This window comes from Apteryx mantelli, chromosome 13, assembly GCF_036417845.1.
Source record: "Apteryx mantelli isolate bAptMan1 chromosome 13, bAptMan1.hap1, whole genome shotgun sequence".
NCBI lineage: Eukaryota > Metazoa > Chordata > Aves > Apterygiformes > Apterygidae > Apteryx > Apteryx mantelli.
The window spans coordinates 646,962-768,857 of record NC_089990.1 but is presented as its reverse complement, the minus strand read 5'-3'; the positions used below and the strand labels follow the sequence as shown (position 1 = coordinate 768,857).

At 45.5% G+C, this 121,896-nt stretch overlaps 1 protein-coding gene across 1 annotated transcript; it reads right to left on the bottom strand.

Moving 5' to 3' along the window:
- Positions 1-1,558: 1,558 nt before the first annotated feature.
- AR (androgen receptor) lies at positions 1,559-61,210 on the bottom strand. Its single transcript, XM_067304482.1, has 8 exons — positions 60,303-61,210; positions 34,216-34,367; positions 24,686-24,802; positions 16,614-16,901; positions 5,413-5,557; positions 3,999-4,129; positions 3,361-3,518; positions 1,559-2,013 (listed from the first exon to the last, which is right to left on the bottom strand). Exons 1-8 carry the CDS (start codon positions 61,208-61,210, stop codon positions 1,858-1,860), a joined length of 2,055 nt encoding a protein of 684 aa, XP_067160583.1. The 3' UTR covers positions 1,559-1,857.
- Between the last annotated feature and the right edge of the window lie 60,686 nt (positions 61,211-121,896).

Genomic DNA, 121,896 nt, shown 5'->3' with positions numbered 1-121,896 from the left:
CGGCGAGCGAAACACGGGGAGCAAAGGCACGAATCCACCATCTTACCGCGCCTGCACGCGGACCTTCCGCAGACGGCCGGCGGCCACGGTGCCGACCTCCTCCCAGCCCCGACCCGCGGCATGATGCCAGCCAAGGCTACCAATGCCGAAATACCGGGGGACAAGGGTTGGATCGCTCTGTGAAGCGCAGCCCGCCAAATAAACACCCCCAAACGCAGCCTCTGGGGGCGCCTGGGTCCCCCTGTGACCTTGAGGTGCCAAGTGGCGTCAAGCCAACGTCCACCTGCCTTGAAGACTCGAGCTCCCTCTCTGTAGTTCCTGACCGTCGAGTGATCAGCAGTTGAAGAAGAATTAACCTTGGACGTTCTCTGCTTTGACTGAATGCCCGTGTTTGCTGGAGCGTGTTCATCCGTCCTCGGGGCCGCGCTGCTCAGCTCGCAGCGGAAAGCCCGCGGGGACACGGAGGAGCGGGGAGGCGCGTGCGGGACGGCCTTGCTCGCGCTGCCAGCGACCGCTAACGTCAACGGGAGCCGCGTGCGCCGCAAAGACAGGGAAGAAGTCGCTTACGCTTTTCCTTTATAATTCCCTGAAACGCCATGGAAATACCGTGCCGTTTGCCACAACCGTCTCCCAAAGGACAGGATTAACCACAGAAGTCCCATGGCCTCGCGGAGGCTGAAGAGCCAGTCCCGGCTGCTTTGCTCCTGGGATGCTTGTCTGTTGGCACCGGAAAGACTCTGCAGAACGGTCCGGACACACGGAAGGAAAGTCGCCTAAGTGGCAAGTCTGGATCTTCAGCCACCCGATGGGAACAGAGCAGGCGGGGGGCGCGGGGGGGGACACCAGGAGCCAAAGGGAGCAGGGACAGCTGGAGGTTTGAGAGACTTCAGGCACTTGTGAAAGTGGGATACGGCTGTGTCGAGGAGGAAAGAAGCGGTTCGGAACTGGAATGTGACGGCTGAGCGTCCCGACTCCGTGGGCAGACCGAGGCCCGGCTTGCCAGGAAAAGCAGCCCAGGTGGAGAACAGCCAGCGGCAACCTTTGGGGGCTCCCAAGGTCCTAGTCCTCTCCAGCCCTTCTCCCGACACAGGAGCACTCCAGACACTCCTGTGGATCAGGCTTTCCCTAGCTAAGCCGACACCTCGTGCTCCTCCGAGCTGCTGGGAGCGCGGGTCCGCGGGGCCGTGCAACGGCAGGGCAGGCGGCAAGTGGGACGCCCCCCGGAGCAGACCTGCACCACGAGCGCGAGGCGGCCGTCCCACGCAGAAGCAGGTGCTGCAAATTCATCAGGTTGCAAAGTCATCTCTTTCCCCCGACTCGTCTCTATTTCTCTACCGCAATGTTGGGACTCATCTGCTTCCCAGCACCATAATGCAAATAAAAAGTCCCGAAGGAGGCCAGAAAAGTAACCTGCTCCCAAACTTAGAGGTTCAACCTGCTTCTTGCCTCGTTTCGTTTTACAGAAAAAGAAAAAAAAAAAAACGACAGCTGGTGGCATTTCTCCCAATCCGTCATTCCCCATGGCACTGGGCCACGAAAAGTCACTGTGGAAAACACACAAACCGGAGCGTGTAAACATGGTGCCACTGACACTGTGTCACATCGTCAGGTGTCACAACACACCGAGCCGGCCACATCCAGGCAGAAGCCATGGCAGGTAGTTCAGTTCAGAGGTACCACGGGAAAAAGAGAAATCAAAGGAATCCCAGCAGGCAGTAGCTTGTTACCGTCTATCTTCGCGGCACAGAGTCTCTTTAGAGGGGATTCCCCAAGGCACTGCAGCACAGTAGTGCAGAAAAAATAGGCAGGAGATGGCTAAAATGGGGGTGGCAGAATTGGGAGGTCCCCTCCGGCACATCACTGCGCGTGGAAGTAGATAGGTTTGACTTTTCCAGACAGGATCTTGGGAACCTGCACAGAGATGATCTCGGCCATCATTTCAGGGTAGTCCACGCTGACCATATGCGCCTTAATCAAAAGGTCAAATGTAAACTGATGCAGCTCCTTGGCAATCTAGGAAAGAAAGAAGGTCTGTTAAGTGAAAATCCTCTGTTAAGCGATTTCTCTGTGGAGGCGCTGAGAAGACATCAGCAGACACAACACATCAGGGCTGGACTTAGCTGTTACATGGGTAGTGAGGTCCAGAGAGCAGAACCAGATCTCACTGCAGCACTTAGACGGCAGGTAGTCATCCCAAGGGTAAAGAAGGGAACTACCCAGCCTGGGAGCACGCAGCATATTTTGTCGTGTTCTTTCACGCTCAGAAATTACTCAGGTGCGCTTCCCACAAAAATGAGAGTGTATAAAAATGGCACTTTCTCACTCCTACAGAAACTTGCCATAATGTGTATGCAGATGCTGCTGAGTTGACTTATTAAGAATTACTTTTTGCTTGTAGACATACAACTGCATAGACATGGAGCTGACCCCCAGGAAATTGTAAGGTCATGCTTCACCAATAAAATTATAAGTCACAATAGAGAATTTGCTTTTACTGATGTAATCAGAGAAAATTCACAGAATGGCTGAGGTTGGAAGGGATCTTTAAAGGTCACGTAATACAACCCTCCTGCTCAAGCAGGGTTGCTCAGGACCCTGTCCAGGCAGCTTTTGAATATCTCCAAGAGGGAGTTACAAGAGGGGTTACTGCAGGGAGTGAGACACAGTTAACGTTCACGTCCTGAGTAGGGTTAGTTGCCGTCTTTTCTCTGTTGCTTAATCTTGGAGCGTTCTGCAATACTGCCCTTGCAAATGTGTGTTAAACAGCAAACAGCGCACAGGAGGAGTCTGCGTAATCTGTGTGGCCTCTCCTGTGTCTGCTGCGGAAGCTTGCAAGGTGCATAGCAATAAGTAAGCTTATCTTAACAGAAATCAGTCAATCACAAATCAATCAAATCAGTCTGGTGTGCTTCTCTCTATGCACAGAAATGCTCCTGGGGTCGCACATGCGGAAGCTCTTGCCTCCTCTTCAGCTATTCCCGAACAGTGACGTGACGGCGGGTAACAGTATGGACATTTTTGCTGTCTCCTGCACATTTGTGTCCTCTGTTCTTTTAACAACAAGAGCATCTGGATATAATCAGGACAAAATCTGCCTCTAGGCTTTCACTCAGGGAGATGAGCAGGGCATATATACCATTAAAAGAAGAAAGCCATTAAAGAAATAATTACAGGTAAGAATGTCATAAACACAGCGTTTATATGTTGAAGAGTTGTAACGCTATCTCCTGATGTTCTTGTTTCGGCAAGATTCCCTCTCGGCTGTGCTGCCGAAGCCCTCAGCTCCAATGAACGCTGCTGACCCCCAGCTAAGGTGATTAGCGGCTGTGTACAGTCAGACGTTTCACTGTCCTCCCTTACCGGATGCACGGAGTCCAGGACCTTGGTGAGCTGGTAAAACCGCCGAGAGCAGGAGGTGGGATTCTTCCTCTTGCAAGCGATGATACGGTCAAGTTCCTTAATATAATTCATTCGAAGCTCATCGAAGAGCTTCTGGTTCTTCAGGCCATCCACTGGAACTTAACGGAACAAGGAGAGGAAACAGTAACAGTTGCCGAGAGAGTGGAGGAAAGAGAAAAGCAAGGAATAACAGGAAAACTGAGGAACTGGTCAGTGCAGACCTAACAGAACAGATTTCCCCATCAGCTCCACTTCCACTACAGACCTCGGTCTGATGGGCTTGTTGGACCGCTGCTGGCCCCTTTAGCACGTGCTACAGACCAAAGCAGCGCAACAAGCACCAGTACGATTTTCCAGCTCAGCAGATCGCGCTCAGAGGTCTGCGTCGCGTTAGCCGTTAGGCCCGGGAGCAACCTCCCGCAGGAGCTGCACGGGGAGAAATGCTGCTGTTTGCAGCGGTGGGTGGGTGGGTGGCCGCAGGGCTGCACCCCTTCGGGCGTACCAGTGCGTGCACAGGCACAGGTAAAGCACCAGACACTTTGGGATGATGCAGCGTATAGCAACAGATAATTTGTTGAAGGAAGGATGCTAGCACTTACTAATACTGAAGAAGAGTAGAGCCTTCATACAGAGAAACTCCTGGGGTGTGATCTGAAGCCACCCAAACTCCTGAGAGAGGTGCCGCATCCTGACACATTGGCTGTACATTCTGGATTTGTGCATCCGGTATCTGGCAGGGGAAGACACACAATGAATGCGCTGGCAAGAAGACTGAAGTTTTGCTTGCGTGACACGCATGGGTCGACATTTTCTGTCCGACCCAGCAACACCCAGCCTCGTCTGGCACATGCCGGCTGCAAGGGAGCTGAACTCCATCTCCAGGGGAATGCCGACAGCAATAGGCCTGAGTGCGGGAGAGAAAGTTTTCCAAAATACCCACGTGTAATCCCGTCTGTCTGGAAAGAGGTAACTACCTGGGATTTGCAAGGTTCATTCAATCCTCTGCCTTCTTGAAAAATCACTGCAATGATCCACTAAACTGGGCTATCCAAAAGGGATGTGAAATCCTGCCTGAGCTCTCAGAGGGATCTGGTTTTGCTTATTTATTTACTATTTTTAAACTTTGCTACCTTAGTGTCAAGAAAACCTCCCCAACAGAGGGGAAAGAGCGGGGAGACGTGGTGTACGGAGAAAACGCAGCGCAAGGTGGTGGCGGCTGCCCTAGGGAAAACAGGGGCAGTATGAGGAAGCGACTGGGGAGAGGAAGATGATAAGGCACCCCAGGGAGCGATGCTGAGCCTCGATGTCAGCCCCAGGCTGTTCCCAACCTCCCCTGCCCTTGTTCCTCAGTAATACTGCAAAGGCTGCAAAAAAAAAAAAAAAAAAAAAAAGGCCCCGATATCGCTGCCGCTTTGGGGGGACGGAGCTGAGGGGAGCCGAGTGCCCTGGCAGAGCGCTCGTGCTGGGCAAGAGCTGCCACTGGGGCTTCTCGAACAGTGCAGCTGGGAACAGGACCCTGTTTTGCCTGGGTTTTAACTTCCAGTTGCAGAAACAGAATCCAGTTTCATCGCCCCCGCTAGATAAAACACCTCTCCCCCAACTCTTTGCTTTCGTTCACGCTATTTGCTCACTCTAACAGACCAACCAAGCTGAAAACAGGAAACCAAGTCCCTGGAGAAAGAGGCAGGTCTATGTGCACCGGTTCTTTACAGCCAGCACCAGGGCTTTTTGCAGCCTGGATGTGAGTCGAACTGAAGGCAAAGCTGAGGGAAGGGCGGGAAGGTCCAGGAGAGGCATTGCAACTCCCCGGATTGCTCCTGGAGACTGCCGCAGAGCAGCTAGAGGGGAAAAAGCAGGACCCTCTTCAGCTTTCTCGGTCAGCTCTCAAAGCAAGATTACTCAAGCTGCACATCGCACAAGTGGCCTGTAAATAGCTCCCTTGTCTTGCTCTCCATTTCTCATCTAGTCTGACCCAGACAAAACAACATTAGACTGTCGTTTTGTAGCACTTACTCGTTGAAGACCAAATCCGGAGCAAAGTAAAGCATCCTGGAGTTGACGTTGGTGAAAGATCTCCAACCCATGGCAAAAACCATAAGACCCATCCAAGAGTACTGGATTATAGACATCTGGTCGTCCACATGCAGGTTGCGAAATCCTGTAACAGAGCGACAGAGCAGCGTTACGAGCTCGCGTGGCGGGAGCACGCAGCTCCCAGGCCTGCGTTCACGCAGCACCGACCGCAGCAGCGCTCCCAGCCGAGCCGCGACTCACCCGGACACCCGGCTGCCCCGGCTGCCGCAGCTGAGTCTCCTGCACCATCAGCACCGGGCCCCGGTGCACCACGAGGAAATCAGAAACCCGCACTTCAAGGGGGGGGAGAGGATTCCCCAAACACAGGGAGGAGATAAAGGCCAGGTGAAAAAGGCACAAAGCGCTTTAAAGGAAAGGGGTGACAAGCTGTAGTAAGTGATATCCTCCCCCAAAGTCGCAAGGAATTTCACAAATCGTTTTCGAAGATTTTGCAAGTCCCAGTGAGATGAACAAACCTCATTCTGCTACAGGACAGACACAAAGACACAGCAGGATGTGGTTAAGCGACTTCCAAAGGCCACTGAGAAACAGAGCAATTGAGGCTCCTGAGCATTTCCAGCTCCCGGCAGCACCAAGTTCTTATTTTAGCACCATTCATTTCTAACAGGCACCAATTACAAAGCCAGGACTGACTGCTGCACTGTGTGCCTTACGCTATGTGCTCATAATGCAAACCCTGAAATCTCTGCTCCAAAACATTTACAATCGCAGTGTGAGACGGTATGTCGAAGCAAGTGAAATAAACAGCCGAAGAGAATTTGCTTGCTTTGTTCCGTTAATGCAAAGAAACGGCTGAGCAGGAGCAGAAGCCCCAGACTGCAATACAATTCACCCTACCAAATTCTCCAGGCACTAGAGGCAGAAGCAAGTCTTCATTAAGCAATTATCTCCTTTGGGTGAAATTCTGGCACTCAATGAAATCAATTGAAAAATTTCCATTTTTGTCAACAGCTGAGGACTTCACCAAAAGTAAGTAAATGGGTTTTAATGTATAATGCTGAAAGTCATCACCATAAGTGCCCCAAAGCCTTATCACAAAGTGAACTTTGGATTGTCTATCATATACATAATACATTTATCTAATGAATAATTAAAATCTCTGCTGAATTGCAAGCTAAACAAAAATATCAATTCAACTCAAACTCATTTCCAGATGACGGTTCGCAGTTAAATCACAGGCATGTTTACAATCCACATGCGAACATGCCCTCAAACATTGTACTTTGTGAATGTACTTAAAGAAATTTTTCTGGATATTTGTAAGTAGCCAAATGTAATCTGGTTTACAAGAAAATTCTGTGCTACTTCAATCAAAAGTTAAAGCAATTTTAACACCTTCAGTGTATAATTACTAGTTATTGAGGCAAGCATCTGTCTTGTGCTTGGGCAGCTGTCAACTTAAAACAAGCACAAGTCATGTTTTATTGCTGACTAAAATTACTTTAAGTTTGTACATTTTCCTTTCAGCTTTCATGTCACTGGACTGAAAAAATAAAACCTTCTGTGCAATGTCCTACTGAACTTGTATAGGCAATTTTCCATTGTAAGGACTCTTAGCTACCTATTGACTATATATTAACCTTCAGGCAGCCACAACTATAGACTAGGCATTTGGATAACTCAAAGGCTTCATAAGTTAGTCACACTCATTTCTAGCACCTGTCCAAGTCAGAATTTCATATTTAATTACAGTACTACATGCAATAAAAATCCTTTGTTACTCAGCCAGTAAATCCGGTCAAAGAGGAATCCATTATCTAGTAAAATTTAAGCTATTCACAAATGACTGGTCTTTTGAATTTTTTCCTGCGCAGTACTTGCTACTGTTTTCCTTACCTAGACTTTCTAAAAAGACAGGAAAAACCTGACATACTTGAAAAGAAGCCATGCTATTTGCCCCCATACCAGAAACTTTACAGCGAGAAGGAAGTGATATACGATGCTGGGAATGCTCCTAGACTGGCACTTGAGTGATGAGGATAAACATTTGATCAGTCTGCTCTACACTTATTTTCCCTCAAGTCCACAAGATTTTTTTTGTCCCCTTTTTAAATTGCTCATTGAAGGAAAAACATATCTTCTCCTCAGAAGGAATTAAAAGACAACTGGTGAGCTGTCCAGAGAAGCTGGTGAAGTCCATGGTTTTGCCTTGGACATCTTAGCTAGCAGAGAAGTATATGCTTCCTTCCTTGAACCGACCTCAGTGACAGATGCCTTTGGCCCTTCATGCTTGACTTGTGCATTTATTACACCAGAAGGCGCATGATAAACTCCTTCTTGCACCTTGCATCCAAGCGCACTCCAGCAGTTGGCCCGTTTGGCATAGGTACATACGCATGTACGTACATACGCACATGCATACACAGGCTGTAAGACCGGCAGCAAAGGCGAAGAGGAGTAAAGTGGGATGCAGGGGAAGTAGAAGCTGCTGTATTAAGCCAAAACCTGTAGGGGTGGAAGCTCGGCCCAGGAGAAGGGTGCAGGTCTACAGTGGGGTAGCAGGTCATTACAGGAGATATGCCCCCGTTTCAGCTGTTTGCCTGCTCTCTTCCTTGCTCTATAAAACAAAGAGTAAACACGAAAAAGTAGGTCACACTGAAGCCTAACAATCAAGACTTCCTCCGCAGTTTGAAGGAAGCGCTAAAGGAAGACTCAGGGCTGACGAATCCAGATGCTGGCACAGCATTCGGGGTTCGCCCGATGGACAGGCGCCGCGAGGACACAGACATGCCAGTGTCTTCAGGCAAAAGCTGTTCCCCGCGAAAGGAGCTCGTAACCGCACAGAAAAGAGCATTCTGTGAATATGGCCATACTCATGAGAGCAGACGCTTTGTCTTCGGAAGAGATGCAAGAAATTCCCTATCATACGTTGGGCCCAAGAGCTGCCGTAGGGTCAGAAATTAATTGCAAAGGCCAGGACCAGGTGAGGGAGGAAGAAGGCAGATGCGAGGTGTCCCTCCTGCCTATATTTTGGGAGTGAGGCCCTTAAATCCTACCACCAAAGAGGAAACCTATACTCTATAAGCGAATTAAAGACAGAAAACATACCTGTACCGCTCACAGGGGGTTTTTAAGCCTGCCCTGGCTGCACTTCTGCTGTCACTTCTGGTGGTGATGGACCTGCGCGATCCCCTCTGATGCAAGGGGAAGGGAAGAAGCTGGAGAGGCCAGACCCGCGGCCAAGAAGCGGCTGTAGTCTCGTTTTATTTGGGTCTTCTACAGGGAGAGACTAAAGAGAGGCAGGAGCTCTTCCGCCGAGCCACGGAGCGCACGAGGAGCGCGCGCCGAGCGGCTCCCGCAGGCGCTGCCGGGCAGGGAGGCGATGGTGCTCCTGCCCCTTGCTTCGGAGGGCGGCTGGCGGACAGGCCTCTTCTCCGAGCAGGCGAGACCCCGCGCGAAAGGGCGGACTGCACCCTGCAGAAGCTCAGCTGGCTTCTTGCAGGCCAGGGAACAACCAGGAAACGTCTGGTGGAGTCACAGTAACTGGAGACCGTTACGAGAGACTTCTGCTCCTGGAAGCCAGGATCCACCACTCTTCCTGGACAAAACATTTTGGGACGTCTTGTTCTGGGCCTGCCACGCACCTCTAGAGCTTCCTTGGGACCGTCAGTTGGCAGCGAGATGAGCTGGGTTGATTCTGCCTGTTGCTGTCGCTTCTCACGTTAACATTTCTCTGCCGGTAACTTTATTCTTTTCAGAGGTGTCCACGTTCAGGTTTTCCAGCTCATATGTACAGTCTCGCTCTGTTTTACAGTGTGACCTTTCAAATTTTAATCAATCCAGCAGTTTGTTCTAGAGCACTACAAAGGCCTTAATCAAAGTCCAGTGAATTCAGTGAAATTTAATTCCTACTTCTTATAAATGATCTTTCTCCTTTGCTTGGTTCAGCATCAATAGGAAGCAACATTCTGAAACATCAACATCTATGGCAGAACGTCTTCATTCTCCTTAACCCAATTCTGAGGTTATAGTCGTGGGTGTATGTAGGGAGCTCTGTGGTGTGTGTGCAAATCAGCGATCAAAAAAGCCTCTGCAGGTTTCAGTTTTCACCTACACACTAAGTCTGGGTTTCCCTCGAACACTGAATATCAGCTTTTCAACATATTTGTTGAAAGTTGCACCTAATCTTTGATATGAAAAGGGTTTTGGTACGCTTGTTCATTAGCTTGTAATTATGTTCACTAAAAAAAAAAATATTTGAGCACACTTTATCAATGTTTTAAGAATGGTATTTGAAGGCAACAGTCCTGCTGTTAAAGGCCTTAAAGTTTGCTTTCTGCTTGTCCAAAAAACAGGTTCTAGAATCACAGTGGCTGACATTTCTAAAAGAGAGCACTGATTTCAGTTTCCAATCTGAAACGCCTTTAAAGAAAAGGTTTCAAAAGGCAGATGCCTATCACTCCAGGAAACCTATCCCCTTCAGGTATCTTAGGTGTTCTATGGCCAAAATCACTGTAAAAGAAAACAAATAAAAATCTAATGCCATAATATCTAGTTAAGCTTTTAGTATTGGCATAGTTTGAACAGATCCAAATGATAATTTTTACAGATAAAATTCATAGCAAAATTAAAATTAAATTTACTGATGATTTGAAAAAGCTGAAAGCATAACCATTTTCTTGCAAATAATTTTGAAGCAGCATAGTTTATCAACAGGTTCTTTATCTTCTCTCTTGATGTGCAGCTTTCTTTGTCAGAATGACATATTCCTAGGAGGTCAGCAATTTAAAACTTCATGTGTTACCATAAAGTAACATTTCTAATATAAATGAATACTCCTTTTGTATTCTGGAAATTCTGTTGTCCAGACAGTGGAAAAAGATTCTCAGTTAATTGTATCCTTATAGTTAAAGTGTGACTTACACACGCTATAAGGTAGCAAATTTCAAGCAGAAAACCAAGTAAACAAAATATCCTTAAAGCGCTAATTTAAATGCAAAGTACACAGAGATTTTTGCAGTACCTCTAATTACAGGAATATCTCCATTGATATTGTCTTATTTACAGTGCAGCGGCAGCTTGCACTGTCCCTTCCACCGGTCTGCTGCGAAGCAGACAGACGGACCCAAGCTGGTTTTCCCCATATACTCGCAATCCAATTTTTTTTTTTTATAGACTGATTTCCTAGCAGCTTCAGGAATGGACTGCAGACTTCTCATTTGCTGCCTTTTAAAATGATTTTTATACAAACATGTTTGAAAGCTAAACTTTTGGCAGCTGATCTAAATTAGCTGTAACTTCTTGTCTGAATTTCTCTATGTGGAACAAGGGGAACTCCCTCTACCTGCACTGAAATGGATGCATTTTATGGATTTAAACAGGTTTTGCAATTCTGTACTGCAGCAGCTTTCCTGAAAAGCTGTGGTTATTTAGTCTTTCCTTTCCGAGGAGACCACAACTTGACTCTATCTCGGCTGGCAGTGCTTCAGCGGCAGAGGGGCCGAAGGGCCGTGCATTAAACCTTCTCCGCAAGCCAGGCGCCGATACTGCTCCTGAGAGCGGCACGGTTCAGAAACGCTCCTGCTTGGCGCAGATTTCTCGGGGCTCTTCTGATTTCTGACCCTCTAGATATGACTAAAACCTTCTTACTGAAAAAGCGCAGCCCATCCCATCCCGTCCCATCCCCATGCGCCGCGTGAACTCCGGCTGCCGGGCACTGCGGTGCTCCCCCGGCGCGTCCTTGGCAGTCCTACCCCTTAAAAAAGCCTCCGGTCTCTCAATGGATTGCGAGAAAATCTTTTAGTACTGACAAAAACAATTTAAAACAGCGAAATTCAGTTATTTGAGCTTGTTTCCATTCTGCTTCCCTCTGCTTGGTTTTCACCTCAGTCACCCTTCTCCTGACCCTGCTGCGTGTCAGGCTGCCTAGCTAACTGCAGACCCCAGAGCTGAAAATACTTCTAGTTTATTAATCAAATTACAATTTAAATAAATTGCAGACAGCAATCGAACTATGGTTATCAGGTAGTATTTTAAAAATTTAAGCAAAGAGGTTTAAAAGCTAGCCCACTACGTCGCCACGCCAGCGGGTGCCCTACAGCAACGCGGTCCTTCTCGGAAAATATCATGACAGTGACCAAGCTGTGGATTTGTCGTTATTACTATTAAACTCCAGTGCTGTCACATGTCACAGAAATACTAGGAGAAAGCTGGGGAAAGCAGACTGCCCTTGCGCTCTGCTCCGGGCACGGCGAAGTCACCGGTCGCTTCGCGTTCCCACCGGCAGCGAGCTGCACGGGCTCGGCGCACGTCCGTACGCAGGGAGGTCCCTCCTCACGCTCATCACGGCTGTTTATTTCTGGCAGACACAGCGGGGGCGATGGGGACGGACTCACACCGCTCCCACGCAGACCTCTGACAGCCCAGCCAAGAAAACCTCGCCTGCACGAGCCTTCCTAGTCCTCCGGCCTGCTGAGGTGACTGCGGCTGTATTTTAACTTTCCGGGGAGCGGGTGAATATTCAAACATAAAAAGAATAGAATTAATTTTGCCTGGATGGCATAATTTCCATAGCGCTCTCCCAGCTGGACGGGGTGCAGTATTTCGGCCACACGTAGCCGCGTGCAAGCGCCGTTACGCTGCAGGGGCCATTCCTGCAGCACGTGTCAAGCGCAGCAGCGTGAGGGATGCGGAGGCTGTAGATCAGTTTTAGCACAGAAGAGCAAAAGCCTCTGATGATGGGGTTGTTATGAAGAAAAACATTTTTCAAAGCACTTTCACTTTCCCATTAGCACTATCTCAGTTTTACTATCTCAGCTTCCTAGTGAGGTTTGGTGGCGTCTCAAAGGACCTTTCTGAAGAAATCTTGATGTCTCACATAGGCAAGCCAGAAGGGAAAGTATGATTTGTCCCTGGTTTCACAAGCTAACTGAACCTTTTCTTACTCAAGAATATAAGAAATAGAATGGGCTATTCCTCATTTAAGTATATTTAAACTAATAGGCCTCCTGGAACACCTGTACTTCTGCACAAATCGCTAAGTTTCTGGGAAAGTAAAAGATCTGACTACAGTTCATCACCAGCTTTTGGCATGTAGTAGAAAACTTTTTTCTCAGTTTCCTCCTTTGGTCATATCCTTGCACACAGACAGTAGGATCCCTGTCTTCTCTGACACCTCATCAAGAATAGGGCCACGGTGAGGAAAGTAGCTTTGTATCATCCCCATGATGCAGTCTCAGGGATGCTGGAAGTTGAACTAGGTCCCACTGCACTTAGTGTGATCTTGATTCTTACAATTTCATTTAGTCAGCTGGCAGATTATGAAATGCAATGGGCATGATAACCTCTATGCTCAAAACTAAAAAAGATTGTATTTAATGAAACGTATCTATCATGAGGATGTTCCCACTTATACCCCGATAACAATTTCCAGTTGGAAACTTTCCAATCCTAACATACTCCTGTATCACAACTTTGAATACATTATAAATAAATTCCATCAGCCTGTAATGCACGATCAGCTTGACTGCCAAGAAAAAAGCCCTTGGGGATTTTGTATCTCTCCTTTGCTATTCAAAGATCAATGGGTTTGTGAAGTACAAAAATAGTAAGGAAGGATTTCTTGAAAATATCAAGAATGAGTAGAAGTTGGAAAAGAAATGGAATACAATCTTTTCCTTTTCTTCCATATAATTCAAGACTTAAAGTTTAGGCCAGAGGAAACTAGTATGCCAGTGACCAAAGAGAGAGGAAGAAGCAGACAGAGTCAAAGGATGAACTCTACTTTTCTTAAAAATGCACTCCCAGTAAAGTGCAATGAGAAAAGTGCAACACGTACTGCATCTTCATGTGGAAGCAGGTCGCCTCACCCATGAGTTCTGCAGCTATGATTTGATCGCAGAAACCAGGGCCTGGGAAGCTCTCTGATCCAAGATACAGGACTAAAAATCAGGTTTCTTCTTCTAGAGGTGAATGCAGATTTCCAAAAATGAAAAGGTTTGTGTGGAGTCCTGCAGCTCCAAACTGGGAAGACCTTCCATACTGAGCATTTCAACATCTCAAAGAGGAAGACCTCTGCTGCACCTCGTACATCCTGTGGGAACACTGAACCTTGCAGCCTTGACGTGGCCATAGAAGAGAAAACCACCTCTTCCATACCCAGGATGCCCAAGAGCGAGGTTCTGGACCTTAACAAAGCTGGATGTCTGCAAACTTCCTGAGCTGGCTGTAGGACTGAAAGTCACAATGAGAGGCCAGAGCCTCTAAACTGAAAGCTTGGTTAATGAGGATGCCTTCTTAACCAGCATCGTTAGTCCCTCTAAGTGAATCCTGAAGTTCCTTAGCTTCTTCACTGGCTACATTAACCACTAGCGAAGACTGAACGAGTGAGAAGATTGATATTTTACTCTCAGAAGGGAAAGACGGCATCTCATAACATCGCTGCAAGAGCAGGACTGCTAGCGACGCTGGAGTCTGACACACCTACCTGTCAGACCCAGACTGCCTCGTTCATTAGAGACCGCGGTGCCGGTGGAGGCTGATGGAGAGAGCACACGAGACCCCAAGCTCTCTGTCAGCGGGGTCCAGAGAGACTGAGCAGCCGAGTGCGTTAGATGCTGAAAGCCCGGATGTCATCCAGCAGAGGATACACAGCATCTCTCTGAAGGACAGAAAGCCTGCTTGTTGCCAATATCGGGACTATAGGAAAGGACCCAGAAAGCATTCCCAGGGCGATGGCGGCACGCCGGTTGGGAGGTGGAGGCAGATGACCTCCTCTTCCTTGCTCTGGTGCCCCAGCAGCTGGAGTCCGGGCTGCCAGAGGCCACAAGCAGCCGCTCTGAAAGGCTTTGGAGTCACCTACGCCTACCGAGAGGGCAACGGCATTCTGAGGGGCACGGCGTGGCCCCAGTGAAGTCGTGACTTCCAGGAAACCGAATAATGTCTTTAGAAATCATTTTTGGTTTTTTTCCCTCTTTTCTTTTTCCTTTCCAGAAGCTGAAAGACTGGTTAATCATACTTCTTCTGGGGAGAGAAACTCTCGGAGATACTAAAGACATTTAATATACTCTTTTCTCACAGGCATGTCTGGCCCAGGACAACTTCAACTGCAAAACCTCAGGAGAGACAATTTTAGAGGAGGAGAAAAGGGGAAGTGGTTCTCGATGAGAAAATAAAAGAGCTAATATAGGAATTTCAAAATTTCAAAATTTGAGTATAGAAAGACAAAAAGCCACAAAGGTCAGAAGAGTTTCCCAAACAGAGGATCTTCAGCCTAAGTCTTGTAGGAAAAGTTATGCAAAAAAAAGAAAAAAAAATTTTTCTCTCATCCCTCTCTCTTCTAAAAAAGAACAAAAAATGTAGGAAATGGTAATTAAAATAGATATAAAAAGGGGAAATCTACTGGGGAATTCTACAAAGAAAGAGGAACCCAAAAGGGAAAGACAAAACCACGAGGCCAAAAGCCAAGAACAGCAGAGGAGAAAGATATTGCGCTTAGAGTGTCTGCAAGGAACCGAGGAGGGATGTGCAAACTCCCCTCTCCGCCCTCAGCACAGGGCAAAGGGAAGGCTGCGCAGGGCCGGGTAGGGCGGCGCAGTGCCGGCGCACATCAGAAAGCTAGGAAAGGAAGGAAAAGCTCCCGCGGCACGTGCGCACCCCCGGTATCAGCATGTACGTGGACGAGCACCTGATGGAGGGGGGCGGGTGACACCCTGGGTGAGCATTAGCTTTCACAAACTAACAACCACTCAAGTAATGATAATTACAGCAGTAATATTTCTGTATTGCTAATTGCATAGCATGGGTCACGATGCACAGAAACACATTTACAAAGCGGTTAATTTGCATACTACATGAAACCTTCATAATTCTCTGGTGTGGATTTCAGCAAAGTACATGCTAATGTTGTAGCAGCTGAAATGCACCTACTGCAGATGTGTACATTTAGTAAGGTTATACATACAGTCTTTACCCCATCTCCCTGCACATGAGTAGCACTGAAAAAGATGAAGAGATTATGGATGGAAGGGAATATAGTAAATGGGGGTAAAAGAGAGGGAAAAGAAGAAAACAAGTTTGTAGAAGGATTAGTAAATCAACTGAAATATGAAAAAGTAGGTCAAGAAACGAGGATGGAATTAGCTTCTTTGAATAAATGCCCATTTGGAAAAGGCCATGTTAGAGGTCTCAGGTCAAACAGCGGCCAAAAGGGAGTATTCTTGCCATTTCTAGCACAGGCAAGAACCCCCCCAAAACCTCTCGGGCTGTGCAGGTAGAAAGAGCAGGTGCCATGGAGGTATTTTGCCAGTTTTTGCTGCTCTGATTGGATGCAAAGCAATGGGGCATATGCATCATATGCCTTTGGAAGTATTTCAAGAAAGTGTTTTTACTGCAGTTACGGTACACAGATGTAACTATTTAATAACAAACAGACTCACATGCCTTTGTCAAGACATATTTAAAGTAACTGTATAAGAACTAATTGACCTCAGATTTTAAGGATGGGAACTTTTGCTGAGTTGCCCAGATAGCCTAATTAAGCTTTGTAGCAACTCAAACCCAAGCCTTAGCTACTTGCAGCTCAGTTTCCCAAATTTCAGTTTCACTTCATGAAACAGCACCCTTTTGATTCATCTAGAGAATTCACCCTCTCCTCCACGAGGAAAGATTAATACCATCATATAACTCCTCACGTGAGTTACATGATGGTGTCAATCTTTCGTTTAGACAGGAATTCTGCAGATTTAATTGAAACAGTGCTGGAAGTAGAGCAAAACCTCTGCAGAGAGAAGAAAGCAGAGAAATCAGGACCCTGAAATTCTAATTAACAACAGCCATTTACAGGCAGAGGGGAAAAAGCAGCCTGACTATGTGATGCCACAAGCCAGGAGTCATCAGCAGGAGAGAAGCCCAAAGCGTAAGCTTCTGCATAGACTTGGTCCACCTCAATCACCCGTCCCATGAGCCAGCCACCAACGGGAGTCAACTCTGATGCTGCTGCAGTCCGGTCACAGACAAACCCCACAGACAGGCACCTTGTGAAAATGCTCCCCCAAGGAATGTTGTGATTTTGAGATACAGATTACACCACTCCCTTTGAAATCCACCCCGAGGGATGTCAGCAGGAGGGCTCTTAGGAATGCGACAGGAAAGAGAGGGCATTTGTTAATTCTCTTCCTCACCTGGCAAGGCTTTTGCCCATTTTACCACGTAGACCAGCTGCCTCTCCCCGAGCTCATTCAGACTGGTCAGCAGGTTGGAGAAGGAGTCAGGCTGGCTGTTGTCATGGCCAGCGCACACCACACCGGGCTCGATGGCTTCCAGGACGTTGAGGAAGATGGGCTGGCACTCGTACCCATCGATACGTGTCATCACCATCTTGGGGGCTTGCTCCTCTGCAGGGCTGGATGAGCTGCCTGCCTCAGGATCATCTTGTATCTTCAGGTTGCCCAGTTTCTTAAGCTTGCGGGCTGTGAAAAAAGACACATCTTAGCATGACATTTAAAAATTAAGCTTGAGTGTTCTTGGCTTCCAGCTCCATCACTTACATTTACAATGAAAGCAAAACTGATGAAGAACAGCAGCTACTTACTCAGTACACATAGACATCACCTAAGGACAAAAGGGAGTATATACTATGCAGGGATATTCAGTTGTTCATTAATCTTATATGGAAAAAAACAAGCATCATTTACATCCTCAACAGTGACTGGCTGCAGTTATGTGCAACTCAGTTATAAATGGAGAGGAGGGACTGGGAAAAACAGAGGAGAGGTAAAGTGATTCAGATAACTGCTCACATGCACTCAAAAAGGAAAGCAGCACAAGCAAGTAAACTCAGCATCTGATCACATTCTGCAGAAAACCTCACTACACTTGAATGTTGTCAGCTGGATAGTTCCACTCCACACCAGACTTCGGGCAGATGGGACGGGTACCCTGTCCTCACTTCTGTGAGACCAGGGCACTGTCCGCATGGAAATGCTTTTGACCTCACGAATTCACTGTAAGAGCAGGAAAATGCACCCAAGAGGAAGCTCCTATCTGAGTAGTGGCCTTCTCTCTGCACAGGATTCCTACCACACCTACTGCTGTGTAACCAGGCACGTCCAACTTCATTACTACTCTACAAATATATTACAGAAACTATATTTAAAAGGTTGGTAGGTGCTTCCATGGCTCTTTTCCTGGTATCTTCCCAGTCAACCCATGAAAAAAGAGAAGACGCAAGAAGTGGTGGTCTTGGTCCATTGGCCAGCTCCCAAAGGAGCTTTAGGGCAGAGGACTTGAGGGGTTCAGACTGCAGAGAGCAAACGAATGTGCCCACGTCGCCATAAGGAAGAGTCTCTCCTGGGGGTGCACCTGTTTCTTAATTACGAATGCTAGTTGGCAAACAAAACAGACCAGGAGCTTCAGATGCACGATTACAAAGTTCTTCGAGAGTTAGTGATTACCTAATTTGATCCTACATGACAGTGTTCAGCACAACACAGGTTGGCAGGCTATAGTAGATAGTAACTGCTTTCATCCTTAACAGGCTCCAAAAAACCCCTAATTAATTAGAGAAAAAAGCTGATTGCTTAATTCAAGCAAAGAATATAACATCAAACCCATTGTCCTTGGGGTTTTGGCTCCTACATTACATGATACTTATCTGAAATTTCCTTTCAGCTGTAATTAGAAAAATAAGCAGTGAAACATAAAAATGTCAAGCTAAAGTGCAGCTTTGTAAATCAATTCAAAACACTGCTCTTGAAGTAATGTACTTTGGATGATCTACTGTAAGTGTAATTAAGGCAGGCTGCTCTATAAAAAAAAGGAGGAGAAAACAGTAATAAAAACAAAAGAGCAACAGGAAAACAAGGCCATATGCAGTGAGACATGCTTCAGCAATTATTTGTGTGGGTCACAGGCCAAAGAGAAAACAAGAGCCTCTCCTCTCTCACTCCTCTAAAAATCTCAGATAGCACATCCATCACCGGGCTTTGGCAAACCACGGTGCTCTCCTTCGTAACCTTGAGATTCCCGTCCGGCAGCGAGATCTCCTGGGAAAGGCATGGCACAGCTGTGCCCTGGAAGCTGCGTTTCTTCTTTGTTTTGGACAAGCAACAAGAAAAGACACAAGTGCGATACGCTGATTCCTCGCTTCTAAAAAACCTACCGCTAATCAAGGAAGGAGGCATCAGGGCTAACTCCATATGAGGTGAAAGCCATCTCTTATAGTTGTATTTGGCACTCGACTTTTAATGACAGGCGTGCTGGTAGGAAATAAGAGCTCGCAGGCTTAAAACACGAAATAAAAACCAAACTGTAACTTCCAAGGATGAATAATCAGTGCCAATAAAGTCCTATGTACAAATGAAGTCATACCTACACTGTATAAAACAAATATATAGCTTGGCTTAAATGTTATAATGTTTTTAATTGAACTATCTAGTGCTAAAAGAGATTCCACGAAGCAAGAAAAAAGGGCTCGCATGAGATTATAGTCATAAACCAAAGCACCAGGTGTCAGAAAGCAGTGAAGCTAGACAGCAACTATTCTTTTCAGAGGATCTTTATGTTTGTGTTTTACAGGAGCAGTTGTTCCACAGATCATTGAAATACTGATTTATTAGTTGGAGAAAAGCTTCACAGGTGAAGATTAGATTATATTCAGTATAAAAATCTATAGCTTTTAGGAGGATTTCTCTAGGTTGTAAAACTGTTGTACTTAATCTATCCTGAAATTCAACTGCTGAAATGGCCCGCCTGGCCTTACTGGAATCTTACTTCACGTTTATTTTAAGTTTAAAAATATTGGAATCCAGATAGATATTTCAATCTTCTAACAAACGCAGTTTCAAAGACAACAATTCTCCCATAGCAAAGACAAGTACTTCTGTCTTAATTTTGCTTCACCTCTGCAAAAGCCCTTTTGATGGCAGCCACTGCTCAGCATTTGATGGGGAACAAAAATACCTGGAACCAAGACTTAACACGTCAACATAAGAAGGAGCTGTTTCTTTCTACATATCTCTGAAATACTCTGACACCATCACAGACACGCAGTGTGGGATTCATCTCTTCTAATTTTACAAATCTGCAATGCTCATTAGCAAGACTCCCTTGATAACAGTGGACAGAAACAGATACTTGCAATGAATCTCCTCTTAAATGAGACATCCATTACACTTTTATTCTAGGACGAGTTAAGCCAGGCAGAGGTCTAGACTGCAGATGTCTGAACTACGGTGGGATGAACCCCAGCAGGTGCAACTGAAAACAACAAAAAATGAATCTGCTTTTGCTGTTACTAGAGAAAAAATCATTCAGGAAGCCTCATAATAGTGTTAAATGCACGGTACTGACAAGTCGCACATGCAGCACATCTGAAATTCTATTTTATTTTTGGTTTAGAAGGTATTTTTTTCTATTTGGAAAAAGCCCAGATGATGTAATATGCTTTGATATCATGGTAAAATACTCAGCACTGCAAAAGCCATTAGCGAGTACATTATAGAGCAATTGTAGAAGTTACACACATTTTAAGCAGCTTAACCTGGACGACTTTCAGCCAGGAGTTTCTGAAGAATTGGTCAAGGAATGCTCTGGGCTACTAATAGTGATTTTTAACAACTCTGGGAACTCTGAGAAGTTCTGGGGAACTGGAATAAAACTACTTTTGTATTAGAAATTACAAAGAACCCTTGTCAACTGTAGGCATGTCAGTCTGATTTCAGCTTCAGGCAAAATGACTGAAAAGCTGAAACAGGACTTGACTTATATTCTGCTCTTCAAATTATTTATTAACATCAATCAACATTTGGCTTGCTGAAAACAGATCTTGTCAAGCTACCAGTTTTTTTGGCACGATAATTTTAATTGATAAAAAATAACAGTGCTGGTATAGTAGAACTGTTTAAGACATCTGACTCAATTTGGTTTGCATGAATCAAAAAAACAGAATGATATAAAATGAACATGCTACTGCTGAAATGATTTTATATCACCTGGCAGATATATCTCAAAACATAGCTATAAATGCTGGAACATTATCAAAGAGGTTTGGTTCTTATGAGGGCTGTTCTCAGCCCTCTGCTAATGAACATTTCTATTCATTCAAAAGGAAAATTAAATATTTCTACTAATGAAGTCTGTAGGACAATGCTAAAATGGGAATACAGTAATGAATGAAAAGGGCTGGTCACTGATCGGACTGATCAGGGTCTGCTGCTAAGCTCAGTCTACTCAAATGAATTGCATTTCACTGTAAACAGACACATCCAGCAACTAAAAACGTGAGCCATATTCAAGGAGCAATGAACTCCATCCTCGGGAGCCTGAATTCACAAAAAAAGTTGATGGGTAAACACAAAAGCCCAGGCTGGCAGTATGATTCAGAGGCTGTAGGACTAATACGATCCCCAGTCACATAAAGGAGGAAAATATTGAGCTGAAGAGTGTCTTACCTCTGCTTTTAAGCACTGATGCTGCTGACAGTGGAAAGCTGTGACTGGACACTCACACTACAAGGGAGATGTTGGCAAACTGGAAAAGTCATAATAATAAAGACTAGAAAATACACTTTGGATCAAGGAAGTAAAGAACTTAACCTAGGTGGCGTCTTGGGCTTCCAGGGGATCTAAACAGTTGTTGCAATAGTCTTCTAGCCTGATAATCAACAAAATGAACTGAATCTTGCATGTTTGGGAGTTTTTGCTCGCAGGAGAATCTGGACATGAACCGCACAGAGTGTTGCAATTAGGCAGAAGATTCACAGACAAAGCTGTTGGCTGAGGAGCAAAGTCCAACAACACAGACAGCTGGGAATTCAGGCCGTTGGCAGACATACGCGTAGTCTGCAGAACTGGAATAGCGTACGGGTCCCTGCATGCCAAGAATAAAATGCACTGGCAGCAAACGAACAGGAGCTGCCTTAAATTCGGAGCTGTGCAGTTCAGTACTGGTGCGCACTGACTGGGTGATGTGTATGGTCCAGACTGGAACAGGATAACGATGGCTGGATGCGTATGCGCATAACGGACACGGTTAACGCACGTCTGGATTGAAACGAACCAGTGGAACTGTGCAGATATCTAAATTTGTAACATGAAGAGGTACTGCAGGGCAGGGAGGAAGAAGCACTAGCAGAAGCGAGTAAAGGAAACCAGCATTATCACTTTTTTAAATGTTTTTCCTCTCTTTGGCTTTACAGTGTTGATCAGGAGAGAAGATTCTGTTTAATGGATTTCAGCTTTCAGGTCAGAGTGATCTCAATCAATAATGAAGTGCTTCGAAATATTGCCATTCTGTGCCAAAGCAGAGTCTCCTAAATAAGGCATTCAGTATGTCGCCTCCTCCTACCATAAAAAATACCCAGAGCTGCAGGTTTGCTGGTCACAGTCGGCTCTATTATACCTCCAAGTGACTGGTAATTAACAAGCAGTTAAGACCAACTGTCTGAGCCTGGAAGAGTTTTCAAACGCTGTGCCTTTCTACTGTGGGAGAAATAGCTGTGGACAAACTCATAGCATGCATGTTTTTAACAATTACTTTTAAACCAACATTAAAAACAAATGCAAAACAGACCAGGCAGAACGGGTCAGGGTGACCCAAAGAGCTTAAGAAAAAAAAAGGAGAGGGGGTGGAATCAGTATTAGCATTAATTTTGTCAGTGTGTCCTACAGAAGGGTTGCATTGATGGATGTCTGCTTTTATTTAAGGAAACTTCACCACAAAAAATAAGGGCATGCTTGTTTTGGATAGCATTACAAAGAGCCCTTCTGATGGTTGAGGACCGGAGAGCTAGGTTTGATTCCTCATCTCTGTCCTTCCTGGCACAAAGAAGTCCAGGAATCATATAGGCAATGCAATTACAGTGTTCCTATAGTGACCCTGTGAGGCTGACAAAGGAAGCGTTGAGGCATTCCTGAAGGAGTCTCCTTACTTTCCTAATGCCGATGACCAGGAGACCCAGGGCTACAGAACATCATCAGGTACCATAAAAAACAAACAAACAAGCAAACAAAAAAACCAAGTTTCATCATGAACTCCAGTAAGAACGAATGCATTCAGGCAGGAAGACTCCAACAGCCAGGATGTCTCCAAGAAAAGAGCCTCCTTTCCTCACGCTCATTCCCGACTGGGCTGGATGACACAGGACTAGATGGCAGGAGCAGTGAACAAGATACTGGAGAAATGAGATGGAGAGATACTCATTTGATAATATTAGCAAGCAAACTGGCTGCTTCGTCACCTCACTGGACACTTTCCTAGTGCTCAGAAATCCAGACGTGCCTTTGCACAAGCACTGCACACCACTTACAAAACGCTACAGCGATTCCCCCGTCAGCTGCCACAAAGCTCACACGTGACGGGATGGGGACTGGGGGGAAGGAGGGCAGAAGCTTTCGCAGCAGCGAGGCCACGTACAGCAGCACCCATGGACTGACTGTGCAACGCTACAAGCCATCGGGGTTGACAAGAATCTCTTCCGCTCCGAAAACTGTCTAAACATGGTATTTTAACTTCATCCATCTGCTTCCTTGTATGTGTTCGGTCACATTTGCCAGCTTTGCTGATTAAAGCAAGTGCTCAGTGGTTTGCTTTAGCTTTCGTCTCGTGAACACCGCGGCTCAGTTTGGTGGGAAGGAGAGCTGGGGCGAGCTGGGGGAGCAGCCCTGGGCCCCCGCGAACCTCCCCTGCCGGCCACACGCGGCCAGGAACATCCCCTGCGGGACTCGCAGGCACAAAGAGCCAAAACAGAACAAACTCTACCCCACTTTTACAGTACCTTTCAAAGCAGAACTGGGCTTTGAATGAAAAATGAAAAGGTGAGCAACGCTTCTCGTGTTCCTGCATTGAGCCTCTGAACGAGCTCTTTGAGGTTTCCCGTGGCATCCTTGGATCTCGCGGAGCAGAACAGACCATTTCAGCTTCTGGACCACTTGCCCCCCCCCCCTCACACCCATGCACCGATGCTCCGTTGTTTAACGAATTTGGTTTTTCTACTGCTGATCAGGAGGAAGCGAGAGAAGCTGCACCTCTGCATTTCCCCTCCTTCTCGGAGCCGGGTTACCACCGTTCCTTCAGATTTACTACCTGCTGCTGTAAAGGCAGACGTGAGCAGGCTGGTTCCTGCTCTGCTAAGCATGAGTGCTTGTTGGGACCCGAGCAGTAAGAATTGTTCGGGGGGAAAATAAAACCAAAGTCATTGCTCCTCGATGAGCCATAAAGCAGAACCTTTCCAGCAGCAAGCTCCTCAAGACTACTCACAGCACCCTAATGGCTCTCTAAGGCATTACGCATCTCGGCAGCGGTACAAGCGTTTAAATTAAAACGCTTGCATATCTAACTAGCGAAGCGAAGACTCCTCCGCCTCCCTCTGTGCTGTCCCTGATGTTACCAGCGGCTTTCGTTTTCCATATAACATAGTTAGCACTTTGCTGCCAGAGGCCTTTCCATCACAGTCCAGCTCCACCAAGCCAGTTTTTCAGTGTATTTTCTTCCTCACTCCCATATCAAATAAACTAAATTTGCAGATGAGTCACCCAAAGGTACTTGAAAATAACTATATTTTAAAATTTTGTAAAGTTTTGAGGTAGACAGAAAGAAAGGCAGGTGCAGAGAATGTCAAAGCTTTTATATGGAAATTCAGAGGTTTCGGTCAGTAAAATACACCTGCTTGTAGGAAGATGAGAATAGTTTTGCATAATCTGGATTGTAGCTTTTAGATTTCAAACAAAACCTCAGATTTTGGAAGTGGACATTCTTTCAGGTTTTGATATAGCTACATATTTTCTAGCTTTTTATTTCTGGAGAAGAGCCACATTATAGCAAGGAGTTTTACTACTGGTACAGAAGCAACATCCATTTAGAGAAGAAAAATACTGGAGCCATACTTTTATGAAGAAAAATGCCCCTTTGCCTAATTCTGCCACTGAAAAATCATCTTAAAATGCGAGTGAGCTGTTCAAAGTGACTTTGGTATGAGTAAGAATCCAGCTTAACTGGCTGTTGATACAATTTTCCTGATTAACAAGGTTTTACATTAAGGAAGGGAATTTTTCCCGAAATGCAAACAGAAGTTTAATGAAATTCACAGTTCTGGCAATCGAAACTTGCAAAGCTTTCCTGAAGCTCATTATGCTCTATCAGCCTCATTTACTCAGACATTTACTATTAATATGCCAAGTACATTAATTATCAGCACGATTAGCCCTGGCTGCCCAAGAACGTCGCAAGGAAGCAGAAGATGCTGTTCATACGCTACCTCCAAGAGTCATTCCTGCTTCGTAGCATTTTCGCAGGCGACAGGAAGGGCAGTTTTTCCTTCTGAACTTGTCAATGGTGCAGTCGTTCCGGCTGGCACAAAGATACTTCTGTTTACCTAGAAAAATCAGAAGAAATGGCACATGGATGGTGGATACAAATCAGACCAGACTTACAAGTAGAAATGGGCTCATGTTTTCTCAGCATCACTCAACATCCAGCAAGCTCTTACCAAAGTCAATGGCACTGCTGCAGTTCATATTTCTATGTTAGCTTTGTGGTGTCTTTCCAAAAAACACCTTTCAGCTGTCACAGCTCTGCAACCCTCAGCTTGGAGGCTGAAAGCCAAGGCATGTAATTCAAACACGGCTTTTCCTCAGCTGGGAACCTGATGGTGAGAGCTGTTAAAGCAGCTTCCAGGCACTGGAGGCCAGGAAAGAGAAAGCCTTACTGTCACAACCACTCCTCCTCCTCCTCCTCCTCCTCCTCATCTGACTGGGGACGGAGACCTGCGGGAGCCACGTCAGGGGCCGGCGCTGCCAGCTGCCCACCCGCTCGCACGCGGGGTGAAGGACGGCATCGCTCCTCCACATTAAGAGGTCGGCTGCCTCTCCAGCCCGAAGCACTGACATCTCCCGCACGGTTCTAGAAAGGTGGAGCTGCCTCCTGGTCAAAAACCAACGCAAGACAAAAAGCGGACTCCCCAGCTCGCTCCCAGCAGAAAAGTATGTCGGGAGTCGGTATCTTTTGGAAAAACGACACCATTCTTCATGCTATGGAAGTGGTTCATTGCCAGATATATATGCTTCGTATGAGAGCTGGCTACCTGAAATAGAGGTATATTCACCAAAATAGAGGTACAGTCACCGAAATAGAGGTATATTCACTAACGCTTTGCTAACATATGGCACCACTTCTCTCGGGCTGTTCTCCCTGTTGATAATTATGTCACTACACCTCTTTACAAGCACATTTCAGAGGCAGGAGAGCAGCTGTCAGAGGTAATATTTATCCAGATTTCTTCTTATTTTCTTTACCGCCTCGTTCTCTAGACATGCCAAGAATGAACTTTCCTTCTTGACTCATTTGTTTTCTTGTCAAGTCTAAACACGTTTACTGGATCGGGATTTATCCGATGTTCTTCATACCGTTCCAAATGAAAACTAGTCTCACCAATTCACAGAGCTGCACACATTACAGATTCTGTAGAAGCAGACTAAACGGGAAGTCAGTCCATACCCAATTTAACCTGCATTTATTATCCTGAAAGTGTTTGCCTTCTGCATTCTTCAAGGAATATCCCTTCTGAGCCCATCAGAGGACCATTAAAAGGACAAGGTTTAATCTAACAACTTAATGTAAGCATTTTGACAGGAGATTCACCTTTGGTGCACTGATTTAACAACCCCACACCTCCTGCACACACATCCACAACATCTTAAGACATTAGCATCGGAAAAAGCGGCCAATCTTTTGGCTGTGCAGTAGTTATATATCATGTCGGCACCGTTTCTTGCTTCACCGTCGCCCTCCAAGCTCCAAGGACACGCTATGTTCTCCGCACTCCAGGTGACCGCGGCGCCCACAGAAGGTCCTACCGCTCCTCTCCTCCCCGCTGACCTCCAGCCTGACGTGCCCCTGTCTTTGGGCTGACGCTACCGACCTCCACCTGCAAAACCACGCCGCAGCCGGCAGCCGAGGTGCCACGCGGGAGCCATCAGAAGGCTCGGCGTCATCGCGAGCCCCTCTCCCACCCCGCGCGCGCGCACGGCTACACCGGAGGGCTGAAAAACCACCGTGCACCTGAACTTCTCAGAACTGTCCCCGCTAAAAGCCGATCGTTACACCGCCCCCAAGGCCAGGAAACGTAACGGGGCCGGAGCGCGTCACCCGCGACACGTGACTCCTCGCTGGAGCCTTTTAACACCGTTCTCATCAGCACCTCTTCCTGCTCCCTCTCCCCCGGCTCATTAGCAGCGTTAAGGACACTTAGAAAAGCCTCAGAAGCAGAGACCACACAAAACCCCACCGAACACGAGCACCTTCCTCCCCTTCAACAGTTTATCGAGAAGGATGAGTAATCCACGACTTCAGCTGCAACCGGGTTACTCGGGGTTATTTTTGTGCCGGGGACAGGGGTGCTGAGGCCGCGTTCCCTCCGCTTGTCCTCTTCAGGGGCACGCGCCGACGGCAGCGGATGCTCTGCTTCCCGCGCGCCAGCACGGAGGGTGGTGAGCCGAGCCCCAGCTCCCCCTGCCCGTTCCCTCCCGGGCTCCCTGCAGGATTCCCATCTCGCGACAACGCCGGGATGCTCCGGAGCCCGTCGGCATCATGCGCACGTGCGAGGCAGGCTGGGACCCGCGCTCACAGCACAGCCACTGCCCGAGCCGCAAAGGATGCCCCGGGGCCAGACCGAACCCCCGGCCGAGACCGGGACCGGGACTGGGACCGGGGGGTTCGGGGCATCCGAGACGCGGCAGTCAGGCTGCTCTCCCGGCCCAGCACCTCGCACGGGGGACGCACTCGAGAACGAGCGGCAGCAGACGATGCCGGCAGCGACTGGCAGCCGCTTTCTGCACCGACGAAAAGGCACAGGGAGACGGATCACCCTTCCGCCAGCCCGGAGGCGGTGGACGGCTTCGGTGCGCGCCTGCTCTCTCAGACCATTACGCACAGAAATGTGCATATGCAAAAACTCTGTCTTACATTTTGCTTCCTCGCCAGTGGGCTCCGACAAATGCAAGCTTTTAAGTTCAGTCCACAACGTGCCCAACGGTCATGGTACAGCGATTTTGCTGAAACGGCCAGGGCTTACTTCCTGGTTCACAAAATAAACCCCTTCAGACAGAAAAGCTTTCTGTTAGCCGTACATACAGAGCTTGGCACTGCGCATCTTAAGCTGTTAGCTATTAACCCAAAGGGGGAAAAAGGTAATAGCAAAATTATTCACGCATCTCCTTCTGCTCAGTATGAGGGTAAGGTGTTTGCTCATCCGGCGCTGAACCCCAGGGAAATAGAGATTTCCCTTTTAATTGCTGGCGAACCCTGGAGTTGTCCCACCCCACGCTCAGCCGTGGCCGGGAGCGCGCTGGCGGGGCCGTGCCGCGCGGACCGAGGCATGTCCTACCTGGGCAGGTCTGCCGGCCGGCCAGCGGCCGCGGCCCCAGCGGCAGCGCGCCCACCAGCACCGCGCCGTGCATCCTCCTCCTCCTCCTCCTCCCGCCGGGAAGGGGCAACACGGGAAGCGGTGCGACCCACGGCGTGTTCCGGCACGCGGGAGACAGCAAAGCCCAGGGAACAGTGGGGAGCGGCTTGGATACAAAGCGGCTCCATCCGGCTTAAGTACCTTCTCCTGTACAGAGAGGTTCCTAAATTTCAGCATCATTTACTCTCTTCATTTAAGAACAAGCTGGCAAATCTGAAATCAACTGTTCTTTATTTAAAGAAAAATGTGCTATTTTTTGTTTCATTGGGTTTAACACTGGAATGATTTTTTTCTTCTTTTCCACCTGGCAAAGAATAGAGACATTTACTATATTACTCCTAACCAGAGACTGCAGCTTTGCAAACCTCTAGGTACAGTTCTAAACTTTAAACATATTCTCCTGTTATATCCAGCAGTCCAGCTCTTTACAGAATCAAGCAGTTACGCTGTCTTTACAACGTCCTTTTTCTAAAATCACTTTCTTACTGAAAGTAGTCCTGAAGACATTTTACAATGTCTCTTTTTCTACCACACAGGAGAAACAAGAGAAGTTATTTTTGATCAGGTTTCAGAACAAAAAATTCAGTTAGTCTAAACAGCCCTTACCTGCTAATCTAATTCTGTTTCCTGGAATTTAGCAAACTACAGTCATTGGTGCATACATCAAGAAAGGGCTTATGCTCATTCTGAAACCACACAAAAGATAACTGGCAAGAATAAGCAATACTTATGCTAAATTACCTCCTATTACAAAAACAACAGTGTTCGCTATTTAAAATTTTACCGGTCTTTTGTTTGCTGCACCAGGGCGATGAAATCTCGCCGAGCGACAGAGGTGCTAGAGGCCAGGACTCCCTGGCACCTGCTCCAGGCCTGATCTCCCGCCTGCCCCAGCGAAGAAGCACAGGGCTGCCCACGCCGCCACGCTCCGAGGACAGAATCACTTAAAAGCATCAGAACACCCCGGCCCCCCGCTTGTCCCTCCCCACGCTGCAGCCCCCGGACGGGGATGCTGGCAACTGCTCAGGATCAGATATGGTTGCTCAGTCCAGAGAAGTTATTTAACTAAAAGCCTGTTGCTGCAGGAAGTGTCGTGCCTAGCGTAGCATCGTCTTCCAGAAAGCAAAGTAATCCATGCCAACATCTGGATTAAGATTTACAATCGTGGATGTGAAAACCCATTAAATACCTTTTCGATGAGAAATTATATTCTCATATTTCAAGGCATAAACCAAAATCTAACTGCTAGGGAATAAGATCAAGCTTTCTGAGAGAGCAAATCCCCCAGTCCAGAATCTCATGCAACTGCAGGTTTTCTAGCACTTTCCTTTAAAACTTCTGGTTCCAGTTGCTGTCATGAACTGGGATATGGCAACGGCTGAGTCTACCAGTTTGATACTGGGACTGCTTTAAAGTACTTAGCTTATGCTCCCATTAGAAATAACCCAAGAGGACAAAGCTATTTAGCTTTTCGGATCCAGCAATAAGCCACTATTAATAAACTATCTTTGCAAAGTAGTTTTGTTAACAGTCACCCATAATTACTGAAAGACTGAAGAAAATAAAAAAGAAAAATTTCGAGCACCATTTCGACCCAGTGCGATGTCAGGCACTGCCATTTTATTTTTGGAGCAGGGATTTTAGCAGCCTGCGCCATAAAAGCATGCAGGCTCAGCATGGGAGGCTGGCTGTCGGAAGAGCAAAAAGGAACTTGTCCAGGGAACCAAAAATGATGGTCCACAAGCGTAAACATTAGCTAGCCAGAGCGAGACAAGTATGGAAGCAGCTACAGATGCTGCATACTAATAGCACGTGCAGCTAACAGCTCAGTATAGGCAGACCACCCAGCAATAAGAAGGCTGGAGCAAGCCAGGGGTAACCTACAAGCTGTGAAAGTGAGTAACTACAGGATTGTGCAAACTTAAGAAGCTATAAAGAAGCTTAAATCCAGTGAGCAAAAACGTTTTAGCTGTTTGACCCTCTGGCAACAAGATAATACCATCATGTTTTAGCTCTCTAAAGTGTTCAGAGTTAAAATGTCCACTTCAAACTCCAACCAATGCCAGGTCTGACTATCCACGGAGTGAAAAGCAGACCAGATAACTTGCTTGAGCGACAACTGAAGCAGTGAGTAGCTGCCAGTTACCAGAACGGTGCAGAGAGACGTCATCACAGCATCACAGATGGCTGAGGTTGGCAGGGACCTCCGGAGATCGTCTAGTGCAACCCCCTGCTGAAGCAGGGTCACCTAGAGCAGGTCACACTTCTGCGTGTGATGATGTACCAGGTCACCCGAAGGGAAGCACCGCTGCGCTGGGCTGAAGGGAGCTTGTCTGAGGAAGGCAGAGGGGAGAAAAGCAGTTTCTCCTGGTAGACAGAGCAGGAGACAAGCAACGGGCTGTGCTAGGAGTGCCTGAGGTTTGGCAGCTCTAGTTATTCCACTTTCTGCTCGTCACACGGACCTTTAGGGCCAAGAGAGCCCAAAGCGGACCGAGAAGCCATCCACCAAAGCAGGAATGTCATGGTGCTGTACTACCAAGAAAGCATTTTGCAGACTCTTTGGTATACTGTCAGATCAGCCAAGAGAAGGAGAAAGAATTTTAAAACATGGTGATGGTCTCTGAAAACAGTTCATTTAAACTTGTCGTCATCTTGAGAACTGGCAAGAAAGTGTTGAGTTGGCCCTAATACACTGCTCTGGTGAAAGGCTAATCCACCGCATGTCAGAATGCAGAATAGCAAGTCGCATGTATGATTACAAAAATCAGGCTGTCCATCTTCCAAGTCCACATTAGAGCTGAAGAATCTGCATGGTGGGTCTTAGAGCTTGCCCATATTTAACCTGGTCTTACGTAGGTCTTGGGAGAGTTCACAAACCCAGACACCTGACAGACTGACGACAAGTAAATATTCATGTCTTTCCTATTAACTGTTCCAGCATCTTGTTGGAAGAACTGGCTGGACTTGAACTTGCAAAAAAAAAAAAGAAGAAGAAGAAGAAGAAGAAGAAAATTCTTAAACTTCCCTGAATTATTATCAGATAAGCGCAGTATTAGCCAAAAAATATGAAAAATAGAAAAACCATGGGTCTAGTTATTCCCCATTCCCTATGAGGTGATCTGTTTGTTTTGCTCTTCAGTTCACAGCACCTTGCTTCTCCTGCCCTTTGGAAGATGCTGGTTTACATTAGTAACAGGAAGGAAACAAAGGCAGAAGGAAGGGTTTTTTTCTTATCTGTGAAGCTTTTGGAAACATTTTACAATTGCAGGTCAAAAGGTGCCCTAAGGTTTTCAGAGATACATTTTACGGACTTTAAAACCTAAGAACACACTGAAATATCAGCTTTCAAGATTGTTCCTCATCTTGAGGAAGGAAAGGTCTGGCTGGAAAATCACCAAGAGTAAGACAGAAATCATCACCTACCATTACCCCGTGTTCATTTTCCACAAATGAGCCTGATTTACTGTCTCCTCCCCAAAAAAGCTATACCCATGCACCTCAGGGTAACATAAGATGTAACCCAATGCTCCCTAGCTCTAATTATTCAATACATAAAATGCACTTACACTGCATTTTATTGCCAAAGGCTCAGAGGCACAAAACCATGAAGAGTTCTGCCTTTGCTTGCACCCCACGACTAGGTGAAATCCAAAGAAACTGCTTCCTATTAATTTCTTTATAATACCCACCTAAATCATTTCTGAACTTGGAAATTGCCAGAACACAGCTAAGAAAGCAGAGAAGACAGATAAACAGAAACAAAGCCGCTAGAAGTTTAGTGTAGAGGTGCGGCCCCCGGAATTAAGTCCTATTATCTAAAAGAGCGGGATGAGGAAGCTTCCTAGCTTGTCCAGTCGCCAGCTCCCTCCCCTTGCCTGATCGCCGAGGACTGTTTGCTTTCACTTGCACTTCACTGCTCTGCTCCCTCCTTCCCGTTCTCCGCGTTTGCAGCCGTGGTTCCTTCTGCTGCCCAGGAACCACGAGCGCTCGTGCGCCCGGCCAGCATGCCCCTGCGGGCTGAGCAGGACCACCTTCCCCTCGCTTCCCATGCTCCGTCAGACCAGACCTACCGGCCCCCCATCTGTAGCGGGTGCACAGGTCAGTTATCACCCTTACATAAAAATAAATAAATCCCAGAGCAGAGATCTTTTTTCCAGGCAGAAGTACCTGCCAGGAGGGAACACAGCACCATGCGCTGCTGCAAGCTGGCGTACGCCCCCGACATCCACTACCAGATCCTGCACAGCCAAAACCTTCTGACCCTCCGCTACGCCCCGAGGCTCAAAAATAAGAAGAGGAGTAAACACTGTCTAAATTCACCATCTATCACAACCAAGAAAGGGAATGACGACACGATACAGGACTCAGAGCAGCTCGAGCAGGCCGGGCTGCGAGCTCTCCGTCTCCCCGTCTCTCCCCGTCCCCCTGACCGAGCGACTCACAACCCTCGTCCGCACGGCTCTCCTCTACGCAGGACGGCTTCGACCCTGACGCAGAAGGAGGAGCGGTGCCCTGGCACTCATCAGCTGACACCAAATATTTCACCAACGACTTACCTGGCAAGGAGCGCCAAGGCTCCGCTTGCTACAAATCAACAGCAACTTGCTGACTTAAACAGACCTGTGCTATTTACTCTGGCTGCACAGCCAACCCGCTTGGCCTTACACAGAGCTGGTCTATAGCAGAGAGACATACCTGTAAATGATCTACTTCGGAAAAATATGCCAAACCTACTATTTTTTAATATTATTAGTATGGCAAGTGGATGTTTTTGGTGTAAAAGTCCTCTGCGACACAGCCCTGAGTCTTCTCTGAGCTAGTGCTGGCAGGTTCAGAGGAGTCACTCCTGGCATGCGTGATGCACGAAGGAAAATGAAGCTCTGGAAATGCACTCGGTAATTCTGGAATTAGTCTAGAAGCAGTGTTCTGACAAAGGCAGGCGAGAACCCATCAGCCTGCGACAATGAATTAACCAGCCCATCGTGCATCCGCCCTCCCGAACTGATTTTAACCCCCGCCCTGCCCTTGGAAGCATGCTGTTGTTTCCTTGTTCCTATTAGCCTAGGCAATGCGGCAGCACAACGCAGGCTTCCAGGCTTCACCTCGCTTCTTCTGCTCCTAACTACGACCTCCATTTTACAGATGGGTGAAGCCCGACGTGGGGAAGCAAACGTTCACAGGGTGTTAAGTCAAGGACAGAGGCCACCGCGTGCTGATTCCTAGTGCTGGTCACTGGCTTGGTAACTGCACTGCCTCCCTCTTCCAGCAATATCATAGCCTGTAAGACTGATGTCTGCTGTGCTGGTGCACTGAATAAATTGTTTTTACACTGAGGAAGAATTATGATTTGTACGTTGAATACTCCAGAAAACAAGTCAGAAGAGCGATTTATGGGCATATTATATTACCGGACAGTTAAGCTTCCACAATAAACAGTCTCACTCTGCTGCCATGGAATCATTATTCTTAAGTGTAGTTATAAAAAGTGAAATTACTGACCCACCAGCCTAAGAAAAGAGCTGGACTAGTTCCTTCTATATTCTAATTACCAAGGGAAGACAGCGTAAGGATTGTGTCTGTTGTGACGGAGTATCTGGGCTCACACTTATCTCCGGAGAGCCTGGCACTACCAAGCTGAACATGAAGGAGAAGTTGCTTTCACAAAGGTTGGACCTGGGACGCAAAGAGCAGAGCACAAACCTTGGCAGACAGATGATTCTGCTGTACAAGAAGTGCTGCTGTTTTGCAGGTATTCAGAGAAATGATCCTCTGAAGGGGAAGCAAGAGAGGGATAGCTTCCAGTAAATTAGGACTTGTGGGTCTAAGATCACAGGAGGGCTGATGGGAATTCAGAGAACCCTTGAGAGTCAAGGGGAAAAGCAGGAACTGACTACTCTGGAGCCTAACTCGGTCACTTAGATAATCAAATACTGAAAAGGACCATGTTATGGCATGCTGTTTTGGCTACTTTTTGAGGACAATCTATAATGTGCAATGACAAACGTATGTTAAAGAAATCAGTTTATCCATGAAGTTTCTCCTTTAACATTTTAAGAGACCTTAGAGATCTACCACGCTTTGTCCCTGTCCCTCTGACCTTGGTCTCCTCGGCTTGGCAGGTTCCCCAAAGCAAGCAAGGCTGCTTAACTTCAACAGGAGGAAAACATATCATGATGCTGCAAATGCCTCCAGTGCTTATATGTTAAATAATTCACTGCTAATGAAGAACTCGTGTCAGTATTACTTGGCTCTTAGGCTACTTTGGTGGAGAAACCCAGCACTTGGGGGTGAGAGTGATTTTGCCCTCCTCTCTGTATATGCATTACCTTCAGCTGCCCGTTTGAAGAAGACTTTGCAGCTGCCACAAGTGAGGGCTCCATAGTGGCACCCAGATGCTTCATCACCACAGATCAGGCAAGTCTTCTGAGGTGGAAAGTAATAGTCAATGGGCAAGACGTGTTCACACCCAGCATCCAACCTGCAGAGTAAAACAGAAAGAGAACAGGGAAGGGATTAGCAAATAAGGTTGAGCTACTGGTGAGCACAGTGGATGGTGCTTGGGAGAACATTCATGGCAAAATCCTGAATTCGAGAGACGTGACAAACCAAGCGTCGATCAGAAAGAAGGCAGGAAACAACGGAGCCAAGCCTCACTCTGAATACGCGGGAAGTCCACGCGGGGATCCCTCCCTTGACGTTGCCCCAGGTACAGGGTGTGACTGGGAGAAGGTACAGGCGTGGTGCCTTCAACCGCCATGTGACTGCCCTGCCTATGAAAGGGAGACCACTGGGACTCGCTGTTGCACTGCTAACGTGGTTTTGGCTTCAGTAGTGTGGCTACTCACATCAAAAAAGGCCTTTCCATGATCATTAAGCTATTTGATCCAAATCCATTAAAGCCACTGTTGTCACTTCACTACAGATGAATTTATTATTTTGATTCTCAATTTAAACAAATGATTTTCTACCAAGCCATCAAACTCCGTTAAGCTACTCCTTTCTTTTTGCTTTTGTTCTTGCTGGTTTTCTACCCATCCCCTCTTTGAATACCCTGCAACTGCTAGACTGAACTTCCTTCTAGGACTCTGTCCATCCACATGACTACTAAATAAAGCCAGGAACCTCTGGTGAAAACACAATGCATTTGCCGTGAATATGTTTATTCTCCTGTTTATACCCATCCCACGACTAAAAGCGCTGTGCCTCTACTTCTTGCCAGTCACATGCAGCACATTCAGAGTAACGTCACCAGGGACCCTGCCACAGACCAGACCAGCATCCAGAGCAGAGCGTGGGCCAACCAACCACCGAACGGCAGGAACAAACTCCCGATCCAAAAATAAAATGTGCAGGAGCTGTCATATAATAATTAGAATTAACTGCTGGAAGTGGGTCACAGTGGATTATTTAGCTTCATATTTTCCACTCATCAGCTCAGTAGTCCAAAAGAGACATTTTGTGATCTTCATTCTGGGTAGTTGGAAGCAAGGACTGGGGTGGAAAACAGCTCCTAACTGATGCAGAGCACCGACTCCCGCGAAGACCTGGGTCTCCTCTGCCTGCGATCTCGTTCAAGTCGTGGTGGAGAAGCACAAAGTGCCTCCTCTGGCCCTTGCACAGCTCAGAGATGCTGAACAAAATGCCAGGACGGAGATGGCACCGGAGAGCTCAGAGCTGGAGCCGTCCCGCACCTCCTACCCGTCCCCGGCCAGCAAAGCCCGCGACTCCCGTGGAGCAGCGAACGCGCAGGAGAGGAACCACGTCTGCACCGTCCCAGGAATGCGGGAAGGATGTCACCTGCCGGGAGGCAGCACGGCGCCTTTCTGCAGAGCAGAGCTGCTCCACAGTGCCCTCCGTCACGAGGTTTAACTAACCTAACCATCCGCTGCATGAAGAGCGGTGTGGAGGGAGACACTTTGAAAACTTGCGCTCTCATCCAGCCGTTTCCCCTATTAATCTGCACGCCCAAGCCTCTTTTCTGACGGCTGGCACCGGGTCCCTTCTGAGACACACTGGGCATTACCACGTATTTGTTTGACCAGATACACTGAGAAGGTGCTTTTTTGGAAGACACGGTGGCAGCAGAAGTGCTTATCACAGTTACCAGCCAATGCATGTCCAGGCAGTATGGAAAACAGTAATATTTTGAATTACTAGCTAAAACTGGCTTTCTGTAAAAACTCTGGACTAGGCAATTAACTTCTAGTAATCAATAAGTCATTGCAATTTTTTGCTTTAAATTATACCTGCTTTTGGTTTCTGGTGTTGTTTGACTGTTTGAGTACACTGCCGTTAGGAGCAAGCTCCCAGAAACCCAATTACGTTACGAGGGCACGTGATGGTGCCGGGACTTCTTCACCTGCAAAGAATCGTTCTGCTCAGACAAGTCCATCCGGACCCCGGCATGAATACACAGCAGAGGGAACAGAAATCCTCTGAAGCGGGCCTGGAGGGATGGCGGCCGAAAACCCCGCTGCCCTGCAGCACGCGCGGCCGGACACCGAGCAGAGCGCGGCAGCACCAGCCCGGTGCACAGACCCTGCCCGGGAGCCTTCCATGGGGCGGCAACGTTCAAGGAGAACGCCTAAGGAGAACTGCGTCAGGCACGTCGATATACGCGCTTAAAGCAGCTGCCTGGCTAAAATCTTTTGTTTAGACATTCTAATTCTGGTAGAAGAGCAGCTTCTTTTGGTTCAAATTGCCCATTCTCCTGCATTCAAAAGACTTAAGTTAATCTGAGCAAAGACAGCTTTTAAACTAGAAAAAATGTGCCCTCACACAAAAACCTAGTTCAATTAAGAGTACCACTGCAGTTCGCCCTCGATGCAGGTAACGGCCATGATTGCTGAAGGAAACGTCTTTTCTAAAACTCTAACCGTGAAAGTAAAGTATGAAATGGTGCAATTATTGGCGAGATCAAAAATGAGGCTCATCTTTGTCTTCTGATCTTGCTGCCGGTTGCATCCTCCAAGAGTGCTGCTATCTTATACTCCTCATCTCAGAGCTATGCAGGTTCTGCCTAAATTGTAGGTTAATAACTGGAGCAACAATTTTATCCTCTGTTCTTAAGGCAAGAAACATTTCTGAGTGACTTTTCATCTTTTTAGCAGTAGCAATCAGAACCAGTGACTCATCTACAGAGGCTGCTGAACTATCTTTCTCTGACAGTCTCCATTTCCAAGGCTTTTTTTGAATTGCTGATTAAATGGAGGAAATACCGTCTCTGGCAACATATCTGCCATAGTTTACGCATGTCCTGATGCAACAAACATCTCCCTATCTTGTCCTCCCACCCTTCCTCATCCCAGTAGTCCACTCTGTCCTCCCAGAATAATCCTCCTCTCCTGCACATAATAAGGTCCCTAGGCACAACTTGTTTCCTCCTGACCATGTCTATACAAGAATCCTGCACAACAGGGCCTTGACACTCAATTTTAGATGCTACTGTAAACACTACTAAGAAATAACAGGCAGCATGAAATAAAAAGTTTTGCTAAAAATCTCTTAATTAACCAGTAATTTTTAAGATTCCAGCCATACCATATCTCTTCTCTAATGATGTTACCTTTCTTCTCCTTTATATGCTATCAGAAATTTGAAAAAGATGAATTTTTCTTTTTCCATAATATGCCTTCCCTATTCTTTGCACAATATATTTCAGATAGCAAATAAGCAAAAGTGACTCTCTCAATAGCAGCTGTTTTGATGATATTAGCAGGAACCCCAAAAGATCATGGTGTATTTTTGTGGCTTAATTATTTAAAGCTGCAAAGCAGGTTAGCAGTTAGGGCTTGAGTGGCACCAGACCGAAACAACACATCTTCTAAGCAGTGATTTCTCCACGAGGAAAGCAGTGCAAGCACACACATACCTTCCTGTGCACGTGCATCTCATGCATCTGTAGAAGTGCACCTACAGAAGACGCTTGGCTGAGCCCCAGCAGGCACCCGGGGTCTGGTGCACGTACTAGCGCGGTGAGGCGTTCGGGCAGTCGTGTCCCTAGCTGTCCGCTTAGAGATGGAAATGAGCGGAACTGGCGAACAGTAAAGGTTAGTACTGGCTGCGGGACAAGTTCATTCCTGGCGTAACACTGCTGCCTTCAGGGAGTTTACACAAGGGAAGCATTTAGCTTCGAGTGTCCCATCATGCCTGAAGATTAATGTTACAGCAGCTGTTCTACTATTATCCCCGAAAGACACCAGACCTTCTGAACCATGGGACTGTACCAACGCTGAACGACAAGACCGAACAATTTCTGACCTATTCCTGCACCTTTATTGCCAGCAGTCACTGTGCGAGGAGTTGACAGGATTTGCCCAAGTATGCCCTTGATTTCAAGGAGATACCAATTTGACTTTTTTTTTTAAAAAAAAAAAGACAGGCCTTGTAAAATAGAGATAACAGAAAGTGTAAGCGACTGAGACTGAGCCTTGATAAAGCTACCTTTAATGACCTGCTTTCCTGCCAGCCTCCATGAGAACACTTTAAAGAAGCTCTCAAAATATATAGGAAATAACACCTCTAATGAGCCAAAAGGTGGCTTATGGAGGTCCTGAATGATCCACAGTATTTACAGTTCCTGCACCTCCAAACAGGCAGCAGAAGGGATTGCTAAGCCGAAAGCTCATGATGTGATATTCAAAACGTTTCCTCTGATGAAGTGGATGTTTTACTCTGTCAGTACCTGCTGATTGCACCCACCCATGGTGCGCCAGAAATACTGAGATCCGACAAGAATGAGCGCTGGCAGCCTTGTGGGGGACTCCGAACCACACGAATGCAGTCTGCACGATATATGGCAAGTGTCACACTAGCTTAGAAACCCAAAGAACAGAGATAGCACCGTGCAAGCAGACACAACTTGTGTAGTAATGACGTCGGGCAGAGATTCCAGCCCTAGTTCACCACTTGAAGGCCAAGGTCAGAGCTGCTCACAAAGGAGCACAGCAACTTTCAGAGGGGAATAAAAACAACCTCAATATCCTCCTTATTGTCATAGGAAGAATTTTACTGTCATTTCAGAAGTGTTCTTTAAGGAATTAATACAGCTTGTTTTAGCCCATGACGCATGCAAATCTTTCTGTAGAGTAGGAACCATAATTTTGCAGTTCAAGCATTTTTTTGTCAATAGTTAATTTCACCAAACAGCCTGGATTTCACAACATACCCAGAAAACCAAGGGCAATCATGGATAAGAGAAAAGTCAACCACTTCTCATAACTCGCAAAGTTTCCATCTCAGCAATAAAAGAAGGCACATCCCATCCAAAAGGAGCCAAGGCACAAGGATGTGCAATGCGACGCCCTTCCCTTCCAGCGCCCAGAGCTTCTGACTGTTAAGACAGACCACGAGAAAGTAGGTTTGCTTCTTTATATGCATGGCTCCTGCAGTCTATTCCTACCTGCTCCAACAAGATTAATTAGTTAAGCAACTCACCATGCTAATATAACGCTATGCATACTGGTTATACTCCCTCTGTTTTCCATCAGTCTGATATAGCTGAACGCACACAATTACTGCCCCCTTCACTCTTCCATTTTTACTGAATCTTATGCTGCAACTACCACAGTAATTTTAGCACAGAACAACCCAGCAGACTGAAATGAGAAGCTACAACACTGTTCTTTACCTGGCTGTGCTTTGACCGCTAAGATCTCCCACCATTGCACCAGCTCATTAATCGAACTGCACAGCATTAATGTTTGCACGAGTGGGCTTGGAATTAGCTCCAGGATTTAAGTGCATCCTGCAGAAACGTGCCTGCTACAGCACAGTGTGAACAACACTTAAACACCAGGAGCCAGCTGGACTGGCCTTCAGAAAACCTCTAATTCGGGATTTGCCTCCACACCCACGGCTGTCATTCACCCCGCCGAGCTGACTACGTCCCTGCCTGACCGCCCGTCAGCTGGCAGTCCCTGGAGCACAGCCCTCTTCTGTCCACGGACCTGCTCGCTCTTTGGGGAGTCTGGCCGGTGCTTTCGCACCTTGACCATGCTATAGCTGCAAATCTCACTGGCTGGCAATAATGCTCAAGAAGATGCCAATCCACAAACCGAAAATGCACTTGCACGCAGACTTAGATGACACAGAACCCTGTTCCAGTCGTTCCAAGTACTGTCATATCTGAGATAACCGTGATGTTATCAGTAGTAAACATTGCTTTTAAAACATTATCTTCCGTACATGACATTAGCTAACAAAATATTAAAAATAACTGGCTTCATGTCAATGGAATTGCATGGCTCATGCCTGAACAAGGATCTGTGACTCACATCTAAGTGCAAGAACCACATTTAGCTAAGAACACAACCGTATATTTCAAGCATGAGCCTTATGTCCTTTCGCACATGGCTCTTTTATTGCCACTGACTTCAACAGGAGTTGAATTGAATCTTAAATCTGTAGTCACTGAGCTGCGCTGATTCAGATAACATGGTCTGCATGGAAACGTTAAAGCACCCCATCTGTTAAAACGCTTTGAGCAGTTTAATCTATAAACATGCAGCCTTGTACACTGAATTTATTTCGCCTTTTCCCAATAGCCTTGAATATGTTTCTAAACTGACCATGCCTTGTTTTCGTGTATAGCTACTGGAGGCGGAGAGGCGAGATAGCATCTCCGAGCCGGCAGGGTATGGCGCACAGTGTGAGCAACAGGGACATGTCCACGGTAAACACATATGGGAACCTGATCTTCACTTGGACTCACACAAACATTAGCAGATGACAACGGGTTTTCCAAACACCCCGGCAATGGGAGCGCAGGCAGACCCAGCACGGCCTCAAAATAAAGTCCGTCCAAGAGGAGCTCCTAACAAGAGCAGCACGGGCTTTCTGCTGAGACGGCGACACGCAGGCGATTAAACAGGGGCTCCCTCCCAGCTCCGCGAGGACAAACAGCTTCGCAAAGCACAGCTGCACAAACCCGCCTGCAAACGTTCTAAATTAAATTTCCTTTTTTACTCCAAACGTTCTGTCTCCATGTTTTGACTGTTGATTACCCATCCCGCGTGGGGTCCGAGCTGCATCTGAAACCCTACCCACAGCAGAGTAAGGCCCAGGGCAGCCCGCGGCTCCGTTCTCAGCTGTCAGTGCCGCGTCAGAAGAATGTTTCGGCTTGGAGCTGCACCCGAAACGCCCGGCATTTCCCTGCGGGCCTGTCCGCACCGGCACGCGGGAGACGGTCCCAGAAAGCCGCCAGACCAACTGAACCATTTCCACGCCTATTTGCCGGGCAGAGTTCATTTCATCAACCCCAATAATTGCGGAGGCTCCTGACTTCAACTACAACTGTTGGCTCTCGCTTTCCAGGCATCTCTCGGAAGGAGGCACACGTGGAAAACGAGGCTACAAAGGAAACAAGGCAGGTATGTTACGTCTGAAATGCAAAGCCTGGGCGAAGACACGCTGCAGCCTTTGCACCACACCGCTGGCCTCGGCAGCGGGCAGCCACCTGCATTTCGGGTACGGTACCGAAGGCAAAACTTCTGCGTCAAAATCTGACCTCTACCCAGGGAGCCCGGGGAGCAGTTTAAATAAAACAGCTTGGAGGAGGAGGGTGAAACACTTGATTTCACCAGGCAGCAAAGGTGTCCACTGCAAGAGCCAGTTGTAAACATACAGCAAAACCACTTAAAACTGGAACTCGCCTGGCTACGAAGCACGAAGGGGACAAAAACAAAACAAAACAAGAGCACTGCAAGCAAGCTTCAGCCCTGGCTAGCAGCCCGGAGGCCGTCGGAGCTGTGCACCACGCCGTCCTGGTGACCAGAGTCACCTGGAACCTCCAAGGACGGGACCTTGGTGTCCCTGGTGCTCAGAGCGCCCTACTTATTTCCCAAGGAAACGGATTCTCTTGTGTAATATTTTCCAAGTTAATTTAACCCATGCCATAATCTGCAGTTCGCAGATCCAATCCCTCTGGCAGCAAAAAGAAAATGTGACTACAAAGAGCATCACAAATAACAAGATAGTCCTAAGCCGCATATTTCACGCTCAAAGAGCCGCTGCCGTCGTGGCAGCGGGAGCACCGGACTGAAGATCACCTAGGAAGCCTCCCAACTCCCATTTCAGCTTGCACGGTACGGCAGGCTTGTATTACCAGGCACTAACATGCTGCTTTTATAGGCAGCAAGGCATTCAGCCTTCGCTCTTCAGTAATTAGGTCAAGTGACTAAACACTTTGGACAGACAATGCGAGCTCCTTGGTGGGCTTTTTGCATGGCTCAGATCTGAAGCGCGTAAACCCCCAGGGGTAACGCGGCCTCGTGGTGCCCGAGCCAGCTCAAATCGCTCCGGCCAGCGCGATGCCCCAGCAGCCCGCTGGGGTCAGCAGGAGACAGCACCGGACGCGAGCACGGCCCCACCAGCCTGCCTCCGCAGCAGGACTGCTCCTTCTGCTCTCAGCAAGACCTCGGCAGGGCTCCCCGCCGGCAGAAGGGGGTTCATCAGCAGAAACCTCCGGTCTCGTCCGTGAAAGCCTTGCAGGGCTCACACCGAGGGAGGTGTTTGTTGCCTCCATGGAAATGGGTGCACGACTGAAGACCGAAGCCAGTCTCTCCTCATAACGCTTCTGGTTTCCCTAGTACATGGATCTTAACGCCAGCACCTCATTTATAAATTAGACAAGTAGCCTCTGCTCGCACTCGCAAAATCATTGCAGAGCCGCCCCTGCAAGTCGCATCTGCTCATGCAGCCACGAGGCAGCACGGCCGAGCGTGGAGACGGGGACGGCATCGCCAGCGCCGGAGGCTTGCGCCAAGGGAGGCAGAGCGCGCTCACGCTCGCCCAGCCCGCTGCTTTGAAATTTGGCCTGGCTGACCGATTCCCAGCGGGGACCAGCGAAGCTGCTCCAACAGGTTGGATGCAAGCAGCGATACCGGGAAAACCGAAAGGCGCACCTCCGGCGCGGCGAGGACCGTCCTGCCCCTCGCGGACCTCCGGGCGGTGAGCCAAGGGGCAGGAACGTGCTCTCAGCGATGGTGGGGACGTGCCCGGCAGAGCACGGGGCACAACGGCTGCCGCCGCCACCGCCGCCGCGGTCGAGGGGAGAACGGCGCGGGGCGCGCAGAGCTGCCTGGCCCCGTTGAGCCGTGCAGCAAACGGTGCCAAACCCCAGGTGCTTTTACTTCTATTCGGGTTTTCCCCGCGCTGTCCTGTCCAGCAGAAACCTGCTGCGACGTGGCCAGCCAGGACCTGCCCTCTGCCGAAACCGGGCACAAACCACACCACCGCCCCAGAAGCATCTCCAGGAGGAGTTCCCAGCAAACTGCGCTATTCCGGAGACGGGCTCCGCATGTGGAGCCTCCGCCTGCGGCGCATCCCCACGCCGGCGCTGCGCGGCCCTGCTGATTGCGGCTGCCGTCTGCCGCCGCCCGTGAAACCCGGCGGTCCTGAATCCTCGGGGCGCAGCACGGCTGTGTCCAGTTTATCCCCCGGGAAAACCGCTGCTGGGTTTCTCCAGGAGCATCACCATGCCCAGCCCCTGCGTCAGGCAAGCGGGGGAACCTGCACCTCAAGGAGCAACCGCTAAATTAGCTATAACTTATCCAAGTTCAGGATTGCTCCCAGCTGCCCGTTTTTTTGAGACAGAGTCTGGCTGACACTTTCTCTCCGCAGATCCCTTTGGAGAGGCAGATGCTTTCCTTCAGTTCCCCTTGGGAAGACAGCATATGCTGTGTTCGGAGTTTTTGCCCTTTTTCTTCCATGACCTTGAGAACTAACTCAGGAAAAGCTGTTAAGGTACTGCAGAAAGAAAACCACTGCACATGGATTTAAAACAATGTTATATAAAACTTCAAATGTAATCATAATTTATAATGGCAGCATGGAAACCTCTGCCTACATAACTGATTTTAATTTTTGCCACATCTGTTCTTTGTAGCGACTTTCCCTAAGAAATGTGTTCAGCTATTTTCCCTAAAGAAATATTTTTGTTTGGCATTAATGTGTCAAGAATGTGTTGATTTTTAAATAAGCATTGATGGCCTTTACAGAAAATGCGTCAGTTCTTTTTGTTAGCAAGAGCCTTCTGCTGCTCAGGAAGTATGTATTTAGTTATTGAAGCAATTACACAATTTAGCGTGACATTTGATTTTCCATTCTATAGCTTAGAAAATGGTATATGACACATTTCTTACTTATTAGATCCCGGTGATTGTTTTAGTTGTGATATGCGTCAAGCTGCGTTCAAATCGAAATACAAATTCAATGGAAATGCAAACATTTTAATTTGCATTTCTAATAAATCAAAACTAAGTGTTTCCAAACAGGCTGCATTTCAAACCAATTGATGAAGCAAGCCAAGGGAGGCTTATTGGCAAGCTGCGAATTAAGCTGACTGCTCCTGTTCCAAGGGTCGTCCAAGACTTAGCGGCCGTTAGAAACCGCTCTTTCTTCCCAGAGGCTGGAATAAAAAAATCCCACATTTTCTGGCCTTTTCAGCTCCGAGTGGGTCTCAGTTTTGACTGATTCGCCTTCTGACTGAAGGGGCTGAACAAACTGGATGCTCTCTGCAGCAGTGACCGCTCTCGAGAGCTGGTTTAGCAGTTCGGTAGGTTCCAGGCGCTGAGGTGCCGGCTCCTCCTGGCTCAGGAATCTGAGCTCCTCCAAGGCTTCAGCGAAGCTACGAACCACCTACCACTGTATTTTATTTACCTTCTGTGATTTTAATAGATGCTAGTAAATATAGGCTTCCACATTCTTTTGTAATGAGAAAGGAGGAATAAGGCTCCATGCCTGGCCCCGCTCTCAACATGTGCGTAACAGCAGTCTGCTAAACTCTTCAGTTCGTGGGAGATAAAACATCCTCCGAGCTTGGCAGCAGCAGGCAACATCGGCATCGCAGCCGCGCACGGGCCCAGCGACGCACAGCTCCGCAGCGGCCGCGCCGCCCTTAGGGAGCATCGCCCGCGTCGGCTGCCGCCCGCTGCCCGCCCAGGACCAGCTACCGGCCAAGTGCCTGCACGGAGGGTTTTAGGTCTCGTCTTGGGTAGGAACTTCAGCCAGTGGCGTAACTTACGGGCATACTTGTTTTATTTTCAGGCGTGTTTATACCAGATAAAACCTTTGCAGAGACACAGCTGCAGGGGCACAAAAATGCTCTTGCTTATTTTGTCTGGAAACCGGTCTATCTGCAAAAGCTCCATTTAGCTCTACGGGCAAAGCGTCTGCTCCCTAGAGCAGCCTCTACGGCTTGCACAACAACGCGACGTCCCCACGTCCTCGAAGCAGAGCGCGCTCTGAGTCACCTCGTGGAAAGCAAACACACAAATTATAACGAACGTTTCAGACGTCTGTGGTCTTGTTGGCACTGTTAGCCCCAATCTCAGCAATGAGTATAGCTTTCTAGAGGCAAATTCCCCAGTATCCCACAACAAATGGCTAATTTTTAGCCAGCTCCTTCATTTCGCGGCCTTGCCTTCACTCGCAGCTGCCCGTAGCACCGCGCTCATCCGCGGTTTGCAGCTGCAAACATCTGCATGCTCATTCTAAGAATTCAACGCTTTTAGGAGAGCAAGCCTACGGGGCGGAGAGGACGGCAGCGCGCTCCTGCTGACCCTGCCGGCACGATCCCGCTCTGCCGTGAGCGCGCAAGCCTGGCACGGAGCTGCGACGCGCTGGCCGGCTGCTAGCAGGTTTCCGCAGCGGCACGAGGCACGGGGGGTCCCGCCGAGAGGTGGACCACCCTCAACGGCTGCTCGGAAAAGCTCACGGGCAGAAGCCTGCACCAGGCGATTCCCCCGAGCACGCAAAGTCACTCCTCAGCGGCACCGGTTTAACTGGGAGCTAAACCAGTAAACGCACATGAGCCCCGAACCTCGCGCGCACCCCGGCTCTGCGGCGCGGCAGCGTCCTAGGGGAGCCAAGGCTCCTCCGCAAGCCCGTGCGAGCGGAGCCGCCCGTCCGCTTCGCCTCTGCTCCGCTCTTCCAGGCGGGCAGAGCACGGAAGCAGCCAGGAACCGCTTCCTTTGGAGCCGCCTGCAAACCAAAACACAGATGCTGTAACTAATTTTAGCTCTCCGAGCCCTGCGAGCATTCCCTCGGCTCTCTTTCAAGGCAGCAGCCAGGGAGCCATCCCGGGACGAAGCCACCGAAAGCAGCGGGCAGAAGCGGCGGCGGCGGCGCTCCGTCCCCGGCTGAACCCCGCGGGAGCAGAGGACGCCGGCGGCTGAGCCACGGCCACGCTGCCGCTCCGCTGCCCGGGTGTGGGGATCCAGGGGATCCTCCACCGGGAACGCCGAGCCCCCCCTTCGCACCGCCGCCTGCTAAAGCTGGGCAGAGAGCTCGTCCCCCGCGCCGCGGTGTGAGCATCACGCTCCTCGTGCTCCTTGTGCTCCTCGTGCTCCGTCGCCCTTCGGGGCAGGTGGAGCCTCCAGCCGCCCGGCTCAGCGCGGGACCGAGCCCGCACACAGGCAGCCCCAGCGCGTCCCGCAGAGCGGCGTGAAGGCGCCTCAGGGGTGCAAGCAAAGGGCACATCTGCGAGCAGCCCGTCGGGGACCGAGGAAACTTCGCACCCCTTGCAGGGCTGAGCCATGTGGTTTCCGAAACAGCCAAGAATCAAGGACCTGGAATTTGGCTCAGGCTGTTCTGTAAACAAGAAAGGGGAAAAAAATCCAAGCGTTGCTATATTTTTTCTAACCTTTTAAAGATGCGACTGTGGACTTAGGAGCAGGTCAGGAAGCAAGGGTCTTTTCAGCAAGGGAACGATAGTATCACCAGGGAAAGACTTTCTTCTCTTACCATAAGGGAGGCATAAAAGCAGCAGCAAAACGAATAACTGAAAAACAGAAATCTAAATCCAAGGGCCGTGTAAAAGGCTTGAGCTAACCGGGATGACCTCACATTTTCTGCAGGGTACGAGCACACTCATGGGCAGAGCATGGACCAGCTCAAGCGTGGTGACTTGGTACCCTGCAGTACCAACATCTTCAGGCTCCTGACCCAGACTTGTCGAGTGCCATCTGCAACTGTTCTACCTGGATCCGACACTTCCAGACATGAAGGGAGGAAGGTCATACGGTTATCCGGAGGCTTAGTTCTTGCCCTGGGGTCTTCCAGCGGCAAGAACTGATGCTGACTTCACGACATCTCCAAAACCCGCAGGACCCAATGACGGAGGCTCACAAGATCCCATCTAAGTGCATCTGTCTGTGCTGGACAACTGAATTCCCAAATCATGAGAAATTCTTATGTCTTGGACATGGCAAATGAGCAGGACCCTCATGAAAGAGAAACTGTGACCCTCCTGGGCACCATTCTGAAACAGAAACGGTGACTTCCCTTCCCAACACAAGGTAGGATGTGGAAAAGGACAAGAAAGGAAGAAACTGGGAAAATACTGAGTCTTCATCAGGCAACTCACAAGTGAATTGGTGAAACAGGCAGAAAGACAACAGGCTGAAGACCCGTTACTGGTGTACCCTCACAGGGGCGTTATGGTTCAGCTGCCAAATTCCCGTTTTTTTAAACTTTGCTCCGCGGCCAGTGGCTCACAGATGGATCACTCCAGGCAGGGGACGATGGATGCAGATCTTCCTCTGGTAGTCAGACACGCTGGCAGATGTTGCGTAGACAAGAAGAGAATAACAAAAACTCGCTTTGTGTCCCCAGGTATAATATAACACATGCCCACAAAAGCGCACACACACACCCATACATGGGCAATCCCAGAAAAACTGCAGACGGTCTCAAAAATATCTGCACATACTATTGGAGTTTTCCCGTTAATTCAGCTAGCTGCTGCCCAGATGAAAGCAATCACCCTGATCCACACACAAACCACTTCCCTCCTCTCCTCTCTTTTCAAGAAGGAAGAGGAGCCGTGGAGATATCCGTCCCAGCCCCCCAGCAGCATTTCAGAAAATGTGCAAACTCCGATGCTTCCCGTTCCAGATACAACGGGAGGGGGAGGAGGCAGGAATCTTCAGTGGTAAATTACTGATACAAAACTTGTTCCTGCACTGTTCTCAGCACACGAGCCAAGGTCAAAGCATTTTTTCTGTCATTTCTAACCAGCAAAGAAGCCAATGCAGCTAAAATATGTAACACCCATCAAACTGCTGAAAAGCTTGTGAAAAAACATCAGAAAAAAACTGAATATCATCTTTGGAAGGACAACAACCACCACCACCCTTCTAAGGCCTTCTTGGACAAGCGAGAACACTGCAAAAGAGAAGTGAGACGCAGTGTTTCCCACCTCACCCCATGAACCGAGCGTGTCCCAGTGAATCCGTAAAATGCATTTTAGGAAACCTGCGCCCCCCGGCATTTCTGGGATGGTTTCGGCGGGCGGCAGTCGTCCCGGGAAGCAGTGGGACAGCAGGCTGGTGAGACAGGCGAAGGTGCTGCCGTGTGGCTGCAGCTGCCCCAGGTTTCCCACGCCGGCTGCCGGTGCGGTGGCGGCCCCCAGCCCGGCGCGGACACACCGGCCCATCCCCCTGTGCCGGCACCCGGCTCTGCGAAAGCAAACGGGACCGTTCACCGGGCCTGAGGTCCAGTCCCCGGGCACCGCGCTGCAGCGCCGCTTTCTGAACGCGAACCCAACCCGGCCCCAGCGGATCCAGGAGTGCCCGTACACTCCCATGGGTGTCAGGTGCTGACATGCTTCCAGGGATTTTTGGCAAAGCTACCTGCTCTCTAAAAATCCCATTTCCCCTCATCTACAAAAAAGGAATAATACCTACGTTGCACGGTTGCCTAGAGGCTAAACGAATCGCTGCTTGGAAGTGCTTCAGAAGAAACGTATCATAAAAGCACAGAGTACCACTACTACTGATAGTATTTTGTTATCGTTGGAGGCTATATCGAGCTTCACTTAAAAACACTTGCGAAGAAGAACCTGGGCCGTAATTGTTATTTTTAAAGCAGAACAAAACACAACACATGTTGCAACAACCGCCAGCGCTACGTTCGCAGGACCCTCGCCCAGGTAAGCGAGGTGCCTCATCGACGAGCGACGCCAAGGCAGCGGCTCTCCACGGAGCGCGTTCCCCTCTTTTTGCCCTGCGCCCCGGGCTTGCGGAAGGGCTGAGCGGTACCGGGACGCGACGAGCGAGGCAGCGAGCGCAGCCGCACCCGCGGGGAGGAGGCGGGCAGCAGCGGGTGCAGCGAGGGGGGACAGGCACCAAGGACCTCCGTCAGAGGTCTTCTCCACGACAGCCCCCTAGCAGCAGCCCGAAGCTGCAGAGGGACGTGGGACCACGGCCGAGCCTCGGCTCACCCCCCCAGGGCCCGGGCGGCCGCCGCCGCAGCCCTGCACAGCAGGACGGTCCCCGTCCCCATCCCCATCCCCATCCCCATTCCCGTCCCCATCTCCGTGGCCTCAGCAGACCTCTCCACGTTCCTGACTTCGCCCTCATCGGCATCGCAAAGCATAGCTGAGGTGAGATTTATTTCCCCTCCTTTTCTCAGCGTAACTCCTAGTGCTGATTTCTTGTGGCCCTGCTTGTTATAACCAACGTCCTAAAATGCCTAGCATCATTTGAAAAACAGAAAACGTTTGTCATCTCTTTAAAGCCTTTCCCTTCCCCTGCATCTACACTGCCCGGTATTCTGAAAATCCCATGTCTTGAAAACACCAAAATCTAGGAGGAACATTTTCGCCTGGTCAACAGTGCAATCAGACTAGTTTGGATGGCCGCCGGCTTCTGCAAGCTCCAGACTTAATTCACTTTACATGAACTGCAACTGGAGGACGAAACCTTCTGCAGCCTCAGCCTCTGCTGCTCTGTTGATTTCCGTGGGGACCGCGGGAAATCATGAGGATCCTTTGGTGCCACCACACCAGCGCAGCAACGGATGAGGCTCCCTGCCTTGCTCATCGGTAAAACACTTGGCCAGGGGACACTGCGCTCAGCAGGACCGGCAGCCGTGCAGAGACGTGCCGATTTCTTCCAAAGGCTCTTTTTTTCCTCTGAGCAAAATCTCTGCTTTCTGCTATACAACACAAACTTGAAGTTCACAAGACAACTTCTTTCTTCCCCTTATCTTTTTCAAGTAAATAATGTTAACAACCAGACCTAATTCTGCTACAATTTCCTACCCCTGCATCCCGAAACGCTTCGCAAAGGACACCTCGCTGCTCTGCAACTGCAGGCTGTGAAACCGAGGCAGCGGATGGCGAGAGGTGTCCTGCAGCTCCGTCACAAGGGAGGTCTCCAGACCTCCAGCCCGAGGCACCTGCCACCCAACTGCACCTAAACGCTAACTCAAAACTGAGAGTGATGGTGCCACTGAAAGAATGTAATTGTCACCCTTAAAAAAAAGTACTTAAAACCTAAGATTTGCTTCTCATTACCCAAAATAAATCAGCATTTTAACTCAGCAGTATGTCATACGACCCAGAGCCAATCTCTCTGCAAAAGATCTGAAATACAAAAGTACATTCATTTTTTGTACATACCTTGTATGCCAGACAAAAGCCTCTGTACCCTCCTACTGTTCATATTCAAAGTTTGCTGCTAAGTTACACTTTGTACTAACTGTAATTTACAGCTCTTATCCAGAGCAAAAAAGCTCCTGTAAGGACCCGTACGGGTGTGCTGAAGGCTCCTGCTTCCTGACGCGTTGTGGCACCTTCTGCACCGCACACACCGCCAGTGTCAGCAGCTGCCCCACGCCGAGCTGCCGTGCCGATGCGCACACACGGCACGGGCTGTTGCACGGCACAACTAACACGACAGCCTGCACGCAACAACCAGGGGATGTCAGCAGCGCGCCGGCCCCCGCAGACCGAGGACTCGCCCCACCGCACGGCAGACCCACAGCAGCAGTGGGGCAGGCAGGGACCGCTCCATGGGATGCTGCTGCCCAGGGCCCCGGCACATGCAGAAGCTGGACCGCAGCATCCTGCGGTGGCTGGACTGCAGCATCCTGCGGCAGCATCCCGTGGTGGCTGGACTGCAGCATCCCGCAGCTGCTGGACTGCAGCATCCCGCAGCAGCATCCCGTGGTGGCTGGACCGCAGCATCCCGCAGCTGTTGCACTGCAGCATCCCACGGCAGCATCCCACGGCAGCTGGACTGCAGCATCCCGCAGCAGCATCCTGTGGTGGCTGGACCACAGCATCCTGCAGCTGCTGGACCGCAGCATCCCATGGAGGCATCCCACGGTGGCTGGACTGCAGCATTCCACGGCAGCATCCCGCAGTGGCTGGACCGCAGCATCCCGTGGTGGCATCCTGTGGTGGCTGGACCACAGCATCCCGCAGCAGCAGCCCACAGCAGCTGGACTGCAGCATCCCGCGGCTGCATCCCGCGGGCGGGAGCAACCATTTCTGCACACCAGTATGTTCAACACCCGACAGCACAACCCCTGGCACTGGCTGCACGGCCCTGGTAATGCAACGTGCGTGGAGCTGAGAGCTTTCCCTTTCCTCAAGAGTTACCCAAAGAACATTGCTGAAATCCAGGCAGTTGCTCTGTGATCTCTTCCCACTCATCGTCTACCACACTATGAAATCTTGATGATAAAGAGGACTCCGAACAGGTTACTAGTCCCTCTAAGTCTGTGACGCTGCAAATGGTTCTCATGCAGAAGATTTTTACTGGCCAGAAATGACCTTCCAGGCGTTTTGCGACCGGTACCTACGCCCAGTCCGTCGCAGAGGAGGAGAACTCGGCCGAAGCAGAGACCCACACAAGCGGCGCCCGGCCGCTTGCTGCCGCCACAGCCGTGCCCGTCCCCCCGGCCGGCCTGATCGCACTCCGGCTCGGTGCGCTCCCGAGTCACCACTTGACCCATCCCTCACAGCAACAAGCAGCTGAAATATTGCAGTTTGGTTTGCAAGCCAACAGCTGCAATCCCTGGCAAATGAGAGGCAGAGGTAGGATGGCATGCTTGCACTGGCCAGATATAAAGAGACGACATGCCTGCGCCTGCTTCTTAACTGTGTATCAGGCATAAATGAGCTATTAAAATGGAGATGAGACACCTGCCTCTCCTGCATGCTGCCTCCCTGCTCTTTTGGGGAAAAGAGAGCTGGAAAGGATCTGCTATTTACACAGAAACTTTTCCTTTGCTGCATTCCTATAAGCACCGTGTTTACAAGCGTACCAGTGGGTTCATCCAAGGTGGGAGGAGATCCCTTGTTGCATATATTCACATTTTAGCTAATGATGATAACGGGGGAAGCTGTCCATGCCCTCTGTGTCATGTCACCACCTCAGCACAGAGTAAAGGCCGCTGAAGAGCGGCGGCCTGTCCCTAGACGGGAAGTCGGCAGGGTTTTTCGAGATGACTTTGCCATTTTGCTTTGTGCCACTGCAGGTGCCCACTCCGCAAAACCACCCGTCCGGCCCCCAGCACCTTGTGGGAGCGGGCAGGCAGGCGATACCCCCCAAGGGTCCCGCGAGGGAGCCGACGTCCACGCGGTGAAGATGCTGCACCCGCCACGCTTGGGCCGAGGCAAAGACCTGGAAATCTACAACTGCTTATGCAGCGCTTTCAAAAGTACAAAATTACCTTTAAGTTGCAAAGAACATTTCAATTAGCTGAACAGAACTAGAAAATGGCCATGTCTCTCAAACCTTGCAGGCAGCTAGGTTCACCTGATGCCTCTTTCTTGGCGCTGCCTTCTGGCTCACGGCGTTGCGCTGCTTTTCCTCCTCGTCGACAGACGCGTTCAAGACTGCAAAGATCCTGAAAATGTAACGGGGGAATGCAGGGGAGATGGAGCGAAATGGGCATAGCTGATACCTCTCAAGGACTGCAGATCATCTCGCAAGAGGCCAGACATTAAAATCCTCCTTGAAAAAAGCTCACGTGCCTGCAGAGGTCTACGGCTTGTTAGCCCACAGTATCCCGCGGCGGCTGGACTCGGCTTACACGCCAAGATTTTTTTAAGCTGTAATAGCGGAGGCGGTTTTTGAGGAATGGCGTGAAGGAGGGGCAGGCAGCGCCACAAAGCCTGCGGGGCAGCGTGCCACGGAGGGATCAGCACGAACAACTGCAACAGGGAGAGTTAACAAATCCCATCACCGAGTGACCGCGCATCAGCCGAGCTGCACCGTCCTCGCCCGGCGCGGCTGCAAAGCAAAACCCACCGCTCGAACGGCCGCCGCGAGCCGAGCCTTCCCCGGCGCGTGCATCAAGCGAGCGGGTGCAGCCGGTGCGGCTTGGGAGAGCCCGGCCGCCGCCAGCGGCTCCCATCTCTCCAGGGCGAACCGCAGCTTTCCATGCACTGCCGGTCTTCAAGAGTCAAAACTGCTGGGCAGATTTTCGGGACCTACTAGAACGGCTCAGAGAAACAAACCGTTTTTACTAGATGCATCTGAAAATTTCCTGCGGAGCAATTTTCTTCCAGTTAATGCTCACTTGATAAAGTCAGAATGTTCCGCGGGATGAAAAAATAATACATTTTTTTTTCTTTTATATTTCACTTTGCAGTTTCAGAATACCATCACGAGAGGAAAGTATCCATTTCAAACCAAATAGCCTGCTAAAGCAGCCGCCAGCCCCCAGCAGGCACGCAAAGTACGAACTGCAAGCAAATCAGAATACCAACTGCCAGTACAGAAATGGCAAATAAAGCATTTTAAAATCAGGGATTTGTAAAATAAAACTCAATAGTAAGGCAAGAATGAAATTAATATGCATGACAGAAAAAATAAACCCCAGTACAATGTATTACAAATTATTTTTAACTCTGTGAAGTGAAATTACTTTCATCATATAAAAACAAAATGTTTCCAAATGACCCCCAAAATTTTCAATTTTTAAACAAATTCTGGAATTTCTTGTTGCCAGAAACAGCAACATTTCCCATTTTCATTCCAGTTCAGGGCTGTTTTTGAGACGAGTACTCTCCCACCAAACAGAGATCCTACGTTCTGATCAGCTCCAGCCTTCACCGCAGTTTTCCCTTGAACTGATCATCTGATATTTGCTCCTGAAGTCCTGCAGGTCGTTATTTTTTATCCTTCTAAGAGCAGGCACCTCAGGGGTACCATCCTGGTTTGGATACAGAGCAAACCGCTTTTTCTTGCCCGGCATTAAGCGAGGCCTTGGGGGTCCCGGGACGGGGGAGGCGGGAGCGGTGCACAACCCGGGGACCCCTGGGGCCGCCGAGGACGCCTGGTTTCAGACACAGCGAGCGCTCCCGCTTCGGTTCTCGCGGGGATCGTCCCGCGGGCGCCGTAACAAGCCGGCAGCGGGAGCATCCGCAAACCCGGCGGGAGCTTCCCGGCTGCTCCGCGCTGCGACGCCGGTGGGTCCGTGCAGCGAGGGCGGCGGGTCGCTGCCGGGCGGGCGCGAGGCTGCGCAGCCCCCGGCGCTGCCTGAGCCCCCGAGAAGCACCGCGGGAACCGCGAGCCCCAGCCGCGCGGGAGGACGGGCGGCAGCGCGGGGCTGCTCGTGGCACGTGCCTTCTTCCCCATAGCGCAATAGCAAAGTTACAGGTTCCTACGCGCGTTGCAAAACGCACCTTATCTCTCATTCACAATCAGTATTTGGAAATATATTGCCCTTCCTTACAGTGCTCCTTTAAGCCCAGGAAAAGCACCAAATCTCTACCAGTTTGTAACGGGTTCTCTCTGGCTGGCACAGAGACTACACCGGGATGGGCTGTGCGAAGCCACGCGGCGCACAGCCAGCAGCTGTGAAACAAAGGAAAACCAGGGAAAACTGCGAACAAGAAAATGACAAAGCGGCGGAAGCAGAAGAGCCGTTGCTGGCAAACTGCTGGCTGCTTTCTGCACAGCTCCTCGGCACGCTGGGCAGGGAGCACGCGGCGCCTGCGCTGCCAATCTCACCACTGCGCTCACCTCTTCTTACACATTACTTTTTTGGTGAACTTTTCCAAATACGCAGCCAGCTTACGCTATGCGAAGCGCTGTGTATAGCTTATCCTTCACTGCATCAAGCACTTAAGAGAAACTCTGGAGGAAAAAAAGAAAAAAAAAAATCACCGTACATATCAAGCATGAGACTTTGGAACCGACTTCCAGAGGTGTAAGAGCTCAAAAATTCGAAAGATGTGGAGAGGAGGATGGGAAAGCCCAGAGGAGGATGGCGGGGGAAGGCTGCCCTTGAACATTTTTCTAATGAATTGGTGAAAACGCAAGTAGATGTTTGGGACTCCCGGAACAACAGACAAGCAGGGACCAGACAAGCACAATATGTCCGTACGCACGGCATGCCACGGTCATTAATGTGGTGGTGCATCTCCCTCGCTGTAAACTGAGAAATCCGGAGAGAAGGGGAGAAAGAGAGAGAGAAGGAAAGAAAGAAAGAGGGAAGAGAGAAAGAAAGGGGCAGGGAGGGAGGCTACTTCACAGCACTTGGTACGTACGATGGAAATAAGAGAATCCCAGGACCAAAACAAATTAGAAGTGGAAGGAGCAAGCTGGAAAATAACGAATGGTGGAAACAGCAGTTTTTCCTTCACTCATCGCCGCAGCCATAAAAGTCATTTTAATAGCAAAGAAAACGGCAGTGTCAGCAGCTTGGGGGAAACCGTGCGCCGGTTCCAGCCCTGCTCTCGGGCCTCTGGCCGCCAGGGCAGACGCGAGCGCGGCAAGGTCGGTGCCTTTTTCCTTCCGAGGGCTCAGTCCATATATTAACGCACCCTCCAGGATCCTTTGAGTTGTGGGTGTTTTCTGGAAGGCTCTGAGCATCTTTGGGGCAAAACACAGGAGTTTCCCGGCATGCCGGGTGGCCGGGACCGCGGCCGAACGGCCCCTGCAGAAACGGCCAGAACGTGGGAACCTGAGCAGGAATCCTCTGATTTATCAGCCGAAATGAAAACTGACTCGCTGAAAACCACAAAACACCCCAGCAGCCTCAAACCGAAACAGAAACAAACTGAGCAGCAAAGCGTGGAGCAAAGCAGGCGAGCCCACCGCCCTGGCCCGGCTCCAGACACCTCGAGAGCCCGCCGTGCCGCACGGGCGGCACGGAAAAGTGCATTGCCGGCTGGGGAACGCAGGACGACCTGGCTGCAGAAGGCCTCAGCGCACGGTTATAAAACCTGCAGGCGCCCGAGAGGCCCGACCCGGCCGCCGCCGTAGCAGGTCCCCCTGCGGCAGACGGGTGCTCGCCGCCCCAGCGAGCGTCGTTTCACCGGCAAGGTTTGGGCTCACCCTGGAATTACCTACCCAGGTCACCAAGGGCGGATGTGAACCAACCCGGCAAACGCACCCGCTTCCAGGTCTGCCCTTCGTAGCCACAGCGAGCTTCTTCACGGAATAAACTATCAGTAGGAAATAATGAACACACCAGAATACCTCGGTAATTAGCAAATCACAGAAAGGCTTCCTCGGTTAGAGCGTTTCTTGGGATGCGATTCAAGGAGACTGCTCACGACCCTTCCCCTTGCTTCCATCTCAGGCTCTTCCTTTGAGTACAAAAAGGCCTACAGTTAGCAATTACTAAAGACAGAGTTTGGCAAACCCTTGCGAGAATTTAGGACACGTTCCAGGTGTGTCCTAGGAAAGGTTTCTCCTACCGTAAATTTGCTATGATCTCTGTTGCAGTCTCCAGCATTTACTGCTAATTTAGTGCACAGTCACTCCTGGCGACTAAGGTCACAACGGTGCAAACTGCCCTGGCACATGACATGAAAACATGGATAAACATGCTGAGAATTAAGTGTATACCACCAAACTCACTGTTACCAGTAACTTGCTCAAAATTCAGAAGTGAACTGGAAAAATATGAAAGCTGGGTTTTTCAAACAGAAATTGCCAAGAGATCAACCCTACTACCTATGACTTAAAAAGAGATGAGTGATGGAAATCATATGTTGAACACTGTTTGCTCCCCTTGGAGACAGGGACTTGTACCTAAGCAAACATCTCGGGACATGATGCCCAAATTCTCATGAAATGAAGCAAATACTTCAGTTGTGCTGTGGAAAAAGCTGCGATCCCAGCCAAGAGAATCGGCAACAGCATTGCCCAATGTGTAGACTTTCAAATGAAAAACAAGAACTAAAAGGTGATGAGGAAGAGCTTTTTTTTTAATGCTTTTCATCTCCTTTGCTCAGGAACCATCACCAAGGTTTAGCAGCTCGGTGACCTTCTCAGCCACCCAGGATTCGCAGCACAAGATCTGCACCATCACCTGTGGACCATGAGAACGTACCGCAAAGCCAGCCAGAGCGACAGGTTCCAGAAACAGCCTTCTGCCACACACGGCTTGTCTGCAGAAGAAATATTTACACAGCGTTGTCGTTCGGCTGAGCAGAAAGAAAGGTCACGTTACAGCAGAGGAGCGGGAGGGCCGATCCTGCTTCCGTGGAAGTCTGCGAGGACGCTACCAGGGAAGAGTTGAGGGTTTGACTCGCGAACGCCTGCGGCGGAGGGTCTCGTAAGCGGGGGCTGCGAGGCAGACCGCTGCCGGTGCGAGGATGAGGAGCACGGCAAAGTGTGGGAGCAAGGCCCCACACCTTGCCTCATCTTTCACCAGAACAATCTGCCCTTGATCTTTTAATCAGGAATCTTATCTCTTCCTTCAACAGGTAGAAATTATTATAGGTATTATTTATCAGGTGTGTTGCAATTACATAGCTGACCACAGAGCAGATTATCTATCCATTATGCCAGACGATGCATAAACACACGGCGCTGCCCGAGCCGATTGCAGCTGAAGCCAAGAACGGAAGCTGCAGGTAGCTGCAGCAAAAAGAGGGGATAAAGAACAGGAATAACAGGAAATGCCATTATTAAAACCTTTGAAACTACACGCACAGATAGATTTTTCTGAGCCAATTAACCCTTTAATTCTTTTATCATCTTCGCTTCCATCACTTCAGTAATAGTTTCTTCTTTCAGTTCTTTTAACTTAAACCAAATAAGCCTAAACCAGTTATGCACTTTTGCATTTCAATCTTAAAGTCATTTTGATCCCGCAGCCTTGAATTCACCATATATTCTGCTTCTTATTCTTAAAATAGCTCATCAGTCACCTCAAAGACTGCTCGCAATAATTATGCAATAAACCGAGCACAAGGATAAACAGCTACTAGTCCACAGCGTAACAGAAGCTTAGATTAATTTGCTAATTATACATAAGCATTACCAGCACAATTAGCTATACCACATCAAAAGCTTCAAATTAAATCAAACTGTGCTAACGCCCACTTTGTTGCCTCCGGAGCATCTCAGCGCCTCGAGAGAGACAAATCCCTGGAAGTGCCTAAGCGACCCGGGCAGGCAGCGGTGGCACCTCACGCCTGACAGATCCTGGCTGCAGGGCTCCATCGGCGCTGATCCGGCACCGCCACCTCGCCCCGGGCTGCCGAGCGGCGACGCGGGCTGGACACGGACGTGGACGTGGACACGGACATGGACACGGACACAGCCCTCCCTTCCCGAGGCACCCCTGCCCCGCTGCCTCCCGCGGGGAGCTAGTCTACCCCGCAGGCAGGGCAGGAACTTGGCCAAACCTGGCTTTGGGAAGCAGCGGCGTGGGACAGCAGCAGACCCTCCTTCCGCGAGGGAAGCGAACCTGCACCGCAAACACCCCAGCGCCCACGACTCCCTTCCCGGCTGCGGCTGCGGAGCCGCTACGCGACCAGCTGTGAGCGAGCTCCCCTCGCAGCAGCGACCGCTCGCCGCGCTTAATGGAGATCTTGCCAGCATGCTAAATAAACCCGACAGCAATTAAACTGTACAGCTTAGCCGGACCACAGAAGAGCATTCCACTTTCCTTAAAACACTTTAAAATTGCAGCCGAACACAGCGAGGGATATGAACTGTCGGTCGCTCGCTCGCGCTGGCCGAGTAGTGCTGCGTGGACAACGGGGCTCAAAGGACACGGTAATGGTAGTTTAAAACACCGCGCTAGATCTACTCCACTGGTTTTTGCTGCAGTCGCTGGTGTGAGTTCAGGCACGGCAATCGGGCTCCAAATCCTGCTTTTCCTGGGGAAATGAGGGCACGGACCTTCAAGCTGAGGGTTCCCCCCCACCCACCAGACAGAGGAGGAACGGTGTTTCCCACAGGAGTAAGGGAGCCATCCCGCATCTCCAATGCGAGACCCAGGCAAAACCTGCTTGCTGCCCAAATCCAACCCACACGACTGCCTGTTGACCACCGCGTAAGCCCGGTCCTGTTTTCCTTAACAAAATATTCCTTATCCATGAGTAGATCTGTTGTAGGGACTTTGCCCACAGGTAAGACATTGCAAGACTGATCCTTCTGCTATCAAAAACCTGTATCGGTGATTGACAGCATTTGGATAGTAAAACTTTTCCAGCTTTATTCAGTCCTGCTGCCTTTGCACTGATTTCAGCAGAAATATATCCAGACTCAAAAGGAACACGATACACATAATTCCTTCCACTGGCACAACATTTGCAAATCGGACTCATTTTGACCTTTCTTTACTTTCACCCCATTTTTTTCCAAGTCCTCAACTTCTATATATAACACTGCAGTTAGTTATTGTATAGATGGTAATTACTACGCTGCACAAATAAAAATGCAAGTATTTCTAAGCAGCAAAGCAAGCACAGAAGCACAAGTGGGGTCTGTCTGCCCTCCACTAATTTCAAGGGAGCCTAACTGCACACTTTAATCCTCAGTCCCCCACGCAGAACGTCACAGGAACGTGAAGCTCCAGCAAGGCGGACCTGAGCCGAGGGGAGGCAGCCGCTCGGGCAGGGGCTACCCGAGCCACCAGCCGGTCGGGGTTTTACACACCGAAGAAAAACCCTCTCGCAGTCACGCTCTCACTCCTGGTTTCTATCAGCTGCAGTGATTCTCTCAAGCAGCGATGCGCTTTGCCACGATGAACTGTGTGCCCACCGTCTGAGATTCAGTATATATACCTGTCTTACACAGATTAACCTCTTTGTCCGGGGTTCACGTTATCTCACGAGCCCATCAATAAAATTTACCTTTGATAGTGTGTTTTTTCTCAAACACTTAAACATTTCCTTCAGACTGATTTCCTCTTGAATCAACAGGATGTCACAGAACCGTGAGCTGACTACACGTTATCCTAAACACCCTTCTATCTGCGCTTAAAAGCCACCTTCTGCCTGCACTCAGAAAACAGAGCTTCAGTCCACGTGTGCTACTTCTGTGCCCATAAATTCAGCGGGTTTCGTCTCTCCCGCGCAGCTCCCGCACCGCGGAGCCCCCGGAGCGGCCAGGCGCGGGGCGACCCCGAGCCGCGCTCCCCCCGCAGCCGAGGGGCGACTAACCGAAACGGAAGCCCCGGGGGGGCGGCCGGGGGCTGCGGGAGCCGCGGCGCAGCGCTCCCGGCTCCGTCCCGCCCGCGGTTGCGGCAAAGCCCCGAGCTGCTGCCGCGGGGGCCGCACCGCCCGCAGCGGCACCGACGGCACCGAGCGGAGGCGACGGGCCGCCCCGCGGCGGGGGCCGCTCGGGGACCCGGGGGCCGCTCGGGGGTCGGTCGGGGCCGCTCGGGGCCGGCGGTGGCGGGGGCCGAGGCCGGGGTCACTCACCGCACGTCGGCGTAGGCGCCGGGGAAGGCGTCGCCCCAGGGCGCGACCTCGCTCTTGATGCAGGCGCCGAAGGGCGCCCGGCCCAGCGCGCCGCCCGCGAACCAGCCGTCGGCGCCCAGCTCGGCGGCCTCGGGGCCGGGCGGCGCGGCGCCGCGGGCGCAGGCGAAGGGGCCGGCGGGCGGCTCGGCGCAGGGCCCGTACAGCTGCCCCTCGTCGGCGAAGAAGGGCGGCCAGGGCGGCGCGGGCCCCGGCCCCGGCCCCGGCCCCGGGAGCTCGGCGCCGTAGCGGCACGGTGCCGTCCAGCCGCCGCGCTGCGCCGCGCTCTCCAGCTTGACGCGGGCGGGCGGCGGCGCGGCGAAGCCCGGGCGGGCGGCGGCGGCGGCGGGCGGCGGCGGCGAGGCGCGGTACAGCGGCGGCCCCGGCGGCACGTCGAGGGCCGGCGCCGGCTCGGCGCCGCCACCCTTGAAGGCGGCGGGCGGCTCCGGCGGGCCCTTGCCGCGGGGCGGCGCGGCGAACATGCAGTCGTCGCGGGGCAGCGGCTCGGCGGGCGGCTCGAGCGCCTCCAGCGCCAGCCCCATGGAGGCCGACACGGCGCGGCACAGCTCCTTGGCGCTCTCGCCCAGAAAGTCCTCCTTGGCCGGCGGCTCGGCGGGCGGCGGCGGCTGCGGGTCGGGGGGCGGCGGCGGCAGCGCGGCCGCCTCGCCCAGCAGCTCCTTGAGGTCGGCGGCGCAGGCGGGGAAGGGGCCGCCGGGCGGCTCGGCGGGCGCCGGGAAGGGCGGCGAGGCCGGCGGCGGCCCCGGCGCCTGGAAGGCCTCGCACACGCTCTGGAAGAAGCTCTGGAAGGCGCCGCGGAAGGTCCTGCCCGCCGGGCGCGGGTACACGCGGCCCACCCCGACCTGCACCTCCATGGCCGCGGCGGCGGCGCCAGCAGGTGCGGCGGCGAGCGGGCGCCGCCGGCGACTGGCCCCGGCGGCTGCTTTTGGTCTTTTGATGCGCGGCGGGGAGAGACGGGGAGAGGCAGGGTGGCGGCGCCGAGGAGGTGGAGTAAGGGAGCCCGCCCCGCGCCGCCAGCGCCGTCCAGGGTCTCTGCAATGATTAATCCGGCAGCGCCGCCGCGCTTCGCCTGCGCGGGGGCAGCGGGGGGCGCGGAGCGGAGCGCAGCGAGCGGAGCACAGCGGGCTGCGCGCCCGCCCCGCAGCACCGCACCGCACCGCACCGCGGGGGCAGCGCCCGCCATCGTGCGGGGGCCGTCGGGGGCCGTCGGGTGGGCGCCGCGCAGCCCCCCGCGCGGCGGGGGCAGGGCGAGGGGCTCCTGGCAAAGAGCGCGGCGCCTCCGCTCGGGAGCGCGGGCGGGCAAGGACGCGGAGCGCAGCCCTGCGGCGAGCGCTCGCCCCCCCCCCGCTGCGCTTTCTGCCTCCGCGGTGCCTTAGCTCGGTTCTGCTCCTTCCCGTTAACTCACGTAGGGGAGTCCGTGCAGCTGGATGCAGTTCAGGAAAAAACATTAATTTTTGTTATGCACTGACGCAGTGTTTATGGATGTTTTTCAGCTGGTCTTACTGCCTTTGCTAAGGTGGTCTTTTTAACTTCACTACCTGCACGCCTTTCACTTCATACTTAAAGAAACCAAATATCCTCTAGTTATCAACTCGCCAAGACTTTGTTTCCACCTTCCTCTTCTCCACATCGTGGAATAATCCCCATATTCCACCAGCGGGAAACCGCAGGTGCGTTACGTCTTGTGTGTACTACTGCTCTGGTCACACACAAAATTAAAAAAGACCAAATACCTATCAGAACTAATTCGTGTAGGACCTACCAAAAACAATACTTGAGCTCCCCTTACTGGTTCTGTAATAACAATTCTAAAACAACTTGTAACACCCACCATTCCCAGGCAACCTGACAATGGAATTATACTCATTCGAGGTACATTAAAAAAGGCCCATTAATTTCCACTCCTTTGGAGACAAAAGGAAAAAAGTAATAATTTGTGCCAAATGGAGGAGAAGTGGAGCCAGTCAGAAAAAAAGAAGAATTATGTGGAATCTTTTAAAGGCATTTTTACAAGCTATGGAAGATAAAAAAACTGAAACACATCCAAGCACAAGTTGGCAGTGTCCTCTATACTGCCTGAGCGGTAAGAAAACCTACCTCCTGTCAGCAAAGCAGACAGAGGAGACAAAGTGGTAGTGCGCAAGATAAGGGCGGCATTGCTACGAGCCCCACGTACCTCCCTGTTCTGCTAGTTGTGCTGTTGCTGGCAGGAAAGCTGCGCGCGGGGAACGGCTGTCACTCACGCAGTTGTGCTCCCGGGACTCTGCCTGGCTCCTCCCGACTGTGGGTAAGGAAGACTTGCAGGGAAACCCAAAGGATGGAGCACCAAAGTTTTTTTAATACCAAGTCATATAACCTTGGTAAATAACAAAGAAGCACAGCTAAAAGCTCAAAGGGTTAAAAAAAGGGAGAGACTGTGAAATATATGCGCAGTGTCTATGTAACTGCTCGTAAATCTCACGAATCCCACCTGAACCCCGGGGACGGGCCTGGCTCAGGGTCCCTGTGGGCTCCCTCTCCAAAAGGCCCCAGGACCAACGCACGGCCGAGAGCCGCCAGCCCGGTGACTCACGCGTGGCCCAGCCCTACAGATACAGAACTGCGGCTAAAGTATGTGCAAGGATAGCTCCCTGGGAGAGGACCGGAGAGGGACTTCAGAGGCACTCGAAGAAGCCAGCCGAGACGAGGCGGAAGCCTGCGTGGTTGAATGTTAACCGTGGCACAAACGGTTCTTCACTTGGGCACGCGAGAAGGAGCCTACCTGTAAGATACCTGTCCAGGGAGCAGGCTTCAATACGCTTGAGAGGGGTTTCCCGCAGGAATAAGTTTATATGCATTACTTTTCAAAAAACTGACATAAAACATTAACCATCTTGTTTTTGAATGATTAGCACCATTAGGTCAGAGAGCTTTTTTTTTTTTACACACATGAATTTATGAGCTCACTCGTTGCAGCCCCTGTGCAGCGATAACGGCCTACCTTTACAGGAAAGACCGTCTGCGGTTCAGAAGCGAAGGCGCAAGCCTAGAGGCACAAAGCCAAGATTCACAGCTCAATTTTACGACGGTAGCCCCTGTAAATGATGCAGAAAACTGTCCTGAAAGGTTTTCTGTTGCCACAAATCCGTGCAGATACCTGCCAAGCCGATCCGATTTCCAGGGTCTTTATTCCTGCAGCCTCCGATAGTTGTCAGGCCTCAGGAGTAAAATATACCGACTCTGGAAAACACGAAGGGGAGGACTCTCACCGTGAGCATCAAGAAATGTACTGCAAAAAGCTGCGGATCAGAGATGTAGTGTAGTATCGCTTAAGAAACAGATGGGTAGGCATTTTAAGCCATGACTGGATTACTCACATGTACTATTTTGACAAGCAGTATAAGAACTTCGCTTAACACCACCGTTCCCACCAAGGAAGGAATATCCTTAATTTCTACCTACTGAAAACACTAAGAACTATGGAGACCTAGGTACGAGTGAGGCTCTTTATGCCGAAATAACTTTTTCTCTCTGGGGTTGGCTGTTTTTGTGCCTTTGCACGTGCATGCTTAGCTTTCTGTCTTTGGGTTTAGTATTTGTCCTGCTACTCTTGGAGTTCCGGCTTTTTCATAAGTTTGCAAAATCTGCATGTGCATGTGTTTTCCCACAATCTTAAGGTTGCTGCCTGGGTTTGTGAGATGCTAATCACAGCAGAGACATCCATAAAGAAAGACTGCAAAATGGTTTATGTTCTTCTCAGCTTACAGAGCCAACACTTTAGTTTTGACTTATTGTCTATTTGGTTAAGATACATTATTTTAGAAGCAATTTTGCGATTAGATCTTCACATAAATTCAAAGAAGTCAGTCATTTTTCTTTTTACTTTTCTGAAAAGGCTTCTTGTGAGCACTTTATTTTCCTGGTATTTGCAAATTTCTTTCTAAAATTGTTAAAAGTTAATGGATTTTCTGGGTGTGTATTTGTTTGGCGGTGCATGCTATTTTTTTTTGAAGTCTTCAAACATTTTAATCTTAAATCTTAATACTTGGTTGAACAAGGAAAATATTTGCCACTAATGCACTTAAAATGTGCAGAGAGTATTTTATGTGCAGTTACTATCTTATAAATATTAAAATGTAACTTTCCTTAACGTTTCAAAGTTGTTTTACTAGTTTCATTAAAGCCGAGTTAAAACCTTTTCATAAAATTACTTTCCACAATTTAGAAGTCAACCACAATATCAGCTTACATCTTAAATTCTGAGAGTTAAATTCTAACATAGTAAAATAGGCATAGTTTATGGAAAAAAAACAGGCAAAAACTACACAAATGTGTAATTTTTCTGGATGTAATCTTAGCTGTAGTTTTGGTTATCAAATTAGTAGAAAATGAGCAACAGAACGATCCCATGTATTTTTCAGATAAGTGCCTTTCTTTTGAACGAGCCTGTGCTTTACTGTAGAACAATGTTGAGAAACGTGTAATGGATTTTTCACTTGGACCTTATGTGTGGCCATGCCATACTGCTTGAAACTAAGGTACTTAGGCATTTTATTGCTAAAATATTGAGGCAGGCTGAATGTATTTTGTTTGAGTTTACTCTCTGTCAAATATTAAAGTCTTTGCTTTTAATGTTCCAGTATTTGTTTGGGTTTTTTTTTTCATTAAGTCTGAGGTTAAGAATTATAATACATTATTTTCTGTCATGCAAAATGACATTAAAATACATCATTGGTGTAGACATCTACATCTAAAAGTATCGTGATTTAAATTAGATATATTTTGTAAGACGTACAGACAATATCAACTGTTTTTATAGAGCAAAGCTGAGACAAGAGCTACACTTTCTCAGAATTACTTATTCTCCTGACTAGATAACGAGTAATTTTGATAGAAAATTAGCTGTGAGTGAAAAATCTATATTTATTTTTTCACAAATCAATTTCTTTCTGAGATGTACATGATTTTCACTAGAAAATAATGACTCCAAGAAAAATCCAGCACGATGGGCTTGTCTGAGCATTTTGCAGCACATGTTCACTTAGGTTATCAAAGCTTTGGGCAAGAAGAGGGGGAAGGAAGCAGGGAGTCACGCAGTCGGAAGAAGCCGTTACTACGACACCTCTCCGCATCCCTTCCGCGTGCGGCGTGAAGGGGAAGCCAGGAGATGCCGGTGCGGCACAACAGGGACCTGCTGCCTGACACCGCTGTCGAGAGCTCGGGGCTAATTCCGGCTGCTCCCGCAGGGCTCCGTTCCCGAGCCTGGGACATGTTAAAAATCTGTCTCGGTTTTCTTTTCTGTTTGGCAATATGGGGGCACAGCTCTTAAACATATTTAGAATAACAAAACGTGCTGTTTTAAGTAACATATCATATGATAATACATGGCATACTGAAATAGGTGATTTTTATAGTGGGGGGAGTAAGGAGACATAAATGATATGTCAATGCAATGTTTAATACAACTTTAAGAGCAACATCACTTTTTTCTTTGTTTTACCAGCATTTTCCTGATGTATACAAAATGCATATTGATTAAAAAAAAGATTAAAATTTGAGAACCTATTTTTATGTCTAAGCTTAATACACTTTATAAAAATAAATTAAACTTGAAAACATAGTATTATTCTTTGTATTTGCTACCAGAATCATAAAGAAATTTTGGTCATTTGCCTGGAGGAAGTCAACACTTCAGCAGCTGAAATTAAAGTTTACTGAAAAGTTAAATTGTCTCTTCCAAATGTCTTATTATGGGTCAGAGAGAATTTTTCATTTTAGTCCATTCACCTCGTCCAGTTCAATAACTCACGCACTCAAAGCTGAGAAAGGCAGGAGAACCCTTCTGTTTCTAATCTGTGGTCAAAAACAAGATGCAGATAGATGAGATCTGCTGGTTTTAAAATCAGGAAGGACATGGGAACCATGTGCAGTCAATGCAATATATTAAATGTGGATACTGCTTTATTTATTTAATAAATCAATTGTTTTACATGTAAATAATAAACCTCTTTGTACATGCTCAGAATTTAATGGCATTTTCTTTAGCTATTCAAACAATCTTAAAATTCTGCACATATCTTTTAATTGATTTTAAATACAGCTTGATACAGCACACATAAAATGAATAATTGTGTTACAATTAAGAAATATATCATTCAGTTTTCTAATATAATAAATGGATAAAATAAAAAATGTGGAAAAAAAATGTTGAACAAGATATAATTCAATGTTTGCACTACTGTTTCTTTTATCTAAATAGGGAATTAAAACTCTTGATATTAATTGACCTTCTATTAGCCTGACCTGTATAGTAGAATACAGGTTATTTAGGTAACTGGTGAGTTGTGTGTATATTGGTTATAAAATCACACACGACCAAATCAGGTAAATCTATGCTTAGCTATAAAACAGGGTGTTTGTTTACATGTTCATTTGTATGTTTTGGATGGGAAGAGTGTTAATGCTATGCATTCTGTACACTTGTATAATCTGCAACATGAAATAGAAATTTTAATAGAGGAACCCATTTATAAGTTTTTAAAGATATTTTTCTCTATCCCCATATTAAAAAATCAGTTTGCCTGTCTTAGATTATTTCAGTTGTATGCATATCACAAGCAGTTTCTTCATTAAAAATATTAAAAAAGGACACTTTTTGTTTTTGCTTTAAAGTTAGGCATATCTTAAGTATATTTAAGAAAATGGAAGCAAACTGTGATTTCATGTACTTCATGTTAGAAACTTTTGTGCTTACTGTCCTGTACACACATCTGGATTTGTGACATATACCCAGTAGAGACTAAGCATGTAATTAGAATCTCTTTGGCTGCATGGCTGTATACCCTTTACGGTGCTAAAATTAGAGATGACTTCATCTAACAAATAACCTATTACTAATGTCAGATTAACAGAAAGATAGGCCAAATAGAATACATGAAAATTTGACATAAAAGTTTACAGCACTTTAAAACCAGTTGTGTGTTAGCTCTACTGTATTTCTACTGCTTCTGTTTCGATGATAACACAAGCTTGTTTACCAATAAAAATGTCTAATATTTGCTTTCTAATGACTTTCATACAAGACCAAATCATTTATATTTTGGATTATCAAAAGAATATTAAAACATTCATTTATCACTCAGATACAGAGAAAAGCAATATGAGGGATTTTAGTTAACATTTGAAAGAATAAGCTCCATTTTTCCTTCCCGAGCCCCTCTAGCTTTTTAACGATTTTTTCTTTTAGCTCTCTGTTTTATCATTCCTAAGGATGCTGCCTCTTGTCAATCATCAGTTTCCAATTTCTGTCCATATACTGTACCTCTTGCGTTTTTCCCATCTGTTGATGGCCCTTCTTATGAGGGATCAGCTGGTGAAAGGAGAGAGGTCAGATCCTGGAAGAACAAATGTGCAAATACAAAATGAAACGCAATTTTTTTGCATATGTCTTGTCATTTGCAATTAAAGGGAGAAGGCACCGCGCAGACTCTGGCACTGCCAGACAGACAGACGCGACTTCCAAAGATGCGCTACCCATTCACTTTTCTGAAAAAGGGTAGTGTTTGCTTCATAGTGCCTTCAAGGAAACCCACATGCAGCCTGCGTTCGCTCTGGTCCTGGTTATGCATAAAGACACAGATGGAAAGGATTAAATGTGTTTTTTAATCCCCAGCTTTTATGCATGCTTTATCTAGAATACCCACGTGTTTCCCAGTGTACTCGCGGTTCCTAGCAGCATATGCTGTCCAAGGTTAGCCTTAGACAACGTGGAGCCCCAAGCAGGAGTCAGACAAGCAGTCTAAATTATTCTAAAACGCAGATTTGCCAATCTCTCCCCTCCTCCTGAGAATCCATTTTGTAAGCCCATCCAGCCGTTCCCCATGTCCAAGCCCTCGTGTCCTCCATCCTTCTGCCACACAACCCCCCTCTCCAAATAAGAGATCCAGTTCTGGGCCTTCTTCCCTCCTCTTCTTCCCAATATTGTGCCTCCCATGAAAAAGAAGTAAGCAAACAACTTCTCTCTTTCCATTTTCATGCATTTATTTAGTGCTATGGACCTCAAGAGGACAGTTAAAATTTTAAAAAAAGTTAAAAGTATGACAATATTCATGCTAATATTGTATATCATTGCCCTTCAGAATGCTAATCATACTCACATCTTAATGATTGACCTCAGTTTCCCGTGAAAGGTGCTTTAAGAAGAAAATGTAACATATTAATCAGAAAAACCTGTTACTGATGGTCAGTTAGACGAAATCCTTTACAGTATTGACAATGCAACTGCAAGTCAGCATCAGGCACAGCAGAGGGTCAGTCATTATCACCAATTAATGTTGGTGGTAAAACTGCTCTCAGGACAGCTGTATACTGTTGCGTCCCTTAACGAAACAACCCCCTTAACCTCTCTTTTTCATTAACTAACTGCTTCATCATTGGAAGCCTCTTCTATTTTATTCCACTGAAGCTGTTACATAAACTTTTCCTACGTACTTTCTGGAGCTTGGCTCTGTATTATTAATACCAGAGGGGCTTTTGGCGCTTTTCAGTGAGAGTATCTATATACTCACCAAGCTAAAAGCTTAACTCTTCCAGCTCTTATCTGCAGTTACTATTTCGAATCTTTATAAAAAAGTCAGTTCCCTGAAATCCTGCTTTTTGTTACACTGGCTGAACTCCTTCAGCTGTTTTATAGGGAGCAGTATCCCTTGGGAGAAACCTCTCCAGGACCACACGTTCACCAGCGGGGCAAGGGAAGAGGGAGAGACAACTGCCCGTAGTGAGGTTGGCAGAGAGAGATCCTTGTCCCACGGCGACAACTGCCAGTCAGACCCAGTTATCTGCTACTGCTATTTAGCGTGACAGTGAAAATGGCTATGCAGAGCTTAATTTTACTCATCTGGAACTGCCACCTTCTCTTGAAAGTCGGAGCAGGTAATTCTTCAAGGAAGCTTTCCCCGGCAAGCAGCTGAATCAGATCAGGAGTTTTACACCGGATAAAAATGCTCATTATACAGACATTACACAGTTGCTTATCCCTAGGAAGATCAAGGAGGCACTGACCTTTCAGAATGGGAGAGGGAGCAGCTCAGGGGTTTCCTGCATTAGCTCGAAACACAGTTGTCAGGTGTTCCCCAGGAAATCATTGCACCAACAGTTTATGGATACAGGGAGAGGCTTCAGTTTGCAGCTGAGGTGCAAGCTTTGCAAATTTAAGGTTGATCCTCATCTTTGTGCAGTACTTTAGCTGGCTCAGAGAGCTGGCTTAAAGTTAAAATTGAACACAGTGACCAGGAAACTCCAGTAATACCACTCCTTAAAAGATGGTGTGCACGAGAGAGCTGGGGCTGGCTTTCACTGATGAAGGGGGTTCCCAATATGTAATCAGATGTAAGGCTAACTATAAAATGAAATTGCTTCAGTAATAAAATCCCTCGGGATTCTTTTTCTAATTCTATTAACTAAGAACCTCTATCTTCTGAGGCTTTCCTTTTCATAAGACTTAGACATGCTAGAGTAAGATTTGGCAGCAGATGCTTAGTACCTGGATGGGTAAGAGTTAAATTCTAAATATCTTATATTGCAGGCATTTATTCCAAGGAGTAACTTTGCATGATTGCAGGCCTATTCAGTGTAAACAGGGATATTAGAATCTGGCTTGGATTGATCAGTGCTCTGTAAATATAATAGCAAGGCAGTTATAAATACTCTTCAGTTTGTGCTAAAGGATAACGAACAGTAAATTGAGGATGGTTACTTACTCTTGAATGCAAATGCTGTGAGAAATTAGAACATTTCCTTCGCCACTCTGACCAAAAGCAGTGCATTTTCTTGTATGTAATTTTTAGTTTCTTTCCAAAATGAAGTCACACATCTCCCCGAAACCATCTCCAGAGACCTGATTGTGCCTGTCTACAGCATATGAAAATGCTTTTAAAACTTTTGCCTTTAAATTAACTACTGAAGAAAGTTTGTTCAAACCTGGTCTGCAAAGTTTCTATTTGAGCTTAAGCACTGAAATTGCCATTCCTTTTTGAATATTTTAGATTTTATCATCAAGATTTCAGGAGTTTAAAACTGCAGTAGCCATCTCATTTCAAATCATTTAGGCCTTGGTATAGCAAATAGTATTAGTATGTCATTAACTTTAGGCAAAGGATTGCTACGTCCAAGTCTCTGAGGCTTCTATTCTTAAAATTCAGCACATGTCCACCGTGCTTTGTGGGATCAGAGCCTGGGAGAAAGATGGAAAGCTCATTACACTCTGCGAAAAGACTTTTCTACATTTCAGTGATTTGCAGTGGGGCTCCCATAGCAGAAAACAATGCAAAGAGGTTATGATGGGCATTTTCTGTTTGGGGTATAAGTAACATGAACAGCAGTTGGCGCTGACTTGTTCGGTCTTCAGCTGAGTCCTTCTCCATGGGAGCTCCATCCTTGTCTGACCAGTACAGCCACCTGCTGCACTTGGTTCATGCACCGAACCAGAACCTGCCCGCTGAAGCCGACGGTACTGTTGTAATGCGTAGAGCTGCTTGGCTGAGGAGAATTACACTGGGCACTGGTTCAAGACCGTGACTTTTTAAAAACATAATTATACAGCTGTAAAGGGAAAACTTATACATGTCAGCCTTGGAGGTCTTGAAAGAAGCGCTTGCAAAAATTTCATGTTTTTTCCCCCCTATCCTAGCAGTTTAAGAAATGAGATTCAGCTCTCCACAAACCTTGCCACATGTAAGCAGCGACACTCCAGTTTGAGCGGGCAGGCTGGGTGCAGATTTGAAGCTTCACTAAGGGTGTCCAGCTGAAAGCAGTGGGGAAGACAGGAGAATAGTCCCATATAGATGAGATAGCATGGTGCAGGCTTCCTGTCTACTCTCTCATGTACACTGGAGAGATCAGCCTTCTCTGATAGTGAGCAATTTCATTCCTATTGCCACATTCAGCATTTTGCCTCTCATTGACACTGCCACCAAGAGCTATTAGAAAACCTATAAAAAGGTTTTCGCTATAAAAAAAAATCAAACTGGAGCAATCCTAACAAACATGGAACTTATCATTAACATTCACAAACTATTAATATTCCAGAAAACTGAACTGCCAAAAAGAATTTCAAATGAGTGTCAGCCATCAGTGGCATTTGCTGAGATACCATCCCTGGGAGGAACTGGATGGAAACTCCCACCTTCTGTCAGAAAAATCACCTATGCTCTCTTCTGCATGCCCTCTGGATACTGGTCCCATTGGATATCTTCCTTTTGGTTTTATACGTGGCACAGGGTAGGGTCCCCAAAAGCATGAGGGAGGTGGGGAAAGAAGGAGGCAGATTGTAGCTCTGGATCACGGGGTGGCCTGCCCCATGTTTGGGATCGCCAGCATGCTCACTTTCTCCCAAACTATCAACATTCAGCCAAGTTAGTGGAGAGATGAGCACTGATTTCTTTGTGTGAAGGATGGGGCTCTCACGCCTCACCGTAACGTCTCTCCATTAAGGGTTCAGTTTGCTCACCAGAATGCAGAGTTTCTCAGATGTCGCAGTAACCTCTAACTCACCTCAGGAGACATATGCTACACACAATTAAAAAGCAAAGTATTCTGAATCCAAAGGGTATTCCCAAGACGTGAAAGAAAAAACAGTGGAAATACAGAGAGGTGAATCCATATTCAAGCAAGGTTCAGATTTGTAGCCTTAAGAGATTTCATCTCGTTGATGAAATGGGTAGAAAACTGTCAGACATCTTCTCTGCTTCTGCCATTCCTGTGGCTTCCCCCTTCTTGAGACTGAAAGTGCTTTACTACCTTTTTACAAATTAAATCTTACTGCAGATCTGAAAAGAGTGAAGTAGTGGTACCACTAATTATTCCAGTTTTCCACAGAGGGGAATGTGAGGCACATGGGTAGCGGTATGACCTGGTAGAGGTCACACGGCGAGCCACTGGCCGAGCTGGGAATAGCCCTCACATCTTTGCTCTGTCTTTCTTGTACTCTGACTCCAAGCTTTTTCCATTTATTGCTTATTTCAAATTGGTCGTGTTTAGAAAAATTCTTATCTGGGTATTTCAGATTTCTTCTCCCTTGGTCAGTCCCAGAGACAGCTTGTTCAATAAACAGAGTAGGATTCTTCCGATCGATAGCTTGGCCAGGTCAAATAAATGTAAAAAAATCCAGCTCTGTTCTCTCCCATACTCCCCAGCCACCACTGACAGTGAAGGAAAGCAGAACTCAGTCTGCTCTTCTCTAGCTGCATTGGCCTCTTCACTATCCAGAAGGTAGAAGAGAAACTCAGGCTTGTCAGCAGAGCAAGTAAATGAAATATCCTGACAGAACAGTATTAATGTGTGACTGAGATTTGCCTTTCAGTTCAGAGAAAGCCAAGGGATGAAAAAAATAACCGATGATGGACTTGATCCTGCATTACTGAAACCAATAGGCACTTTGCATGACTTCATCACGAACAGGGTAAGATCCTATTCGGGGTCGGGGGAGATACTGAAGAGCCCTGATCCAGCAAAGCGCTTTAAAACTACGAATAGTCCCACTGAACTCTAGGAGATGCTCATGGGCTTAAAGTTAAGTATACACTTAAGTGCTTTGCTGGATCAGTACCAAAACGATTGTTTACAAAGTGCTGTCAAATATATCAGACACTGAGAAAATACTTTTTCTGATAACATCCTTTGGCTCGGAGTATCCTGTGTTACTACTCGGAATGGCAGCAAATAACATTTTCAGATTGATAGGGGACATTCCATTAAATGTCTTCTCTCTAGAGACTCAGGATTAACAAATCTTCCTTCGTTTGTTTCCCCAAAAAAATCAACATCAAATGTTCTGTAAGAGCACAAATCTACAGCTGCTGAGCGCTTGAATGTTCTCGTAGTCCAGTGGAGCTTGCCAGGAGCAGAATCAATCATTTTTTGACATTAATCTCTAGTAAAATAAGGCTGACAGCACACAGTTTAACAGTTTTGCTTCCACTCATTTGAGGCAAGTTGTAAGCACAGCCCGTTAGCCAGTTGCATACAGCATTATCTTGATGGTACAATTTCTTTTGCACTGTGCCCAGATGTGAAGTGATTAACCTATTTATGGTGTAGCTGCAGATGTGTTAGAGGTTGCCTTGTTAATGCCCCATAAATGTTCAGATAATGAAGTCCTTGCCAACCCCGGTAGCCTCTATAGGAATATCAGGAACCGTTCTTATGGTGAATTTAAAACGACGGCAAATATTCAAGGAGAATTTAGAGCACAAACTGCATCTCTCGCTCTGCCTGGTGCAGATGCAGCTTGCTTAGCCAAAGGCACTTTCATCCATGGTGTGAGTGCTTGAATTTGAACTCGCTGCTAATTTCAGCCAGTTGTAACAGGAGGGTGAAGGACTCAGCTGTAACGAGGACCGCGCAGTTTTGGGGGAAACAAACATCCAAGTAGGTGACGGAGATGTTAGATGCACCTCCACTGGGTTCGGCCAGTGAGGGAAGCACAGCGTGACCTGAGAGGTTCTGATGTGGCAGAGAGGCCTCGTAGACCTGCCAGCAGCAGGGGAGGCAGCTCACACGACCTGCACGCAGCAGCACCGCACAAGTCCGTAGGAAAACAGGCTTTGCAACTTCTACTGCCCACAGCTCTTCCTTGCTCTTTGATTGTCATTCTTAGATTGCCGAGTGCTACACAGAAATAACACATCTCTTTTAGAATACTTTGGCCATTTGTATCAATCCTGGATCGCTAACTTTGCCCCATCTTGTAAGACAGATGTGCGAGTGCATGTGGGTGGGCAAGCAGGCCTTAAAAAAATGCCTTTGCAAATGGGTGGCAGAAAATGTTTTCACTTTCATCTGTTTTAATTCTGAAAGGTAATAGTGTCGTAAATCTGTTTTTGCTCAATATGTTGCATCCTTCTGATTTAGGACCATAGGTTGTTTAACTCTCCCTTGTGCCTCTCCTCGATGTCCTACACTCATACTGCTTTTATCCAAGAAAGCCCAAACCTCATGTGCTCCAGGGAATTTGAGCAGGAATTATTTGGCTTCTTGCCACTGCCTTCAGTGAGTTTTGATGAAGTTTATGGCACAGGTTCCTGAGAGGATCATGCTTTATTCATCAAGTGCCCTACAGGCCTTGTCCCAGGGTGGAGAGGTCATTGATTGCATCATTCCCTCTCAAGAAGAAAGCACTTAGGAGATGATGAGTTTGATCAATTCCAGGCATATGACAAGATCCAATGGTCCCATGGTCTTTGCCCATGAGCAGCACCAGGCCGGTACCTGGTTGCTCAGCAAACGAGCAGGCTTAAACGGAAAACAGACAGAACAGCATGGTGGCTTTTAAATGCCTTTGTTAACACGTTTGGAAACAATTCTTGTTTTAAATAAAAGACTAAGCACATATTTTAGGTATCTTTTTTCTGGAACTGTTACAGCCACCTGAAATTTTATTCTTCTGATGGTCAAAATTCATCCCTGTCACCTCCAAAGAATTACTAAAATATTTTCCTTCTCTTACAAATTAGAGACAAATTTTCAGAAGAGCCTGTTCATGCACTCCAATGAAATGACTCAAGTGCATGGTCCATTTGATCAATGGCAATCATCACTGTGGTATTGAGAACTTCAATAAGCCTAGCATCTCATTCCCATTGAAACATGCACTTTTATCATTTATTGGATCTAAAACAATTGATTTTTGGGCAGATCTTGAAGCTTCTCAGGATCTGGGGAAGTAATATACAGAGCTGTGGCTTTTAAGTTACTGTGTGAAATCTGGTCCAACCCAGAAATGCTGACAGATCCATATTCCCATTGTACGGCTGTTTTGTGGCTGTCTAGAGTGGCCTGGGATAACACCACTTCCATGGCTGGACAGGGATGACAACCTAAGCTGAGACACCAAAGGCTGATGTAGACACACTGGCTCCACTGAAGACCACGGGTGCTTCGCTGCTGCCTTCAGCAGGCCAGCGTTTCACCCAGGCTTAAGTAAATTGTTGATGTTAGGTTGTTATTCCTTGTCTGACTGCTCTGAGGATCTCAAGGAAGCATCAGAACATTTTTCTTTATACTGAAGTTTCTAATGTTACCGGACTTTGTCCCATGGCAGGCAAAGCTCTTCCTCAGTACACGACAAAAGCCACCGTAAGTTCTTTTTTCCAGTACTGGTATTTAGTGATCCTGTAACATATATAAAGACTATCATAAAGGAAAGATGTGTAATGGCTCAGCTGAGACTGTGACTGAGGGAATTAGGTTGCGTTGACTGTAATATGAGCTGTTGTGGGAGGGAAACTGCCCATTGGAAACTTCAGTAGAACTACACATCGGTATCACACTATTGCAGTATACATATGATACAATGTCCTAACGGTGAAAGACACAATTTGCTTTGTAAGCATATTTTCACTGCTAATTGGACACTGAGGAGTCTATTCTTCCATCAGGTAACTACATTGCCTAATTGCAGAAGTGGTTTAAGGCATCCTTGATCTTTACTAAAGCCTGAGTCAGAGCAGTACACTTACTCCTGCACTAACATATTTTGCCTTTCACGTAACTTTAAATAACAGCGCTCATAGACTGGAGTACTGGAACCAAAATCCTACTCGGGAAGGAACTGATCACTGTTGCAGACTGCTAGGATATTTCTGAGGAGGAGATCGGATGGAGGACAGCTATGCAGATTCACTACCACAGTGAATTTGCAGTTACACACCTGTCAGCCAGCAAGTGATTGGGAATCTACCAAACACTGTGAAAATGTATTCAAGTTGCATGTTAGGAGAACTGTTCTGATTTTTTCCTGTTATTCTCCTCATCCTCCTTTCTGGAAAAACTTTGTCCAAGCAATTCGTGATTCAGACATCAGTGAGTCAGAGTCCAAATGTCCAAATGCAAACTGCCCAGTTATTTTATGTATCTATGCACACAGCACCAAGATAACCTGCATAAACCCCATGCCGGTTTTAAGTCTTTCCTCTTGAACCTTGAGTCTTTCTGCAGTCTTCCCATCTGCCATCTCTTCTGAGCTCCTTGCTTCCCTTAGCTGTGGAAAGACTTCTTTCTGCAGAACACTGTGGACTTGTGTGCAGGGTGCAAGGTACTGCAGGGAGGCAAGGTTTCGAAGCAGACACAGTTCCTGTCTCTCTTCTTCTGTTCTTCTCCACATGTGGTTCCTTTGCTGCCTGCAACACACCCCCCAGTGCGCTGATCCGGAGGCAGTGCAGGGCGGACGGAGAAGCTGAGCAGTTGCAAGCGTATTCCATGTTGGAGATCATGCAGTACCCTGGTGTAATGGGCTAGAATGGACAGATTTGTCTCCGGCCTTCACCAACCAGGCAAATCCGGGCCTGGTTGGTGTGTACTGCTTCTGTGCACTTTTTGATGAAGTGCCCTGACTCCGGGATAAGAAAGAAGCAAAAGGAAAACTAAAATAGTTCATCCCCAAGGGAGAGAGAAGTACTTGGCAAGGGAAATCTCACTTACACAACCCACAAGGGAAAGCCATAAATAGCAAAATGGTTGTAACACGCAGGTGTGGAGGGTTGAGTCTTTTCTTTTCCTTTTTCTTTTGGTAAAGTTAATAAGCACAATGGTGGGAAAAACGCCAGGTAGTCTGCAAGAGAGCTATTGACACACAGCACTGATACATGTGGGCAACAGCTGTGCCAAGTGTTTTTCACCCCATCCCACCTATTTTGAAGGAAGGGACCTCTTGCTAAGGGTGATGTGACAATTGAGCCCACAGCAGCCAGTTCAAACCCAGCTTCTTTGTTTGGAAAGTTAAAATGACGTTGTTTAGAACCAACTATGATGATGAGTTCTGTGGTGGGGATATTTGTTCATTGGAAACAGTACTTACAGTCCTCCATTTCTATAGATCTGGATTAGATTATCCCAGAGGATACTAAAGGTCTTACCTGCAGATTTGACAGGAAAAAAGCATAGAATGTGCTAATGTATAAAAGGGAATTATCTCTGGATCATTGACTGCACTGATGACGTATTAATCACTTGCTGTAGGTAACAATCTTCTTGATGTTCCTATTGGTCTCAAGTCTTAATTTTTTAAATTTTCTGTAGCATGAGAAATACCAGAATGTACCAGGGTAACACGTTTGTCATGGACGGGGGGGCCCATATCTTATATCACTGCATTTTTCTCAGGCTGCTCAGCAAATTGTGCAGTCTACAACATATGTATCCCAAGGTGATACTGCAAAGAAAGAATCAAGAAATTTAAGGATGGGAAAGATCAATGAGTTCAGGTGCAGGTATAGATAACTTGCCATAAACAGATGTAACAGACTTTATCCTGCTAATAATGATATACCATTGGGTTAAAATAACTATAGGGGTAGTATAGTGTCTCCAAAGTGTCTCCAAGGAATTAGAACAAAGAAACATACTGCTGCAGGACTCTGAGGCGACTAGGACAAATGTAGTACTATATCTCACCCTTAAAAGAGGTGAGAATAATTTAAAGAAAACTCAGAAAGGCAGGATGTGTTTATATGCACTAAGCGTTCTCCTGCAGTAGGAAAGTAGTCTTATGGTGGAACAGGTTTTCAGTGATATTCCTCCTGCTGTCCTTCCGTTAGCGTTGAAAAGTTTTGGCTTATAGTGCAAAAACTGTTAGTGACATCATTAAAGGCAGGAAATCTTGGCATAAGCAGGCAACAAACTTCTAGCTTTTTTGCATCTTGAGCAGTATTTCCAGAATGACTGCACTTTTTTGTCCCTGGGGACAGAGAAGTAGCGTTTATTTCTTAGGCTTTATCTTCGCTGTTCTGTTGTTCCAATTCCAGCTTTAACAACTCACGCATGTATACATGTGCACGCACAAACACACGCACACTGCGATTCTTTTAGTCCCTGTGAATGCCAAGAACCCAGAAAACGAAGAAGGTGGACACCTGAACACAGGTTACAGGAGAAAGCTGGATCAGACAAAGCACTCTGTTTCCAAGCTTCTGTCTCATACAGTCTGCACAGAATGTGTCCAAATTTTGGGACTCAGTAGCACTTCAAATCTCCTGGGTCTAGATACCCAGCTTAGCAATGCCTTGGCTCTACAGCATGCAGTGCCCTATTGCCAGCACCCTTTTGCCCTGGAAAGGCAACTTGGGCGCATGAGCCAGAAGGAAGCCCTGACACATTTCAGACAGGTTCCTGCCCTGGACAGTAAGGAAACCGTAATGCCAGGTCACCGCAGGGTACATCTGCCTTGCAGCGTGAAGAGCAACGGGCATACCAGGAGCTATAAGAATAGCAGGACTGTGCAATCGATACTTGCTCTGATATATGGGTGAGAAATACCTTACTTGGCTTTAAAATGTGAAATCTCAGGAAGTGATTTAACAGTCAAAAGCAACCTTCTCAAATTCAATCTCCAGTGCTAGGTTTGCATTTGAATGGCAGCAATCTTGTCCCATATTGCAAATGGATGTAATGAAAGCCGTTAATGATTACAAGCGTTCTCTTATCCTTTGGTAGACTGAACACACCAACAGAAATGCCGTGAAGTTAAGTATTGGTCTGTGCCTTGCTCAACCAATAACCTCCATTTGTTGACTTTAAAATTTTACATGATTGTAACTGGAACCGTATTGTCTAAAGCCTCCTTTTTAAAGCCGGTTATTGCTCATCATGTGATGTTCTGGGTACTTTCATAAACTATTGCTGCAAGTTTATTTGGGGAGTCCTTTTGCACTTGTAAATTATCGGCAGATGTCTCGTTTTTCTGAAACATCATGAAAATGGCAGCTTTATTAGCCAAAAAAAAGAAAAACATCATTTTTTGTTGCTGTTACTGTAGTTCCCTATTAAACAACAAAAATCTCCAGTACTCCATGTATTTGTATTTGTCCTGTTGTTTTTCAACTCCCTCTCCTCTCCCTCAAGGAATTTGGCCTTTTGATATCCCATTTTGAAAGAAGGGAATTGGAAATGACATCTCTGTCCAGTCAGGTTTTCAAATCCCTACCTACCCTCACGGTGGGGAGAAAATTTTATGCAGACTTCACTAGCTTAGTCTCCACTTTTCCCCAGAAAGCTTTGCTCATTATCAGATTTATTCTGTAATTTCCACCTCTGTGACCAGCCAGCCGTGAGTCTGAAATCCCTCTTCCCTGTGCACGCAGCAAGCTGTTGTCTTTTTATTTACTGGAGGGAGGCCTGATAATATGGCTTCTTGCTCTTTTGCATTTGGAAACCAAGCGCCAGATTTCATTTCTGGTATCTGGTCTCCTTCCCTCCTTTCCCTCGAGCCTGAACCTGGAGTATTTTGGCCATACCTGGCCGCAAGCGCTGGTGGGGGGAAGCCGTGTCCTTGCAGCTCTGCTAGTTCCTGCAGAGCTACGCTGATGAATTTTCACTTTCACGTTTGGTATTCCGTCTAGGTACAGTTGTAACCTTTCAAAAATAAACTTATGCAGTGTCATGTTCTAGCCTACACAGAGTCAGCCTGAAATACTAGCTTTCTGGTCTTGTTTGTGCCAAACAAGCAACTGTCATGGAGCCACAGAGAATATAAAACGGTTGTTATATGATTTTCCTTGCAGCAGTTCAGCCCAGGCACATAACGACGTTAGTCCAGCGTATCAGCTCGCGCTCGGCGTTTCTTTCAAGCTGGTACGTTCTGTGATTCCTTGAAGCACACGCTCCGCAGTGCCCACCAGCTCCACGCAGAGAGGGGGCTTTTGGACGGGGTACAGCTGGGAGGCTGGCTTCGTGGATTTAGAAGAACTATCTTGTTGGAAGATGTATGTTGTGTTTTTAAATCTGCAGCAGAAAGCTAGGCAAAACAGAAGGGGGGTGGTTTGGATATACATGTTTTATAGAAAGCACAGCTTAAAAGGAAAAAGGATTTCTCTGGTCTCAGCATCTCTGTCAGTTGTGTGACATGCTTGTTTATACTATTTTTATTTTCTGGGATGCCAAGAGTTTCGACCAATTATTTAGTGCTTCCTTCCTCTTCACTATGGCTGCTCACACCAGCTCAGCAGCAGCAGCAGCAGCAGCAGCAGCAGATCTTTTTCTGTTCCATTAGACAAAGTCCTATGTGGTGTTAAAAAATAAATTAAAGTAGAAAAAAATAAAATGAGTGGTCTATTTCAAACTGATTCCCACTACTAAAGTCCTGCCTCACAGCTGATCCTGGAGTATCTTAACTCTGTACTGTCTGCTGAACATGATCTGAACAGAGTTGTTTTTCACCTGGCAGGAAAAAAGAGTTCTCAGCCTGGGAGAGACGAGTTTAACAGAAGTGCAAAACACGGATGTCCCAAAGACCACAGTAAAACAAAGCAGCTGATTTCGCCCCTTGATCTCCATGACTCTACCACAGGAAAATGGAAAGGCAAATGGCTCTGCAATTTTTGGCAGCTGAAGAATAAACAGATAAACTAGCAAGCTGTTCTCCTTCTTTTTATTTTAGTGGTGGTCAGCCCTTCCCTTCCCTTTTTTGATCTTCCTATGGCACCGCGATAGAACTGCGATCCCTCAGTGGCCTCCATGCCTTCAGGGCATCGTGCTTTTTTTAAGACAAAACAGCTCCACATAGTTATCCTGGTGCAAGCCGTCCAGCTGCTGTCCTTGCAGGCTGCACCATGCTCGCGTTTGCCAGATGCTTTCGTCTCACAGGCACAGAAATGTAATCATCCCGCTGCGCGTCCAACGGAGCTCATAAGATTTCTGCAGGCCTAAACTTAGCTATCATAAAACTAGACAGAGTCTAGCACGATGAGAAAACTGATCTCAACAAACAAGAGGGAAGCTGGTTTATATATAAATAACCCTGTTAGAACTGGAAACACAAACACATCTAGCATTAGCTCAATGAGCCAAATGACAAGCAACAAGGAAATCTGAATTGGCTGTTTTCACTCTCATACCTAACCGATATGCTGAGAAGGAAATCTGACAGTGAGATTTCTGAGTGTCTTTCAGCTTCCCCAATCTTTTTTTATGGTTGCAAAAGATCCTGGCATTGCTGCCGGTGTTTGCTTCTTGCAGCTGAACATGTGAAGAGAAGAATAAGGGCGAAAATTTGGTCTCTGAGACTGGTTCCTACATTTATTGATGGTTCAGTCAACACATTGCTAATGGCTCATTGGCTGTGATTCCTGTCCCCAAATCTACTCGAAATGTTGTGGTGGCTAACGAGGCTGATGAGGCACTTAATCTCACTAGAAGAATGAGGAAAAATAGTAATTATGAATTAACTCAAAGCTATAAAATCCCTTAGCCAGGTTGTCAGCCAACAGACAGGTAGACTGTAGATGTAGACAGGTAAATTGATACATAGATAGCGAAATAGATATATAAATAAATATATAGCCATGTAGACAAGATAAGATTTTAGCATCTAGGGTCTTCCTGCCCTTTTCTGTAAAGCACTCTGAGACATGCATGGAAAAAGGCTACTGTAAAGATTATCCTTATTTCATCAGATGGTCCTGGACTTGTGGCCTGAATCTCCAGTTAAACATTGGGAAGCTCAGGTTTCTTGGTTTCTCCAAATTTCTAGCCACTGACTGAGATAATGTAATGTGTATTTAGGCATCTGAATTTAGACATGAGATATATTGGAAATAATGACCTGTTTTCCTTGAGATTTTCAGAACTATATTGTTCTAAAGATAGAGGTTCTTGAGATACGAATAAGAGCTCCTTTAGCTTTTGCAGAATTTAAATGAAATGTATCCTGAAATAAATATTAGTTTACTTTCAGTTTAAAGAAGTTACTGGGGTATGGCTGATTGAAGAATTTAATGTACTCTATTTTTATACACAAATGGTTTCGCGTAATTTTTTGAAAGGGAAATAAAAGCAGGTAAGAAACAGGGTTTGTCCTAGATAGTTAAATACATTCATTCAAACTGACATTCTTCTGCCTGTCTACAAAGATGATCTTGTGTTACTGCTGTTTAAGGATACGCTATGAGTACCTGAAATACAACTCTAGCATAGAAAGTAATGATCCTTTCAGAATAAACATGTAGGAAGGCTTTCACTTCCTTCATAAATTGTCAGCCTGTGTAGGTTGGTGACAACAGGAAATGGGTGGGCAAAACTGAGCTGTAATTGCACTGGCTACTGGAACTTTATGTTCAGGATCTGGTCATGTCTTCTTACCCCTTGGCTGCACTTACTTCTAGTCACGCTAAAGAACTGACCGTGCCTAACACAGGACTCCAGCCTGCTGTCTCAGAGTCAGTATTCATTCTGAAAATGGAATATTAATACTTAATACGTTATACCTTAATCTTCATTTTAGTTCAGCCTTGTGCTGAGATCTTATACCCAGAATTTGCATGTGCTTTAAAGTCTCTTTAGTTTTGTTTACTACCACTTCATATTTGTTTATGCTGTCTTTTCCATGTCCTTTTACATAGTGTTCCCTGTTATGTCTATCTCACAGTTACCCTCCTGATGCGTGGGAGCAGTTCAAGAGTCAATGTGCCATCATGGTGCAAAAATAAGGGACAAATCCATTTTTACAGATTGTGTTCAATAAAAATACCCCCAAACCTGTTTACTTGGGACCCTTGAAAGAGTAGGGCTGAAAAGTCACATTTGAATCAATCTTACAAAGCGTTCTTGAGGGAAGGTCTGCTATTACCACAACCCCATGGGAGAGGCAAAAGTGCTTATTAATTATAATCATAATTAAGAGGTTACATATAAAGCAAGCTTGTCTCTTAAGGCATGCAGGTTAGAGATAACTTTCCAAAGTAAACTGAAATGGCCTCTGATTGTCTCCTGGACTTTGGGTTACATCTTGTGTTTTGACATAATTATTAATCATCAGTGCGATGGGTGGAGTCTGGTGGAGTCTCCTCTTGGGCAGCACTGCCATTACACGATCCAGCAATGTACTTTGGCTGCAGGACATTTCAGGACCAATCCAATGCGTGTCAGGGAGCGTGCACGCTCCAGCCAACACAATCAGCTCGTATAGCTGGAGAAAAGAAATTTGAGCATGATGTAGGTGGGAAAGAGAAAAGAGTAGGACTTTTCTATTTCTTCCACCCTCTGATCTCAACAGAAAACAAGTAAATGTTTTAGGCTAAACAGGATCTGAGCTACTTCTTGTTAGATAGAAATTTCAGGAAGGGTTTGTATAAACTACTGAAAAGTTCCTTGCTCTATGGGACAGCCAATTTCCGGAGAGTTCAAAAAGCTAAAAAAGATTATCAGCTTGCTAATGATAATTCAGAAGAAGCTAGCTGACTACCTGCTTGTATAATGCAACAGGATTAGATTTCTAATGTCTTGAAAACTAAATTTAGCCTCTAATTCCATAGAGGATTTTTTTCTGAGATTAGTGAACTTCAAGAGGGAGGGCTCTAGGAATACAAGGCCAAGGATTAATAATTGCATCACTTAGTTTTGATACTTAACAAATAATTATTAAAATTATTTATAGACAGGCAGATACTTTTAAAAGACGTTCACAAAAAACCTGAAGGTGATCCTTGGGCTTGACGTAACATGAGAATCTGAAAGAAATCTCTGAAAGAAAGTTTAAGAGGACCGGGAATAGTCATTTTGCCAGATTTCTGAGCAGAAATGACTGTACAGGCAGCAGAAGCATGTAATACCTGAGTCTTGGTTGGTAAAACAGGCAGAGCTGTTCAGTGCACTTGGGTGTAGGGCTTGGAATAGGAAAACCTGAAAAGCCTGAGGAATACAGGTACAGAGCTGTCAACTGCAAACAGGTCTGAGCTGCCAGGAAGCCTGGGGAGGGAAAGGGCAGGGAAGAGCTGCAGCGTTCTGACTGACCAGCATCTACTGGCCCAAACCAGAAGATTAGCCCTAACAGATGGAGTCATAGATTTCAAAAAGAAAAGCTCTTGGTAAAGATGTTTATGTCTTTTAAAGGGTATTCATCTATAAAAGGCAGTAAGCGGACAGGAGAGGACTTGTTGGAGCAACAGAAAATGATTATGAAGTGCCTCAAAGGGGCTAACTGCCCAAAAGAGAGGCGTGAGAGACCTTTCCCTTGTTAGCTATTGTACGTGGCTCAAGGGAAAGGTCTGATTAACTAGATTACCTGATCATCAGGCCTTCTTCTGCATTCCATTCAAGTCTGTTGAAACATTCCTGGTGATTTTGGCTATTTATTTGTTGGGTGAGAGGCAAAAGCTACAACGCAAGGAAGTCTTAGCCGTGTTGGGCCTTGGCATTGCGCAGTGTTTACAGCGGAGGGCTATGTTCCTACACTTGGCTATTTCTTTTTTCTTACACAGTGAGAACCCTAGGGACTCCAGAGGGAGGAAGACTGCGGGCTGTCGTTATACTGCAGTGACGTGATCACATCCCGTGAAATGATCAGGATTACAGTGTTATTTGGATGACAGAAACCTACGCATTTTGTAACTGAGAACGCGACCACATTGTGCTAGATGCAGATCAGACACTGACCTGTATCCAGTGCACAACAAAATGATCCGAGGATCTTTCCATTTACCTTAGTAATCTTTGAATTATACCCAGAAATGAAAGACAGTCATGTTTTTTGTTTATTTTTTTCCCACATGGTTGGTCCACCATTCTTCAGTCCCAGCTGGGGACTTGACTTTATTTTATCAGTTAAAACTCCTTGTTTGCCTCTGCATTTCTTTGTCACAAGGCGAGAAGGAAAAGTACCACGACATTTCCAAGAATGTTCGTTTCCTTTAGCCAGAATCACAAAATGAGAGAAACAGATAACTACACCAGCCTCTGGAAGATGCTCAGCTGGATTTCTAGGTCAAAGGGGACCAATTATCTTGTATAATTGGATACTTATTTGAACTTTGAAACATTTTCTAGCTAGCTAACCACAGATGATCCTGTCTCCTGGCCAAAAGCTCTTCCTCATTCTCACAGACTTGGTTGCTTTGGACTCTTAATCCAGGGAAAAACTTACTGAAATCGCTTTAAAAAATGTTCTTTCCATTCTATTTCTTAATTTGTTCTGGTGCTAGATTCAAGGACATTTCTTGTTTTGGTGTAACCCAGAACGTTTGTCCCTTGCAGCCCTGTCTGCAGCAGGGAGAGAGAGATCGTTACTTCCAAGGGGCTGTTGTGGCTGCTCATTTCATGTACTGCTATAGCAGTCTTCTCCTGTTAGCGTGTGGGGAAGATCCTGGGCTGCTTCTGATTCGTCAGTGAGCACTTCTGTTGTCACTGCTCTTCCTTCTCTGAGCTTTTAATTTGTATACCTGTGCTGATAGAGTGCTGAACTTCTCCTATTAAACTCCAGTCTTTCAGAAAATCCAACCCAAGAAAACTGATCTTTTCTCCCATCTCTACTCTAAGGTCTGGTCCATCGAGTCCCAGCAGAGGAAAATTCCGTGGGATATCTTTTAAAGTTTGTGGGTGCTGTCCTAGACTAGCCAGAAGGTTCTCCGTTGAACTTCAAAGCTTTTCCTTCCATGCTGCCTTCAGAGGCATGTTGTGTCTGCTTCGCCCTCAGTCATCCAGTGCTGGAGCTGTATAGACAAACTAAAGGTTTTCATCTGTGAAGCACTGTCTATGGTGCCATTTGGGCTAAGGTGTAGTGTTTGAAATTAACTATGGGCATTTTTTATATGCAATGAGATATCAGAGATGGATAGGAGTGTGCTGTATGTTGCAGGGGGTCTCTGTGCTCTCCTGTTGGGACTCAGTCCTGCTCTGAGAAATGCTTAATTACTTTAATTTTAGCCTTTTTAGCAATTTCCCCTGCGAGTTTAGCTGAGTGGTGCGGACTGACAACTGACAGTCAATAGAACAGCTAAAAACAAACCTCCAACAAGCATCTGAAGTTCTGAACAGATATTTTATATAGTTACAAGTTTGCTAAAACTAAATTCATTTGCACGAGGGGCTCCTTTCTGAGCTTTTACACGTGCTAATGAACTGCTTCCAAACTTCCTGGCGATTCTTCCCTGAGTTAACACTTGAATTTGCAAAGCTGTGGCAGGTTGCGACAGTTGGAAGATGTAAAGAAGACATCTGCATGCAGATAGGACCTTAGATTCATCCTGAATAAGCTGACCCTGTTGTGTTCCATCTCCTTGCCAAGTTGTGTGGCTGTGATTCCTCCTCAGTCTTAAGCTCTTTTGCTTTTGGCTCTTCCAGTGACTCAGTGTGACTGCAATATTTGCCCTGTGTGAATGTCTATAAGGACAGTTTCCCTGTCTGGTTTGTTTCCCTGTTCACCTGAACTTCTGTTCAGTGATTGTTTCTGAGGACCATTAGGTTGCCTTCAATCTTACTTTCATCTTTCATTTTTCCCTCAGGCATAATTAAGCTCATTCTCCACCACTCAGTTTAAATTGACGGCTTCAAATATCGAGCACTGGTTGCACATTATCCTTGGGAGTCCATTTGGTAACTGTGAACATCAAGAATTCAACCTGTTTATGATGGAAGCAAATGCTTTAACAATGTCACTCTTTGGCAGCCTCTCTGACCTGAATATAGAGGAACACTATTCAGAAACTGGAAATTAAGTCATTTTCCATATTTTCCATTTTCTAAATTTTCTTAGCAGGTGTATCTCTTAGCACCTTTCACATGCAGAGCACTATGAAAATGAACTCTAATTAACCTGCAAAACTTTCTTGTAAGGTCGGTGAGTTTTATGATCCTTCATCTATCCACAGCAAAGTTCTCTATTTTCGTCAAGCTCAAAAAAGAGTCAGTGTCAGAATCAAGGTTAAAACTCAGAAAATTTTAGCTCCTGTTCCTGGGATCTGACCTTGTCCCTCTTCTAGAAAAGTGCCCCATTCAGTTAACAACTTACATGCTGCATGACCCATTCCTGCCCACATCAATATCTACCAGAGGACTTTAACCCTTTCCTGTTCCCATTGTATCGAGGAAAATGCTGTAGTTTAGCAATGTAGGGTGCAGCCTATTCCTGCCTGAAAAGATGGCAGTTTTCCCCTAATGTCAGAGGAAACTTTTCAGCTTAGCATGAAATGTCCTTGTTTAATTTTACATTCTCTGGAGTGGGCATCTCTTATTTGCACTAAGAGACGGTGTAATTACCCTTCCTGTAAACAAAGAGTTTAATACACTGAGGGGAATTTACTTAACTTGGGCCGTGGCAGATTTATAGTTTTTAAATGGAATGCTAGGAGGTTGTTGGCACTTAGGGAATCCTGGTTTGTTATTTCATAATCACATATTTATGGTTCCCACAGCATATTGTTTTTGTCTTGTAGTTCATTTATTGCAGGTCTATTAAGCTGTCACTGCTTAGCTTCAAGGCATTGTACTGTAATTCTATCCATTGCTGTGATTGTACTTTCATTCTTCTGGGACTCTGTTTTGATGGAGATCAATATCAGTGCCTTGGAGAATATATAAGGAGCATGTTCTGCCCTATGAAGCAGGCACAGAAAAAGCGAAGATTGTGAATGGGCTATTGTCTGAAGAACACACTCCTCACGAGAGGGTTTAATTATCAAGAGTCCAGGTGTTGGGTCTTTGAGTCTACTTACTGATGGACAGGATCCCATATGTCAGAACCAACCCACACAGTTACTCACTATTCCTGTTGGTAATTTTAGCAGGGAAACTAAGGTTAAAGTAGGCCATCGATATTTAGCTCCCCTGGGGGGGGGGGGGGGGAGACACACTCGGAAACCTTTGTGCATTTCTTTTCTAGGCCAGGATTTTGTAGCTTGTTCTTGTCCTGGATTTTTATTTCTCCTAATGGATATTCACATTCTTAAGTGACTTTCAGAAAAGTAGCTGCCTGGTTGTTCCTGTGAAAATAAAAGTAACTCAGAGTCCCATGCTGGGCTGCTTGCTGCATGTGAAAACACATGAGAGTGGAGTAAAACACTTTGCTTAATAAAGGGTTATGTGCGCGTAAAGGTGAAACAGAAAGACCTGAACTTGAGATTGCTCCCAGTGACAGCTCTGAATGTATGCAGGGGTAAGGGGGCATGTGTTGATGGCACCATCTCCTGCGAGGGGACAGAGGATGGGTCACAGGGAAATGCAAAGTGTCAGCAGTGACCATGCGACCACAAACGCATCATGAGGCTTCCTCCAAGTCTGAGACAGCAGTTTCTAGGAAGAAGGGTGGTGAAGTGGCTGACTGCTGGCCTTTTGCCATCTGGACCTGGACTTAAGCCCACAGTTTCCTGACCGGTGAGCTGAAGACTGGATGTGCCGGAGGACCCTTGTGAGGAATGAGAGACCCTCACACCTGCTGAGAGCTGGCCTTGCATGCGGAAACTTCACAAACTTTCTTACCCAGTACTGCCAACACATGTCCAGACCCACCCTTTTACCTCTTCTCTCCAGCTCCTTCTAGGTCTTTCAGTCCAAACTTGCAAACCTCAATTTATTAGTTTTTCTGCTGCCAGTTTACCTCTCCCTGCCCTGCAGCCCTTCTCACTGTTTCTCTTTCTCCATTTCCATTAAGGCCTGGGCCTCCGTGATGTTTTGCCAGAACACCCAACCCCAGAACAGAGTAATTTCAAGTTTTGCCACCAGCTCCTGTTCTAGGCAAGCTTTTTTGTCCGCTGTTCCCCTCCCTGATCTGCCATTCCCAATCACTGTATCAGGCCCAGCCCAGTGGCTGAGCACCAGCAGACCTGTGGCAGTTCTCGGTGTAATTCTCTCCATATGAGCTCGCTGCTCATCGGATTCTAGATAGCTAACTGCCATATGGAGGTGAATCTCCCCTTCCTAGTCCTGCCTTCTTCTAGAATGTCTCTGCTGCCTTCTAATTCCCTTTGGTAAATGCTCAGACTTCTCCAGTCCACCCTTCAGGTGTTGTCTGACTCCGCTGCTGTCCGGATCTCGTTCCTTATTCCTCTCTTCTTGCACCAGGCATGTCCTCAGCTGTAGGCACATTGTCGGTCAGTTCATCTCTCTCCTGTTGCTTTTCTCTTGCTTGTCTATACCTCAGATCTCTTCCTTAGTTTAGTGAGGCAGCCTCCTTCTACTTCCAACCCTTCCTCAGGACAGATGTGTACCATTGTATCTACATATGTATACTTATATTTACATACATTTACCAATAGCCATTAAATCTATTAGCAATTTTTTTCCAAGAACTGGATCCTAGCGATACTGTCTTAAAATGCCCATTTAGAAACTGGGTGTCTGATGTGTGCTTGTGTGCTGTGAATCAGATGTTCTCTAATTCATATTGCTAGAGAGATTATATCCTTAAAAAAATCAAATAAAAGTTTTAAACAGCTATCTGCAGCTCCCTTCTCTTAAATGTCTATAATGCACAGTGACAGCAGCTTTCCTCTGTATACAGCATCATTTTTTTCCACACTAAAGTGAGGAGGAGATTCAGTCTTCAAGCTCTTTGACCAGTATGAAATTTCAGTATTTGATTTGTGTCTTCTCCAAAATCAAGATTACCCATTGTTGCTAAACATTCAAACAATGAGTCGTGCTCTAATTCAGTCTGAGCATTAGGACAATTTGATAATAATATTGATTAGACAGTTGCCCTGAGGAAGTCTATGGGTTACAGTTTGCCACTGGCCTATGAATATGAACCAGATACAACCTGGTAGTATATTTTCCATCAGTGGCAGCAGTTTTATAGCCCATAATTTCATAATTATGTATGTGTGGAATGCTGCTAATCTTACAGACATCTAGTATTGCTAACCCAGAAAAGACTCACTTGATGAAGACTACAAATGCCATGAGAATTTTTCATGTAACTATTTTTGTATATGTTAGTCTTGAGACCTGGTTTTGGTGCATTGCCATGGCAATGCCAATCCATGATGATTTCCTCCTGGAATAGCATTTTAGAATAAACAAATGCCTGTTTGTCAACAGAAGGGAACCAGAGAAAGTGTTCAAATATACTGATTTTTCCTAGCTCTATGATGGCTCCCAAACACTCCTATCACTCTGGGTTGAACTATACACCAGAAGACTCACCAAGATATCAGCTGACATGAAGTTGTTATCACAAAGACAATTAGCACTCTCTGCCCCAGAACCTTCCAGGTTCCTGATTCGCAGCATGTTCCCTTACCTAGTCTGGTCTAATTCTGGTCTGACTCTGAATGTGTTATTTAATTTCTTCCTCCCTATTAGCTGGGCCATAGGAAGTGGTATTATCGCTCCCACTTCTGGTGCCACAGCTGTCCACAACAGCTAGAAGCAATACTGTAGAGAAAGTCTGACTGAACATCTTGGCTAGAGCATGTCTCAAAGGATGTTGCTACCAGACTTAAGAGATCTCTACTAAATTATGCAAATCGTAAGTTATTAAGACTTATCTTATAGTCATGTTGGGGCAATTTTTCTTTTGAGAAGTACAGAAGGGACATCTCTCATGCAATGGCAATCCCCCCGTTGGATTTTAACAGCCCACTTTTCAAGTTAATGTTTAGCCTGTGCTGAGGTGGTTAATTTTCCTGTGTCGCCACAGGGATAAATTTGAAGGCCAACAGGTAAATGTGGACCCAGCCACCTGGGACAAGAAGGCTGAAAGAAGAACAGCAAGGAACTGCTGATGACAGAGAGGTCTGAAAGCTTTGAAGATGATGGGAGCTCAACTTCTTAAAGTTTATTAGTTTAAGAACTTAAGGTGGAAGAGCTGGGAGCCTGAGGTAGGCTCTGAGAAACTCCAGGCTACACGGGCAGACTTGTAGAATCCAGCAGGTATAAATGATGAGATGATGAAATAAGGCTGGTTGCTGGGTTAGCGCCTCATTGGTCTCCAGCTACAAAGGGTCTTTCTGAGACAGAAGCGACCTGTAATAAAAAAACACTGAGCATGAACTCTCTGCACAGCAGTCCAACTTTGGGATGGACTTTTAATCTTAAAATATAGATAGGAATCGAGATATGTTTTTTCTGGAAAAAAATAAGCAGCTCAAAAAAACAGGAGTGATCTCAGACCAGATGTGTCATTTATATTGTTACCAGAAGTGAAGGCTTGGGATGGGGAGTGAAGGGTGTCCTCAGGCTTTTGGCTCAGGACCACCGCAACATCCTTGAGCAAAAGCAGCAGACACCAGGTTGAGACAGGAATGCCGACTACAGAACGGGGCTCAGGCTCCTGGGCAGCAGAGGCGTCAGGGAGCCCAGGTCCATCCTGGGACTAGCCATAACGCCTTCCAGAGGGAGCAACTGCCCAGCAGCAGCAGTTGACGCAGCCACAGACTTGTCCAGGGCAAAAAGGCTGTGAGATTAGAGTTTCCTCAGAAGTTGGAAATGAGATCAATTGGATCTGGGAATGTTCTTGGACGGTTCTGAAGGAGTCACTGGGGACTATATATTTCTCCCACATTGTGGAAAGGCCTGTCTGAAAAACACAGAATGACAAGAAACCTGGCCTTGTTAAAGATAGACTAGGGCTCAGAAAAGATTCCCAAGCAGAGGGAACCTTAATATTCTGGGGATGCCACAGATATTTGTATTTTTTTCTCATTCTCTCCTGGCAGAGAGTGAGCCTCCCTATACTATGGTCAGCACAGTGCTCAAGACCAAACAGAAGTGTCTGTGGAGTGAGGAGTTTACTGAGCTGATCCTGCGGGACCCTTGCCAAAACTTGCCAAGCTAACCAGCATGCAGCTGGGTCTTCACTCACTTCCCTGCTCGTCATTCTTGCTGCTGCTCTCCTCTGCTTGTTCCTGGTCACGGATACACACCAATTTACTTGGCTTCACCTCTGCAAGTCTCCTCATGAGAAACTGCTCACATACAAATTAAAACTAATATATGTCTTTGAAGCCAGTATTTTTATAATGAGTCCCCAAAGCAGCTTTATTATGTAAGTGTTTGCACAAGCTCTCATCAACGCATCCAAATGCTTTATCTTCTCAGTTCAATGTGTCCTAAGCTGAAATATATATCCCCAAACAGTATTCCCCTTCTGACTAACACAGACAAACATGTACATGTTTGGCAACAAAGTACTTGGACTTTTGCTTGATCACAATAATCTGAGTTCATATATTTATGAGTATACTTTCAAGCATTTTTTTTGAGTGTTTATCTGAGGAACAGCTATTTGATGCCAGGCATTTTTTCCTTATTACTATTAACCTAACGTTATGCTACATAATAAATGCTCTACTTCTGATAAGATAGATAATTTCACAAAGGAAGATGATTCTTTCTCTGTAAAATTACTTAGATCTCAGGGTGAAAAACTGATTAACCTGACCTGTCTCTGGAAAGTACCAACACAGCTGTCTGTCATACTGTCAGCTGGACAAGATATGCGTAGCCTGCTAGAATCTATTAAGAAATACATCCTGAACCAATTACCCATAGCCTAGATAATATCATCAGGAGGGTGTGAATTTAAGAAACAGCCTGTCCTTCTCACAGAGCTTCCCGGACTGGGAAGTGTGCAAGTTTAGACTCTCTGGTTTGCAAATTACAGTAGAAGAAGACAATAATCATTTATTATTGTGCTTTCGCATTGTAAGGCAGCACCAATAGTAAGTTATATCAATATGTGGATGAGCAAAAAAGACTGAATAGATTTACAGTGGGAAAGGCTTATCCCAGCCCGTGCAATCGTGTTGATCTGCAAGGGTATGTCCCCTTGACGCTGCTGGGGTAGGGGACAGGCAGAATGCCATACCACAGGCTAATGACAGTCCTGGGCTGTTGTTGTTTCTAAGCAGTTAGCTGTATCGGACAACAGAGACTTGGCTTTCAGGTGAAGGAACCCTCTTACTGAGAGAGATAACACTGTTACTGCAAGGTAAAACAGCTGTGCCAGGTTGCACCATAAAAAAATTCTTCTCCTTAGAGCATCAGAGCGTAGACGGGAGCCACAGCAAAGAAGTCTAAACAAAAGGAAAAGCGTAAGGTTCTCTCAGAAGAGAAATGTTATGATAAAGCATTTGCTGGAAGCAATGATAGGTAAAGAAAAGCAGTCCCTGGGGAAGTTTTGGATTCTGCGCAGCTGTGCGACTTTCCTCGTTTTTAAACTGTTTTCTTCTTCGAGCGCTCATGTTTGTCCCCAAACTGAAAACCTCCATCTTGGTTATTCGATCAGGTGTACAGACAGGTGGTTTGTGGACTTTTCAGACATCAGTAAGAATGAACAGGCTTCTTCAAGACCATCAAAGCTGCCAGTGCAGCTGATCTGTGGTAGCTATTAGAGAGTCGCTTGCTCTTGTCAACAACAGGACACCCTGCAGGACGTTTCCAGCCAAACTGCTTGTGCAGCTACCAACTCACTAACGAAAAGCCGAACCTTTCCCACACTAAACTCCTGCGCACAAAATCCAGCAAAGTAGCCGCAGGTATGATATAAGAAGATAATTACTTTTTATGTCTTTGGACAATGGATATGAAGTTTGGGGGGAGACGGCCTATTTTATTTCTTCTGCTTCAAACTGTAGCAGGTTTCATCCAGTTTTGAAGAATTCATTAGGTAATTATGAACAAGAAAGGCAGCATGAATTCAGAAAATAATGACATCAGTGTATACATCCCATTTTGTGGAAGCAGTGGGTAAGAATGGAATTAAAAGATAGTATTTTTGAACACATTTTCAGTACTCTGCAACACAAAAAAGAAATAATATCTCCCTCAACCGTTATTTGCACATCCAAGCCAGGACATTTAATATTTCACCTGCTGTTTGAGGCAACTATTTTCTACAGTGGAGAAAAACTTGAGTTTTCAATTTTGAGAATATATTTGTTTTTATTTAAAGTAGAACTTTTGACAGAAAAAAATCTATGGCATCTCAGGTTTTTAGGTGAAAAAGTGGCTATATACCAAAGCCTGAAGAGATAGAAGAAAAATTCAGTTTGCAAATTTTTGTGTGTACCATTTTACAATTTTACACTCTTGTACTCAGAGAGGGTATGTCTCATACTCCTATCATGTTGCTTTTCCTATTTTCCCATAGATAGAGAACAAACGTGTCTTCTTACACTAACTGATTTAAGATCAAATAAAGAGTAAGTGAGGATGAGCAAACATATAGTCCTTAAGAAAGGACACTGAATACGTACACATACTTACATCTTCAGGCAACAGCACACATCAAGTGGAGCCAAAGGTAACAGATGGGCATTGGAGTGTATAGGGGGGCATCTCGTCATTTAAAAATACATCATTTAAAACAAATACATGAAACACCTAAAAGTCATAGCATTCACAATTATTTGCCTATAAGATTCTTGGTGTTCCCCCCTATCTCTCCAAGGTATGTTGAGGGCCTTCTTGTTTTAGGTTAAGTGATTTTTTCCAGTTTCTGAGAGCTAAAAGAAACATAGTCAAGAAGAATTTTAATGAAGACCAACTGAAAAATATATCGCTATTTCGACTGGAGAGCACCATTTAATTGCCTCCCCTCCCCGCTTTAGAAAGCAAGCATTTCAAACACTTCAGTGAAGATTTACTTTTTGTTCATTATCATCATGGACAACCAGAAATGGATTATCTGATTGTGCAGGAGAAACAATCAAATCTGGTTGTGTATAAAATGCTGTCAGAGACATCAAGGCAAAAATGGAGAAATAGGTTTGCTTTTACCAACTTCTTTAACTTCTGGTCCTCATAACTGTTCCTTGTAACTATAAGAGACATAACAGTGTCTGAGCAAAATATGAGTTTTCAAATTGACTAAATGCCTTTAGGAAAATACCTATCTCTTTTTTGGAAATCTTTGATTTCAACTTCTCCTTCAGAAGAATTAGGAAGCAATGAGAAGTAATCCATTTGACTTAACTCAGCAAAATATTTTTTTTGCACTGAGTAATTTTGCAGTGCATTCCTGGAGAATAAGGTTTGATTCTGTTCCTTCTTAGTGAAGTACTTTATTTTTTGAAGACAAAGTTTTCTGGAAAGTGCCAACTATACATCTGCAAAAGCGCCTTGATTGACTTATCCCTTTGAAACGTTACTGTAACAAACTTTGTTACTCTTACATGAAAATGGTGCTCAGAGAAAGGTCTGGCTTTCCTTGAACTCATCAGGATCACTCCTGGAGCCATTCCTTTTGATATGATTGACAGCTATTGAGACATTCCTAGAAATGACTTTCTATGGCATCAACCTTTCCATAAATGCAGGAAAAATAAACACTTCTCCGGTGCTGGTCAAAGCACTCTTCCACGACTCCAGAAGGAAGAGGTGGAAATAAGAAGAAAGGCAGAAAACCAGTAAAACAATCTTTCATGGGTAAGCATGGGAAATGCACCAAGTACCACCGGGTGCAGCTTCACTCCCTGTAACTGTTTCTGAATATTTACCTTCCTTAATTATTTTCTACTGCTGTTTTAAATTCCTTCATGGTGTCTACTCCTGCCATTAGCCATGCCCAGTCCCTTCTCTGCACCTTCATTTCTCCTCATCTCCACCTATCCTATGCACAGAAGGTCTCCACTAAGTTACACATAGATGAAGGCCTTGGCACATGCCACAGATTAAGGGGTAAAGACGAGCATGGAGACTGGGGAAGAGATTGTTGTGGCAACGGCTAAACTTGCATTAAGAGACAAGTTAATGAGAATCTGGGGTCACAGCTAAAACTTTTCCCAACATAGCCAAGCTGTGACTCAGTCCCTTCCTAGCCATGTTCTCCTCCACAGGAACAGCCATGGGATGCCTTTGCAAGTGAACTTGAAACCTCACCAAAATAATCCTAAGGATCTAAAAATCTCATGAACAGTTTAGGTGGGGTGGGAAAGGTTGTATATATATCGAGCACTGCTTGACCAGTTGCCCACTCACCTGCTCCTCACTTGCCCTCTTGATCATGTTGCAGTCATGACTCATGCTCTTCACAGATTTTTCTGAATAGTTTACCACCTGCTTATTAGTGATTTTCTGCTATTTAACGACCATTAATTTCCCAGACCTATTTCTGAAGTGAAATTGCAGTCCGTGTGTGGGCTTTAAATCACCTGATAAAACAGTGCAGAGAACATACAGCATTGATCTTTGCCCCCAGACTCTCACTAGGAGTCTGTGAACAAAATACGTGCCACAACGTACCATTTCTGTAAGTGGCCAAAGACAGAAGTGAAGCTCAGCAGCCCGGCAGCATTGCTCAGCTTCAGAGGCACATGCTCCAGAGGTTCTGCGACTAGAGACGGACAGACGGTGACAGCTCAGAGTCCAAGCCCTACTCTCGACGCTCTGCTTGCACCCGTGTTGGACCAACCTCCCGAGACACTAACCTCTGATAGGGAAGCGGCTGTGGGAAGTGTGGAATAGCTGAGGCCATTCCTGAACAACTGAGATTATTTTTTGGAAGATAAGGGACAAAGTTTGAGCCTGGAAACATGCAGGCTTTTTTAAAGGAGGTTATGAGGTACAGCTTGTTTTAAACAGGGCTGAATCGCACAAAGCCTTTCAGCAAACGACCCCAGATCCAAGCCGTTATCTTACATCACACCCCGAAGAAGTACAGGAAATTGCAAGGCAGCCCAAGTAAGCATGAGGATTTTAGAGCACTTATAATAGTTGACCTTTAAGCAGAGAGTGATGTTCAGCCATAGTTTTAAAAGAGCTGTCACTCCGCTATAATAAAATCCTTTTGCTGCAGACAGAAAGGAGCACCATGCCCCGCAGCCCTGCTCTGCTTCCTGCCAACAGCAGGGCTTCGAGTCGCAGTATGAGTTTCAGTGAACTCAGTATTTCTCCCTGATATACTCACTGCTTTTGAAGTCACATATGTTTCTCTGAGCTCAGACTGAACTTGGATACGTTACTTTTTTGGTGGAGGATTAGAGCCCTGCTGTGCTCCCCCAAAATTAGGGAATTAGGTGAAATTAGGTGAATTCTAGAACAGCTGATATTTTTCAGGGGCCTTAAAGAGGTGGTCTTGTCTCCAAGGTAATTCTAGTTCAGAAATTATCTCAAATTCAGGTCGCCAGTTTGCAACTGCTCTTGAATGAGGACAATGTTTCAGTCAGACCTCAAAAGAAAGCTGAACTACCTAAAAGTGGCCCTGCAAAAGATCCCTACATTGCATTTGTTCTGGAGACAAACAGAGGCTGCTCTTCACTGAGATTGATACTTCAGCACATTTTATCAGCCGTAAATTAATTAAAAACACAAAGAATTCATCTTCCCAACAGAGGTCTTTTTCTTTTATTTACTTCTCCTCTTTTTCTTTAATATAAGAAAGTCAGCTGATGCACTGAAAATCCTTGCCCAAATTTCAAATGGTTTCAGAAACTTTCTACAGATAGTATCTTGTGCTGTGTAGTAGTTGAAGTTTTGTGGATGACTCATTCCCGCTCAGGGAGTAACCTGTAGAGTACTCTTTTGTTTTTCTCTTTAATCCCTCCATCTGTGCTTTAAAAAAACAATTTTGAAGTTAATGGATAATCTAGAACTCTACAGCTCTTCAGCCAAGATAAAAAAAGCAAACAAGCCACAAGAAACCCCAAATTTCCACTTTAGTTTTGCATCCAAAATAAAAATAGCACTTCATTAATGTTTGAAAGCAGCAGTTAACTTACAAACATGTTCACACAGACAAACACATTCCTCAGAACCTATCTGCGATCTGAAGAGAGCAGTTCATAAAGAGTCCCCGTGATCAGTGAATCTGACAATAATGTATCATAACTGTTGCAAAGTAAAATAACGAAATACAAATAATGAAACTTTGGAAGTCATTTGGACCAAACAATTTTAAGAATTAAGACTGGACCAAAAAATAGCAGAAAATAAAGCAGGAGGAGTCTGTTTTTTATTCAATGGTTCCTTAAGAGGAATTCCTAAACAATGATGGAACTGGGGCCAGAATTCAGGGCTCCACACATTCAGCTACGTTCCTGTCCTTGAGACTATCAACACATTTTGTTTTCTTTGTAAATGTTGCATTCATTGCTAGGGAAAAAAAAGAGTAGCCAGCAGGATTGCATGATGAGCAGTTCTGAGGTTCAGTGATCATGGTGCATTTGGAAACAGGGGATGTGCTGAGGTCTGTGTTGCTACAACAGAGAAATGATAACCTAACGTGATGCAGACAGTGAGTACCTCTCCATGAGACATGACCAACAGTTTTAATTCTTTCGGTGCCTTCCATTGCAAACAGTCCATTCAGCTGAAGAAATATCTAATTTCTGAATGCATGCTTATTTTTTTTTCATTACTTGATAATTCACCAAAAATTCAAGAAAGTCTTTCTAATGAGAATATTTATTACTCGCATGGCACAAGCTTAAGTCTTCTTTGAAATTTAAATTCCTTTGAAAATATTACATAAAGTGAACAACTGTTGTGCGAAGCCCTAAATAACATAAAGAATGCTTAGTGGAAAAAATCCTGTAATCCTGGTAGTATATGGGTTTTTCTGTCCAGAGAGGTTTTGACTTTTAACTTACATTGGAAGGCAACAGGATTTAAAGAAGCTCTAAAAGAAGTAAAAAGAAAATATTTTGTCACAGCCTTCTGCAACCTTGATGTTGAGGCTGGCAGCTGGGTGGGACAGGGCCAGATTGGTTTTTCTCAGCCAGCCTAGCACACAGAAGTTTCAGAAACACATTCCTCCCGGCAAGCATGGGTAACGCTGTAGAGCTTAGATGTGAAGGAGCATTTGGGGAAGAACAGCTGTTAAGTGGCTTCTAAGTGGCTGATTCCTTATTAAATGTAAAGGCACACAAAAGGCCAGTTTTAGTGCCGGAAGAAAGTATCAGTTCTTTGGCAGTCCCCAGCCGCCTGGGTGAAATGCTGTCAGGACAGGAGGAGCAGCAGAGCTGCTTTCTTTGTGGATTCCCTGCAAATGTGCCAACCCTAGAACTAAACAGACGATTGGTAACAAGGCAATGACCGCTTCTGGACAACTCATCCCAGCTGTTCAGCTGCAAGTTCTTTACTGGGGCAACCAGGTGCCAGCTCTGACACTGCTGAACACCATGTGCTGTGCAGCAGGCTGAATGACCATCAGGTATTTACTGTATTTGGCAGTGACTCCTGATCAGGTTCTCCTTTGAACCAGTGGTTTGAGTCAAAAAGAGCTGTAGTGCATTTCCAAAATCTTGAACTATCCAGTGTCTGATCCATGTTTGCCAGAGCTGATGCATGTTGGTATGGATGGAGACAGCAGCATTTGTTTCATGATTTCATTTGTGTTGTGGTATTGCTGGAGGAGAGGAAGAGGATCTCCCTGCTATCGTACAGATGTGCTGGGTGGTTTGTAGCAGAAATGTTGACTGAGAAAATGCATATGTCTTGTCAGTGGAAGGTCTGTTGAGGAAGACAGATTGCATGTGAAAATTGCAGGAGAGGGATACAGCCGTGACATGCGTACTTCATATTTAGAGTTTAAGAAATTTATTGCCTGCATCTCATTAGCTCTCTTTCTCCCCCTTCCTAGCTGGCCAGTTCCTTCCCCGTGTTCTGGTTCAGGTGTTCATTTTGTCAGCAGAGAACCCAAGCATCCAGCCCCAAAATTAACCCAAGGAGAGAAATCTCTGATCATAGCACAGACAGTAGGCTGGAAGAGGAACCTGCTCTCCTAGGGAATATTACTAAATACCAAGGTTCATCTGGGTATTTTTTGCCATTAGCTTCTCCTTTCAATTTTTTTAGAAATCTGTTTGTGCTTTAAACTAAATTCCCACATAGATTTCATTCTGTTTTCACCCTGGAGTACAAAACACATTCATTTCATGTTTGCATATTTCACAAAACACTGACTGAGGGGAAGGTCAAATGGTATCTTCCTTCTTGCTTTGAGCCTGTTTTCCTAAGGAAATTAAATTCATGCAATCATACTGTCTGTGTGTGCACATCCAGACACTTGCCTGTGCAGGAATCTTTTCATTGCGTCCAATGGTATTTTGCTAGAGAAGGACTATTCGTATGGGGCCCATGAAGTTAAATCCTAATAGTGTTGTGAAAAAAGTGTCTTTGTAGGGGTTGGAGAACCTACTAATGACTCTTTGGAGGTGAAAAGCTGCAATGTGATCTCAGTCCCTTTTAGACCTGAAAAAGTCACGTAAGGGAACGGTATTACATGTTCTGTAAACAGGGGAAAGAAAAGCTTCAGTGAGCGTTCACACTTTAGAAAGTGTTTTGTTCACTGGTATCTAGTAAGGTGCGAATTCATGCTGTTGCCTTGATATGTTTCACTTTAGAAAGTATCAGCTCCTTCAAACTCATTCCGAATATCAACCACATCACACAAACTCAGGGAAAAACAGGCTTCACTAGTTCTGATTCTGGGAGAATTACTCAGCCAGTTTTGTAGGATACGGATAATTCCTCAGGGTTATATGAATCGGGATGCAAAATGCAAGCTTGATCTTTTCAATAGATGCTCCAGTGGAGTCTGTATTACAGAATTTAAATGTTAGAATGTTTATGAATGTAGAATGTTTAAATGTTTATGAATTCAAATATTTCAAATTTTCAGACTTGTCCAAAGGCAGTTACACCAAGTGGGATTAGTTCTATGGTAGAATAAGACTTAAGGTGACACTGAGTCATATACAGAAGCCTTTTTAGCCCTTGGTAAATAAGTGACCTAGTATGTCACAAACCCCCATGCGAAAGTATTTAAACACAAAATCATGCACATAATCAGTCCAGCCACTGGAAAAATCATATATTTAAGGGGAGTCCCTTATAACCTATTCTGGTTGTATGGCTGTGACATTGTCACTCCATGATGGCAGTTCACTAATGGTTACCTGGTATGAATTTATGTAACATAAATCACATAAGTACTTTAGTACAGCTGGTTTTGTAAAGGGCATTAACAAATTCCACCAGTGGTCACAGCGCAATGCACGCAGACAGATTGCCCTGGGAGGATGAAACGCTAAACAGAGCAATTCTGTCCCATTATTTGGAATCTGTTCCAGAATTATTAGTTACTTGTCTACTGCAAAATCTCTCTTCAACATGTAAAAATCTTAAATAGGCGGCACAATCTGTGCACACTAGTTGGCTGATTTAAATCCTCATCTGACCAAACATCATCTGTTTTGTCCAAGGCCTCCGTTTCCCATCTTTGTGAAAGGAAAGAGTAAGTGAGCAGTACAGAAGGACTATTTGCCAGTAGAGATATTAGGAAAGATGTCTGAATTTTTCTAACTGAAAGCTCCATGAAATCTACTCCATTCTAACTTGCTGTTAACCACTTTCAAGCTAACTGGTACTTTTTATCATGCAAATTTCTCAGGATGTTTCTGAATTGACGAAATACTCATTCCAAATCCCCTGTGTGGGGATGTGAAACCAACACCTCTGCTCGGATCCTCCTCCCATCATTCTGCACGGGTTCATCAGTATTCTCAGCCTATACTAGCTGAGGATCAGCTTCATGGCTTTGAATTCTGTTTTCCAGTTAAAAAAAATACGTTCCATCATATACATACTATTTCATATCTCAGTTCTTTGGTTTGAGCTTGATACCTAATCAGAAAATGTTACCAAAATGTACAGAATTTGATTATATTAAACCCAGGATAATCTATTACGCCCATGTGATATGAATTTAAGAGAGGTTGTTAGTTTAACGGGTAGGAACCTAAATTCCATTCCTGGCTTTGCCCCTGGCCTGGGTGGGCGAGTCTGTTTTCTGCTGCTCTTTCAGTTTCCAGTTTGTACCCTTTCTTGTCTCTGGGTGCAAACTCTTCAGTGTAAACACTGTCCCAGTTACAGTGCCTAGAAGAGTGGGGAAAAGAGACTGACCTACACTAGACTCTTTAGACTCCCTTGGAATACTAATAATTATAATATATATGCTCAGCCCAGATACACTACTCGTACTGCAGTCTGCCATGTTCTGGTATGCAGTGAAGGGAGGAAAGTTCAAGGCACGGTCCATGTGCCACTCCTTTGGAAGAGACAGGGTGTTTACACGCATGTCCATGCTCAGGCTACTGCCCTGACAGTCTGTCTTGGTGGAGGGAAGGATTGTTCACAATCCAGAGTTAAATTCAAAGCAAAAAATCCTTAGGAATTGTCTGTTACACTGCTAATTTATTCAGAAGATCCTGTTTTCCCTGTATGAAATTGAAATAAGAAACTAAACAAGGTAGGAGTGTCAAAGACACTTTCCCCTGAGAGCACCATATAGCCCTCCGACAGAGGAATGTGCAGCACAGTTACTGTATGATCCATCCGTTCCTACAAGAGAATTCAGCAAGCAGAAGCCTTGTCTAAATAAAGACAACCTTGGCAAAGCACACCGTTCTAGCTAGTGATTTCTGTCAAGGCAGCCTGCGGTCACAGCAAGGCCAGACAGCAGGAACGGAGGGCAAAGAGGCAAGAAAGACATTTTTGTTGAAATAAACAAGAGAGAAACTGCAGCACAGTGGTGAGAAACACATGCAGCTACCACCGGGAGCGTCTCCTTACAGTGCCTGAAGGAAACGCTCCAGGAAGGTTTATTTCCAGGCAGGTTTTTCTCTAGGGCATGGGCTTTCAATCTGTGGCCTGTACACCTTTTCTGAATCCCTGGTCTGCTTTTAAAGAACTGATGTAAACAGAAGGACAGCAAGCACATCTGTATACATGCTACATAAAAAACAGTGCTACATCTATCAGTCTACATATGTTAACTTTCTTCTGGGTTCTGAATTTCCCTTGAAAAATTTTTAAGCCTTTGCAAATTCAAAAGAGGTTGGATTTCAGCTTCATGACACTCAGAGAGAATGCAGAGGGTTAGCGCCGCTCCAGGAAGGGCTTTGCCACAGGTTCAGTTTGGTATCACAGGCTATCTATCTTCTCCGTGAGGTGCGTATGACAAAGAACAATAAACTTACACTTACGGTTTGACACATAGACCTTCTTTCTGACCCATCCATGTGGTTGCACACAGACCCTAAATTCATTTACTGCTATGAGTCAGTACCTTGGAAAGCAGAACCCTTACACAACAACTTCAGTGTTGTTTAACACAGTGCTTAGGTCAGATCCGAATACAACTGCAGCTTGAGTCAGCTGTACATTCCATCTTACAACTCACTACAGTTCCTTCTGAAAATGGGATCGCCTGGGAAACTTTCTTCGGAGACACCCTCAACTAAAACTGGTAATAAAAGAGTTAATAATTGAGCAGCTGCTTTTGCAGTTCAGCAGAGGTTGGGTATGACGGTGATAGGGGTGGACAGAAAGTTTATCAGACTGATAATCACATGCTCTTCCTTCTCCAAAAACATGGTTTCTGCTACCTACATAATGGGAAGAAAAGGCTAGAGCGGAGCGATAGGGGATAGGGACCTCACATAGACTCCATCCATCTCTACAGGGAGAAGATATTGAGCTATAATTTAAGAACTCTCTTTAAGCTTTGACTATTTTCATAAATCTATCATGGAACTCCTATTTATAAAATTCTGTGAGAAAAAGTGCTATAAAATGCCCAGCATTCAGAATTTTCTGTTCTTATGATAATAATCTGCAAACAGAATATCCCATCTTTGATAACGCACCAACCAGAGCATTGGTTTTCCTATCACTGTGTTGCAATAATGTTCTGAAACTGACACTGCCCTTATGAGTTTGAATGAGACCTTGTGGAAAGAGGAGCTGATACCAGGAATTCTTAATCTTTAAGACCAGGAGGGATCTTCTGCAGAGTCTGTTCTACTGTGCTCAGTAACTCATGTTTGATGAAAGACCATATTCTAACAATCAAACCCCGTTTCCAGAAAGAAACCTAGTGTGAATGTGGCATCAAGAACGAAGATTCCTTGTTCCTTGATGTAGTTTATTCCGGGGGCTAATCACCTTTGCTGTTAAAGACGAGTGCCTTGCATCTTAAATCTGACTTCAGCTTCCAGTCACTGTCTCTTGTTCTCCTTTTCCTCTAGAATAGGGAGCTGGTAGGTCCTTGGGCTTTCTCCCTGCAGAGGTGGAGTCTGTAGGTTTTTTTTTTTTTGAATATAAGTGAATATAAATTCACCGGCCTGCAGCTGTTGACAAGGTTATTCCCCCTGAGCCAATCACATCTGCAGTGCACATCACTGATCCTGAGCCTTGCAACATAAGCCGGACTGGTTTAAAGACTTCTATCAGTAGGTTTTTTTCAACACTTGATTGCCATTTGTCTCTTTTCTGGAAAAATAAGTAGACCCGACTTTCTAAAATCCTGATTCTCAGGATTTTTTATAGCCCCCAAATTCAGCCTTCATTTCCAATTCTTAAATGTGTTTAGAAAATATGAACAAGTGCAAAATCAGCAATGATTTTATATTTCTTTCCCAGTAACTGATTGAAATAATGAATAGCGTGAGCCCTTGTACTAAGCCTCAGGGAACAACACATCTTAATCTGGTCTTACTGCTGTTACCAAGCTGTTTTGAAATCAGAACATAATGCAGTAGTAAATCAAAAAAATTGCATAATTCCATTGTATATCTACAGTTGCCTATATCAGTCTAATCTGTCATCTTATCAGACAGAGAAATCATGTTTTCTTTATTAGAGCTGTCTTCCACAAAGCCATATTGAATACACATACACCCATCACTGATTTTTTTAAATCAGTTGAACGTTGAATTTCCTTTCCACTGAGGTAAGGCCTGAGCCTCCCATTTGTTCTTTGTAAGTATTGGCACAGTGTTTGCACCCTTCCTGCTTTTTTTTTTCTTTTTGAAATTTCCACAAAAAAAATAAAAATCCAAGACAGATTAGCATGGGCTGCTTAAGGAGGCAGACGCTTATTTCAGAACAGTTCAGTACGAGTTGTCTGGACCTGCTGACCGTGAGCACTGGTTGCTGGAGACGAAGCCTGACGGGCTGCCTGCCCGCTGCCGGGCGGGAGAGCACTGCGGATCGTTTTGCAGCTCGTTCACTCCCAGCAGGGCGATGGTGACTGACTACCCGCGAGGTCTCTGTAAGCTGTGAGGTGCCTTTCTGCCGCATGCCCTGCGCAGGTGGGAGCGCGGGTTCTGAAAGCAGAAGGGAGAGGAGGAAGGAGAGAAGGGTTCCTGTCGACAGTCACAACGGCTGCTGGGTCTCGTCTCCCCCTAGCATCTCGCTTTTCATTTTGTAGGACTGCAGCACTGTAGCTCTGACCGGATTCTCATTTGGACACTAATGACATAATTAGGGATTAGGCAGGATCGGGCCATATCCTACAAAAAGAAACCCTTCCCTCCACCCCCGTTACCTTTTTGATTAGGAAATTAACTCAGTCAAACTTTAAGGGCATGCTCCTTTGTAGAGGATGTAACATACTATAAAATTCTGTTGGCTTTGCAACATTTCTGAAAGTATCTGTTCTACAACCGTTCTGCTAATCTTAGAGTTTGTGACATATCCATGACTTCTTACAGAAGCCACAAGTGACAAACTGACAATAGGAATAACACATTTGATAACACAGTGTAGATCAAATAGCCTTTATCTTCTCCCCCCAAAATACAATCTTTTTTTTTTTTTTTTTCTGCATTACAGAGATTCTCAGAAGACAGAACACTCAAGGGAAGTGTTTTTGATCCTCAGATGTCTGACCCAGCATTGATGCTAAAAAGCTGACTAAAAAAACAAGGTCATATATTTTATGCTGTCCTATCAAGACTGAGAATATGGTCTCAAGGGGCAGTGTGAGGTATATGCAATACAGAGAAGCATTCTCTTCCTTTGGTCAGAGGGGTTTTGTGGCCGTTGTTCTTAGATGAGAAATACTACTATGTTCAGGGAAATGATGCAAGTGGAATTCAGTTTCTAATTTTGTACCAGATTCCCTCTTCTGAAAGAAACAGGAAAAAAAATCCAGCGCAAGCTCTGGAATGAATAAAAATAAATGAAGAAGCATATACTGTAATTTATCTGGGTTGCAGTCACTGCAACCAGACTACTAAAACGACTGTCAAAAAACAGAAAACATGATTTCTAAATTCAACAGGATTAGAAAAACATTACAGCTTGACTGGTATTTTGGAACACTGGAAACAGAGATCACCTTGCAAAGAAGAGTGAGTCATCCATGAACAACCTAGAGGACGGGAGCCATGCATAGGTTCTGCGGCTGCTGACCAGCATAAATAGGCTGTAAATTTAGTAGGAATAGCGAGAGTCAGAGAAAAACAGGGAGAGAGAGGAAAACATATGGTCATAGTCTGAAAAGTGGATAAAAGTTTGAACTGGAATAACAATTCTAGCAATTCAAAGGGGAAATTACTCTCTTCTGCTTAAGCATATAAAGTAAATCATGTTGAGGAGATCATGTATGACATTTGTTGCAGGTAAATGGTTCGAGAAAGACTCAGATGGAAACTTTAGTCCTGGATACCTCTGAACTTAATATAAGTTTCAAATCTGCATCCTTATCTGTGTAGTAGGCACTTGACTTGAACTCTTAAGAAGTCCAGATGCAAATTTTGTTGCTCTGACCTCTCTCTAATAAAACACAACCTTTAGTCTGCTCTGAAGTTTTCTGATTATTATCTGATGAAAGCTGAGGCGACTCGGTAATTACACCCAGATGTTAAAAAGTTGTGAACTAAAGCTTTCTGTTGAAGAGCTTGACTAGCATGGAAGCATGAGAAAGGTTACCTAGCTCTGCAGAGACATGAGTGATGTTTCTCATCAGCTGGCAAAGTAGCTGGTGCCATATGCAAGTGGTTTCATGTTAAAAAAATTCTTGTTAAGTAGGTAGCATGTTATGGAAACCTATTTTTTTGCACAAGTTCCCTGGTAAGCAATGCCTTCTCCTGAAGGGAGTTTGCACCTCAACGTCATTCATTTTTTGTCTATGTGATTACTAAGCTCTGTAGTGAATAAGAGCACTTGTATGAGGACAAACCGCAGTACACAGCTTTGCAAGCCCCTGAGCAAGATACCTTTCTGAATGGCAGAACATATCCAGTATTGATAATTAATCCCAACCATCTCTGAGATCTGATGACAAAAAATTCACCTGAGAGCTTGTGTTATAGCATGTATGCAGTGACACATTCTTCTCCGTGTAAAATGTACTGAAAAGTTTTTCCTTTTGGTGAAAAAAATTCATGATAGTAGGAAAACTGAAGTGGACTGAGGTTGTGGAGCACTGACAACTGCTTGCTACACTCAGCATTGCAAGGATTTGATCTTGAGCATTACCACACTTCTAGTTTGTGTCCTTTGCCTTTCAGGAGAGCCACATTTGAGGCACTCACCACATCGCACCCCAGTCAGGTCATGCCCGGTTCTGAACGCTCGTTCTGCAAGGTGAGGCAGTGGCGGCTACTGGGGCGACCGTGACTAGAATCAGGGGTTGTGCTGTGTTTCTTCAAGTACTGATCCAGGAGCATTGTGCTCCTCAGGCAAACAATGAAAGCACCGGGTTAGACTGGAAAAGAAGGAACCAGTGTGGATCTGCTGAGCCAAGGCTGGGCTTGCAGTCTGCAGGGAACATAGGGGTTAAATGCTGAACAGTTAAAAACTGTCAGCCAAGTTTCCAGGTAGGCAAAAGTGGCAGTTAAAGTCGGCTTTTGGGAGAACTGATACTTTCAGAAGGTACAAAGACACCAGAATAAAGAACTGTGCTTGTAGTAAGCTTTTGGGGGAAGAATTACCTGCATTTGGTTTAGTGCAAGTGCAGTGCATATTGACTGTGTCCAGCTGCGGACGATGGCTGATGTGTGTATCTGCCTTCTGCCTAAGCAGAGCTCATGGTCTTGGAGAGTACTTGTTCTGGCAAGCCAGTACAGAAATCTTATGTGGGTGTAGCTGGGTGGCATAGTCACAAATACAAACCAGAATTCATTGTTAATTGTTAGTGTAGATTTACCCTTTGTCCTTTTTATTACGGCTTTAAAAAGACATAATAAATGCTGTTCATTACTCAGATTTATTCTGAAGGAGTCTAAACTTTCCCAGCTCTCTCTCTTTAATCATCCCCTGGCTTAAGCTTTTGTCCTTCCTTCCAAAATGCTAGTAATAAATAAAGCTGTTGAAATGGTCGCAGAAGTGTGGCAAGCCTGCTAACCCATAAATTTTTTTGTATTTGCTTTTTTTTAACTATAATATATAGCTTCTCTATCTCTCCATGTCAGAGACTTGAGAACTTAAGTATTTCCCAACTTGCATTCTTCCTCAGAAGATGTCTTGTCAAATGCCTGCTAATAGTTTGTCAGTAATGTTACTAACAATGACAGTCAAATAAGAAAAACAAGAGAGCTGTTGCTTGATGACTGGGGCATAGGACAGGGAGTCAGGGAAATGTACTGCTCATTTGTCTCCGTCTTGGCTTCCATAACTGTACATGAAGAGAAGGGACGTGCTTACCTGTGATACAGATTTTGGGCGCAAACTGAAATACAGGAAAGTCCATTTAAACATAAGAAAAAACTTTACTGTAAGGGTGATTGAACACTGGAACAGGTTGCCCTGAGAGGTTATGGAGTCTCCATCCTTGGAGACATTCAAAACCCGAGAGGGCATGGTCTTGGACAGCCTGCTTGAGCAGTGGGATTAGACTACATGATCTCCAGAGGTCCCTGCCAACCTCAGTGATTCTATGATATGTCCTCATCTATGACATATTAAAAATGCTGCATGTTGTTGCTTTGATATCTTATTTTCATCATCTGTAAAACAGCTATTACTTCTTCCTTTGCTGTGGTAGTGATTCAGAGTCTTTACTTACAGGCATTTTTCTAAAGCATTGGATGGAAGCTACCAGAAAAATTCAAACGACTTCTAGCTGTCGGAATCATTAATGAATCTGTCCATCAGAGGTTGTCACCTGCATTTACAGACGGATGCAAAAGCAATTGAAGACTTTTCATCTTGGTCTTTCCATCTTGCTTGCGGAGTTGAAAGGGAATCTGAGTTTTTAAGTTATTTAGATTGCTGGGAAAGAGTTCCACTGTATAGTATTGCTTCATCCAACTTCTGTTTTTAAGTTAATGAATTCCATTACACAATTGTAATCTATCCTTTTTCTGGGTTGCAAGCATGAATCAATCAGAATACAACACTGATTTGACTGGAGATGTACTAATGGCAAACTCCTCCCTTGGAGAGAATCTAGATACTCGCTTGAAGCCTGAAGAGAACTCCAACTGCCTAAATGAACTTGAGACATTACACATTAGCAAATAATCAGCTCGGGACAGCTCTAGGATATCCCTGAAGAAAGAAAATAACATCACCTGTTTGGTAGAGAGCTGTCAAGCACTGAAACAAAGACAATTCGTTCTCGTTTGGATTCTTTTGGCAAAGATCTCAAAGATCAGGGTGTGACTTCTTTCGATGCTGCTCACTAAGTATTGGGCAAGTTTTCACATGAACTGCCAATCACAACCAAAATGCCAAGGAACTGCAAGGTCCCAGCATTCCCTCTAATTATTTTCCAAGCATTCACCAGAGTTAAAACTTCTAATTCCAGTTCCTCCATGTCTGTCATGGTCAAGTCACTTGGTCTCACTGTAAATCAGGGATAAAATATAAGCAGTGATCTTAAATGTATGAATGAAATCACTGTAACTATTCCATGTGATAGCAGTTCTCAAGGTATACGGCCTTGAGCAGATTTCCAACCATCTATTCCTACCTGACAGCATGTTTTCATAAGCACTCAAAGCTGCACTCAGAGAGTCCTTTATATAGTCAAACCAGAAGAAATTTTGATTCTTTAAAGAAAACAGCCAAACAAAAAACCCCAAGCTGCTGCGGGAGAGCTTACTGAAATTCCTCAGAGGACTTAAAGAAGAATAAACAACTAACTTGTGCTATTTCTTCTTGAGACTTGGAAAAGATAACATTAAAAGGAAGAGGATGCAAGTTTTATTGAAAACAAAAGTAAAGGTTGTTCTAAAGCCAGAATGGAGTTGGCATTTCTTCCCAATATATGAAAAGGGCAATAAAAGAAAACATCTGGAAAATACTGTATCTCAGAATCCTAGCCACTATTAGATCAAACTTTTTAAATAAAGTTTGATGAGTATGTTCAATAAATTCAAAACTAAACACAAAAAAACCCTTACGTGAGTTTAGAAAGTACAAAGTTGAAAACAATTATGGATGGCAACAATATTTACACATTTTCCAGTGAGAATGACAAAGTACTTCACAAACATGGACCAGCTAAAAATCCTTTAAATAATTTGAGGAAATATATCCCTTTAAATCAGATATAATTGAGAGATGAAAAGTCTGGGCAAATTAGCAAAGGTGAAAGAATGATTCAGTGGCAAAGGTAGGAAAAGCTCCCTCTCTCCCATTCATGTTGAAGTTATGTTGGCATAAAACTGAACTAACACAGCTGTGAATCAAAATTGTAATCTGCTGCAGGAATTACCAAAAACTGACTATCCTTATAAACCATTTTTAATTTTTCCTTAGTAAAATGCCGTATTCAGGACAGCATCGCTATTTAGGAAAGATATGAAAGCACAGACATGAAAACTTATAAGCACAAAAATTTCAGATGATTCACTGACATATTTTAGAATGCTGTGAATCTAGGATATTGAAGAAAAACAGTGCTGCATTAATGCTGTGCTTAAGCTGTATCTGAGTTCTTGGAAATGCAGGGGAAAAGGAGCAGGAAGGAGGAACATTTGTATATTCTGTGGGCAGTGAAGACATCTAAAAATTGCCTCCTCTACCCTAACAACGGAAATTGCAAATATTCATTTGTCCTGATTCAAGGCAAGCAAAAGTACAAAGAGACAATCTGACCAGAGGGTAACAATACACCTACAATGATAAAGAGCAAGACAACCCCCAAATTTGTGTGTGGACTCAGGGGAATCCTTCATGGCTGACGTGTAACACATGGATTCTTGACAGTTTTGTGGTGTTTTCTCTATGCTGCAATCCAGTCCGCAAGTAAATATCAGAGTTTTGTGAAAGATATCACTTTCTGTTTGAATCTATCTTTGTTCCTGATAAATAAAAACAGCAGGTGCTGACCTGACTTCAGCTATGCTAACGTGAGCACAGGGTAACACAAAGGGACTACAACACTAAACCTTCTGGGAAAGTGATGCAAGCCTTTCTCTGAAAAAGATAATGACTGGAAGCACAAGCTCAGAAAGGAATGCCTAGGCGTAGTCCCAGCTTTAATTCACCCAAATTTCTGCAAGTGAAAATGTGTCTCAGGGAAGGCCAGGGAAATCATGCACATAAAGCACATGCTTAATTCACTGTCTTAACCTCTGTCATGGATACAGAAGTGCTTTCTAATGCATTTTCAGCATAACCGTGCTGTTATCAGCCATACAGCATCATTTAATTTAGTTTCACTACGGTAATAATGCACAAAGCAATGACAGAAAGCCTCCGGACCCATCTAATGGCTGGCTTCCTTTCTGTATGATCTGCGACTTTCCATCTATATCAGCAGTCAAAAATAACAGTATGTTGATGTGGCCCCTTGCTCTTGACTGTAATACCTGTCTGAGGTTACTCCGTTTCTACTGCTTTTGGCTCTGTCTTCATCTCCCCATTGCCCTTTGCAGCCGCTATGGAGCATTTTTATTTATTATGAGATGGGCCGAGTTCCAAGATCAAAAAGCAAATAAACCATTAATGACGCCTGTACCAACTTACAATGTCTCCAATCTTTCTACTTCTATCTTCATTAATTCTATTAATTTCATGGCTGGAACAAGTCTAAATATAAACAAAACTTCCTCCAGCTGTCCATCACACAGATGAGACACAAGGCTTCAAGAAAAGTTGCTGACATCGTTAAAGAAAACCTACAGTATGAAAATCCACCAGTTCTCAACCTTTCCTAAACTACCGCTTACAAGCTCTGATCTGGGGTGAAATCAGGAGTCTTCAGTCCACCAAATAACATAGGAAATGGAGCATATTCATTACTTTCTGACACATGTTCATGATTCTTCTTAGGGCTGGGGCTCCTCAGGCTAAGAATTCATGCAGAAGATCAGACTTTTTTGTTTTGACTGAAGTAAGTCTGAAAGCCATGAATATCTGGGTTGAGCTTGCACAGTGGTTGTGAGACCTACGACTTCTTTTCTTTTGGAGAAGATCATGAAGACAGAATATCTGGAACCTCTTCATAGCAATGTATTTTAATGTGTTTTAATGTGTTCTTATTGGAAGTGGTTGACACACCCATTTGTGAGCCTTTCAAAAGCAAACCTCACAATGTTATTTAAGGGTAGATGGATGGAAGAATGGATGACTTCATGGGTTCTTTAGATTTCCAAACTCTGTAATTCTGTTCCTTTCTCTCCCTACGTACAGCATTAGCCAGCCTACATTCCCCCAAACATGGACAGAGCAGGAAAAGCATCAAGGTAGGAGGTCTTGAAAGACACTGAAAAATGTCACTAAAAATAGACAAACATGGTTACAGTGATCTAGGCAGTTACATCCTGGGAAAGACTTTTGGTCCACTTCTATCAACCTGTGTTTAAGAAAGACTAATATGCTATTTCCGCTGGCTCCAAAACATGCAGGTATAAATTAATATGTAAGATACGGGGAACTTTTGTTCTTTCCCTGACTACTAGACTGTGAGGTTTGTTATCCACAATTTCTATCTATGTATTAATGGCTTATATATGTGGTTGATTGACTAACCATGCCTGGCCACAGAAAGTAGAGTTGTTGTTGTGCAGTCTTTTCTCCTAATATAACAAGAAAGAAATCTGAGTCACCTGGGTCACCATGGCCCTCTGAGGCTCTTCAGGCAGTCACCATAGTCAATCTCCTTAGCAAACAGTAAAGCGCAAGGTAAAGTTCATGAAATTGATGGAACTTTTACTAAAAATATCATGTGAAGGAATATTTCAATGTCTAGCCATCTTAATTTTCCCTATATATGTCACTGTAAGCTGCTCCTGTAATACCTAATGAGTGCAGTCAGTAATGCTCTTTTACAGGAACTGAAATCTATTGTGAATGTTTTGTGGGGATATGCTAACTGGCTTTATTTGCTCATGCAACTATATTACCTACTGCAAGTCTGTTATCGTATTTCCTAATGATGTCCCACAACTATGGTAAAAAACTGCCTGTCCTAACAGAACAGTCACTGCACAAAAAAGTTGAGCTTTGGATTTTTGCCTCTCCCACACTCAGTATTCTTCAAGGCTAAAGGAGACCACTGTGAGTATCTAATTTGATTTCTGGAACAGAAACCGTAGAAATTTTGCCCACTAACACCTGCAATGAAGGGTATTAATCCATCTTGCTGTGTGAATAAACTTTCACCAAGCTCAATAACTGCTCATGGAACTAGACAGCACCTTTTCTAAAGGCTTCTAGTCCTGATTTACTTATTTGAATGCTGAAAAATTAACCTCTTCTCTTGATAGCCTGTTTTAATTACTGCCCACCTCCACTATTAAAAATCCATGTCATGTTCCTGAAGTGCATTCTCCTAACTTGAGTTTGCAACCTTTGAATTTTGTTATGCCTCTGCTAGGCATAAATAATAGTACACCCTGTTCTTTCTGGGATTCTCTCTTGTGATATGTCTCTGTGATATGAGTTTCATTTGCTTCAGGCAAAAACTATGGCGAAAGCTTATTCTTTTTCAGCTCAGCTTCTCACTGTGCAATAAACAGTGCCCTGCACTGCACTTGGCATGAAGCTGTGAGCTTGAGTTTAGTACCGCTCTATTATTTAACACTCGCTTGTTACACCCACGAGACACTACCTGATTCCCACACGTCCAGCACTGTTGTACCCAAGTGTCACGCTCCTGGCATTGCTGCACTCAGTTATCCTTTAACAGATGTGCTTGTGTCTCAGGGCTAATCCACCTCGTACTACTTCCAGCTCTGGCTACCCATGCAATATATCCGCCAGCTTCTGCTCATTCCTGTGTGGGAAATAATACAGCATTGCCCGAAAAATGAACTGAGAACTTGACAAAAACATGCGTATCTGGGAGATGGGGTGAGGTGATGTGGGAGTAAAGAAGGGATTATTTTTCCCTTTGCATACTTCTCTTAAATGCCTTATATTGCCTTATATGTCTCTGCTTTGTCAACTTTGTTTCTATAATATTGTATTTGTGGGTGCAAATCTGACAGGCACTGTGTTGCTGACTTTTCAGTTCCATTGCTTTCTTATTTGGTATTAGATTATTTGGGCCTTGAGCCTTTGACCTCATCAGCCAGTTGCTGGCCCCTAAACTACTTGTACTGGAGACAGCATTCCCCGTTGTCAGCTAGCAAGAGTTTCTTCTTCCATCGGAGTGGATTGTCTCTCTCTCACACACATATACAAACACCCAGCTCCACCTGCACATTATCTGCTTCCCCATTGCTCTTTTCCTCCATTTGCTCTCCCTGTATTAAAAGCAAAAAATATACCATCTCACTTCTGGCTGTGAGTATGCTCAAAGATAAAAGCCAGAATTTCAGAGAACTCCGTTTCCTGACAAGGAGGGTCACACCGTTACCCAAAAGCAAGTACCACTATTTTCCCCTCCACGTTCCCCCAAATATTTCCTTTCCATGCACAACTCACAGCTCTTGTCTGTTTTTGCAACTTGTACAAGGTACCAGTTTTTGCAATGGTACAAGGATGGAAGGAGATGACAATGCGAGATTACTGATTTTTTCTGACATGCTGGCCATGGGGATCTTACAGGAGGACCACATCTGCATGCTTTTTCTGATAAAAAGCACACATACAAATGAAACGCTATGTAAGCATGGCAGGACACCCACATCAGAGACAGATATTCATGTTTATCTTGTTACAGATGTTCCACTTCTGCCTAACAGAGTATTAAACAGAAATTCTAGCATCATTTCTGCTTTCTGAACTAGGTCAGGCACAATTATTTTCTGCCTGGACTTTTACAGTCCTTGCCCCAAGACTTTCCAGTCTAGAACAGAAACACAGACTAGTAGCACAGACAAATTAACGGGAACAGAGGACAAGAGAGATATCCCAAGTTCTTCCTATCTTTGGTCACCATATCATATGATTCCACTCAGAAAATTATCAAACATCATTGTAAGAAGTAACTGCATTGTTTTCCCTCCTCTTTTCTACTCCTACTGGAAGAAGAACAGGGCAAACTCATGCACATAGGGTCCTCTGCTTGTTTTAGTCCTCTAGTTTAAAGATAATTCAGATACCTCTATCCTATATGGCACTCTGCATTTTAGGTATAACTCTGGTCTCTGTATATTAAGCTCTTTGTTTCCCTGTCATCTAATATTCTTTCTCTGCCCTTGTTCCAATGTGAGTCTGAGTTAGTAAATCTAGTTCTAAGGTAAGCATGTTGGAACAGTGGCACAAGACAGAGTTGTGACACCATTCAATTCCATTTGTAATCTGGCATCTTATAAAAATCATTATTGCTCAACACTGACTGAGAAATTCTCATATAGGATATACGAAAGGTGCAGCTCAAAAATACAGCAAGGAACCACTAGAGAAAAAAAAACCCAAAGCAAAAACCTGATATCCATCCATTTCCTCCTTCTCAGCTTCTTGGGCTGCAGAATTATCAGCTCCCATCAGACCTCACACAAACGAATCTATGTGGTCCGTAGGTTGTAACATTGCTTTCTGCTGAGGACACAGTGACAAACAATAGCTTTGATCAGCTAACCACTGCAAACTTTTATTTATTTATTTATTTACTTTTCACATAGCAGGCATGGTTTTGCAACCAAAGGTCATTTGAATAAAGCAATTTGGCCAGTGCCCAGTGCAGCAATGTTTACCACAGTACACTCTGTTCAACTGTATTGGCGCTAAAAGTATCTGTACTGCTTTTTTTTAATTATTATTATCATGATTATTATTTATATTTTTGGCCACATTATTTTTTACTTCAGCTTTTTGAACGGAACAGGATAAATTTTTGCCTGAGAAGTTTGGTAGATGCCTTTTACATTTTTATTGTCTCAGTGCCTGTTTTAGTGACAGTATTGTTTCAGTGTCCACTCAGTGTTGGGGTTCTTTTTTTAACTGCTAAATGATTTAACTTCAAATCCATGAGAAAACAAGCGATGCAGATAACCAGGGAGACGGGAAGCTGACTCGACTGAATAGTGTAGCTGTATCCGGAGGCAGGTCTGCCACAGGCATCTACCCAAACCAGTGCAATAGCACTGCAGCTGTCTCGGTGGCAACAGGAAAGAAAGAAGTGAATTTTTTTCCCCTTTTCTAGTTCTACTTTGCTCTTCAAAGCAGTACTCCGCTACTTACAGCCACTCTTATGCTACTGATCTGCTCCCTGTGTGAGCTCAGAGTCCTATTTGCTCTTCTGAAGGGAAATAAGATGTCGCTGTCTCTTACCCTGGTCACCTCTGCAGGCAACTCAGGAGGATTCAGCTACCCCATGCACAGCTTCCACCGAGTTATTTCATTTCAGTGCGGTGTGAATATGCCAATCCACAGGGTTAGAGAGTTATCTGAGGTGTCTCCGAGTGTGTGAATCACTGAGCGTGTAAGCCAGAGAGAGGGAGAGTTGGCAAAATCTGATACGAATATTACCTTTGACTGGTGATGCAAGTGAAGAGAGGCTGATGGCTAGAAACAGCTTGAACAGATGTAACATGGAAGTGATAGGACTGAAGGAAGACAGGACAGTGCTATTCTTACAGCCTCTTTATAGATGTAATTAGTGCAGTAACCTGTAAATATTGGGTCACTTTCCTTCATCTCTAACGTCACATACCACCATCTTACATTACCCCTCTGCCATCACTCTGTACAAGTCCTTCATCCAGAGATCAGTTTCCTTAAAAAAAAACACAGTAACAGATGGGACGGTTCAAAATAAGCACTGAAAGCAATTTTGTTAACAGGGAGTTGAAGAGTTAGGAACTACTCAGGCTTCCCTTTTGGACTAGACGATCTCCTGAGGTCCCTTCCAAGCTCAGCCGTTCTGTGACTCACTCCGTGATTCCCCAGACAGGTTTTCCAGTGCATTCCAATCACAGCTTTTAGCACTATTACACTCTGCCAGGCCTGGATTTCTCCATTACCAAAAATTGCCTCACAGCCCAGTTTATGGGGTAGCTTTAATTTTAACAATCAGTAGGTGCTGAGTTAGTACGTGTTCAGAGAAAAGAAGATGAAGTGTGGCTATAGACAGAAAAGGAAAGTGGAAAGGCCAATTTCTTTCTACCCTTTTGTATACTGTGGTTTGTATTTGAGAACAAATACACATGCACTGAGCAGATTTGGCAGGGAAATGACACTAATGAAAGAAGACAAGACAGTGCTCTTTTTACAGCCTCTTTATAGACGTGAATAACACTGTGACCTGCAAATACCAAAAACAACTGTTTACACATTTTAGCTTTGTGAAAGCTATGTACATGTACATCTGCATATAGATGTATACTTGTACCTGTTTTTTCATGACCCTTATAATTTCAGGCTTTAATGACCTTATAGGTATCAACCAAAATGTTCGGTACCTCTGCTGCACTGATGATGTGTTGTTATACTAATTTTACTGGCAAGGAAACAACACTCTGTTAGATGAAGTGACTTGCTCACACAGAAATAAATGAGGGTTTCAGAATCAAAGCCTGGACACCTAGAAATCCTCTCTACAGTAATATGAATAGTAATATTACTAATGAGAATAGTTAGAATGACAGCTCTCCTGCTGAGTTTCTAGAGTGCTAGAACTATTGTACTTAGTGAAAAGAAAGCAGATTTAAGTGGCATCACTGGGAGTCTATAAAGGCCCCTGATATTTTACTTAAGGAAGGACCGTTTCAACCTCATGATCGGGCTTGGACACAAAACCACTAGTCACCAGAGCTATATGACTACCTAATATAACCAATCCTTTTTATTGCTTGGAGAAGTGGCTGCACTCTACTCTACTGTTTATGTATTTCTTATCAGTAGAGCATTAATTGAGCAGAGCATGGGACCCTTTCTGCTAGATCCTGATCCCATCACTGATGAAAAAAATGATGTGATTTAAAACCTAGAAAAAGAAATGGGAAGAGCAGAGGAAAGCAAATATATTTAGATCCATCATCTTTCACTAAAGATGACATAAAGGTGACAAAGTTCCATGCTTTCCACTGCACTCCTTGGTGCCAGCTGAATCTCTTCCCCTCCACCTTGTATAGCACAAATATCTGAGTACCAAAAAATTCTTAAAATATTAATTCTTAGATCATCTCTTAGGGAATTTATTGGGTAATTCCTGAATTACTCTTTCTTTTGTTACTTAGTAAATCCTTTTATAGGGGAAAAGGAGTCCTTCCCTGCTCTGCTTGGATAAAAGTTAGCAGGGTTTTGTCTGCCAGGTAAATTGCAGCATTGGGGCCTTTGTTTTCCGTTTTATAAATATCTTTATTATTCAAGAGTGAGACAAGCGGAATGTAGCAAAATGCTGGCACAAAAGCAGCCATGGCTGCAAGGAGAATGCTTTCCAAAGCTTGCCAGGAACTGACAGATGTTCAGTAACTTTCTTAATTTAATAAACAATGAAAAGGGGGCGCAGTTTAGTTTTTCATGTTAGAAAATAGGGAAGATGCACTTTAACCTATTTAGGTTAGAATGAAGTTGAAGGAGTAAGTTCTGTGGAGATAATTACTGATGGCTGATTTCTCTTTAGAAAGCAAATTTATTTATTTTGTAATATCCCCTGTTGAAGAGCAAGATAGCCCATTTGAAGCTAAGAAACTACTTGGATTCAGAGCTGAACTCAAAGCTGTTGGCATTCAGATTCCATTTGGCTCTGGCAAGTTCTGGGCTGCCTTGAGTTTCACTTATTTTGTAATAAGTTTTTTCTCCTGGTTACTCAAGAAGCCAGGCATGACTGGTTTTTAAACAGAGAACTACACTGTATATGAGGTCTCTCTCACACAGTTATGTTAAAAGAAAGATCATATTGTTTCTAGTTAGTAGTACTTTGACTATTTTATCAATATATTTGTCAATTTTGATAAGAGTTTTATGAATGGGTTATTTGCAGAAAAGAAGCTCAAGCTTTATAGAGAAAGTTAAAGGCTTCAGTTATCTTTTTTTTTTTTTTTTGCAAGGGTTACGGGTCCAATATTTTAAGTTCTGCTGCTGCTCATAAAGAAAAAAATTTTGATTGATTGCTATGCATGGGAAAAAGTCTCAGCCTGCAAAAGAATCCCTAAAGCAAAAAGGTTTTGGATCCTCAGAGGAAATAAAATTCTACTCACAAAGTGGAGACCTTGAGGTGCTTTTGAGCACTGTGTCTTCTGAGTGTTTCTAATGATGATCTTTTGAGCAGAAGTAAAACTTAAAATATGCAAACCTTAAGCCAGAAATTTCTCTATGTCTCTCAGCAGAAAGGAGCCTCTTGCTTTTGACTTTATAGCTTCAAATTATAAAAGACAATAAAACAAATAGAGGGCAGAAGATACCACGATAAAGTTGACCTACAACTGTACTTGCAGGACTTGACTGTAGCTGGATGAACTTTGCTGGGAAAATGGAATAGTAACTGTAATAACGAAATGGAGCAATGGGAAAAAAATAAGCAGCAGGGAAGATGAAGTCACTAAAAAAAGTCACAAAATCTATTTTGAAAGAAGAAAAACTATAGATCTTTGCACTGTTAAAAGAATAAAATGATAAAACAAAATGAATAATTCAGATAGAACAAGATGGAGAATCTGTTTAGCAACTTGCAATTGATATGTCTATTTTCAAAAGGACCAGAAGTTCAGGAAGTAGTAGTTCCCCAAATTGTACAAACCAGAATGGACAAAGGGACTAGCAGAGATATTGACAGAACTGCAATCATGACAATTTGACTTAAAGATGTGATCACTGCTCCACACATGTTAGTGGAGTGCAAAAAGAATAGAAGCTTTGAGGTATGTACTTGATTACAGCAAATAAGAAGGGAGAGAGGGTCAGGCAGCAGTTGAATCACAGAATAACTGGGGTTGGAAGGGACCTCTGGAGATCATCTGGTCCAACCCCCCTGCCCAAGCAGGGGTAGCTACAGCAGGTTGCCCAGGACTATGTCCAGTCAGGTTTTGAACATCTGCAAGGACGGAGACTCCACAGCCTCTCTGGGAAACCTGTTCCAGTGTTCAACCATCCTCACAGCGAAGAAGTACTTTCTTGTGGTCAGGTGGAATTTCCTGTGTTTCAGTTTGTGATCATTGCCTCTAAATTAAATATTTGTTGCATGGTTATGCACCTGGCAAATGACACTACTGTGAAATGATGAGTTGGGTAGCGAGCCCCATCTAGGAAAGTTTTCATTATCACTGAAGAGATTGTTAGGATAGCTTAAGGAAAAAACTCACATCCCTTTCTCAAAGTCTTTGCAACAAACTCCACACTACCAAAAGAGGTAAGCTAAACAAACAAAAATCATTCATTTAATAGAGCAGAAGGACAAGAGAGCAGAGAATATTTACACAGCCAAAAAAGAGAAGATAGAGATGTTTATTCTGAAAGTTTTCTGAAGTATGTGGATTGCAGCATTTCTCTCTGATTATATATAGAGATAAACTATAGCACTATATATAATAGATGAAGGGCTCAATATTTCCAAGCATCTAATTCATTTCCCCAAAAGAAACTCTCATCTATTTAAAGTGAATATTATATCATCATAAAGAGGAAAACTGTAGGGAGAAGAGTCCAGCTAGCCTTTCCTGATCATCTTATGCAACAACCCCTGACACAGTTAGGATACCCCTAAGAAGAAATGCATATTAAAGAAAACATTCCAACCTTTTCTGGTCAATCATAAAGACACACCATAAATCTCCAATGAAACACAGGTCCCTTCTGTCAGCTTGCAAAACTGCATCAAGAGAGAACAGGAAGTTTACAGAAAATACTTGGCCTAAGGCTGTTGCAAGGCCTGAGTCAAATTTAGGGTGATCATAACTTCAAAGGAGATAAACAATCTAACAAGACTCCAGTCTAAAAACTGAATAATGGCACTGCCTGTAATTGTACAGCAAGGTGAAAACATATATGAAAGATTTTGATTGAGGATTCACAGAAGTGTTTAAGATATTTTATTTTTGTTGTGTCCGGACATCTTATACATGAATTCAAGAGATTCTTGATAACTTAGTAGGAAATTCCTCAGTCTCCACTGTTGATCACAGAGTTTGTAGGCAATAATAATGCTCACTTGGCAGCCCTCACTACACCATGATGGTTAAAAGAATGAGTTTGCACTCCCAGCAAGTGTCCTATAGCATGCCAGGACTACAGGGAAAAGTACTCTAATGACACAAAAAACAATAGGATCACAGAAAACAAGGCTAGAAGGGACCTCAAAGACCAGCTAATCCATCTTTTAGCACAAACCAAGTTTAATAAAAATTATCTACTAGAAACTACTGTTTTAATAAAATCACTCCTGATAGATGCATGTCCAACTTATTCTTAAAGACATCCAATAACAGAGGCTACACCACCTATCCAGACAACCTATTCTAGTGATTTCATTGTCCTTTGCCAATATTTTATGTCCCACTTCAATCACTCTTGCTGCAATTTAAGCACTTTATTTTTTGTCCTATCCAGCATGAAGCTAAGGAACAGATTATTCCCTTTTGTGCCTTTTACATATTTGCAGACAGTTATCATGTCTCTTCTTTTGGCTCCCCTCTTTCAACTAATCACTTTTCTTTCTGTCTTTATAGGTTATGTTTTATAGATCTCTGATGATTTTTTGTTATTCCGTCTGCAGTCTCTCCAGCCAGTTCATATCTTTTTTGGAGAGCAGCCCCAAGGCTACTCTTTCTGTTTGAGGCTTTACCAAAGCTGA

Excerpts from the sequence above, each read along its gene's own strand:
- AR (XM_067304482.1), bottom strand. The coding sequence starts at position 61,210 with ATGGAGGTGCAGGTCGGGGTGGGCCGCGTGTACCCGCGCCCGGCGGGC. Across the intron at positions 16,902-24,685 it reads AGCAGGAATGACTCTTGGAG|CCCGCAAGCTTAAGAAACTG; the intron begins GTAGCGTATGAA and ends CTTTTTTCACAG. Across the intron at positions 2,014-3,360 it reads TCCTGGACTCCGTGCATCCG|ATTGCCAAGGAGCTGCATCA; the intron begins GTAAGGGAGGAC and ends TTTCTTTCCTAG.